The sequence below is a fragment of the Glycine soja genome, chromosome 13 (genome assembly GCF_004193775.1).
Source record: "Glycine soja cultivar W05 chromosome 13, ASM419377v2, whole genome shotgun sequence".
NCBI lineage: Eukaryota > Viridiplantae > Streptophyta > Magnoliopsida > Fabales > Fabaceae > Glycine > Glycine soja.
The window spans coordinates 13,880,493-14,024,671 of record NC_041014.1 but is presented as its reverse complement, the minus strand read 5'-3'; the positions used below and the strand labels follow the sequence as shown (position 1 = coordinate 14,024,671).

Genomic DNA, 144,179 nt, shown 5'->3' with positions numbered 1-144,179 from the left:
TTGGATTAGTACTACACAAATCACACTATTATATATAGCAAGTTTGAGCAGAAGCTTGGATATCTGGCAGCAGAAAAACAAGTAGTTGAGAACTAAGAAGAAGGAAATGGCTTCCTCAATGATCTCCTCCCCAGCTGTTACCACCGTCAACCGTGCCGGTGCCGGCATGGTTGCTCCATTCACCGGCCTCAAATCCATGGCTGGCTTCCCCACGAGGAAGACCAACAATGACATTACCTCCATTGCTAGCAACGGTGGAAGAGTACAATGCATGCAGGTAAGACAACTCCACACATATATACACACAAGAGGCACCAAAAAGTTTAAAATTCATCTTACACATTTATATATGCTCCAAAATGTTACTTAATTTAACATGTTAGTCATAGGTTACTTAAATTAACATGTTAGTCATAGGAAAATGTGCACATGTGCATGTTTGTTAACTAACTTTTCATGCAAATTACTAGGTGTGGCCACCAATTGGCAAGAAGAAGTTCGAGACTCTTTCCTACTTGCCAGACCTCGATGATGCCCAATTGGCAAAGGAAGTCGAATACCTTCTAAGGAAAGGATGGATTCCTTGCTTGGAATTCGAGTTGGAGGTCAATTTCTTGCAACCCCTTTTGGTTTAATTATAGTTTCTTAGTCTTAGTTTGTTTCACTTATTTTGAAGAAATAATCGCTTCTCTTGCTGGCGTGCTAAAAGTACTTTTGGAAACAAAAAAAAAAGAGAAGTGGTTGTTTTCCAAAATTTAAGTTTATCTAATGGATTTTTCTATCTCAGAGTTATCAATATTGATCAAATCTGTCCCTATTATTACAAAACAAGCACTTGGTTTTGAGTTTTGATGGTTGATATGTTTGTTGTGTTTGTATATAGCACGGTTTCGTGTACCGTGAGCACAACAGGTCACCTGGATACTATGATGGACGCTACTGGACCATGTGGAAGCTGCCTATGTTTGGCTGCACTGATGCTTCTCAGGTGTTGAAGGAGCTTCAAGAGGCTAAGACTGCATACCCCAATGGCTTCATCCGTATCATTGGATTTGACAACGTTCGCCAAGTGCAGTGCATCAGCTTCATCGCCTACAAGCCCCCAGGCTTCTAAGTCATTGAAAAATTTGCAAAGCATCTGTAGCCACCCCACTTTGTTTGTTGTACTTAAACTACATTCCCATTTGTTTTTGCTTTATGAGATTTCATCATCCTGTATTTTTGGTTTCTGTTTTCGGACTTCAATGGAAATTAATGGATGAGAACTAATGAATAAGCTATTGTGTTGTGTTGCTTTGTTTCCAAATAACTTCAAGAACCCATTGTCCTTGCATTTCCATCTTGTGGGTTGAAATTAGTCTCTTCTAAATTTAAGTTAATTGTGTCACTAAATGATGGTTAACAAAGGAATTCTTTCTGCGTTATTCAAAGTACACAGCATAGTTTAGTTGAGCTTGGCCTTACTTTGTCACAAATCTGATGTATGAATGTTCTTTATACTCTGGTTTTCCAAGAAATGAAGTTCAAGAGATAGTTTGTAAACATGTTGCTACTGAACTTTCAAAACCAAACATGAGCCCCATAATTCTTGGAAACACAGATATTTTGTATGGTATATAGCAACAAAATCTACTAAGGAACTGCTACCAAACCGTTTTGTTATTTATGTGCAAAGAAAGCGATATCAAATTCAAATTTTTGTTGGTTTCAGAAACTTTTCTTTCCAAGCAATAACCATCAACTGCAACTAAACCGTTTTGTTTGTTCCATTTCTCATCTCCTCACTGCAATTTTCAAATTATGATTTGGATAACACATAAAAACACAATCAGATTTGGTCATGCTCTGGTTCTACCAAATACTTTTTTTTTTCTAGAATTGCCTGAATCTGATCCTTAGCTGACAATTAATCTCAAGATGATTCTATTGTTTGTAACTTGATAGTTATGGATTAGCAACTGATAGATAAATCATGGTTCTAAGTTGTGAGTAGTTATAGGTAACTTATCTCGACACCGTTGTTAGTAGGTTGCATTAATATTTAGATTGGACCCTTTCGATATAACAAGGATACAATAAGATAAAGAAATAGATAAGTTTCACCTCCTTTACTCCCATGACCACATCATGACATATTCAAAGTCAATGGTGAATACACAAATCAAAGGATTTTTTTTCCAAATATTTATTTGTGGATGTGAATATACTCATCCTAGAAGCAAGTTTCTTTAAATATACTTTGTTTAATAATCTTTTTGTGAACATCAATTCTTTCTTAATCCAACTGTTATATCGAAAATTCTCACTCAGTAGATCAAATATGCAAACTTTTAATCAATATTATATTAATCCAAGTATAACAGACTCAAATTCTTTAAAGAAGGTCTTGATCTCAAATTTTATGAATAAAAAATATTGTTAGGAGGAGAGACATCACACTAAACATAATCAACCAAGTCATGACAAAGTCATACAATTCACCAAACAATTGATATTTTACCAATCAACTTCATTTTAATGAGTATTATACTTTTTTTTTAAATACAAGTAATATGATAATATTACATAATATAATAGTTAAGGATCCGTATGGGTGGTTTTTAATTGGAAGTTTAAAATTTTTAAAAATAACAATCAATTTTTAGTTTTAGTTACAAAAGTTTTTAAAACTAGTCTTTAAAGTTTGGTTGCTTTCTAATTTTTAGTTTTAAAATACTCATTTTAAAAGTTTTCAATCCTATTAAAATGAGTGTATTTTTATGGTGATGATGACGTTAACAACAATAATGATAATATCAATGGTGGTGATAGTAATGTTAATGACTTATTGGTGACAATAAGTGCCAAATGGTACTGCTAGCTTATAGTGGTGGCTAGTGATGATTGTGCTGGTAGTAGTAGTAGTAGTGATCGTGGTAGCGGTGTTAATGGTGATTGCAATAACAATAGTGTGACAACAATAGTGTCAACAGTGATGGTAGCAATAGTGATGATGGTGACAATGTTGTAAGTGAAGACAATAGTGATGGTAGTAATGGTGATGGTAATATGTTGGCAGTCAAGACAATAATAGTGCTCGTGGTGGTGACAATGGTGATGACAACAACAGTAGTATCGGCAGAGGTGGTGATCGTGCTAATGGTGGTTACGGCGACGATGTTGGTGATGATTGTAGGGAAGGTGCAGTGTCGGTGGTGGTGGTGGTTGTGACAGAAGAGTTGGTGCTAGCGATGGTGGCGAGAAGTGTTATTATCAAATGTAAAGTGCCTGTACTTTTTTAAAATTAAAAATAATATTTTTCTTGATTTTAAAAATGAAGGTAAAAATATTTTGAAATTGAATTAACTATTTTAGTTTTACTTTTTGTCAAACACAATTTGTTTTAAAAATTTACAGTTGAAACTAAAAAATAAAAAAAAGTCACAGTCATCCTGACCCGGACCCTAAGTCTTTAGAATTAATTAGTATTCTATAAAAAAAATTTAGCATGCTTTAAGTATTTACTCAATTATTCTTATAGTGAATAGTTCCCTTTCGTACATTGGAATCCTTCTGACTATCCTCTTTTTATTTTATATATATATATATAGAATGTACATGGAAAAAATATTCTTTCATTAGTGTATTAAAATTTGAAGAGACATATATAGCCTTATTCCATACTCCATATAGCATGAAATCAATTTCTTTAATAAATTTTGCAAAAAATTTCAAATAAGTTCATAATATTCAAGGTTTTACAAAATTTTGGGGAGAGGAAATTTAAAAAATTGCAACAACCACTGCGTTGAAAGATGCATCAATTATAGTACTAAAAGAGAGACATATTACCTCTCCCGTGGGGTATAATGCAAATAATATGGAAGAATGATGAAGTTGGAGGATTGATGTAACTAAGACAACAACAAACATGGCTGAAAGTTGCAGCAATAGTAAAAAATTGCAGTTGACTTGCCAAAAATAGTTTAGATGAGTCAACAACAAATTTGTGTAAGAGAGACTTATTCCTTGCTGCCATTCTTGGTTTGGAATCCGTTGATATATCTCAATCCATTGACTTATAAACATTATTAATATTTTTTCTGATAGTGTAATCACATTTAACTTGAAAAATAAATATTTTACTAGTTATTCACAAAAAAGGCTGAGTGACATCTAGTTTATATATTCAATAATTACTAACAAGAAAATGAAAATCATGACATTTGTGAAATGGCTAAATATATAATTTGATATGTTTTACTTATAGTATTTTATGAGATTATTTCTATTATTACTTATTATTTTGTAAATCTTATTTGTTATAAATAAGAGCATTTCGTATGGTTTGATCCACAACAATAAATATTTCTTACATGGTATTAGATAATGAAAATTATCCCTCATTGGTCGGTGACCCAACTACCAGCAAACGGTTCCCTTTGTTTTCCTTTTTAGCACAACCCCTTTTTGCCGTGAATAGAACTACACGACTACTTTACCCTTGTTTGGCAAACTTCCCGATGCCTTTTCGTCAGAGCTCAACTTTGACCATTGTCACCCATTGCCAAAGATCATCATGTCGTCCACGTGCGCAACCAACTCAAAACATTGCCACACACGACCCCATGCAAGGACCTTTTTCGGCGCATGGAGTTCACGTAGACAATATGTGACACATTTCCGATGAGGGTCACACTGGTCTCCATTGTCATTGCAGGCCTTCGTTGGCTACCGTCGACCATCATTTATTTGGCACAACTACATAGTCGAAACCGCCTTTCATTTCTCTTTAGTAAGCTTTAGCTTGAGGGAGAGTGTTGAGAATTAGGAATAAATATATAATTTATTATAAATTGATTTGTTAGGATCTAATTTAGGGGAAATTTAATCTCCTCTAATTATGTGTAATTATTATCGCACGTCTATTTAAACAAGCAACTCATTGTGTACTTTGACAAGTTTTCACTCAACTTCCTTTTGTTTCTATTGTTTTACATGGTATTAGAGCATGTTATTCTTGATAGAGGAATAACAAAAGTCATTCTCCATTGGGGACCTATTGTGTCTGGTGTACCTTTGCGCTCGCCACCCTTCTTTTGATAATCCTTTCTCCTTTCTTATGTGCGCCAACCAGTTTTGGTTTCTTTATCAGTGTAGTGTCCCTTCGTTCTTGCATGAACAATACCACAAGCTACCAGAAGCCTCCATTAGCAGTCGTCGCGCCTTCCTATCTTCAGCGTGACCAAGCACTCGGAGTCTCCACCTCCCAACAACCACTGCCACAACATTTATGTGTGCAACCAACTCAAGACACCATCGCACGCAACCCCACACGGGACCCTTTTCAGTGCATGAAGTTCACGCACACAATGCATGACGCATCTTCGACAAGCGTCGCACTGGAATCACCTCCTTCCACCTCAAAGTGTGCTTTATTCGAGGGTGAACATCGGTCGTCACTATGGGTCTTCGTTGGTTGCCATCGTGCCATGCTTATCCTACGCACCCTTGGACCCATTACTTGTTTCTATTTAGTATACCACATTTGCAAGCTTTATTCGCATGACATATATGTTCCAACTTGAAGCAGTGCGTGAAATATATGATTTGATATGTTTTAAATACAATAATTTAGTATCAGATTATTTCCATTATTATTCATTACTTTGTTTCCTAACTTTATAAACCACAATCATTATAAATAAAAAATATTTCGTGATTTGAACAACACAAAATAATTCATTCTTACACATCACGCATGACTTCCTTAAACCAACAACCATAACTCCCTTGTCAATACAAGTATAACACCGCAATCTATTGTTGGCGACTAACATTTGATTAAGATAGAATTTGCTCAAGTCTTCTCCTAACCAGAGAAATTAAGTTAAACATAATTTAAAAATAAAAGTCTTTAAAATAAAAATAATTTTTTGTTGCAAACAAATATACGATAAAATCACAGTTGAAAAATATTATCAATGATCAAAACAAATATTATTAGTTAACAAATCTCTAACATTCAAAAACAAATTAAGTTAATTATCAAAATCAAAATCTCCAACGTTTGAAACAAATTATGTTGGTTATTAATAATTTATAATATTCTTTAATTAAATATTTTTTTAATAAAAAAAATATTTTGAAATAAAGATTAAAATTACAATACTTTTTAATTAATAAAGTTTAAAAACGAAGCTTCTATATGAACTAATTAGAAGAGCCAATAGAATTTAGTTAAATTTCTTGAACATATTAACTAAAATTTAATTTTTAATCTTATATATAAAAATGTGGTATCATAAAACTTTAGGGAAACTCTGTACTTCCAAAGCAATTAATATTTAAAATCAGGCCAAAAATATTTTTGGCACAAAATACTTTGATTAAAAGAGCAATTACTTTTGAAAAGAGAAGCTAAAAAACTAAAACAAACAATACCGAACATAACATTGTGTAAAAAAAAAAAAAGAGAGAGACATAACAATCTTGGAAACACTTCCTTTGAAAACAATCATAATAAGCAGAGATACAACAATCTCACAATGACTTCCTTTCAAAACAATCATCCCAAGTCACTCCTCGTTCCAAAAGAAAATTTTCCACAACTAAGAATTGCAATATTTGATTCAATAAATTTTTAAAAAAATAATCATTTATTTCTTTCAAGATTCATCTTCATAAAAGAACTTTAAAAAAAGGTCAATTCTCTAACCTAAATTAAACTAAACCATACATACTAATCTAAAAAATAATTGATTGTCAATGGTCTTGAAACAAAGCACTGTTACTTTTCCTATAATCACAATATTCCACACCAAGCTTTAAACAAGGGTTAGAAATGGCATTTCTCATTATAAAATATAAATACCAGTTTAATTTCATTAAATACAATAAATATGCGTTTAAATTTAGCTAAACATATTCACAAGATTGATAACCAAAATCACCAACTCTCTATACAGGACATTCTAGTGGTGATGACCTAAAAAAAAATTAGAAAACACTCAGATCCAACCTTGTATTACAAAAATAACATGGTCTCTTTACACATCAAACCTTCTCAAGAACACAAGGTTTGCTTCCTCAGCATTTCCCTCAACCTACTCAAAGATATTCATCCTAGTTGAGTCAAGTCATTTTTATAAGCAGTCACACTCAGCTTCCTCTATGTACAATTCTCTGAATGGAGTTTAAGCAACAACAGGGATTCTAGAATTCTGGCAATCCTTGTTGAGGCAATCAAATCCCTCTACTCTAACTGCAGCAGGTTTAAGTCCGAAAGTCATCCTAACACACCCTCCTTTGCGTGACGCCGAAGATGGAGATAGTAAACCCGACGGCGATGAAATTAATAATGACGGACAATGTTTTTCATCACCAAAATGAGCATCCTGGACCAAGGGATTTGCAGCCCGGACTGGAGGAGACCCGCAAAAAAATGGAGGAGATGAAGCTACCTGATTTGCATATTCCTGCCCATGACTCTCCTGTTTATATAAGCATACCATTTCATAAGTCAAAGTTATATACGAGAGAGAACATTCATTACACCAAAATCTCAATCTATGATCTATGAAATTTATCAAAAATACCCCTCAATAATAACCATATTCTCATGTAAAACTATATGCCTCTACAAAGTTTCAAATTAAAACCATTCCAAAGTTTCAAATCAAGGTTTTAAATTCTAGTCAGGGTTTCAGCACGATTTTGAACATTGCAGGCAAATGCAGCCAATGTAGCCACAATTGCAGTTGCAAAAAGTCCAAAAACCTTGACGTAAAGGCTAAAATCATGGTAACAAACCATTTTTTAAAACCTTGATTCAAATAAATCAAATGTCTAACAAAAGAAGCAAAGCATGCATCACACTAAAAATTTATACATTACCAGGGTGCCAAGACTATCCTAATTGACATATAACTTCCTAGGCTTAAATACACACTAGAGAAATTTGTCATAAAGTCATGGCTTACCTTCTTAAACATTATCTCTAATAGTTCTGCCCCAGCTTTTGTGTCAGAACCCTCAGCCTGTGGACTACAAGAAATATTGAAACACACAACAGATCAGACATTGAGAGGCTTCAAAAACAAATTAATGTCAACAAAACTCAAAAGGGATGCAATGGATTCCAATAAATTACTTGAAATGCCATCTGAAATGCCTCGTAGGCATGTTAGATGCAACCCCAACTCGGCGCGGCTTAGGGCAAATGACAGGCTCCTTCTGATCAACGAAATTCACAGAGCCTCTCATCTCTTCACAGGCTGCAAAGGCGTTCTGCTGAAGACCATAACAGTTCATCTTCAAAATCACCTTTTTTCCACAGTAGAACGCCTATACAACAAAATAAAATAAAGTTATACTCAGAACATGTCCAAATTGAGAGCATGACCTTAAGAATTGTAACACCATCCCTAATCTATACAACAAAATTATTCTGATATAATGTCACACACACACACACATGTAAAAGTTTCTTATTAACAAAGAAATTAAGAGCATGATCTAAAAAATTGTAACACTACTACTCCAATACGCAAACAGATTCATTCAGCCTAAACACAAAACATTGGAAAATTATAATTCCGCAACCCATTTCACTCTTGTACAATTTTTCAAAACCAGCAGATAAGGGTTCAACGAATTTTCACAAATAACCATCAAATCTGAGCTCAAAGCATGAAAAAATTTCAAACTTCATTTTCCAGGTCAAAGAGACCCATGATGGCACACCTCAAAAAACCAACATTTAGGTCAACTTAACCCACAAAAACCCAATGCCTCCATTTTCAAAAAGCACCCAAAACCTAGGACCCAAAAAGAGGCCTTCGAAATAAATCTCCAATCCCCACCAAAAAAAACACACGTTTTCCCAACATTTAAAAAAAAAAAAAAAAAGACAACAACATAGTAACGTGTGGAAAGATCTGTCCTAGGAAACATGTTATGTTTGAGACTCCAAACCAAAAGACACAACTTTGCCAAAATTTTGAAGAAACTATGATATTTAAAACATGGTTCGATCTAGAACAAAATAACATGTTAGAGAGAGAGAGAAAAAAAACCTGAGAGAGAGAGAGAGAGAAATGAAGGGAGGTGGAGCTAGGAGAAAGGAGAGGAGGAGAAAAATGGGAGCTGGATTCGATTTATAATAATGGAAGATACGTGTGGTACGGTTTGTTTGGGGGGTTCACACGACGTCGTTCATTGCTATCATCTCGTCTCATCCTATTCATTCCCACGTTTTACCTATGCTAATTGCTATGCATGCTTCTTTAATGACTGTACTAATAACTTGTCACGTTTCCCTTAAAATACTACTAGTAACGTTTCTTCCAGACAAAAATCTTAGTTCATTTTTTTTTTTGAAATTGTGGGCGTTATTACATTACCTTTTTTAAAATTTAATTAGTATTTTAACTGGTAAAACATGTGGAGAAAATATATACGTAAAATTTATAATGTATAAATATTTGTTTGATATATGATTATATTTTGAATTATAACAAATAATTTATATTGTGATACGAGATATATTTTAATTATAATTTTTTAAAAAAGTTATTGAAAATTATTTTAATAGTAAAGATGAAAAAAGTAGGCTCAAAGAGATAAGTGGTTTAGAAAATGAAGTATATATATATAAAGATTGAAAAGAGAGTATATTGAGATTTTTTTTGCTGAATAGAGAGCATATTGAAATAATTAAGAAATCATTTTTTTGGATTATTTGTTAAATCAAATTAAATTTAAAATTTAAATTATGAAATATATTTTTTTAAAAATAGAGCTAAATTCTTAATATATATATAAGATTAAGATAAAATATATTGTTTAAAAAAAACATAACATATGTTATTCAACAAAAGTGAGAATTCTCCTAAAACACAAATGTGAGAATGACAAATAACACTTAAAAATTCCTAAAAATATTTTCATTCAATTCAACGATGAGGATTCTTATTTATAATTGTTGAATTAGTTTTTTTAAATATTAATTTGTTATCATTTTAATTATTTTAAAAAAAAATTATCTAGGTTGATCTATCAAAAAATGTTTATGTAATCGCTTTAAATTTTCATCAAAATTTATGTGATTATATTTTAGATCTTCGAGAGATTAATTTTGATGGCAAATCAAATTTAATTTGGAAGACTAATTTGGTAATAAAATTCTTAGAGAATTAATAATATAACAATAAAATTTCTGATTGACTAATAATTTATTTGTCCTAAATTTTAAAGGTCTGATATGGTGGTGATGCATGTAATTTTAAGGGATTGTTTAAGGGTTTTCTCTTTGTTTTAATTTCAAGATATATAAATGTATAGGAATTTTTATATTGAGAATAAAATCCTAATGCAAATGCAGTAAAAAAAAAAATCCTAATGTACGTAAAAAAGGTAATTATTTAGATTAAATGAATTAAACTAAATTAGAGGTCCACACATAAACTCGTCCAGGATAAGATTATGAGTAGGTATAATGTGATTATATGCTGCCTACATACAAGAGATGCTTTTTTTTTTTTTTTAACGAAACTGTGTCACCTCATTTCATTAATGATAAAATTGTAAATACAAATAGGAATTCTATCAAAATCTCTGTGTATTTGAACAATATAACACACAATAAAAGAAAACCATTTTCCCTAACACTAGCCAAACATGCAAGAGTGAAAGGGAGAAAATGTGAAACAATCTTCTACTTAGTGAGCACTGTGGTGTGAGATAGAGATCCAATTTCTTTCTATCCGTGCAGATATTACAGAGGGATTGTAATCTTATAAAAATATAAAAACTTTTAAAAAAATAATATAAAATAATAGATTGTAAAAGATAAAATATTGATATTTTTTAAAAAAAGTATATTGTTGTCAAAATATAATTTCCAAAAATACTCTTCTTTAATATAATTATTTTAATTTTAATTTTTATAAGATAATTATCGGGCATAGAGCCAATAGTGAGTGTGAGTAAGTGTTTTTCGACAACATTTTTTAAAATAAAATATTTTTATTATAAAATTAACCCTCAAAATATAAAAATTATCAAAATAAATTTTATCACTTTTAATAAAATCTTTGTCTGTAGAAGGGCAAATATTTCAAGAACATTAACAAGTGGGCAAAAACATTAAATAGGGGCACTTTTACATTTTATTTATCAAATAGGGATTGTTATGCAATTATTTACCTGGGGGGTCTGCTTTTTTTATTACAAAGAGCCCCCCAGACAGGCGCCTCCGTGCACAAGGCGACACGTGGTATCGGCGCGGCGCACGAGGAGACAGCAGGTAGCGCCCCTGATGCGGGCACGTCTGCTAGCGCCCTGGGACTGGGCGCGACTGGTGACGCCCCTGTTGCGGGCGCCTAGGGACCAGGTGCGTCCCTCTCCCCCACCCCCTCCAGCCCGTTAAGGGCACCTGGTCCCCACCCCACTCCCTCCTTCTCCCCTAAGCTCCCCTCTATCCCCGAGGCTTGTCCCTCCCCTCCCAGCATTCCATTTTTGTTTTCCTTCTCCCAGCAAAGTTGGTATGTTAATTTTTTTATTGTTTCAAATTTATTTATTTTTTATACATTGTTATATTTTATTATTTGTATGTTTTTTTTGCAGGTAGTCATCTTGTGTACAAGAAAATTGTATTAACTCACAACACAACAACAAGTTTATTTTCTTTATCTTTATATATTTTTGCTGTTAGTTTAATTTGTTTATTATTTTAGTTATTTTTTATTAATTATATAACAAATTGTTTATTTTTGTTACAGTTGTTTAATTTTTAGAATATAAATTTAATTAAGATTCATAATAAATATTACTGTAATATTGTTATTAGGCATATTTAAAAAAGAAAGGCATATTTTATATATATATATATATTCTGAAATTGGTGAAATTGAGGAAAAAAATATATATTTTTTCTGAAAATTGAGAAAAAAATTCCTCAATGTGAAGAAATTATTTTTTATTATATATATATATATATATATATATATATATATATATATATATATATATATATGTTTATTGAAATTGCTGAAATTGACAAAAAAAATATTTTTTTTCTGAAAATTAAGAAAAAAAATTCCTCAATGTGTAGAAATTATTTATATATATATTTTCTGAAAATTAAGTAAAAAAATTTCACAATGTGAAGAAATTATTTTTTATTATATATATATATATATATATATATATATATATATATGTTTTTTGAAATTGCTGAAATTGAGAAAAAAATTATAATTTTTTCTGAAAATTAAGGAAAAAAATTTCTCAATGTGAAGAAAACTTAAATTACGTGTTTGTTTCTAAAATTTAAATTACGTGTTCGTTTCTAAAATTTAAACTATGTATTTTTTTAGAATATTGTTTGTGTACGTACTTGACTTTATTTATTATTTATTATATGTGTGATTATTTATTTTTTTTTCTTTCTATACAGGAGTTTTAATATGGCTAGTTCGTCATCTTTTCATCATTATGGCGTGGCATCTGGACCATTAGAGGATGATTTATTGTGGATGCAAAAAAATCATATATCCCAACATATTTAGAATGATGCTAATGATAGGATGTTAAAAATCCAACGAGCCACACCACTATACAATCATAGAGAAGCACCGCCCGAAGAAATTATTCCTCTATTACAAATTTTGGGTTTGTACCTGATAATGAAATTGGCGCAGTTGAAAGTGAATGGAGCATTGGTTAATGCTTTTATTGAAAGGTGGAGGCCAGAAACGCATACATTTCATTTGAAGTGTGGGGAGACAACTATTACACTTCAAGATGTTTCTGTGCTACTTGGTATTCCTGTGGATGGAAGACCTTTAATTGGAAATACAAATATTGACTGGTTTGAGTTGTTTCATGAATTATTGGGTGTCATGCCTGACGATGCTGCAGTTGATGGAAACTCAATTAAATTGAGTTGGTTGTCTTCTCATTTTGCAAATATTCATGATTTTACAGGCAGCCAAGACGGCCTTGAAAGATTTGCTCGTGCTTGGATCTTACGATTTATAGGAGGGGTAATGTTTGTTGACAAAAGCAACAAAAGGGTGTATTTGAAATATTTGCAATTTCTGAGAGACCTTAGAGAGTGCAGCAGTTATGCATGGGGAGCTGCTGTTTTGGGTAACCTTTATAGAGAGATGTGCATCGCAACATACTATAATACTAAATCAATAGGCGATTTCACTCTCTTGATTCAATTATGGGCATGGGAACGATGCCCAACGTTAGCCCCCTCAGTTATTCCTCCACAACAACAAAACGCGCCACTTGGTTACAGGTATACTTTCCTTTACTATTTTGAATTGATTATTAATAAACATGCTTGGTTGATGTTAATCATTATTCTATGTATCATTTTATTTTGTTATTTAATTTTTTGTGAAGATGGTTGGGAGGTGAATTGCATCACATAGGCAATGACAATTTAATTGAGTTTTGTCGTAAATTAGATGTCATGAAACGCGACGAGGTAACAATTTTGATGTTTGTTTATTAAATGATGTTGTATTTCTTAATTAATTTATTAAATTTAACTTTTATATGCAGTTTGTCTGGGTCCCTTATGCTGGACATGTGAAAATGAATTTGAGTCAAGTTTGTTTTTTTGGGTCTGTATTATGGACATGTATCATACCACTTATTTGTTTTCAAAAAGTGGAATGGCACCAGCCGGATAGAGTCATGAGACAATTTGGAATGCAGCAACCTACTCCGGGACCAGTAATGCAACCCAACAACATACATGACTTGACATTAAAGGGAAAGGAAGGAAAAAATTGGATGCGACTAATGTAACTCGCGCTTAATGAATGGAATAGTCGCTATGAAATGAGAGTAGAGCAAACGCCGCCACAAACAAGGACCCTCAGTCTGAACTCTGAATATATGAGGTGGTACAGACGTAAAACAAAAGTTTATGTCGACCCAAAACATGCAAGAAGAGGACTATTGGTATACATTGTTCATTATAATTTAGAAAATAATGTTGCGCTTATTGAAAATTATTTTAATAACTATTCATTTATTTTCTATGCAGGGTGAAATCGCCGAAACACTATATTTTATGGTGTCGCCTGTTGGGAGAAGAGTTTGTACTTTTGACGATTTACTGCCATGTATCGAGAAGATCACTCTTTTGTCTGACGAAGAGGATAGGATACTTGAGGCACATGAAGATGCTCCCTCTTCTCAGCCACAATTTGAACATCAACAGTTTAATATACTACAGCAAAGTGTAGAGACTCGAGGATTAGCGCGACGTCGGGAAACTGTTGATGCAGCAACGTATAGTTTGCCTCCGATGCCAGAACGACAACATGGAATGTATTACACACCGCCGGCATTCACCCAAGAACCGTCTCAAATGCCGCCGATGTATTCATACCCACATGATTTTCAACCAGGGTATAGTTTTGCAGACATATTTGGGTCCTCTCCTCCTTCAACGGGAACTCCTTCATTTACTCAAAGTGGTCAAGTATCGACCCCAAATGCCCCACTTGCTGGTTCGTGGAATGTACCTGGAGATATACCCGACATGGACGACTTATTAAGGGTCGATTTACGTCATGATTCTCTGCCGAGGCTAACCAAGTGGATGAAAGGGTGAATCGTAGAAGAAGAAATTCTAATAGGGCAGCTAGAAATTGGGACCGGCCATGTGGGACTTCGTCGCGACATCACAGACATAGTGATGATTGATTAATAATGAGTTTACATTTTTTTCGCATGGTTTAACATTTTCATGTACTTTTTATTATTTTTTTCCATGTGTTTCATATTGTCATGTACTTTGTATGATTTTTTTTCATGTTAATTTTATATTATTGTCACTTTAACGTTTCAATCTTATTGTGCAATGCTTTTAAAATAAATAAAAATAAATAACCATAATGTTAATGACACATAAATCAAAAGTGATCTCTAACGTAATTTAATAGCCAAATCAAAAAAGAATTGGCCAAATCAAAAAGCATTTTAAAACATTTTAGGATTTCAAAATGTATTTTAGGTGAAAATGTATTTTATTGAAAATGTACTTATATATACTTCAAAAAGAGAGAATAATAAAATATAAAAAAGTAACAAATAATACTAATATAAAAATGAAAAAAAAAGTTAATTTTTGATAAACAAATTAAAAAATATACAATTTAGAGTGTATAAAAAATAATCTTATTGAAATTTTGGGGTGGGGGTGTGGGAATATAAAAAAATAACAAATAATACTAATAATAAAAATGAAAAAAAAATTAATTTTTGATAAACAAATTTAAAAATATACAATTTAGAGTGTATAAAAAATAATCTTATTGAAATTTTGGGGTGGGGTGTAGGAATATAAAAAAATAACAAATAATACTAATAATAAAAATGAAACAAAATTTAATTAAATTTTTTATAAACAAATTAAAAAATATACAATTTTGAGTGGGGGTGTGTCACGTGCTCGCATGTAAGGGGCGCTACCAGACGCGCCCGCGTCAGGAACACTACCTGCTGTGTCACGTGTCACGTGCTCAGCGGAAGTGCTGTCTAGGGGCTCTTTGTAATATAAAAATAGATCTCCCAAATAAATAATTGTAGAACAGCCCCTATGCGTTCCTATTTGGTGTTTTTGCCTTAACAAGTGGATATTTATATTCGTTGAGGGGACACTCACAACTTGACAGTGATTAGTGTTCTTTTCGGACTTTGACTTTCATGCTATGTAAGTTGCAACAGCACACCAATAGCAAACCATGATCATTTGTAGAGTTTTAATACGTGTCTAATTCTTGTTCTCCGTCCCACACAACATATTTGTCTAAACTGTGTTTTTTTTCTTTATTTAAACTTATTTTATAAAATAAGTTTTTCTTAACAAGATAAGTAATTATATGTTTTTTAATATATTTCTCTAAAATGTTTTCTTATAAATAATTTTCTGGCTTCTAAAAAATAAAATATATGTATTTCTTAAAAAAATAATTTTAAAAATACCTTTTTAAATATATATATATATATATATATATATATATATATATATATATATATATATATATATATATATAAGGATAGTGACATCACTTACCTAAAGAATAAAGATCAACCGTTATTATATGCTTCGTATACGTGGACAACTTTCCTCACAAGTGGACCTGGAGCCGTTCCACGTAGTTATTAACTTATTATAACAAAGGAGTATAATTTTCTCTATATTCATGATTTATTTTTAAATTATAATCTAAATCATATTATAATTTTTTAAGAGACATTTTTAAGTACCTACAAAATAATGAGACATTTTCAAATATGAATGTTGAGTTATCGTTGGATGAGGTTTTTACTTTTAGAAATTATTCTCATTCTCGTTAAACTATATCTCTTATCTTAATTTTATATATTAGGTATTTAATTTAATTTTATAATCATTTTTAAAGATGATATTTGCTAATTTATATCTACTCATTTTTAAAGAAATTTGTTGTAGAAAACTACAAATTTCTTAAAATATATTCATGATATAAATTGTTAACTTACTCTTTCTAAACAAAAATAAATGGATATAAGTTAACAAGTCTATTTAAATATTTTTTAATTTTAATTTAAATATAATTTGATTTAAAAAGTATTCCAAATTATTTTTCTCAATCATTTAAAAATACTCTTTTTCTATTTATAAATTCTTTTATTAACTAACAAGTTATTGATTCAAGGAAAAATAGTTGAATTTTCTTAAGAAAAATATTAATTACTCTTAATCACTTATCTTTCAATATCTTTGATATCTCCAATATATCATTTCTATTTTTATCTTTAAATTTAATTATTAGTAACTAAAAATAATCTTGTATCATAATGGAAATTATTTATTATAAATTTAAAATATAACTTATATGAAAATATTTATTTATTATATGATTTAAAATTATAATAAGTTTATATATTTAGAATATTTATTTATTATAATTTTTAATTATATAAAATAAAATTTATACTATGCATTAGCTAAACTAAAATACTACTTCTTAAATCTCTTTTTGATTTTATTTGTGAGAATCCAACTCAAGTAATAGAAGGTTAATTTGTATTGCAAAGTAAAATATATCTTTAAATTAAAAATAGTACTATATCCTTTTCATAATATTCTCTTAATATTTGTTCTAATAATTTAAGAAAATATTTAATATAAATACATTGAATAATAACCAATAATATTTACAAATGCTATAAGTAAATTATATTTTTTATTAAATTTGTTTTTCGTATACTGGTATTTAAATACAAATCTATCATCCAAATTATCCCTCTATTGAGGCAATCTCAAACCTCCACAATCTTCTTTCTTCCTCCTTTTTATGGAACTTTCCACCGACCGCTTCAAACCTCATCCCAACCTTAACAATACGTATTTAATTCAAAATCATATAAGCAAACAAGCAAATCCATAATAATTCTTCCTTCCATACTAAGAAAACAAGAACACTACTACTTTTCTTCTATCTTTCCTTATCTTTTTAATTTTTTGAATAAAGAATTTTCTAACCTTACTCAAATTCCACCTTCCATAACTAACTTTCATTTAAGAAAATTAAAATAAAAATACTTTTATTCTCATTTTTCACTTTTTTTTTTTAAATTTATCTGCTTGTTAGCTACTATTAATTTCTTCACCACATATCCTTATCCTTTTTCCCGAGTCGGATATTCCTTATTTTGCGGATCCCATATTGACTCAGAGACCCACAAAGCTTTCCTGGTGCTACCCTTTGAATGGTTGGTAGTATTTGGATAAAAAATAGTATAAGTGAAAGAAAAAAGTAATCTTTTTAATATTCTCTTCCCATTACCAGTGTTGTTTTTTTAATACATATGTGTTTTTTTAATGGGGTGTGTCAGAGTCTGTTTCCTATGATTCTGTCTCTAGGTCTGTAGATTAGATCAGAATTGAATCCAAGTGGTGCAGAATTCAGAGCAGCATTTGGTGTCCAAAAGAAGAGGAGTAATAGGAGAGAGGTGATAAAGGTGTCAAGAATGGGGATACCTGGTGTTGATGGAGAATTGAAGAAGATTTTGAACGCTAACATGGACGAAGTTGGTGCTAGAAGGCGTGCACGTGAGGCTTTCAAGGATATTCAGCTTGGAATTGATCATATATTGTTTAAGGTTTGGTTTTGTTTCTTTTCTTTTGTTGTTGTTTGTGGAATTGATGAAATTAATCCTTGTTTTTTTTTTTTTAATTTGTTTGGTTTTGTCTTGTGAGTAAGTTTTTATTTATTTTTTATTCTCGGGGGGGGGGGGGGGGGGGGGACTTCTTTAATGCTGAGGGTATATTAATTGTTAGTACATGGTAGTTGAGACTGGTTCAACATGTTTACGTGGATTTGGAACATTGACTTTGAGATTTCTAGTGGGCAATGGCAAATCCGTTGGAAAGAGCGAGAGAATGTGTTCTGAAATTATCTCTTTTTTGGTAAAGCCAAAGGGGATCCTTGGGAGGGGGGTGTTGGTATGTTGTTGTGAGGTGAACTATTCTTTCAAAATACATGAGTCTAATCTTTTAATTTGAACTTGTTAAAATTAACATTGGACTGGGTTGAGTTAATAGAATGAAAATGAGTTGAAACTCAAATTCAAATTCAACAAAATTAACTTTAAATGAGTCAGATTAGCGAGATGAGACAATGAACTCAAGTCTAATTTGGGGGTGGGGGGGGGGGGGGGGGGTGTTGTAGCTATTAAATGAATGTAGAATGTAGCTGAGTTGCAACTTCTTAAATGCAATGGGGTCAGCCACCAATTCAACTATAGTAATACAGGAGGAAAAATGTTAGGTAGGTTATTCTTTCAAACTCTTTTTTTGCTTATTATTTGACCATGTTCAGTTATTCAATAATTTAGGGGCAAAAAAAGTCGATTTCTAGAGTAATTCTTGCATAGACATACTGCTATATATATAATTAAATCAAGATTTTAAGATGTATTAAAATATCTTACATGCGAGCAGTGAATGCAATGCTGAAGTTATCTTAATATTTTATAAGTTTTTGATTGGTTGTGAGCACTGTACTTGCGAAAGAACTGCTCCAATTCAGAATGCAATTTTTGAAGAATAAACTATCAATTTGGTCCCTCATGCATAAAGTATTGATTATCTATTAGTTTAGTCTCTAAGTTAATATATTATACTAACGTTGAGAGACTAATTTGAAAGATTTTTCAGTACTCAAGATACTATGTTGCATGATTTCTAATACTCAAGGGATTACTATATATTTTTCTTTTTTTACTTTAAGAACTATTTAAGAGAGAGAAATACTTCAAGGATGAAATTGATGGTTTATTCCAAATTTGAAACACGATCCAATAAAGTGTTATAGAGAGACATTTCAAAAAGTCGTATTGTAGCATTACTATTTTATTTCATAAACTGCTCAACAATCTGTAGGGACTCAAGATAATTAAGATAGTTGAGTAAAGATTGAGTACTAATTATTCCTTAAACATATTGGGTTCCTTGTTTTTTATTTTTATTTTTGGACTCTAGTATTGTGGCCTGTTCATTCTTTCTTTACTCAATTATTTGTACAGTTATTTTCTCCATGTTGTTTCAAATTCATCAAAGACATTTCTATAGTGAATGTGTTTATCTGATGTGCTATTTCACTTTAAATTAGTAAAATTTGATTTCCTTTAAATATTAATATCAACTCTTTTATATTTCTCTGTTTTGCAGACCCCATGTGATGGAATAAAAATGGAAGAGGTAAGTAAGAAGTTTAGTCTAAAACGGTTTCATGCAATTCATGTTTCTTTTGAGTAGTTGCCTCAAACAAGTTGATATCATCAATGCCAACTTGTCATTGTCCTGGTTTTTTTTTTTTTTTTACATGTGATAATATCTTAATGTGTGTGCTATGCAACAGTCATATGAGAAGAGCTCAAAGGGCCTAGAAATCTTCTGCAAAAGTTGGCTTCCTAGTGCATCTAAGCCAAAAGCAGCAGTGTTTTACTGTCATGGTTATGGAGACACTTGCTCCTTTTTCTTTGAAGGCATGTAGCTGGTACTAAGAACTGGTAGCTTTAAGTAACTAAATTCAGTTACCTAGAGGATTAGCGACTCAATAGTTTCATGGAATTATTTGCAGGAATTGCTAGAAAGCTGGCATCATCTGGATATGCAGTTTTTGCCATGGATTATCCAGGATTTGGTCTCTCAGAAGGACTCCATTGCTATATTCCCAGTTTTGATGGACTTGTTGATGATGTCATTGAGCATTACTCAAAAATCAAAGGTATTTATACTCCCATCAACCCCTTGAAATTCTCAGTCATCATGAAATTCAATACTATGTTGTGTAAGGGTTCTTGAACTAATATTTACTTCTGTTGTATAAAGTATTTAAAGTTTTCCGTAACTGTTTGAAAAGAGAAAATATTGAGTTTTATAAAAAGCAATTCATCAGGTTGAAGTTTTTCATCTCATTTTTATTCATATATCTTCTTATTTAGGCAGTAGCTAAAGTGCATGTCATATAGATGTTCTGCAAATAGAATTACTGAGAATTATTGGTGAACTCTTCTCATGATACTTGCCAAGATGATGAGTTGCGTTTCTGATGAAGGAAATATCTCAGCTGTCACCTATTAATGCCATTATGTGTTCAAAGAAAGGCATGTACCTTGGTTGTTAGTGTTTGCCTAGTGTTCTTCCTTGCCTGAAAAATAGAACTGTGGCTTTAAAAACATGGAAACGTATTGAAACAGTCTGTACAAAATTGTAATTGTTACATCTATTTTCATTTTACATTGGAAACGAGTTAAAAAAATTATTATTAAGGAGTATCGCATTAGGAGAGTATATGGTTGATCAGTTTTCCATTAATAGAACACCATTGTATCTCAATCATCATCATCATCATCATCTTTTATTCAATCAATTTGATTCTTTCTGTTATTGCATCTCTTGAAACTACTTGGCATTAGCCTATGATCTATCCCTCACATCCTCTAATTACTTACATATTGAAACTGTTGTATTCATTCAAAAGATTTGGTTTATATGGCAGAAAATCCAGAGTTCCATTCTCTTCCCAGCTTCCTATTTGGACAGTCCATGGGTGGAGCTGTTGCATTAAAGATACACCTGAAACAGCCTAAGGCATGGGATGGTGCAATTCTTGTTGCGCCTATGTGTAAAGTATTATTCTTGAAACACAATTATGTTTTGAGTTCTGGTGGTCTTTGCTTTGATCTCCCTTTGACCTGAAAATCTGTGTAGATTGCAGATGACATGGTTCCTCCAAAATTCCTCACTCATATCCTGATTGGTTTAGCCAATGTTTTACCGAAGCATAAGTTAGTTCCAAACAAGGATTTAGCAGAGGCAGCATTCAGAGATTTGAAGAAGAGGGAACTGGTTTGTATTTTGTAATGTTGTTCTACAGAATGTTACTTTTGGTCTGCTAATAGAAATCCAAAGATCCATCCTTCCTTGTGTGTGACTCCATTTTTTGCCAATTCTTTCCATGCATTTCTTTTGGTAATATGTGTGTTGTAAGTAAGAGATTGACTCTTTTTTAATCTTTTTGCAGACTGCTTACAATGTTATTGCTTACAAGGATAAACCACGTTTGCAGAGTGCTGTAGAAATGCTTAAAACTACTGAAGAAATAGAACGGCGACTGAAAGAAGTATGTTCTGATCTTCTGGGTTATCTACTCTAGGTGTTGGAGTTGGTGAAAATTTTGGTAAAAGTTATAGGTTTAAAAAGATCATAAGTTTATGGTAGCAAAGATGGTAGCATGTATTTCATCTAAAACTAGTTCAATAGTTGAAACTAGTGCATATATATAAATTCTAAAACAAGAGCTACAAAACCCTAAAAAGGTGTCTAGATAAGACCCTTTAAAATTTCAAGTGTTTAAGAATCATTAAATAAGTCATGTCTTGAAGTTTCTGTAGAAATAGTGAACTGTGATCCTTTTTAAGACTACTTTTTTGCTCTGGCTTCCTAAGACACGACTCTACTGCTTATATAGGGCATTTCTATTGTTCTTCCTCTCTTAATTATAATATGCTTAAATTGGTCTAAATTCATAGTTAAGAAGGAAATTAATATATTTGCATGCTTCTTACAACAGATCAATCGACTTTGAATAATTTATCTCACTAAATGAGCTACTTTTAGTCCTTTACATGTATCTTTGTATTACTGTGGCAGATGCTACTATCCTCAAATTTGAAAAACTTACTAAGTTTCTTTACCTTGTCCATACCCTATAGCTAACAACCCTAAAAATGGTTTCATTTTCTGCATGGTAGTATATCTTGGAGTTTTTAAAGATGGTCATAGTAGAAAAATTGCTTTAGGAGAAATTAATACATGGATCAGAACCACTACGTGTTCATGGTCTCAACCAATTTTCATGTGACATATAATCAAAATTTTCAATTTACAAGTAACACTTGGTTACATGTCATGTGAAGATTGGTCGAATCATAGTGGTTTTGGATCATGTAATAATTTCTCATGCTTTTGGGTTTGATTGATTGTTCTTTTCTAGAACTACTGTTTAAATATGAAATTTTACATCTTTTGGATCAGTCAAATAAAAACTATTCATCTTCACATGTAATGGTTGTGATTGCAGGTTTCTCTACCATTATTCATCCTTCACGGGGAGGCTGACACTGTGACAGATCCATCAGTGAGCAAAGCCTTGTATGAGAATGCAAGCTGTTCAGACAAGAAGCTTCAGCTTTACAAGGATGCCTACCATGGTCTTCTTGAGGGTGAGCCTGATGAAATAATAACTCAAGTTTTTGGTGACATCATATCTTGGCTGGATGAGCACAGCTTGAAACACAATCAATCTTCCTCTTAATACCGATTAATTAATTTTGCCATCTCTTAATCCAAAAGATGAATATTCATTCAGCTTGTTTTCAGCAATGGAAAATAGAAAGCTGCTATTGTTTCCATAAAAGTAGAGTATCGAATTTTGAAGTTGTCTTTTGTTTGCAACTTAGTGAGTTACTAGACCATAACCTTGTTCTATGTAAATAACATACTTTTTTGGATAAGCTATGTAAATAACATAACATATAATGTTCATATCTTTACATAACAATGAAAAGAAAAGGAAATATACTGGGAACACAAAATCAATGGCTCCTATGCCTCTTTTGGGGAAGGTTGTTGATTAAGATTTAGCTAGGAAACTTGTTTGTTTGGCATGGTGCAGATGTGACTGCATGATATGGCTTGTTCCTTTTTGGTATTATATATCCCTTGGTTTGTGACTAGCCAACTATCAATCAATTCATGTGAGTTTAGATTATTTTACTATATCATATTAAAATTTTTAATTAACTTATATTTTTTTACCAACAAAGGTTAGACTTAAGGCTAATCAAGCCAACTCCAAAAATGAAGGATCAAAGTTCTAACATTAGAATAAGCACTTAAGAGGAAATCTTGGTAATTAACTATAAAAAGAGTGATAACAATGTACTTTCTAACACAATTCTTCTAATACCTAATCTATTATGGGTTTAATTTCAATTAAAAAATACAAAATTAAGAAAGAGCTAACTAAAATAAGGAATACAATAGATCTTAAAAATTTGTGTTTTCTAATAAATTTTAGCCATTAATTACACGAATCAATTTCCCAAGTTTGTAGGGATGTAGAATGCATTACACGCAACTAATACTACATTTGATCCGGTATCTAATGAGACGTAGGCTGTACATTGAAACTGTCCCAATATCACTTCTCCATTCTTATTTTTCTACTTGTCAAAGTTGTTGACTAATAGAGGTCAGTCTCGGTGTGGATATACGTAAAGTCTTCACACTATAAGAATTTTTATGTTTCAAGAGCTCATCAACAGGTACATTTTTTAATATGTCATCTGTTTATAATATACTTTAAATACAAAATAGATTCTTTTATTCCGCAATGTGTGTTTTTTAACACCTTTTTTCCTACATTGCAAACTTTTCACACCGTTCTCCCAAAATGGGAATAGTTGGGCAAGTTAAAAACCTTTCTCAAATGAGTGTCACCTAAGCAGTAAGTCTCACCTCCCAATTTTGTGACTTAATATTCAAAAGGACTACCACCACCTTGTAAGTGTCACCCCAATCATCATAACCAAACCCACACTTCACTTGATGCCACCAAAGTTTATAATTGCATGAACGAAGACTTAAGTGTGGCGAATCTTCAGCCATGATCCTTGTGGTCAGGTTCCAAAATATCGAACCCGATATTCACTAAATTCATCTCTAGCAACCAAATTAATCAAGCAAACCAATCCATTGCAGGAACCTATAAATAAGCATCTGTTGTCTAACTGGTGGCAACCATTGTCAGCAGTGGATGTTGGGTTCTCAAGTGAACCACATATAGAGCATGGTGCAACGCTCGAGAGATCCCTCATATCTTCATACTCAGTATTAAGTTGACACCTTAATAGGATGTGGGTGTTTTTTGGATGAGCTTTAAAGGTTCAATTTAACAAACTTTTCCTGGAAGATGAGGGAATTCCAAGTCCTAGAAACACATCAGAAAGGCATGAAAGATTTGACGGGAAGCCATGACAAAATTTCCACTATGAGATCCCGAGGAAGTTGGGCCATTGCCATCTTAGTTGGCTTACTCAATGTTGCTCTTTAAAAACCCCTAGTGAACCAGCAGAACAATACTAACACTTTTCAACAAGGACGCGTGAGGATTTTGGAGTAGCATGGATAACAAAAAAATTAAATCCAAAGTTAGAACACTAGAATGAAAAATGGAAAATTAACAATAAGAAGGAAATAAAAAAAAACATAAATAAACTCGCGGATCCAGATTGATGGAATGACACATGATGTTATTTATGATGTGATTTCAAGAGTTTGGAGATCAGGTGAGACTTTCCTAAAAAAAATTCCTAGGATTGATACAATTTGAAAAAGAGAGAGGAAATATGAAAAAGAAATAAAGTAAAAATGAAGAAAATATCTTGGGCGTTTATTTGAAAGCTACCTTATCTAATGGTGAAAAATTGGTTTCCTAGTGTGGTCTCCCATCATAGCCCCACCTTTACATTACTAGCATTAGCATTCTTTACACTGCAAGAATAGAAAGAAAGAAAGAAAAAATTACAACTCTATTATTTCAAACAAGAAGTACATACAATGATGTTGGTGGAACTTAACTTTGGAAAGAAACAGCAACAGGTGCATTGACGCATTGACTGTAACAAATTGAATTTCAGACATTGTCTACAATGGGGTTGAGGTAACTTATATTGGAAAAGAAAATTAATGGAATTAAATAAAGAACTTAATAAGAGAATTTTGAAAATTTTAGGGACACAAATGCAATAAAATTATTTTTGGAGGATTAAAACCAATATACGCGAGACAATATTTGGAGGAAAAAATCATATTTAATCTTATAAATTATTAAAATTAATTCTCTCAATTATGCTTACATGAATATATGTAAAATATAGATGCAATGCTATAGGTACGTTGGTGTGTTCTCTAATTTGATTTAAAATTGTCTAGATAATATGTGATGATATTTAATAGAGTTTTTTTATTAGGCTAAAATCTAAATTTTGTCTCTATAAATACACGGTTATACTCAATTGGCAATTTGAATAACCCATTTTAAAATAGAAACCTATTTTTTGATATAAAAAAATCACAGTTTTTTGTCTAACTCTCAAATTTGCCTTCATTTATTTTTTTTCTTCTTATATTTTAATTAATTTAATCAATTTCTTAATAGTATCTTTAATGTATATGTTAAAATAAGGATTCAATTGTAACAAGAAAAAAGAAATAATAAAACATATACAAAATTGAAGATATGGACTAAAACATCTTCAATATTATAGATATTCACAATATGACAATACCTTTTTCACAAATATATATATATATATATATATAATACTAAAAATATAATAAATAATTGTGGTTCAATATGTAGTGTTTGGCGTTCTATGTTGTATCTTTCTTGGACCCTAAGACGGTTGGACTTATTTTTGCAAGAAAATACTTGCTATTAGAGGTGTGTATTCATCAATAAAGTTAGCTAAATTCCGCTTTTTTCAGAACAACATTATAGTTGCACAAATTTTATTTTTTAGTTTATATACTTAAAAAAAATTCATTTTAGTCCTAATATATACCATCATTTTTAATTTTTTTTAATCCTTATAAATTTAGACAATAAAAACTAAATGACAATATTAAAAATGGTATGTATAAGAACTAAAATGGATTTAAAATATATATATATATATATATATATATATATATAAACTAAAATAAATTATTTTGAAGTATAAGGACTAAAAGATGAATTTTATATAATTATAGAGACAAATTGAATAATTAAACCTATAAATAATTTTTTATTTACTGCAATTAAACCTATAAATAGTAAAACTTTTTTAAAATGTCATTGTGTCTTTCACATTTATGTCTTTTTTGGTAGTTTGAAATGATAAAAAAAAAATATATTACCGTGTTGGAAATGCAAGAAAAACAGAAAACGCACTAAATTAAAATAAATGTGTTGCTCTCGTGGAATCACATTAAAGGTTTCATTTGGTTCAACAATTAAAACGTACATGTATGTAGTACATAACATTGCAAAATGTAATCCCCCGTAAGGATTAAAAGAAATGATATTTCTAGAAGTTAGGTTTTCTCTCCTTTTTTCCTTTCACTAAACAAAGAAAAAATACTTGTAAAAAAAAATTCACTCTTTAATTTTTTTTTCCTCCCAAGCAAGCATTCCAAAAAATACACACACAAAATAAAATAAAAGGAAAGGGGGAAATAAAATAGAAAAACTATAATACTTCAAGCCTCGTCCATCTTACAAATATTATTATAAATCCAGATCATTAAATATACTTTTAAGGAAATAATTGAAACAAAAAAGAATAACGGAAACAAAAAAGGACAAAAAAAATAAAAAAATAAAAAAATAAATAAGAGAAATGGGAAGGGGGGGAAAATAACATACAAGGAATAACCAACAGTTTGGCATATTCAATAATTTCATTATAATGTGCAGTTAGCTCATATGGGTGATTCAATTATAACAAGATTCAAAGAACTTCTACCATGACGACGAATAATGCTTCTTTTTCTTCATGATAGAAAATCACTCCTAAACTACACAATAAACTACCAGACTAGTAATGATCTTGTAGGAAGCAAAATAATGAACTTGGTAGGTTAAAAGTGCTTCTCAGGCCCCCAAGGATCATATCAGATCAGATCAATCATCAAGAATTAGGTGTATAGAAAACTAGATGCTGGAGCTTCCCAAAAGTGGCGGATAACACATCTTCACAGCGGAAAACAGCTTGTCTGCAACTAATGCACAAAATGAAATTATGGGTCAACAGAGTCCAACATATCTTTGTGTATCAACACTGAACACAACTAACTTAATATTCCTTCAGATAAACACAAGCAATGTTATTAAGATTATTCACATCACCTCTTCATTCTCAAGGAAAAAGTGCATAGCAATCAGTCAAATTGAAATTTAGGCTAAAATAACTTTTTGGTCCATATAATATGTAGTTGTTTTTGAGTCCTTTTACATTATTTGTACTGTTCTGTTCTAATTGTTCTGGACAAGGAGAACAGGACAGTAAAATAATCAAGTTACTGGACAACTTTATATCCTGTCTTGGTTTGATGAGCACCGGGCAACCTAAATAAAATTATTTGAAATTTATTTAAATACCCTTCATTCATCTCACTCAATTCCAAGATATTGAAAATGGCATCAGAAAACAACATCGTCCACAATAATCTATACAGTATACTGACACATCAAACCTGTCACAACAACCATCACACTGCCCGCTACCACCAACCTCGTGCACACCATTTGACCTTAACCTCTTTCACACACCATTGATTTCATTGGCCTATTCATCAACATTATCATTCCTGTTTTGTTCCTTGCCTAAAACCCAATTGAAGCCAAATTAAGGTCTCTGAGTGCTACGACACTTGTATACTAATATGGCTTTCAAATAAATGAGTGCAATTGCAATTCTGGATTTGATAACCATTAATTAACATGAAACTATCCCTGTAACACAAAGAATGAACCAGAGAAGTTGAGGAAAAGAAAAAGAGGAGGGGGAGACATGGGATAATGAGAAGGATAATTTTGTCCTTTTAATTGGATCATGCGGGACAAAAAGTTATCTCTCACATTAGTGAGTAACAAAATTTTATGTTTTTGTTCTGTCCTTTACAACCTTTTTTGTTCTGTCCTACAACCATTTTTAAAATCAAATGTGGAACTTTATCCTGTCCCTCATTTTTTAACATATCAGACAGACCCTAAATCTTTCAGACTATCTTCACATCAACTAATACTACTGACACTGAAAATTGACTAGCCATGGAAGAAAGTAATCTCCTGTGAAATTGCAACGGATGATATGTATGGACATCAGTTGAAATCAATAAGTTGAATATAACAAAGTTCTTCAACTAGTTGAAAAGAATCAGGGTTTTTTTAGCTGTAAATGTAATTATATTTTTCTTGATAAAAGAAGAAATTCATAAACATGGAGAGAAGAAATTAGAGAATAGAGGATCCTCCATCCTTCTCAAATAAAAGGCGAAAGTAAAACAAAGAAAAAGTAAAAACACCAAACAAAGGTGCCCAATCCCACCGTATATCATTTAGACAAACCTCTTAAAAAAGACAATAGAAGCTAATACTTAATCTTTATTCCAAATCAACAAGCACAAGTGATACACCCTGAGACAAAATGCACCACATAACAGCATGGATTGCACATTGCCACTAAAGTTTACCCTCCTGGACCAAAACCACCAAAAGCTTTAGGGCACACCTAGCACTCACAAAAAGGTGAGCAATCTCTTCTGTATAAATAAAAGCATGCACTCAGCTCCATGTGCAACCTTCCTTGAGGAAAGCACACCTATACTCTCCCTCTCCCACAATAAACCTTCTACATTTCCCACCTATGTGCATCATGGCATCTATGAACAACTACAATCTATCCAAAACGGTTCATAGTTAGATAGCCAATAATTGTCAATATCTATTAGAATTTAGTTAGTTAATTAGTAGTTGATATTTGTTAGTTTCTTGGGCCGAGATAGAATAATAAAGGCAGATTGCCTATAATTAAGTAAGAAAGGTGTACGAGTATTGGGCACCAAATGTAGGAGAGGCCTGAACCTCTTAAATTTCCAGGGAAATCATATTGTTTCTGTACACAGTACTATATTCTTGATACTGTTCTACATTGGAGCAGAGATTGGGAATTAGGGGATTACTCAAGAAAAATCTGTTTCTAATCTTCTATTCCAGTCTCTATCATGCATATTTCTTGCTGTCTTTCAATTCAAAACATTTCTCTGTACTTATATCCCTATATAATTTTAGATGTTTAAGGACTATTGCTTTCAAAATATCAAAAAGACATTGCAAAAACTGGTAATCAGGCTCACCATATATTAGAATCAGTAGTATAATATTGATAATCAATACTCATCTGGAAAATTGCTGGTAGGTGTCAATTGAACAGAGCAGAATGCATAGATACCCACTCACACAAATGAACCAAATAAACAATTGGCAATAAATTTACATTTCATAATTTGAAGGAATAAAATACACATACTTCAAGTAGGTAGTGGTGACATCTGGATTTGATTATCAAATTCTCCATTGGATAAATCTGAATTTCGGATAGAATCTTTTCTATTGCGCTCCAATGAAGTTGCTTCATATATCCCTACATTATTCCATTACAATGAGAATTTAAGATTATTAACCATGAAAAGAGAAAAACAGAAACAAGAACGCCTTAATTCAGTAATCAGTATATTTGCTCTCTCAGAAATACAAACTCAATTCTAGAAGACAGGAAAATGTAGTTGACTGGTAGTGAATAGCGATAATTTTGGAAAGTCCTTAAAAATCAAATTATTACTAGTAAGAAAAGGCAATAAAAAAACAGTGAAGTTCAAGAATTCAACATGAACTGCTTCAAGATAAGCTGAGTTTAAAAAAGATTTACCCTTTTTCTGGAATATGAATGTCATTTAAAAAATCCAGAGGATATATAACCAATGTATATAGAATATGAGAAGCCAAGTATCATAAAAATAAGTTAGGGTCTGTTTGATTTCCTTCTCACTTTTTGGTTTCAAAAACTGTTTTCTAAAATATTTTCATGCTAGTGGCAATCGATTTCTTGTCCAAAATCTATTAAGTTTTGAAAATTGTTTCCAAAAGTTGGTCTTTCTCATTCTCTTTTTCTGTTTTTAGTCCTACCTCAAGAGTGTAGGTCACTGGGAGTGGTGTTGCATGTCATGAGGCATGAGCTGGGTGTGGGCATCTATTTTCTTTGTTTTTTAAAAACTGAAAACAGTTTTTGAAAATAGAAATCAAATACACCCTTAAACTTTGTAAGGCATGACAAAAAATTATCAGCTACTCGTTCAGTTATAGTGTTCTAGAAACAATCCATGAAAAATATAATTTAAAGAGAATAATAATATTCAAAACTAACTGCTAAACATACCAAAACCTAATATTAAGCAGCAAATCGTGAATCCTGTGAGAGAAAAATCCATCTTATAAACTTTCTCCATTATGATGATGCACGCACCAGCTGCTGCTAAATGCCTCGGTGAGGAGAAAACCATGTGCAATCTACAAAAAGAAAAGTATGAATTTTCAGCTACTTCACAACAACAAAGAGTTCAAAATTTCATGCACTATATTATATTATCTTACACCATACGGAACTTAAAAATTCAAATACAATTCAGATCTTACCAAATCAATCTTGGATTTAAATTTGACCTAATTTTTATCCAACTTTTTTCATATACAAGATGAAGTCAGATATAAGTCAATTAATTTATTTCTAGACGAGGAATTATAATTTCATCAAACTGAAAATTGAATAATTGTTTCAATGAGAATGGGGAGAATATTACTGCGAATGGTTATGCCATTTGTTAATAGTTATTTTATAGAACCTTGTCTGATAATCTAAAGAGCATAAGAAACCTAATTTCAAAATGAATAAATGCCTTCCCATTACTCACTTAGCCTTTACTTATGGTAAGATTATCATCATTCATGGCATACCTCTCCTCTGCAATACTGTCAGCATAGAATATCACAATATTTCCAAACAGAATAGTGCTCAAGAAGGCCCAAGCAGAAAATGGAAGCTTTGCGTTACTATCAGATTCAGATGATGATCCCTGAAGGACATGAGAAGAGAGGGGACAAGAGGGTTACAAAAATTGTCAAATGTCAATCATGCAAAAACCACAGAACAATATAAGAATTCCACATAAATGTAAAAGTGACAATGACATAGAACTCACTATGATCATGTCCCACATGGCAATAGGAAACATAAAACATGTTGCAGAAGCAATAGTTAAAGCATGGAGTCGCCTTTTAAGTTGATTCTGAAAACAAAATGTCCAGGGGTTATGGATACACACAAAACACCTTGCACCAAAGTCAAAGTATAAAGTTCAAATTACATAAATGTTTCCACCTTGATTGAAACACGCCTTGCAATCACTCTCCTGAGCGCAGATAGAATACCAGCAATAATAGGGACTAACATATGCCTCAGGCCCAAAACTGGTTCAGTTTTAGCCTCAGAATCATCTCTATCTTCCCATGGTATATTCCAGTTAAGTTTACAACGCTTGTGGAAAAAATAAAAAGTATGAAAAACTAGACTGAAAAGAAAAAGAACACATGGAGCAAAAGATATTTTAGCAGTAAACTTAGTAAATTTAAGAAACAAAATAACACAGTCTGACTGAGGATATAGAATGGAGAATATGTTGCTGTAGCCCATCCTTCTGATAACAGGTATAAGGATGCCAACATGGCAATAAGGCCGCCTATCTGGTTCAAAATAAGAAAGTATCCACTGGATCAGAGAAGATCCAAACTTATGTTTCAAACACATTAATCACAAGCAGCAATTGAAATCACATTATTTAATTTATCATAGTACAACCTGGCTTAAATCATAGTAGTCAGTGAGCTATAGCGCAGTAGCAGAGCATAGCAACCCTGGGCTAGTATGGGATTCAAATAGTGGAGCGATTTTCAATACCAGTCATTGCAACCGTAACAGCAGCAATTCACATGCTATAGCGGCGCTACCATGGTATAGGCTTCAAAAACCCTTTTTTACTCCTGAATAAAATAGTGATTTCTTCCACATTATCTAATGCTTCTTTTGCTCAAGAAACATAAATAGGATTTGAAACCCTTCTTCCTAGACCAACCCTCAAAAAGTTAACTCTGTTTTGACCTTTGTTCCTAGACCAACCCTTCTTCCACATTATCTAATGCTTTTTTTGCTCAAGAAACATAAATAGGATTTGAAACCCTTCTTCCTAGAACAACCCTCAAAAAGTTAACTCTGTTTTGACCTTTGTTCCTTCACACTTTACAGGACCATTTTTTCCCTCATGTTCCGTACTTTCTTCTTCATTTAAACTTACTTGTTCACATTCTAATAGTTTTTATCTAATTTGTTTATGTTCTTTTTCTATTAATTTCACCATCATCTATCATTTTTTACTTCATTACTATTTTCTTATTGCTCCTAGATTGATGGTGATTGAGTGTAAAAAGTGACTTATATATAATACCTCCAGTCATATATATAAGAAACATAGAACAAATATCAAGACCAAGGAAAGTGATGGTCACATTTAATACTACCATGAATTCAAGTATATTCCAAAAAATGCCCTTAAGTTCAAATGTTGTAAGTGATGGTCAAATTTAATGTCAGTACTCATAATCCAATGAATGAGTGCCTAGGAAATAGAGTTAACAATAAATTAAGGTATAAAAGAAATTTAACCCTGAGTAAGTTTGAAAACTAGTCATTGTTTCTTTATAATTAGGGCCAAAGAAAAACAATTAAAACACAATTTGTTTCTTATAGACCCAAAGATAGTATCAATAATTTCTTAATTTTTGGGTTTTCTTTTTTTGTTTTTGAAAAAACCGCTATAGTATTTACAAAGTTGGCCACTATGCACTGCTATCCAAGATTGAAAACTATGGCTTAATTTTTTATTATTATTTTATCAAAGAAGACTTAACAATTTATATAGTTTTTTATACAAAAAAAAAATGTTTTCAATTTAGAGAAAGAAGGAAACTACAACTAGGGGAGATAGGTGATCCTCCAAAACAGCTACAACCAAACAAAGGCTTAAGGAGAGGGGAAAGAAAAATATGTGATCTTCATTGAAAAAGGTAAAATAATTCAGGAAATAGTCACAAGTTACAACTTCACAAGAGATTTATCAATGCAGATAAAGTAGAAAGGAGAAATATTGCAAAAACATTCTTATGGAATAGGTATTTAAACCGATTTGAGCACATGGTTTCATGGTGTAACTTGTATAATATACCTAACAACATAAGTATCTTAAAAGGGTTACCTTTTTCCACAAATGACCTCTCCTGCCATATAACACTGCAGAAAGTACTCCAAGAACAGCACCAGAATACTCAGCCAATATTGCTCTAAATTAATAAGAAAACAATGATTGCATTAAGTTCATATAGCAATAAAAAATACTTTCTCATTAATATCAAAGCACCATTCACCTCGATACTAACATGATCAAGAAATAGCTATATAATGGTAGGATGACATCAATGATTCAATTGGACTTGGACTATGACAAATTGGAAATCAGTGATTTACACAACTGAGCATCAGCCATGATGCCACATAACTCAAAGCAATTAAGACTGAGCACTTGACACATTAAAGTTATCAACTGAAATTTTCTTTCAGAATATAAAAACCAACCTAACTGGCCCACATGATTTCAGTCCCTTTCCCCACAAGACCAGATACAGTGCTGTTATGCCACCATTTATTATAGAAGGAACAATCTGAAAAGAAAAATGGTACTATTAAGGAATGTGCATTCATGATAACTTCTATGTCAAATTTAATGCTTCTTTCTTATTACTCTCTTCAGAGAGTATAAATTAAATTCACCTGTGTATTAGAAAGAGGCCTGCCCTTCCAAGGCTTTTGCAAAATCAAAAATAGGATGGACGCTGGGGCCAGGCAGGCAAACAGAAAAAGAACAACAGAAGCACCAGTCTGCAAGAAGTAGCGGTACATCGAGTATATTGACCATATCCTCATGAAATTTGCAACAATATGGATTATCTGAAAGGGTGTGTGTCTACAAATCGAAATATAAAATCAGCACAATAAGAGTGAACAAAGTTAAAACTTTCAATACACAACCCTCTTCTATAAATATCCAACAGAGGTAATCAATCACTAACCAATACGTTAAAGTAGAATGTAACTGAGAAATTTTTTTGTATATGTATAACCACTAAAAGTAAAATGCCACAATACATGATCAATAAAACAGTATAATCAGTTAATTATCATAGACGCTATCCTAAATCAACTATCACAAAAGCTTAAGTTGTATGGTAGAGACACATGAATGCTTTTGTATTACATCTCTAATCTCTAAGATGCCCCTTTACGCAAGAACCCTTTACGCTTGATGCTTGGATAATACCCATGGACCCACCTTCGGCTTAGAGCAAATTCAACTTTTTATTAGAAGAATAGGGACAACAAGGGTCAAACTCTAGACCACTTGATCCTAAAGACTCCAATACCGTATCATAACTATCTCAAAAGCTTAAACAATTAGGTCAAGACAAAAATGAGTTTTATATTGTTTCTTTAACACATGCCAATGGATTAAATTAAAATACTACTTCTTTTTATACAGATCACCAATGCATCTTCCAAGGAAGGCAATCCTACTCACGAGCAGCACCACTATGGGCAGCAATCTCCCTCCAAGTATGGAGTAAATATTTGGTAAGAGATTATTTCTCAAAAGTAATTACCTATTTCAATACTTCTCAGATATTCTCTCAAAAAGCTACTAATCACAAGAACCTGATTATTTCTTTAAATAAGCTGAACCAAACACACACCTAATAACAACAACAACAACAACAACGCCTTATCCCACTAGGTGGGGTCGGCTACATGGATCAACTTCCGCCATAATGTTCTATCAAGTACCATACTTCTATCCAAACCATTAATTTCGAGATCCTTTTTTATAACCTCTCTTATAGTCTTTTTGGGTCTTCCTCTGCCTCGAATTGTTTGTCTTCTCTCCATCTGGTCTACTCTCCTCACTACAGAGTCTACCGGTCTTCTCTCTACATGCCCAAACCACCTAAGTCTATTTTCCACCATCTTCTCTACAATAGGCGCTACTCCAACCCTCTCTCTAATAGCTTCGTTTCTAATTTTATCCTGTCGAGTCTTACCACACATCCACCGCAACATCCTCATCTCCGCTACACCGACTTTATTCTCATGTTGGCTCTTGACCGCCCAACATTCTGTTCCGTACAAAATCGCCGGTCTTACCGCAGTCCGATAAAACTTTCCCTTTAGCTTGATTGGTACCTTTGCATCACATAACACCCCCGATGCTTTTCTCCATTTCATCCATCCTGCTTGAATGCGATGATTCACATCCCCTTCAATTTCCCCATCATCCTGTATTACAGACCCAAGATATTTAAACCGTGTGACTTGAGGGATAATATGGTCTCCTATTTTCACCTCTGAGTTAGAAACCCTCCTTCTTTTGTTGAACTTACATTCCATATACTCCGATTTGCTTCTGCTTAGGCGAAAGCCATGTGTTTCTAGGGCTCGTCTCCAAGTTTCCAACCTCTCATTCAACTCCTCCCTCGACTCTCCAAGGAGGACTATGTCATCTGCAAAAAGCATGCATCTCGGCGCTATCTCTTGGATTTGTTCCGTGAGGACATCCAGAATTAAGGTAAAAAGGTAGGGGCTAAGGGTTGACCCTTGATGTAAACCAATTGTGATGGGAAAATCGTCTGACTCTCCACCCTGTGTCCTAACACTAGTCGATACCCTATCATACATATCTTGGATAGCTCGAATATATGCAACCCTAACCCCTTTCTTCTCTAGAGCTTTCCACAAAATCTCTCTAGGCACTCTATCATACGCTTTCTCCAAGTCAATAAAAATCAAGTGCAAGTCTTGTTGGGCCATGCGATATTGCTCCATCACCCGCCGTAATAAATAAATCGCTTCCATGGTCGACCTTCCCGGCATGAAACCAAATTGATTCTCAGTAACTTGAGTCTCCTTTCTTAATCTCCGTTCGATCACTCTTTCCCATAATTTCATGGTATGACTCATGAGCTTGATTCCCCTATAATTTGCACAATTTTGTATATCCCCCTTGTTCTTATAGATTGGCACTAACGTGCTTCTCCTCCATTCCTCCGGCATGCGTTTTGACCTCATAATTTCGTTAAAGAGTTCGGTGAGCCACTCAAGACCTCTATCTCCAAGAGTTTTCCACACTTCAATAGGTATGTTGTCTGGCCCCACCGCCTTACCATTACTCATTCTTTTCAACGCTTCCTTTACTTCCTGTTTCTGAATCCGACGATAGTACTTATAGTTCCGGTCCTCTTCTCTTGTGTCTAGACTGCTAGAGTCATATCCATATCCATCATTAAATAAGTTGTGGAAATACGCCTTCCACCTTTCCTTGATATCTTTTTCATGCACTAAGACTTTGCCTTCTTCATCCTTAACACACTTTACTTGATCCAAATCTCTAGTCTTCCTCTCTCTACCCTTAGCAAGCCTATATATAGATTTTTCTCCGTCCCTGGTTCCTAGAGCTTGGTATAGTCCGTCAAAAGCTTGGGCTCTTGCCTCACTCACCGCCTTTTTGGTTTCATTTCTAGCTATCTTATACTTATCCCAAGTTTCAGAATTTCTACACCTAGACCACTCCTTGAAACACTCCTTTTTTACTCTAACTTTGCTCTGAACATTTTCATTCCACCACCACGATTCTTTACCCCTAGGTCCAAAACCTCTAGATTCACCCAACGTCTCTTTAGCCACTTTAATAATCTCTTGGGACATCTTGTTCCACATATCATTTGCACTTCCTTGTGATTGTCCACACCAACCCTCCCATATCTTTTGTTGGAACCACTGAGGGCATTGCATTTTGCTCTCGTGTTAACTTCAAATTTTCCCTCCACACAAATAAGCACTGAATCAAAGTAAACAATGCTTGCAATAACTATCGAAAAAGATGACCCATTAGCTCCAACCCAGTTCCTAAAACAACTAACACATTGAGACACAGCTTCAAGGAAAGAGCAAAAGCATTGGCACACGTCAATGCACCTAGACACAGTCCCAATTGAACACAAAGAAATAGCCTCAGAAATCAAACACTTTAATGATATGAAAAAATGGTCCATACCCAGGATCGATTATGGCTAAATTTTTCGAAAAGGAGAAAATTTTACCTGAAATGTTGTGGTGGGGTGCCCCGATCCTCTGAGACGCGGTTCGGGGACATCATTGTGGGAAGCACTTGGAGAGAGGAGTGAAGAGAGTGATGATTCAAATCGAAGTAAGTGTGTGTAGCGTGGCGCAAATCACGAACACGAATTCATGACTGACTGGTTGGTTTCTTCGATCAGACACAAGAAGAGAGGGTCTTGTTTTTCTCTTCTTCCTCAAGTTTCAGTTCGTCGTCTTTGGGTTCGGTGATATGGGCTCTGGGAAAATTTTGGGCCCTCGTTCCAATTTGTTTATTTTAGGAAAATTAGGGGGCGGGGAGAGACCAAAAATTAAAAATAAATAAATTACATGCATGTTCTTATAAGTAGGTAAACTTTTTTTATAAATATATAAATAATAATAATGATAATAAGGTGGTAGATTTTTTTTTACCCAATCCACTATATACGACATACTAATCTTATCCACAATCGCTAGTAGATTCTCTTGTTAAATAGATTACTCTACACATATAAATATGGTGAAACCTTATGTTACTTAATCAATCTTATAGATTAAGATGGTAAACTTTTTTATCAATAATAATAACAAGGTGATAGTTTTTTTTTTTTTTGTATTTGAGTAAAAAATTAAGAGTGTCACCCAATTCACTAAGTCATAAATTAATCTTGTTTGTGATTGTTCATGGATTTTCCCCTTAAATAATCTTCCATATATGTGAATGCAATGAGATTTTTCATTATTTGATCAATTATTTAGATTAAAGTAGTAGACCTTAAATGATGCCGTAGTTATAATAATTTATCAAAAAATTAATTATTAGCAATTAATCCATTTTTTTAGAAATGAAAAGAGTTTTAAGTGTAATTATTTCTTAATTACTAAAACTTTTAAAAATATCTTAAAGTACTACCGAACAATTTGTTTATTTAAAATATTAAAAAAAGCAATAATTAGAAAAATAATAATTAAAAACAAATAAAGAGTTGAATATATTCTTTATCTTTAGAATATAGTTCTGTTGTGTTTTTTCCCTAAAAACCATTTGCTTGACTTTTGTTGCTTGAAAAAAAAATTGTTTTGAGTTCTTATTATTGTGTTTTAATCCTTCTAATGCATTTGTTTTTTCATTTTAGCCTCAATAATATGTAGATGATTTGTTTTAGTTCTTATCAATTTTTTTCCAAATGGAATAATATTTAATCCCAATTTAATATTTGAAAGTATAATTCATTATTACTTTAGTCCCTGCAAACATTAAAATTAGAAAAATGGTCACCAAAAGTGTAAAACGTTTTCACATTAGTTAAAGCTAACAGACTAGCCTACGTGGTACGTTGTTTTTCGGGTCTTTTCTTCATTGAATGCAACAATGCAGTCTTTGACGTGACTCACTCGTATTCGTCTACGTGTCCTTAACTTTCACGTCAACAAGTGACCCTCACTTTCTGAGATTGTATGGTTTCCAAGGGGCCTGTTTACAATTTTTGTAAATGATTTTTTTATGCTAACATTGTTTTTAAAATTATACTAAATATTGAATGTTTCAAAATAAGTTTTAAGAAAATCAGCATTGAATCTCTTATGATGTATTTGGTTTGCATTTTTATTTTTTTTTTCATTTTCTGAAAATTTAGAATTCTGAAAATATATTTAGTTTGACTTCTTATTTTCTACTTTCAAAAAATAAAAGCATTAAAAATATGTTTTCAAAAGGAAATATATTTTTAAATGTACTTAAATTTATATTATTTGACGCATTTTAATTTTAGTCAAAATGAGGTTTTTGGTTTCAATTAAAAACAAGGAAAACGAGATTTTATTGTTTCTAATTTTTGGTTCGTTTGAAAAAATATTTTCACTAAAAATGAAAACTAAAATCTAATCAAACATATTTTCATCAGCATTTTTTATTTTGAGTGAAAATAAAAAGAGAAAATAATCAAATCAAACACCCCCTTATTTTCAAGAATGTTCCTCGTTTTTCACCTTTCACTAGCTCATGGGCTCATCCAAGGAATCACCTTTCCATGTTATTTTCCATTAACACTCATCTCGTATTCGACATTGGATTCCCATATTTTGTCGATGTTAAACACTATGTGGAAGAGGCCATTTTCCACGACCTCAATCTTAATTGGTATAACCGTTATAGAAAAGTTATGTGTGAAACTGATTCTGCCACTACTATTCACTTGCTATCGCATGCTAATGTCCACTTTCACCCATTGGCAGCGTTGATCAATCATATGAGAGATTGAGAGCCATTATGGATAGGCAGTGGCAGTTGGGTCTTTAACATGTCTATAGAGAGGAAAACCAATGCGCCAATTTAGTTAGAGAAAGTTCTTCTACTTTTGAGCAACTTCAGCTCTTGTCTTCTTGTCTTACTCAACTTCCACACCTTTTGTCAGCTGATGCTTTGAGTATAGCTTTTTTGTGTACGTGGTTTTTTTTTGTTTTTTTGTTTTTTTTTTACCTTTTGAATGATAAAAAAATCAAATCCCATTATTATCTATACTAATAATCTATATTAATAATAAAAGAAATGTGCTCATTTTGGTGTCCACATTTTATTGGATAATTTTATCCTTAAATTATTTCTTTAAAATTTTTAGAGAGGCATCTTCCCCTAGTATATATAATGTACATTTTATAAACAAATTTGTTTGGTGTTAGAATTCTCATCCAAAATATCAAAAGTTGTTGGCACAAGTTATTTAGTCTTTGGGTTCTTTAACTAAGATACGAAGAGTTGCAATTAGAAGTATCACTTTATCTCAAAATGAGTCAACCTGATAAAAGATGATTAGTTTGATACCAAAAAAAAAAGTTATGGATATTTCTCGTTAAAAATAAAAAAAAATTCTCATCCAAAATATAAGCATTTTTCTTTATGATGATTATACATCATAGGAAATTATGTCCAAGTTTCCATGTATAGAAAACTTGTAATTACAATTACGGCTTAAAATATGTTTTTAATCTCTATATGTTAACGTTTTTATTTTTTGCTCTTGTAAGTTTTTTTTTTAATTTTAATCCATGTAAGTTGATATTTTTCCAATTTTGGTCCTAAAAGATATTTTGTTCATTTTGATCCCTATAAGATACTTTGTTCATTTGATCTTATAAGATATTTTGGTCCCTATGTAAGATTTTAATTCTTCTATTTATAGTTCCCCTGGGACCAAAATTAGAAAAAAAAAGTATATTTATAGAAATTAAAAATGAATAAAATATCTTATACAAGAACAAAAATTAGAAAGATACAAACTTATAAGGACTAAAATAAAAAAAAAATTAATATACCAAAACCAAAAACATATTTAAGTCCATAATCATATTATCAAATTCCAATTTAAATCAAATTAAATATTATTTATATATATTTTTATATTAAGTCATTAAAATAAAATGGTTTTGATTTACATAATTAAACAATTATATGTAAAAAAATACTTATTTCATATATTTGTAGTTAATAGAAATTTTATTTTTTTCTACAGAAATTTTAAAATTAAACTTGCAAGTAATCAAAGAAAATACAATAAAATAAAATAAAATAACTTATGAGAGAGGTGGTGAATGAGATTATAAAACCCTTATACATCTTAAAATTAGGGTAAACCTGAACGTTGTTCTCAGTTTTCCTTATAAAACCCTTGTAAGCGCCTCCTTTCTCTTTCGCTCTCTTTCGCTCGCTCGTGCTGAAGCAGAAGGGTTCGTCACTCGCTCCATCTGGTATTCAACTGTTTCTCTCGCTTCGCTTATTCCCCATTTTCTCTCTTCAATTTTTTTATCGCTTAATTTGCTTCTGATTATCACGGGTTTTAATATACAACAATTTTGAGCCAATCCACATTCCCCAATCCCATAATCTTCCTAATTCTCCTTTAAAATATATGCTTTAAATTTGAGTTTTTGATTGGTTTGAATTGATTTCTATTAATTGCTTTCTATTGGAATTAAGGGGCTTGAACATTTGTCCATACATCATTCTTGGAACAATGTAATGTTTGCATCGGGAGTGTGTTGGTGAGAGCACAAAAGGAACTAATCTTTGTCGTGATTATAGTCCTTCGAGTTTCTTGTTTAGTTTTTGGATTTGGGCTTGCTGATGTTTTGTCTGTTAGCTCAGCAAGTGAGAATTAAGGGGGGAGAGAACTGTTTCAGTTGATGACATTGTCTCATTTAATGGTGAAAATTCTGAGATTGGTGGTGATTTTTTACTTTTTGTGTATAATTTCTATATTTCTATATTCTTAATTGTGAAGCTTATAAATTTCTTTAGCCTTGTAACCCTATGAGTTTGGTTTGGGTTGTCACTTGCTTGTAATTAGGATTTCGGAAAATATGTATCCACTTTGATTTTTCCTTTTTAGCTCAGTAAGTGAGAATTAAAGATAAAAAAAAACAAGAGAGAGGAAGTGGGGAGGTGGAAAACTGTTTTAGCTGTTGACACTGCCTCATGTTTATACGAGTCTTCCTTACTGAAAGTTATGAGATTGGTGGTGATTTTTTGTTTTTGTTTATGGTTTCTATATTATATATTCTTAATTATGCAGTTTCTAAATTTCTTTGTCATTGTAACCATATGAATATTAGGTTTGGTTGTCACTTGCCTTGTAATTGGATTTTGGAAATTATGTTCACTGTGATTCTTATTTTGATTTACTAAGCAAAGGTTCTGATAGTGGCTTTTATGTCATGAAACAGATTGAACAAAATGTACACCTCGAGGAAGAAAATTCACAAGGATAAGGATGCCGAGCCCACTGAATTTGAGGAGACAGTTGCACAGGTTATAGCCCTTTTCTGTTTCTCTAGAATGAATTGATTTCATAAATTCAAGATTATCCTTTATTTTGGAACTCTGTTATTTGATGCCTGTGCAGTACTTGTTTGACTTGGAGAACACCAATCAGGATCTGAAAAGTGACTTGAAAGATCTCTACATAAATCAAGCAATGTAAGGATGTTATGAATGATCAATGATGAATTGATGGATGTTTGGTCTTAAAAAATTTCTCATTGTTAGGACAACTTATTTCATGCAGTCAAATGGATGTGGCTGGTAATCGCAAGGCTGTAGTCATCTATGTGCCCTTCAGATTGAGGAAGGCATTCCGCAAGATTCATCTTCGACTTGTCAGAGAGTTGGAGAAGAAGTTTAGTGGGAAGGTTGTATTTTACTGCAATGTGACTTGATATGAAATTAGTTGATCTTTGGTTTTCTTTTCAATGTTTTTCCTTAATATATTTGTTTACCATATCACATTAATATGGTTATTGTGAGTTCCTGGATCAACAATTTGTATTAACTGAAGATTATTGAATGACAGGATGTTGTCTTCATTGCCACAAGGAGGATCGTGCGACCACCTAAGAAAGGCTCTGCTGTTCAGCGACCCCGAACCCGTACTTTGACCGCCGTCCATGATGCCATGCTGGAGGATGTTGTGTATCCTGCAGAGATTGTTGGCAAACGGGTCAGATATAGAATTGATGGCTCAAAAATAATGAAGGTGAGCTTTTGTGAAGTTGATGATAGGTTAAATGTCCTTTTCTTTTTGTTCCCCATATAACTTGTAAAGCATTTCCTTTTGTCAATGTATCAATTAAGGTTTTCTTGGACCCCAAGGAGCGCAACAACACTGAGTACAAGCTGGAGACTTTTTCTGGAGTTTATAGAAAGCTTACTGGAAAAGATGTAGTATTTGAGTATCCAATCTCAGAAGCCTGAGATGCTGCTTGGTTTACTGGAGTATATTGTTTTTGGTAGATTTTTCTGTTAGAAATACATATTGTGTTAAACAATATCCAAAATTTTGACTTCTGGAATTTTATTTGATGCTTCTTCACCTTGGATTTAGATTGGTTTCCTGGGTTAATATTGAACGATGGCTTTATTTGTTGCATGACTGTTGTGTTGTCCACAGTGCATGTTTGGTTGGGGTTACTTTTGCAAAAAAAAATTGAATCAAACATATCCGAATTTTTGGTGCTATTAAACGTGTCCTAGGAGTGAACATCCTTTGGTTATATTAGATTCAAGAGTTTTGATAGTCGTTCCAATTATATCTTGAAACATGGAATGGACGTTAGAGTTATGTTCTGGAGTGAAACTTGTGCAGTGTTGGTCACCCATTTCACTCATCCTTTGTAGTTTGTTAGTTATTATGTAACGTCAAACATAGCTATTGAGGAACCAAAATGAAAATAAAAATCCAAGTAGGGAAAAGACTGCAAAATTTTAGCCTTTGCATTTTGAATTACAACCCAGACTGGCTGATCTGACAAGGTGACTGGGAACTAAAGTTGTTCCTCCAAAAGGGACTTAAGATTGATTTTCATAGAAAGAGTATACTTGTGTCTTTGGATAGGCATGTCCTAAATGATCTAATTTTTTATAATTGATTTTGGTTAAAAATGAACTCATGGTTTTGATTGTAGAAATAAAAGTGAAGAAAAAATGAAGGAAAAACACGTATATGTAGGAAAACATACAGTCTTGGGGATATTGTTTGAGTCTGACTTTATAGTGGCTCTCAAACTCATCATGGAGGAAACCAGTATGTTTCATCCTCACGCTACCATTATCAACTTGATCAAATTGCTGGTGGCGTAAGATTGGTGAATCTGTATTCAGCTTACTCTTCGAGAAGGCGTTTGATTGGCTTGCTAAATGTGGAGCCTCAAGTTATAATCTCTTTCAAGTTTGGCCGAATTGCCTACCTCAACTGTCTTTGTCTCTTCTAGCAGAAGCAGTTCGGATCCTTAGATTGTGTGTTTAGGTTCCTCTTTTGTTAAGTTTTTCTGATGTATTAAAAAAAATACATGTAGGTAAACATGTATAATACCTTACCCTTGGTTTTGAGAGGAAAGAAAACCAGTGTAGCTTTTTAATTTTTATTTTCTTTTCACGGCTCTTGGACGAAAACCATGATTCTACTACCTTCTTCGATTACAGCCAGCCTTCCTTTTCTTGGTCAACATTTCCAGCTAGTATTATTATGTAATAAATTCCAGAGAGAATAGTTGATGGTGCTTCTAACATATACGTAAATGATGTTTCTTTATGGATACGCGTATAAAAATTATTTTTACTTGTGTTATTAATTCAATAAGAATAGTCAGGGCACAAATATAGTAATATTAAATTTTGAAGATAATTTTGCTTTTATCAAAACCATGGTTTTAAAGTATAGAATTGATTCTGATCAAATTTGCCAAGCATTTCATTAAAAAAATCAAAATCCATTTGGATGTATATTCAATGTAATTGTTCCAAACACAATAATAGCTTATTTGATTTTGGTGTTCATGCATAAACAACTTTTTTTACGTAAACTGAAAACTACTTTGTGTAGCTTTTTTTTTTTTTGTTTATTCATAAAGGGCCAAAAGGCCACTACTTTGTGTAGCTTATTGTTTGATGTGTGTACAATGCTTGAAGACGTGGAACCAAAAACATTAATATAATACTTCTAATTTTCACGTTTTTTAACCATGTTTTGAACTCTCAAAGCAGATCCACAAACACATTAAAATAAACTCGTCCAACATAGTTTTTTTTTCTTTAATATTGTCTCTTGTTTTGCAAATGATATTAATCATTTAAAACTTTTTCAATAAAGAAGAATCATTAAATTAAGCATACAATTATAACAATAACAATAAAGACCTACGTCAAAATATTTGTAGTTAGTTACATTATAAATTGATGTATACAAAAAGTAGGCATACAATTGAAAAAAGCTTTTATGATATATAAGCAAAATATAAGACAATCCAACTCTATAATGCACTTTTCCTCTATATATAAAATGTGTTTCAATTATTCTCGCATGTACACTATTGCTGCTAATACATGTACTGTAACACATAACTGCATGATTGGCTCTCAAAAAGCATGTTATTAATTACCTTAGGAATCTTGAAAGAATCTACTGTTAACCCCAGTCCTGAACAGATGCAACTGAGGTGCACTAGAAACAGTTATCTCAGTGTTGGCCGCTACAAAAAGAACATGCCCTTCAGTGATTGGATACCCTTTTGGTGATTCTGTAGTCATCATTCCTTCCCCAACTGTGACCAAAAAGATGGAAGGACCTGGAACTGCTGGGAACACTACCTTTTCCCCTTGAGGAAGAATACAACAATCAATCTCAAATTCCTCAAATGGTGGGATGTATTTGTTTACATATTGATTTATAGGAACTCCACGCAGGATCTCTGGAGAACCCTGCAATGCAAGAGTAACAGATGTAAAGAAATTGTTATCTTATATAAAAAAAAAAAAATCTTTTAGTTTCTATATATAATCATGACTTTGTTTGATTTTGGTTCTTTACCTTTGTCTTAGTTCTCATAAATTTTAATGTTTTAAAAAAATAAAAACATTAAAATTTATGAGAACAAAATAAAAAAAATTTAAAAGACTAATGACATCAAGCATGAGTCCTGCTTATTTATACCACCATACAAGAATGTTTCCTTCCTGAAAAAAAATCATTGTAAAATCACAGCAATCCTTGATGGCATGTCATAGATTTGATGAAAACATTTCTTATCTTCCACCTCTTTTTCAAAGTTATTATACTCAAGTAGTTCAAGTAGTTTGCTCTATTACAAAACTAACAAGAAATGAATATTTGTACTTACTCTATTCTATACCTTGTTACTCGTTAGAAAGAAAGCTCCATGGAACAATGCATTTTACAATTAAAAAAAAATCCATAGATGTTTTTTTATCTAATGAAAACGTAAACTGCATAATATCTGCATATGCCTCAGCAAGTGACCAGGGGTGTACAAAGATGAAATTCATGGTTTAACAAGTTATTATAGAAAATTTGATACATCTTATATATCAGAAACATATCTGTGTGTAACCATAGCAAAGAATAAAGTCCTCTAAGAAAACTGAATATTTAACTGTAGAATTACGATTCTGCAGTTGAATATTTTTCAATTGCAGTTGTATAATATTCAACTGTAGTCACTTGATTTATCATTAGATAAAACTTAGATGCAGTTCTTTAAGTGTTTTTAGTGCTTTTCTCGGATTAGAATTAAAATTTCACCTCAATAAGTCTTGCTGACCATTAATACAAACCTCTATTACGTAGATAATTGAGATGAAACTCCAATTCGACTTTAAAACAACGCTCAAAATACTTAAGGAATTACATCTAAGTTTTGTCATTTATTATTTACCTGTTTGTATGTGAGCATGGAACAAAGAGTCTGTACATCTCTGTGCTTAGGAGTGAGGCCAGCTCTTACAACATTGTCTGAAGTTGCCATGCATTCAATGCACTCACCACAAATATATGCATGTGGTTCATTTGCCCCAAGAAATAAGGCTTCACCAGGAGCGAGTTTCACATGGTTAAGAAAGAAGGCTGCTATGACACCAACATCAGATGGGTATTGCTTTTCCAACCGCAGCACCAGTTGCTCCTTTTCTGTCAACTGCCTCACCTGATGATGCAAAAAATGGGAATATTAGTTATGGTATAGATTATTCACTTTAGCAACATGTGTATGTTAACAAAGAAATAAGACATAAACTATTGTTTGATAGAAACTTAAAGAGATTAATGCATCTGAATTCTGAAATATGATCCCAGCTGCATATTAGAGCTGCCACAATAAGCTATATTCAATACAGTAAATAATTTTAAAAAATAGAGGAAACAGAAACACAGAGATAAAAAAATGATTGCAAATTAAGTAGTGTGTGTAGCTGTTCACCATATATATTATGACAGAAAAAAGACTAAACCAATATCTATTAGTCTAACTGGGTTGATTTTCTTTAAGAAATGTTTCGGATTTGAGTATTGTGAATCAAAAAAAATAGATACTAGTAGAATTTTATCCCCTACCACTACAAGAAAATTTGCTTTCTAAAATAAAAAAATTGGTCACTACAGTGAAGAAATCAGTTAATAAATCAATAAGTAACTGAATTAAAACGGATACTAAAACACTAATTGCTAATATTTAGCAACGAATTCAACAAATAATTCTTTAGCAACAAACTTTAGTGATAGATGAATCTACGGGGTTAGTCTAGTGGTAGGAGGTTTGGGTAGTATGCATGAGGTCATACGTTGAACCTCATTATGATCATTGTACACCAATAAAAAAAATTTAGTGATAGATATAGTGTTTGTGTTTGATTTAGTAACCACTTCTAATAACTGATATATCCTTATAGCAATCAATACTAGTGACTGAGATAGCAACCAACTACCTCACTTTAGCCACAACATTTGTTTCATTTGTACGAATAATATAATTTAATATTCAAATAATTCAGGGTGGAGAAAAGGAGTAAGATACACAAAGTAAATCAACACAAGCTAAAAAATTTAAATCAAAAGCAAGTTATATATCAACCAACCTGACTTTCCTTATGCAGACGACTTCTCAACCTGTCAACTGCACCAGCTACTCTCTCTTTACCTGCTGACATGATGTCAGTGAAAAGAGACTTCAAAATAGGCTTAACCTTCTCTTCACCATCCTCATCAGTGATTTGTAACACCGAGTTAACATTTTCAGCAACAACCAGTTCCACAACCTCAGGGACAGTAAGCACAGCCTTAAGCTCCTGAATAAAATCACAGCAAATTGCTAACTTGCTCAAAGTGAATAACAGTCAGAAAAATATTTATCTCATCAATCTTTTTACACTCTCTTCATACTCTTTGCATAACATCAAATCAAGGTGACCTGAAGTAATCAAGATTCTAACACTTATAATAAAAGGCATCAAACTTCCACTTTATGAACTGCTAAAAAGACACTTAATTTGCATGTTTACTAAACTCAAATGATTATTATTTGATTTTTTTTTTCATTTGATAATATCAGTTCTTTGGTCGGCTATCAAGGTTGCATTCACTTGATGGAAGCATAAGAGAAAACAAAGTCAAAAGAAAATAAATGTTCAAGTCTCAACATATATCATGTAAATATACCTAACGAGTGGACAGTTCTTTTCCTATCACCTAAAACTGAATTCCACAAATACCAAATAAATTAAGACTTAACAGAAAATGGTTTGAACATTGAACATACCAAACAGTCAAATCCATAAAAACTCCATTTTGAAAGTCATCATCATTGACAAGACTCAGCAAAATCCAGGGCTAAAATTTACAATCTCAATTTCTAGGACTGTAAATTAGAAAAAGAAAACACAAATTTCTCTCAACAAAAACCAAGACTTGTTCTTGTAAATAAAAAATTAAAAAAATTTCCCCAAATATGTTTTTAGCCTCAAATAAAAAAGGTTCAAAGAATGCTGTAAAGAAACAAACAAAAAATTCCAGTGCATACAGTACCTTTAGAGTGACAAAGCCGCATAGAGCCTCAAACTCTGTCACAGCCAGAGCCATTTCTGGTTTGTGATTCCCATCCTTATAAACATCAGGATGCAACTTATGCAAGGTTCTGGCCAGCTCCTTATCAGGATGAGCCTGTATAGACAAGGCCTTGTCCACGGACAGCACCTAGAAACAAAAACTCCACCTTGAGCATATATGAATGATGAATGATTGCACCATGGCCATATATATTCTTGTAAAGGGGCTCTCAGTTGGGAGTTAAATGGTTTTGGATATCAATTATCAAATCAACGACTACAAAATTAAGGTGCATGCACGCACTCTCAATTTTAAAATTCAACTTGTAACAGAAGTTGCAAGGATTGAACTCAAGCCAAGCCACTTGGTTGAAAAGGCTATACATGATATCATTTCATGAACTAACTATTTCAAAATTAGAAATATTTAAATATATTTTTAATTCATATATAACTATATAAAGGAAATACCTATCTTTTGATCATCTCCACATTTTGTTAAGATAATTTTACTCTGGCTATTCTCAAAACTATTGACTAACACTACCAACTACTTTTGTGATTCTCATTAAATAGATCTCTCATTTTTTATTTACCTCTCTTCTTTCATTTTATTTTTATTTTATAAAAAATATAGAGGCAAAAGTGCCTCTCTTTCCCCTGGTCTAAATAATTAAGGTGAATTTTGATTTTAATCCTTCAAAATCCTAATAGTTTTAATATTTATTAATTTGTTTATTTTGGGTGAACTTGAAGTATCTCTCAACCAAGAGATCTATTTAATGAGATTCATTCAAAGAGTTAATTTTTCTGAATAAATATTAAATATTTTTTCATGCATAAGACTCGAATTCTCGATATTTTATATAAGTAGACCAAACAAAGTATTACTCGAATCAATGATTTGTTCATAAATAAAGATAAAAAAAAGATGATTTAAAATGGTTAAGAGAGATATTTTTTGAGAGAGAGAGATATCTTTTGGTTAAATAAAGGGATAATGTTTAAAATACATTAATTTTCAAAGATAAAAGAGAGAGTATTAAAAACCTCTTGACTAAGAAAATGGAAAGAGAGAGAGCTACATTTTCCAAATTAAAGATTCTAATAAACAGAATAATTAAAGTACATGTTACATCATGTCGCGCTTAAAATCATGTGCAGTTTATCTAGATACATAAATAAGTAAATTGTATTTATATTTATGATAATCAATTTACATTGTGATATAAAGTTTTTTTTTTTATTGATAATTTATTTTAAAATATTAAAATTTCATTTTTAAAAAATAAATAGAAAGAGGTAAAAGATTAAATAATCCCTAAGCAGTTCTCATAAAACAAAAACTCCTAATTGAAAATAAAGATGCTCTGGGGTTCAAGTTAGATGTTCCAACATCAACCAACATATATGCATGCACCAAAAGCAAGACTATATTCATATATATGATATGATCATACCTTGAACAAGAAAGGGAGGTCACCACCCCACTTCTCCACAACCTTTGGTCCAAGCACGTTAGGATTCTCCAAGAGCCAAGACTTGAGGGTCACTCTTTGTTGTGAGCCATCAAAAACAATGAAAGAGGGTCCAGACACGTGGCTGCCCATCCAAAGCTCCGCATATGGCTGATCCTCATCAAGCTGTGATGATTGTAACGACCCAGAATTCATGGAAAATAGCTTGGCAACGAGGGAGTCACGGCACGGTTTGCCCCACTCATAGTTCTTCACAGAGCAATGGAGCCCCTGAACCTTGTTGCTGTTGTTGTTCTCATGTTGTTGGTTGGAGTTTGAGGGTGCTAATTCCATTGTAGATGCAATAGTGATCGTGTCTTAATTGTACGTGGAAATATTGTTATATGAGAGAGAGAGAGAGAGAGAGAGAGAGAGAGAGAGAGAGGGTTTGAGTTGTGATTATTATGAGAAAGTGGGATTGTGTTGATCGTTGCCGCGGGTTTGCCTTGCTGGTTTTTGAAGGGTTGGCAATGTTGAAACGTAGCACGAGAGAGGGAATTTCCAACTTTTTAATTAAAGAGAGAAACAACTTGTCTTGGTTTATGCTCCGTATCTTGTTAAACAATTAATATCTTTTCTTCACTTTCTCGAAAATTGTGAAAAATTCCAAGATGGAAGGAATACTTTGTGTTTAATGGAATGTTTCAAAAAAATTAAAATAAAAAATCATTAAATTGAAGAAAAAATTGACTTTAGAAAATGAAATTATATTTTCTTTTTGCTTTTTAATTTAAACAAAAAAAGTCCACATTCAATTTAGAATTCTAAAATTAGGCTCAAGAATAATGAAAGTTTGGTATGTGTTTATATCTATATATGGGGAAGGATAATATTTATTCTAGTCGGTATTTATTAGCATTCAACGCCAAAATTGGACTAAAAATCCATTTAGTATTTTTTTTCAAATTTTAATTTTAAGATATTATTGTATTTTCATTTAATTTAAAAAATAAAATAATGTTTTTCTCTCCTATCTTTTTTTCCATGTTTGTCTCCTATAAATGTGGAATTCATTTTTTTTTTGTGTGGGTGTGTGTTAAAGGAGACCAGGAGTGTATTAAAAGGAGACCAATTTTTTTAATCTAATTATTTAATTTTTTTTATTCTAATAAATAATAAATTTAAAAAATATTTATTATTAATTTTATAAATAAAATTAGATATATGAACCACTAATGGCAAAATTTTAAGTTCTTAATATTTTATTTTATAACATTTTAAAAAATTCTCATATTTACACAAAGGATCTTAACTAAGGGTCTCATATTTAATTTGGAGTTCCAAAATGAGGTTCAAGTCTAATGAGATGCCTAAATTTATATAATCTTTTTTTTCAGGCTAAGCCTAGAACAAGGCATGATCATATTGGACTAAAAAGACAATTTAATTTATGCCATTAAAATTTAAAACTTAAGTCATATATTTCATTAAACAAGTTCAAGTTGCTCACAAATTAAATGTAGATTGTATGCTATAACAGGTTGTGGGGATTTTCTTCCTGCATCAAAAGAATTTCTTCTACACCCAATGTTTTTATCTAAATTCCCAACCTAACCCGCTAACTTCTTCATTTTTCTTCTTCACGCACCATTCATTCTTTTCTTCATAAGCATTCATTGTCGTGAGAGCTCCTCCTTCGTTGTTGTGTCAGTTTTGGTCGAGACATATTTTTACGATGGTTCATTGGCAAGTGGTGGTGGGTGGTGTTGCGGTTAACGACATAGGTACATTTATTTTTTTTGCAACTTTGATTTAGTTTTATACGAATTTGCAATCCATATAAAACTTACGGATTTGTAATCTGTATAAAACTTATGGATTAGCAATCCATATGAATCATACAGATTGCTAATCCATAAGTGTTATACGGATTGTTTATCCGTAAAATCTAAAAAAAATTTAAAAAATTATTTTATTGTTTTTTATATATTTAGTTATATTATTTATAATATGTTTAATTACCTATAGTTTCATAATTTTTACCTTTTATTTGTTATAGTTTGGAAGTGATATTTGTTTTAAAATAATTTACATTCTAATTATATTTTAGTTGTTTTTATTTTAAAAGTGGTTTTTTAGTCTTATAATTGGTATTTTAATTATCTTTTAGTCCTTATAGTTTGAAAAAAAATATTTTTAATCCTATAGTTCATATTTTGATTCTCTTTTAGTCCTATTAATCAAAATATGATTAATTTTATGAATTACAATTAACTACAAAAATATTAGTAAGTAATTCATAAGTAATTTATCACAAAATAATTTATAATAAAAAAGAGTTAATATTTTATAACTAATTTGTAGCTAATTATTTTTTATATATTTTTTTGTAGCAAGGACTAAAAGATAATAAAAAAATAGTTGATATTTTTTTGTAGCAAGGACCGGGTGAGTAATTAAACATTTATAATATTTGTGTAAATATTATTACATTAACTACTTTATGCAAGTAAAAAAATAATAAAATTGTGTCATATATTAGTTTATGCAAGTCCAAATTTTAATATATATGCTTATCAATTTCAATGTATTATATTATTAAATACAGTAAAAATAATAATAAAATTGTGTCATAGTATATGTATGGTGTTGTCAGGGATTGTTAGTTTGTCATTGAATTTTTTTTAATGTTTTGTTAAGATGGACGAAGAAGATCAATGAATATATGACAACATGATATCTGAAGAAGTTAATATGAATGAAGAAAATGAAGAAGAACCTGGTGTGTTTCAAAGTTTGATTGTTTTGATGCCTTCAATATTTCTCAGGTATTGATATGATTTTATTTTTTGTTAAAGTAGGTAAATGAATGTCCTTTGAAGACTAAACATGTGTTATCCCTTTTGTAGGTGTTTGCTACCCGTGATGATATTTTGCATTAGGCTTGCTTTGTTGCTTATGATATTGGTTTTATGGCAATGATTATGAGGTTAGACATAAATACTAGAAATAGAGGAAGGACCTCATATATTTTAATTGGTTGTGCAAGGAGTGGAAAATATAGGACATACATGAAAGATTTAGTACGTACAATTACTGATAATAAAAAATATGGGTGCCCCTTCAAGCTGCGAGCAAAACTAATGGTGGGAGGTGAAGGATGGGTGGTGAATTTAATATGTGGGAGTTATAATCATGCATTGACTAAGTCAGTAGTTAGACATCCATATGCTAGTCAACTAACTAAGGATGAGAAGATTATTATTGTTGATATGACAAAGTCAATGGTCAAATCAAAAAATTCTTTTAACATTGAAGAAGCACAATGCCAACAGTTCTACAACAATAAAGCAAGTATACAATGCAAGATATGCATATCATTCTTCTATAAGAGACAGTAATACTGAAATGCAACAACTAATGAAGCTTTTTGAACTAGATCAGTATATTCATTGGCGTAGATTGAAGGATGAAGATGTTGTACGTGATATATTTTAGAGTCACCCCTGATACAATGAAATTAACCAATGCCTGTAATTTGGTATTTCTCATAGATAGTACGTACAAAACAAATAAATATCGGTTGTTGTTACTTGACATTGTTGGTGTGATACCAACTGGGATGACATTTTCAGTTGCACTTGTCTATTTGGAAGGAGAACGTCTAAACAATGTTGTTTGGACTCTAGAACGGTTTTGAGGTATTTTTATAAGACGTGATGCACTCCCTGAAGTTATTGTTACCAATAGAGACTTAGCATTGATGAATGCAATGGAAATTGTTTTCCCCAAGTCAACCAATTTAATGTGTCAGTTTTACATTGATAAAAATGTGAAGGCAAAATGTAGAACCCTTGTGGGTAAAAAAAAATGCATGGGATTGTGTCATGGAAGTTTGGGAGAGTCTAATGGATTGTTCTTCTGAAGAGTTGGATGATTGTCTTATGAAGTTTGAAATTGCTTGCTAACCATGGCCAATGTTTGTTAATTATGTGAAGCAAACACGGTTGATTCCCTATAAAGAAAGATTTTTTAAAGTTTGGATGAATAAGATGATGCATCTAGGAAACACAACAACTAACAGATATGAAAATTGTAAATATATGTTGGTGTTGGGGTTTAAGGTCTAATGGATAAAAAAATTTATTTTTGTTTACTTGTTTGTGTATTTCAAATGTAGGGTTAAGTCTGCTCATTGGGCCTTAAAGAGACTATTGCAAAATAGCCTTAGAGACCCATGTAGTATTTGGGATGCCATAAACAACATGATCACTATGTAACACACTGAAATTAAGGCATTTTTTGAGACAAGTACACCTATGGTTGAACATGTTTTTAAAGTTACCTTATACAAGAAACTACTTGGCATGGTATAAAGGTATGCTTTAAATCAGATTGTTGCTAAGTTTGAGCGTGTAAATTATGTTGGCATTGATAGTTCTCATTGTGGATGTATAATGAGAACTACTCACAGTCTTCCATGTGCATGTGAGCTAGCTAGATATGTTGTTGGTAGCATACCACTTGACACAATCCATATGTTTTGGCGGAGGCTAAGTTTTTTAGACCAAGGTTTATTTGAGCCCAAAGTCAACATAATCGAATAGATGGAAGACATATCCAAGCGATTTAAAGAGCTTAATGTATGTGGCAAAGTGACTCTAAAGTGTAAACTTCGGGAATTTTCCTACCTTGATCTAAATTCTATGTGTGCTTCTCCAGAAAAGGTGAAAACAAAAGGTGCTCAAAAGAAACAGATGATCAAACATCAAAGATCCATGAAGCGTGATCCGTCTTACTAAGAGTATGTGAATGCATTATATTCTATGCAAAATAGAAATTCTTCAATGAAATGGGCTGCATCATCATGTGAATAACCAAAACCAAAAAGGAACATGCCCATGTTTGATCAATTTCATCCATGCATTCATGATTTCATTGAAAACATTGTCGATGTCAAAGATGATGGTAATTGTGGATATCGTGCAATTGTTGCCTTATTAGGTATTGGTGAAGATTCATGGTCTTTGGTTCATAACCATTTGCTGAAAGAACTTGCAAAATGGTCTGACGAGTATATGAACCTACTTGGTGGCATAGACAGATTTGAGGAGTAAAAACAATCGCTACTTGTTGATGGATTATTCATGGTATATAAGTTTTTTATTACGTTTTGATGGATTAATTTTCTATAAATAAATCTCATTAAAATTGTTACATGTAGGTTACCATGGATAAGTAGAAGAATATAACCGACATGGGTTATGTAATTGCATCAAGGTATAATGTTATCCTTTTCTCTCTCTCTCCAACAAAGCATGATGTTTTTTCCTCTTAGAAGTCAACCACTGAGAGATTGTTTTGTATATCGTGTTATATGTATTGGTCATGTGTATAACTATCATTTTGTTCATGTAAAATATCATCATATTGTTTGTGTATTTTTTATTATAAAATGTGTTGTGATCATTTGAATGTGTATGTGCCTATGTAACAAGTATTTCTAAGAGACGATTGTCCCTTATCGCTAACGGCTTTGTTATCGTTAACACATAGTCATTATCATGCAAAACAGTGGCCTACACCTTATATTAGTATAATGCAACATTATACCAATTTGATGAGGTCGATCACACACTTTGTTGATTTAGGAGAAGATTGAACATTTAGTTATTGTTAAGGCAATGTTTGTAACTTACGTGCTTGTGAAACAAACATGGATAAGTCATGTAATGTGGTAATTAACGAGTCTTTCAGTGGACGTTCATATAATTATTTCTTTTATGTATTCATCAATTGTGCAAATATTCTGATTAGAGAAAAGACAAAACATAAAAGGAAGAAATAAATATGGGGTTTAGGGTTTACTTATTTTAGGGTTAAGAGTTGAGGATTTAGTTTGTTTGTTGTAAGAGTTTAGGGCTTAGGGCTTATAGTTTAGGGTTAGGGGTTTATGGTTTAAGGTTTTAGGTTTTATGGGATTATGGTGCATAATTTAGTGTTTATGGTATGCGTTGTAGGGTTTAGGGTGTATGATTTATGTTTAGGGTTCAGAGGAGTTGATTTATTTTACCAATAGGTTTTAGGGGTTAGGGCTTACTTAATTTAGGGTGTATATGCTTGACTTTGGTATGAGTTAGTTTTTAGGGTTTTTGGCTTAGTTAGTTTTGTGGAAGCAATGCCTTCCAAGATTATTTTGATGATACCAAAGAATCAAGAGTCAAACAAGTTTCAAGAATCAAGATCAAGATTCAAGATTCAAGTAAAGAATCAAGACTCAAAATTCAAGAATCAAGAATCAAGAATCAAGAGAAGACTTAATCAAGATAAATATTAAAAGAGTTTTTCAAAAACTATTGAATAGCACAATATTGTTCAAAAGAATTTTTCAAAAGAAAAATTTTACCAAAGAGTTTTACTCTCTGGTAATCGATTACCAAAAGGCAGTAATCGATTACCAATAGCCAACATTGTTTTCAAACTGATTTACAAAGCTGTAATCGATTACCATAATCATGTAATCGATTACCAATGTTTTAAAATGTTAGATTTCAAATTTTAAGAGTCACAACTTGTGATAAAACTTTTTCAAATCATTTCAAACTTGTGTAATCGATTACACAATACTTGTAATCGATTACCAGTGTTTCTAAACGTTTTGATTTTCAAATTTAAACATGAAGAGTCACATCTGTTGATGTGTAATCGATTACACTATGATGGTAATCGATTACCAATGACTGATTTCAAAAAATAAATTACCAAAAGTCACAATTCTTAAAGTGACTTGTTTTTGAAGAGTTTTTCAAAAGTCACAACTTTTAAAGTGACTAGTTTTTCAAAAGAGTGACAACTTTTAAAAATTGACTAGTTTTAAAGAAAATTGTCAAGAGTCACAAACTTTAATTTGAGTCATCAAATGATTATAAATATGTGACAATGACATGAATTTAAAAAAATTGATTCCTTTCATGCATAACAAATTTCCTTCATCTTTCTAAAAGTTTTTATTCAATACTTTCTCTTTCAAGAAAAGTTCATTGACCAAAAACTTGTGCTATTCTTCTTCTTCATTCCTTCTCTCTTGTCAAAATATTCAAAGGATTAACCGCCTGATAATTCTTTCGATTCTCCCTTCCCCTCTTGACAAAAGATTCAAAGGACTAACTGCCTGAGAATTTTTTTGTTTCTTCCCTTTCCCTTTAAACAAAATATTTCAAAGGACTAACCGCCTGAGATATCTTTTGTTTCCCCTTACAAAGATTCAAGGGACTAACCGCCTAAGAATTCTTTGTCTTAACACATTGGAGCGTACATCCTTTGTGATACAAGTAGAGCGTACATCTACTTGGGTTGTGATACTGAGAACAAGAGATGATACATCTCTTGTGGATCAGTTCAAGTGGAGCGTACATCCACTTGGTTGTTCAAAGAGAACAAGGGAGGGTACATCCCTTGTGGATCTTTGCTTGTAAAGGATTTTACAAGGTTATTGGAAATCTCAAGAACTGGTGGTTGCTTGGGGACTGGATGTAGGCACGGGTTGTTACCGAACTAGTATAAATCTTGTGTTTGTCTTCTTCTTCCCTACACTCTTTATTTTTCACTAAGTACTTTTTATTTCTGCTTTACTTTTGTCTAAGTTATTGTTTCTGTTCTTTACTTTTTCATAACTTAGTTGTAAAGCCTAATTGAATCTAGTAACATTAAGAAGAATAAATTTTTAATTAGTCAAGACACGTTCATAATTAATTCAACCCCCCATTCTTAATTATTCCGAGGCCACTTGATCCAACAAGTTTAAGGTTTATATATTAGGATTTGTGATGTAACATCTCATTTTTCATAAAACAAAAATAATTTTATTTGAAAATAAATATAAATTTTGGATAATATTGAGGTTTTTATAATTAAATAAATAAGGAGAAATAGTTTTATTAATTAAAATAATAGTTTTAAGGTAAATAAAATAAATATATGTTTTTATGAAATAAAAAGGAAATTTTATTTATTCATTTGATAAGGAGTAAAATAAAGTTTGTTATTATAAAATAAAAAATAGAGTAAATAATATGTTGAGAGTACCCTAGCTATAGATAGAGACATATGAGGTCAGTTTTACATTTACGATACATCTCTACACTATCTCTTCCTCTCAAATTTGTTTTCCCTTTTCCCTCTCCCAAAATCATCTCTTTTCCTGCATACACTCAAATCTGTCCCAGTAAAACTATGATCTCAGACTTGTTAACTGTTGGATCGTAATGAAATTGGAACATCAGCTTCGGTAATCAGTTTCACATATTTTCACCGTAGGGATTTGAGAAATAATGTCTATGGTGAGAGAAATATCCTTCGCATGTAGCTCTTTTTTTCTCGCATACACCCTAACCTATCTCAGTAAAACTATGATCCTAGACTCGTTAACAGTTGAATCATCGTAAAATTTCAACACCGTGTTCGGGAATCATTTTCCTACATCCTTCTCGTTGAGATTTGTGGAATAATGTCTGTGGTGAGAGAAATATCCCTCACACGGAGGCAGTGAAATAAAGGCTCCAATCCCTTCTCCTTCTCTCTAACGCTTGGAAACCCTAGTAGAGCAACCAGAGGAAAAGCTTGAGGAATCTTAGGGAACCACTAGAGATGTTGTTATCACTACCAAACTACACATGAATCCGCTTAGAGGTAAGAGATGAGTTTATCACAATTGGGGTTAGAATGAACATGTGTAAGGATCCTTAAGGGATCAAATTGAGATTTATTTTGGGATGTCTATTGTATTGTGATTCTTCCTTTATGATTATAATTCTGAGATTGTTGTGTTTGACGACCAATTGATACCAAAACATATACATACATACACACACACACACACACACACACACACACACACACACACACACACACACACACACACACACACACACACACACATATATATATATATATATATATATATATATATATATATATTATATATGTGTTATAATCACCAACACGTAATAAGCTTATGATACCAAAGCATGACAAAGAATGTTTCCAACAGTCTAATTCTAACGTTAATATAGTAAATCTTGTCATATTATTTATATAACTTTATGATTATCCAATTGATTCAAGAGCAAAGCGCAACCCTACACATTCACGTGGTATCATGGAGTATTATATAAAAAAATCTTTTGATCATCATCAATAAGCAAAATACGGAGGTTGTCGATAGTTAATTAAACAATAATATATTAAAATCAAATAGATATCTCGTGACACAAATAAACTGAAAGCGTACTCAATTCATGATAATAAAACAATCAAACATACAATTTATTGGTACGATAAACAAAAGAAAGAAACACATTATAATCATATATAAATTTTTAAAGCGCAAAATAAGGGAATAGAACACATCAATTTCACAATAATTTTGCATCGGAACATCAATTGGTCCATCAAACACAGTTAATTTGTGATTAAAAGCATGAGAAAAAAAATTGAATTTCATAAAGCAACCCCAAAATAACCCAAAATTGATCCTTTATGGATCCTTACACATGTTGATTCTAATCCCAAAGTGTGAATAACTCATCCCTTAACTCTAAGCGGGTTCACTTGTGTAGTTCGGTAGCAATAGCAACATCTCTAGCGATTTCCTAAGATTTCTCAAGTTTTTCCTCTAGTGATTCTGATAGGGTTTTCAAGCTTTAGAGAGATAGAGAACAAATTAGAGCCTTGATTTTACTGTCTCTATGCGAGGGGCATATCTCTCTCTTTAGACATTACTTCATAAATCCCAATGGTGGGAATGTGTGAAAATGTGTTCCACAAGCGGTGTCCAAATTTCAAAATGATCCAACGTTTAACGAGTCTAGGATCATAGTTTTACTAGAACAAATTTGAGCGTATGCAAGAAAAAAAAGGATCTTGGGAGAAGAAGAAGACAGAACAAATTTGAAAGAAATAGAGAACAGAAGGTAAGTAGGTTTATATAAAAACTACTTTGATGTTAAAAGGGTTATTTATATGGCAGAGTACTATGAGCTTATCATTTATCCTATTTTTCTTTATTTTATTATTTTATAATAAAAGAACTCTATTATACTCTTTTATTAAATAAATAATCAATTAAAACATATCTTTATTTTCTAAAATATCAATTTACTCTATTTATTTTCTAATATTATGAAATCCTTATTTTAATTAACAAAAACTTTTTTCTCTTATTTATTTAATTTCTAAAAACTCTATTAATTTATGGTCCACATGACTAATCATTAAAACTCAATTTCATCCCAATATCTCACCCTAAAATATTTACTTAATCCAATTAATTACAAAAACTCAAATACATACTTAATAAATATCAATATATATTTATTTACCGAAAATTGAGGTGTTACAAATAGCACTAATATAAGTAATTTATTTTTTCATTAAATACAATTGTCACAAAGAAAAAAAAGATCTAATGACTATTATAAAATAGAATCTTTGATTTGTTCAAGTAAAGTTTACTTATATATAGATAGATAGATAGATAAATAATGAAGTTTTAGTAAATTACACAGACCTTCCCTAAAGTTTAACAAAATTACACAAGTGTTTCCTTTTCTTTTGTACATTAATTTTACCTCATTCTGACAATACTGTTAAATAATAAAAAGTAATAAAATTTAAAAAGTCATTCTCTCTTTGTGTTATTTCCATTATGCCCTTCACTCTTCCCTTTCAAACTTCAAAAGACAAGGTGTGGGAATGTGTTGAGTAATGTTGCGGATTTATTGGGAGCACGAAATTGGAGGGAAGTAGAATAGAGTGCTAGTGTTTGAGCAGTTCATATGGTAGAGCATGTCGTCATTTGTGAAGTCAAAGACAAAGTCCACAACAATTCAAACACTCTATTATGCAATTTTCCGATGACTCCTATCAACTCTCTTCACTATGGTTGAACAAATTAAGATTTTTTTTTCTTCTGAAGCAACCACAAATGTTTCTTAGCTCGAAGAAATTTTACAAGGGAAAAATACCAAGAAAATCACCGTCATATATGGGTTGGAAAGTGGTCCAAAGAAGGCATTTACTAGAGTGTGAGCTTTGATTTCCAGTTTTTATTGAAGAAAAATGTTACCTTTAATGAGTAGATCTGATTTTTGAAAAATGACAAACATGAAAGCATAATCAATTTTGGATTGTCTTTGAGGTTTCATTCTAGCTTTATGTTTAGGAATTTGTTATACATTATGGTTTTCGCATACTGTTAGCTATTATTGGGGGATTTCAACATTGGATTTTCTAAATTGCTTTGAGGTTTTTAGATTCCAATGAGAAACTTTGTTCCATTAAATTAAACAAAAATATTGCAGAAAGAAAGGTCCCACCAATGACGCTTTAATAGAGTACTCGAATGTAAAATTAGGGGGACATCATTTGCACCACCATTGATGTCTACCATCATTTGCATAAACATAAATCATAAGATTTTGAGTTAGAGTGTGGTGTCAGGTTTCCGATATAAGTCAATACTTACGATATATTAATATCCGCAATAACAATAAACAATTACATTTAAATTTAAATAATTATATATATTTATTTATTTATTATTTTACTTCAGTCTTTTTATCTTCCATCTTCTTAATAGTGTAAATTATTGGATGAGAATTGCATTCCATTCCTATTAAATTCCTGCATTTAAATTCAAAAGAGAAAAATAAGAGGATATGCACCCGGGCAGTGGAGCTATCTGAAACGCGGGGGAAGAAAGAGGGCAACGCAGATGAAACGAAGGCAGAAAAACAAAATTGTGATAAAAGTTCGATAAAATTAGGGTTAGGGTTTTTCTACGCATCGAACACAGTCACTCAAATTCGACTCAAATTCGACTCAAATTCCCCAAATTGGAGAAACCACACATCACTTCCCTGCTAGGTTTTCCCAACTCTCAAACTCCTTCGAATCAATTTTGAGTTTTCTTCTCAATTTTCGATGTGCATCTGTGAAATTTCGAACTGGGGAACTTTTGTGAGAATGACTGTTCTTTAAACTCTCGCTGTTTCCGCCCCCAAAATTTAATTTTTTCATCTGGGGTTTTGAAATTGTGCTATGTTTGCAGTGCTCATGTGTATTGGTTGTGTTGATAGGTGATAAGGCATTTGCATTTGTGCATTGTGGTTGTGTGTGCATATTGGTTGTGTTGGTAGGTGATAAGGCAATTGAATTTGTGCATCGTGTGTGTCTGCATTGGATGTGTTGATAGGTGATGCAACATTTGAATTTGCTCATTGTGTGTGTTGTTGGTATGGTTTTAGCTTAACAGGGATTAAAACCGTAACACTTGTGGTTTCAAACCCAGGGATAGAAAGAAGGGGTGGCATCAAGAGACTCAAAGCAATGGAAATGATGGGAGAATAAATAGTTGAGTGGAAATGAGTAGGTTGTCTTTCAGGCCTCGACCACTTGACATTCACAAGAAGCTCCCCATTGTCAAGTCCATCAAGGACTTTGATGATGATGAGGCACCGGCTTCTACTACCCGGAATTCACAATTGTTACGTGCTGTTCCTGAGATTGAAAATGAGGTATGGAGTCGTCCTGGTGTTTTGTCACTGCACCATGTTTTCCCGTTATCCTGTTTGTTAACTTTTTGGTGTATGCCACTATGTTGACTTATTTAAATCTGGGCACCTATGGATTATTTGTATCAGTGTTCTTCTAGTTTCCAGCTACATGCTAGATTGTACGTAGCATCAAGGCAATGACTGTTGCACTATATCTCACTAGCTCTTTCTTTTGTACAAATAGGAAATATCTTCACCTTGCTAACCTGCATGATTTGTTATTTAATTTACCGAGTCATGATTACATCAATAACATCTATGAGAATTTAGTTTAAATATATTGCAGATTAGAAGCCTTGATAGCTGAAATTTCTAATATTTAGAAACTGATCATGGATGTTGCTCCTCTATTAAAAACTGATACCGGGAAAGGATCCGGTTGATAATGTCTTTGGTGGAGAAATATTATTGCTTTTATCAGTAATTTCTTATTATTTTTAGGTACCTCAAACTCCCAGCAAGAAATTGGCTTCTGAAATACCTACTCCTCAGTTTGTTGTTGTGGATACATATGAAAGGGACTATTCTTGCACTTTCTCTCAACCGACTTCCTATTTGCGGGCAAGAGGAGGTACTGCCACTTGATAGATCATTTAGTTATACTAGAAATAACTTTGGAAGGTTCTCTTATAAATTACAATTCTTGTACTGAAAGTTCTTTCATTTATTGCAGCTCGAGCTGAGATTGGCGAGTTTGTTGAGTATGACTTAGATAATGAAGATGAGGATTGGCTTTTTGAGTTTAATGAAGAGAGGAACATTTTGACACCTGAAATGTAACTTTTTGTACTAAATTCTGGCTTTATTCGTTTAATTTTTTTTTTTGTGGTTCCTAGAGGTTGGTTTCAGTTTAATGATTTTCATCTTTATATATTGTTTGAATTGTGGAGTTTTAGACATTGAAGGATAGAATAGAGAGAAGAAAGGCTTTGTATAATATTCTATTCTGTTATGTAATGAAATGTGTTGCAGTATGTTGATGTGTTTGATATGTCTATAAAACTTAAGCACTATCCTTTATATATACTAATCACAGTTCTAACTATTAAAAAATCATATCATGATAAGATAAGGAAATCTTGTAACTAATCCTCAGAGATAATGGAAAAATAGGAAAACTAAAGCTAGAGGATAATTTGGGATATGATAGGATAATTTCATATATGCTAATATCCCCCTCAAGCTAAAGCTTATTTAGCTTGTAAAAATTAAATTCTTTCTTTTAAATAATATTGGCTCCACCAAAAAAGACTTGTAAGAAAGCTTTGAGACGCGGAAGACTTTAGAGAGATTAGGGTCAAACTGCGATTGGTAAAAAAGCTGGCCCAAACCACACCTGGGCCTAAAAGCCAAGATTAGATCACCTAGGACCAAAGAATGGCCAGGCCAAAGAGATTCTTTGGGACTACCAGGCTGAATCTCTGGGATTACCAAGGAGCCAATGATGATTAGTGGGATTGCCACAGGGCAAAAACACATTTAACATAGACTAGTCTCCTTCCTGCTTTCTCTTCAAAATTAGAATCAGATGTCGTAGAAGAGAATTTGATAACCAAAGTAGAGTACCTGTTGTTGTAGACAAACCAATGCCAAACTAGGGCAAACCAAAACCGAAAAATAGATGATGGAGAGAAAAAATAAGCCCTAAAAATAAAGGTTAGGGCAAGAACAATTCAAAAAGTGAGAGCAACTACCAAACAAGAGCAATGTAGAAAGTGCAGCCGCTAGACAACCATACAAGTGGGGGAAACTAGACAAGCATAGCTGCCAAACAACCAAACGATATAACAAACCAATTACAGTCACCAAACAACTAAAAAACTTCGTACCCCATTGCCCAGAGGCTCTTCGCTATGCGAAGGTATGGGGGAGGGATGTTGTACGCAGCCTTACCCTTGCATATGCAAAGAGGCTGTTTCCGGATTCGAACCCATGACCAACAAGTCACCAAGGCACAACTTTACCGCTGCACCAGGGCTCGCCCTCACAGTCACCAAACAACTATGAATAGAAATTGGGACAAGCATCCAAACAAGAGGATCCTCCAAATGTGATCAAAAGCAAAATAGGGAGAGCTGGACAGCGACTAGAAATAGTAAGACGATGTTGACCAATTTTTTAGAGGATCAAAGATAACCATTCAGAAAGAGGAGAGAGAAAATGATGAAACAAGAGGTGAAAAGGGCTAGGCATAGCCTACCAAAAGCTAAAGAGAGCAAAAAGACACTCCGAATTTCAAGATGCTCAACTGTGAGTATACTCTGTAACTCAGTTAGTAAGGCTTGTAAGAGAGCAGTTCTAAACTGACTCTTAGTTAGGGTACAGCTGTCAGTAAGACAGCTCAGTATAAATACATCTGTTGTAACTCCAAGCTCATCAAGTGAAATGAAATCAGATTTAGTTTCTCTCTGAATTCAACATGGTATTCAGAGCTTGAACGGTCCTTCCGTGGCCGATTCTAATTCAATTCCTCCTCCACCTTCTTCTTCATCCTCCGCTGTTATTCCCCTTCTGCCTCTCATTCTGTCTTCTTGCATGCTACTTCTGAGAAGCTCAATGATCAGAACTTCCTATCGTGGCAACAACTAGTTGAGCCGGTGATTAAGGCTCATCAACTTCAGCATTTCCTTGTTGCTTTGAAGATTCCTCTGCTGTTTGTGAGTGAGGACATTGCACTGCTGGTGTAGTGAATCCAGCATACACTGCGTGGGAACTTCAAGATTCGATGCTTCTTTCTTGGATCCAATCTACTTTGTTGAGTTCGATTCTTGCTCATGTTCTAGGAAGCATTCATGCTTTCCATGTTTGGGAGAAAATCCATGATCATTTTCAGAAATTCACTTGAGCTAAAGCACATTAACTTTGAATGGAGCTCAAGTCTACAACTCTTGATACAAAGTCTATGTCCAAGTTCTTGCTTTGCATCAAAGCCCTAATTGATGCCCTTGCTTCTCGGAGGCTTGCCACAAGAATATGGATCAGTAATCTCTGTTATAGAAACTAGGTTTGAACCGCTTCCAATCGAAGAAGTTGAAGCTCTTCTTCTAGCTCACGATATGTGATTGGAGAACTTTTGAAATAAATCCGCATCACAACTCAATTTCAGGTCCCATGAATGCCTTTTTCTTGGTTATTCCCCTTGTCACAAAGGCTATAGATGTCTATCACCTACTGGAAAGCTCTCCATCTGTAAAGATGTTATTAATAATGAGTTAAGATTTCCCTATCACGAACTTTTTTCATACTCACCTGCGGTTTCCACCAATCCCCTGTCCACTTCTACAAATTTACCCACTTCCATCGTACCTATTATACCTCCTTCACCTATACGCATACCACCCACAAACACACAAACATCACTGACCCAGTTCCAAATACTCAGTTATCTCAGTCACAGTCTTCTTCATCTGAGTCTCCACGTCAGTCTTCAGTTCTCAGTCCTTGTCCCCTCTAGTTTCTCAACAGCCTTCACCTGCTTCTTTCAGTCTAGCACCTGTCTCTACTAATTCGGAACATGTCCTTGTTAGTCCTGAAATATCTAATTCTGAGTCACATTTATCTGTTCCTGTTCAGTCTTCTCAGTCAGCTTCATCATCATCCATTATTCCGCAAAATATACACCCAATGCAAACCATGTCGAAATCTGGTCTTCCACAAAAAATGCATTCATGCATCTCTTTTTCTTACTCACTGTGAGCCAAAATCTGTCAATCAAGCTCTCAATGATTCCAATTGGTTGGAGGCAGTGAAACATTAATATACAGTTTTGTGAAAAGTAATACCTGGACTCTTGTTCCACTTCCCCCTAACAGAAAAGTTATAGGCTGTAAATGGGTTTTCAGAATCAAGGAAAATGGTGATGGCACTATCAATAAATATAAAGCAAGGCTTGTTGCTAAGGGGTTTCATCAACTCCCTGGTTTTGACTTTACGAAACCTTTTTCTCTAGTCATTAATCCAGTGACAATTCGTTTTATTCTCACACTTGCTCTTACCAATGGTTGGACTTTACATCAACTTAATGTATTCTTGAATGGGATGCTTGAAGAAACTGAAACTGCTTCCCACTTATTCTTCACTTGTGGCAAAATTATGCCTATATGGTGGGAATTCCTATCTTGGATAAAGGAAGAAAAGGTGTTTCACTGCAGACCTTTGGACAATTTTCTCCAGCACTTCTCCTCAGCAGCTTCAAAGGATGCTAACATAAGAAGGACAATGTGGTGGATAGCAGTTACAAGCTCAATTTGGAGGCTCAGAAATGATATAATTTTCCAGAATCAAACCTTTGATATCACTAGACTGACAGATAGCACTCTGTTTCTCTTATGGACCTGGCTGAGGGGTTGGGAAAGGAATTTCCAGATTCCTTATTATAGTTGGTCTTCAAATATGTCTATAGCTTTTAGTTAAAGTTTCTGTTAGTAGGGATTTCATTTGTGTAGGGTGTTGTATCTCCTGAATTATCAGGACCCTTTTCTGTACTATGTAGTACCTCTGGTACTTGATTCTATATATAATATATTATCTTCGCCTTTCAAAAAAAAAAAAAACATGCAGCAACCACCAGGCTTTGAGTCTTAGTCTTTTAGTTCATCACTGGTTTGCATGCTCAATAAAGCTCTCTATGGCCTTAAACAGTCTTCCAGGCAGTCGTTTGACAAACTTCAGAGTACACTTCTTCAGTTTGGGTTCAAGGCTAGCAAGTGTGACCCCTCTTTGTTTTTTAGTCCTCTACTGCAGTTGTATATCCTCTTGCCTATGTATATGACCTAATTGTCACTGGCAGCTCTGCTGTTCTTATTCAGCAGCTTATTAACAGGCTCAATTCCAGCTTACAAACAACTTATATAAAGACTTACATATAAGTACTTATTCAAAAAGTGCTTAATTAAACTGTTTTTCCAAATGCACCCTTAGAAATTTGAATCAAAATAGCATTATGTTGAAGAAAAGAAAAAACACAATTTTGATCGTGGTTGTATAGTTTTAGACATTCAAAATAATGATTGTTATTGTTTAAACGTGGCTCTGTTTAACTCTGAGTTTGGCCCAACATATGACCTACTTGAAAGCCTTGTGTTACACAAACAAGTTTTTTTTTTTCCTGATTGGTTTGTGTGTCTTTTATTTAATTGTGTTTTTGGTTGTCACTTTTCATATCATCCTGTACTGTTAATGTAAGATCTGCATCATATATGCTGCTGTGTTTTTCTTCCAGTTTTCATTTAATTTATTTGGTGGATAGGTTTGAGAGTCTTCTTTTCAAGTTGGAGGTATTGGATCATAAAGCTCGTGAAAGAGCTGGACTTATAACACCTACACTTGGTTCACCAATTCCTGTGCAACTACGGCTTGATACTGCTATTGAGGTCAAACTTTTTAGTGTCTTCTCCTGTTCATAATCCATCTCGAATAATTTTTTTTCTTTTGTGTTGTTGGTCTAGTTGTTAGGTCGATTAAATAAAACCTAACTTTCAAAGACCATTAATATCTGTGTGAAATGATGGATGGAATTGATTTACTTTATTTTCTAAGTTGTATAGATTATAAGCTGCACACAATCTATCCCCAACCCATTAATAAAACTGAGATTTATTTTTGGTTTCTCTTTAGTTCTATGCCGTGTTTGTTTCAATTGAACTTTTGAATTTTGATTGCTGGTATGCAAAGAGATTGGACTTGTTTGTTGCATATTTTTCTCTGTTTCAGCCACTTTTTCCTTTGAGTGGTTTTTATATTTGGCACACACTCATACAAAAGCTGAATTGGCTTGAAGTGTTAAGGGCTATGTTGGAAATCCGTCTTAATTATAACTAGCCCTAGCCTGCCTTGTGACCTCTTTGGTCTGCTTCATTGCAGCATTCAGTACCTTCATTGTGTTGGGTGTGATAGTATGTGTATAGTCCCACATTGCCTAGAGATATGGTCAAAGTAGTACTTATAAGGCTTGGACAGTCCTCACCTTACTAGTCAGTGTTGTGGGGTTGAATTACACCGGAAGCCTCAATTCTAAGATGATTTCAGAGTCTATCCTAGACTTGCTATTGGGCTACCTGCATTGTCCATACTCTAGGCCCATGGTGTTGGGCCTTGTGTTGGAAGGCCACCTTAATTGTCGCTGTCCTTAGTCCACCTTAGTCATGTCCTCTTTAGTCTTGTTGGAATTACACACATTGTATGGGTAGTTGTTCCACACATTGCATGGATACTTATTCCAATAAAGAATAGTTATTAATGTACCTAGTTAGTCACATATTCATGTATCTAGGAATTCACATGCATGTACATAGGTACTAGAAATTCATTAATATTCTTGTAAATTTCACATTGTATTTACTCCCTAAGTCTATATAAATATAGATCAGCTGAGTGGGTTAAACACTCAAGCATTTCACAACCTCTAGTCTCTTCAATATGGTATCTAGAGTCACCTTGTTTGTTCTTTAAAGGTTTCTGCATCTGGTCAGCAGAACCTAAAGTCCCGTCTTTGTCCCATTGTCCAAACAACAACCTCAATATCCAAAAGTCCCCTCACCAAAAATAGGAGGAAATTCAGTTGACAGTATCGAAACTTTTGCCATGATATCTAATTGAGGGGGACGAGGTGGTCATGGAAACCGAGGAGGACGAGCTGGAAGAGGAGGTCGCCCTCAATGTTCTTACTGTAAGAGAGTGGGCCACACACAAGACACTTGTTATTCTATTCACGGATTCCCCAAAAAATCGGTGAATATTTCAAAGTCTGAAACATTTGAGATACAGTTTTCGAAGGCTGACTATGAAGAGTATCTCCAGCTAAAAGCTGCCAAGGAATCTCTAACATCACCTACTATAAGTGGTCATAACTCCACTGCCTGCATTTCCCAATCTGGTAATAATCAAAGTCCATGGATAATTGATTTAGGTGCTTCTGATCACATTGCTGGTAATAGTTCTTTATTTTCATCCCTCTCTCCTCTTAAAATTCCTCATTTCATTACTTTAGCCGATGGTTCTAGAGTTGCGGCAACGGGAATTGGCCATGTATCACCCACTTCTTCTTTGTCTTTAAACTCTGTTTTGTTCATACCTGGTTGTCCTTTCAATATAATATCTCTTAGTCAGCTTACTCATTCTCATAATTGTTCAGTAACATTTGATGCTAACTCCTTTGTCATACAGGAACGTGGTACGGGTCGGACGATTGACGTAGGACATGAATCTCATGGTCTTTACTACCTCAAGCCTAATCTTTCTTGGGTTTGCAATGCTGCCACATCACCAAAGCTCCTTCATGAACGTTTGGGACACCCACATTTATCTAAATTAAAAATAATGATTCCGAGTCTTGAAAAAATAAAGGACCTATTTTGTGAGTCATGTCAACTAGGAAAGCATGTCCGTCTTCTTTTAGGCATGTTGAAAGTCGTGTTGATTCCCCTTTTTTGGTTATTCAATTTGATATATGGGGTCCTAATTGTGTTTCGTCTATGGGTTGTAGATATTTCGTTACTTTCATTGATGAATTTTCTCGATGCACTTGGGTTTTCTTAATGAAAGAACGATCTGAGATTTTTTCCATTCTCACTTCTTTTGTTAATGAAATTAAAACTCAGTTTGGTAAGACAATTAAGATCCTTAGGAGTGATAATGCGAAAGAATACTTTTCTTCTGCTATTTCTTCTTTTTTGTCAGCGCAGGGCATTCTCTATCAATCCTCTTGTCCTCATATTCTTCAACAGAATGACATTGCCAAAAGGAAGAATAGGCATCTTGTTGAGACTGCTCGAACATTATTACTTCATGCCAATGTACCTGTCCGGCATTGGGGTGATGCAGTTTTGACAGCCTGTTTTTTGATAAATCGGATGCCTTCTTCCTCTATTAAAAATAAAATATCACATTCCATTTTGTTTCCTAAAGAATCGTTGTTTCATGTTGATCCACATATTTTTGGATGTACCTGTTTTGTTCATAACTTGTCTCCAGGTCTTGATAAGTTTGCTGCTCGAGCCATCAAATGTGTTTTCCTTGGATATTCCAAGTTACAGAAAGGTTACTGATGTTACTCTCCTGTTCACAATCATTATTATATCTCTGCAGATGTAACTTTTTTTGAAGAAAAATCATACTTTGCTTTCTCCATGGTTGAGTCCAATACTCTTCAAGAAGTTTTTCGTATTCCCTATCTTGGTCCATCACCTTCTTTGCAAGAATCAGAGTCAACTATAGATTCTATCATAGATATTCCTGACAATCTTCCACTTGAGCAGACTCAAAGATCACCCATCGTATATTGATGTCGTCCTCGAATTCCTGACGTAGAACTTGAAGGTAATGAAAGACCAGTTGAATCATGTCCTACTCCAGCAGACAACCCGACCATGGACCTACCTGAAGAGAATCTTGACTTGCCCATTGCTCTTAGGAAAGGTACTCGGTCTACATGTAATCCTTATCCTATTTATAACTTCTTAAGTTATCATCGTCTTTCTTCATACCAATCTTTTGTTTCCTCTTTATCTTTTGTTTCTCTTCCTAAAAATCTTTGTGAAGCACTTGATCATCCGGGATGGCGACAAGCCATGATTGTTGAAATGTAGGCTTTGGAGCATAATGGTACTTGGGAGCTGGTTCCTCTTCCCCCAGGCAAGAAACTTGTTGGTTATCGATGGGTATATGCTATAAAAGTTAGGGCCAATGGACAAATTGATCGTCTCAAACCTCGATTGGTAGCCAAAGGTTATACCCAAGTTTATGGCCTTGATTATAGAGATACTTTCTCCCCTGTGGCTAAAATTACTTCTGTTCGACTCTTTCTTGCCATAGCTGCCATCTGTCATTGGCCACTGTATCAGTTGGATATTAAAAATGCATTCCTACATGAGGAATTAGAAGAGGAGATTTATATGGAGCAACCACCGGGATTTGTTGCTCAGGGAGTCTAGCTTGGTTTGCAAAACTTCGGAGGTCTCTTTATGGACTCAAACAATCCCCACGAGCTTGGTTTGGAAAATTCAGCTCAGTTGTTCAGGCTTTTGGGATGAAACGAAGTGAAGCAGACCATTTAGTTTTTTATTGTCATACCTCATCGAGTAGATGTGTTTACTTGGTGGTCTATGTAGATGATATAGTCATCACAGGAAATGACCAAGAAAAAATTGCTCAACTGAAGGAACATTTATTTAGTCATTTTCAGACTAAGGATTTGGGAAAACTTAAATATTTTCTTGGAATTGAAGTTGCTCAGTCAAAAGATGGGATTATCATCTCACAAAGGAAGTATGCGTTAGACATACTTAAAAAAACTGGTATGTCAGATTGTAGACCAATTGATAGTTCCATGGATCCAAATCAAAAATTGCTATCCAATCAGGGGGAGCTTTATTATGATCCTGAAAGATATTGGAGATTGGTTGGGAAGCTTATCTACCTCACTATTACAAGGCCAGATATTTCCTTTGCAGTTGGAGTGGTAAGTCAATTCATGTAGTCTCCTCATAATGATCATTGGGATGCAGTAATTCGAATTTTGAGATACATTAAAAGGACCCCAGGACAAGGACTACTCTATGAAGACAAAGGAAACACCCAAATAGTTGGATTTTGTGATGCAGATTGGGCAGGATCACCCATTGATAGGCGTTCCACTTCAAGATATTGTGTGTCTGTTGGAGGAAATCTTGTCTCATGGAAGAGTAAGAAGCAAAATGTTGTTGCAAGGTCTAGTGCAGAGGCTGAATATAGAGCTATGGCTGTAGCCACTTGTGAGTTCATTTGGATTAAACAACTTCTTCTAGAATTGAAGTTTAGAAATACTCAACAAATGAAGCTATGTTGTGATAATCAGGAAGCCCTACATATAGCTTCTAATCCAGTATTCCATGAGAGAACTAAACATATTGTCATTTTGTCCGGGAGAAAGTCCTTTCTAAGAAAGTTATTACTGAATTCGTTAGTTCTAATGATTAACTAGCAGACATCTTTACCAAATCTCTAAGGGGACCAAGAATTCAAAATATTTGTTCCAAGCTTGGAGCATTTGACTTGTATGCTCCAACTTGAGGGGGAGTGTTGGAATTACACACATTGTATGGATAGTTGTTCCACACATTGCATGGGTACTTTTTCCAATAAAGAATAGATATTAATGTACCTAGTTAGTCACATATTCGTGTATCTAGGAATTCACATGCATGTACATAGGTACTAGAACTTCATTAATATTCTTGTAAATTTCACATTGTATTTACTCCCTAAGTCTATGTAAATATAGATTAGCTGAGTGGGTTAAGCACTCAAGCATTTCATAACCTCTAGTCTCTTCAATAAGTCTTTTCTTCATTTCAGCCTCCAACACCTTGTTTGTGTTGGGTGTAATGGGGTATGTTTAGTCCCACATCACCTAAAGATATGACCTAATTAGTACTTATATAGCTTGGGCAATCCTCACCTTAGATGTTGGTTTGATTGAGTTAGACTTTAACCTCAAGTTCTAAGAGGCTAGAACCACCTCTTGATTCTGAAATACATTTAATTAAGAAGCATGGTTGTGGCAATGGTCTAACTTGACCTCTTGTTGAAGGGGCTTTGGTGCCTTGTCAAGAACCAACTCTTTTATGCTGTTATGTTGAGGTCCAGCTGACTTTATCTTAAACAGTTTTTAACCTGTGCATGAAATGAATATGTAGTATTGAGAAAAAAGCTCACGTGAAAATTGACTATATTCTTCTTGCAAGATGACTATACACTGATTTTCAAACCTAAAGTCTCAACATTCATGTAAAGACAAATCATGGATAATTCTTGTTATTCAATTGTTTTCTCTTTAGGGATCTAAGTACAAAATTGAACATCTTATGCCAATGATGTAGTTTTTGAAGGTTAATTTGATTTGTTTGTAGATATCTGTTTGTACAGTTTTCTTGTTAGATGAAACCACATTCAATTTAATAGTCTTTTTTGAGCTAATTGTAATGATGCCAATGAATTACTGGTTTTCTCCAAAGAGTTCCATATTTAGGTTATTATCTATTAATTTGTTGTTCTTGATATGTAGGAGCATCTTTCAAATTTCAGAATGCATTTGGTATCATTGTTCTGCAATGCAATATTACTTTGCATATGTGGTGTATATTATTATTGTTTGGCTTATCAAAAGTTATCTCCTCCTTTAAATGTTAGGCCTTACAAGCACAGGGCTTCAAATATTCAATTATCCAGTCTGTATATGATTATTGGAAAGAGAAGGTATGAAATCAGCTCCAATATTATCACTTATGAGGGACATGTCTCCTTTGTTTATCTATGTAACTTTCATGTTATCTAAATTATAATTAGTAATTTTCTATTTTTTATTAGCCAGTATTACTATAAATATGATACCTTTTTCCTCTTTTACATGTTTTTGGGGGGCAGCGAGAACGATGGCAAAAGCCGGTTTTGCGACGTTTGCAGGTTAGACTTGAGAACATTACAATTAATATATTAATTATCACTGATATGCTGCTGTATATTTATTTTGAGCTAAATATATGTGATTTGATATTTATCGATTCTATGATTCAATTTAATGATAATACCTTGGACTGGTTTGTTTAGAGATGTATAATTTTCTGTTTTGGCTTTTCTTCTAGTATTCATAATTAGTCATGATATGATATCAAATTTGTTAAGAGATTATAATTACATCTTTTAGACCGTTTTCTTTACTAGTTTATTTATGTATTATTTTTGTTATGTTATTACATGTTTGGTTTAACTCATTTTGGAGTTTGCTAGTTTCTTGAAAGAACTTTTGGAAAAAATGATTATTTCCCTGAAAATAGTCTATACCAAGCATTCAGTTGGTGATTTTGCAGATAGCAAATTTTCAAATTCTTTTAGGACCATTGTTTCTGGCATGATTTAACTGCTCATACTTAACATAATTTTCTGCATTCTGGATTCATTCTTTTCAAAATCTTCCTGTAATTTAATTTGATGCTAGCTATTGTACTCCATTTTTGTCTTTATTATTTTTGACTTGGAGGGGGGGTTGCTATATAGCTATACTTGTTTGCCTAAAGTAGTATGAGGGACAAGCTCATTATGAAGAATTTTGACAAGATGAATTGCATTTTGCATACAGCCGCCTCCACCGGTTAACGACACCAACCCGTATAATGTCTTTCGGCCAAGGGAGAAGGCCCACAGACTTCACACAAGACGGGTAGGTGGAAAACTTGGCTCATGTTTTCATTGTACCTCAGTTTTGGGTAAATGCTTTTTCCTCAAAGGCATGACTTTATTGAAAACTTCACATGGTTTTTGGTTGACTAAGCCCTTACATTTTTCTCTTCAGATGCAAAGGAGAGAAAACAATGTGCAGTCATTTGAAAAGCTTCGCCAGGTCAGCTCCTCTAATTGATTCTGGTTCTTAGACATCTGTTGTATAAGAGAGTAGTATTTTACTCCCTAAGTATTTTTTACTTAGTTTTTGTATCTCTTGTAATTAGAGGTTAGTTAACTGTTTCTCACAGTTAACTAACTCAGGTTAGGTTAGTTTTCTCTTAGATAGTTGTAAGTACAACTTTCAACCATAGTTGTCAACACCGGCATAGCGGAGCGGAGCGGTCGATCCCAAAAATGGGATAGCGGATAGCGGGATGACCGCTATTCTAATGTTTTTTATATATGTTAAATAATTAATAATATATATATATAAGTTCAAAAAACAGAAAAATAACTCAAAACATAGTTAATTAAACAAAAGTTTTTTTTTTGGAAGGCAAAATTAGATATATATTAATATATGCAAAAACAGTACAAGTGGTACTGGATATAGGAAATACAAGGCACCAGTGGTGCTGCCCTCCAAAAAGCACAAGCTACCCCACCTAAAAAAGTTACCCCATACAGGTTTAACCAAAGGAATCCGAGATGTTGGAAGACCAATGGTTAAAACTGATGTTGTAACCTTTTTGTCTAGCCTTTAACCAAGACCATATTGAGAACATAGCATCTTCCATGACCTTCTGTGGCTCGAAAGGTTTGTTCTGGAAAATGAGGAAGTTCCTATGCTTCCATATAGTACTTGTCAATGCAACCCACCATCCATAGCAAGTACTGTGATTTCTCACAGCTCCAAAACCATCACAAAACTGAAGAAAATGGTCCACTGGAGAGACTGCTAGAGGTCCCTTAGCCTGAATCCAGCTCATGGACTCCCACCAAAGCCCTACTATCTTCTTGCAGTTGAAAAATAAATGCCCCACCTCCTCTTGCACATCACCACATAAAGGACAAGTAGTATCCTGAATATTCACCCCTCTCCTTGAGAGATTAGCTCTCGTGGGGAGTCTTCCTCTTAAAAGCTTCCAAGTGAAAACATAAAGTAGAAAAATTTAATGAAAATGATAAAATACCCTCCAAAACAAATTAAATAATTATGCTTAGAGGAACTGAGTTTGTAGCACTTGCACCAACTATTACATATAAGTTTTTAGTTTTCCTACTAAATAATATATAAGAAAAAATAATGTACTTAAATATAAATTATTTTATTTTATGTTATTTAAAATATTTTTTATTTATTTTTATTTTTAATGATTTTTTTATTTATGATATCAAATTTTAATGATTTTTTTAAAATAATTATATTTTTTATTTGAGATTAATAAAATTAAATAACATTAATTATTTTTTTATAAATGTATACTCGTCTTATTTTTCAAAACATTTTTACTCAAGTCATATGACAATTAAGCTTACAATAGATTTTATTTTATTTTTGCTTAATAGCTTGCAGTAGATGTTACCTAACTAAAATTAATCTTTTTTGCTGGTAGGTACACTTCCCCCTACTCTCTCCTATGTTTTTTTTCTCTTTCTCCTCTTAAAGCTAAAATTAATTTTTTTGCTTGCGTGGACACTTCCCCCCTACTCTCTCCTATGCTTTTTTCTCTTTCTCCTTTTAAAGCTTCTCTAGAAAGTTCCAAAACCTCCCACCAGGTCCACCATCTCTCCCCATAATCGGCAACCTCCACCACCTCAAGCGCCCTCTCCATCGCACCTTCAGAGCCCTCTCTGACAAGTACGACCACGTCATCTCCCTATGGTTCGGCTCCCGCCTTGTCGTCGTCGTCTCCTCCCAAACACTATTCCAAGAATGCTTCACCAAAAACGACGTCGTCCTCGCCAACCGCCCCCGCTTCCTCTCCGGAAAACACATCTTCTACACTATGGCGAGCGCTGGCGCGTGAGGGGAAGGAGGACGGAGGGTGGAGGAGGAAAAGGTGGAGGCTTCGAAGTAGCGGCGCGAAAAACCGTTCCAGAAACCGCGCCACTCTGCCCCGCGCTACCGCGATAGCGGCCGCTCCAGCCGCGAAACGAAACCGCTCCGCTACAGAGGTGTCCGTCGCGGATGGGGGCCACTCCGCTCTGCTCCGCCGCTATTGACAACTATGCTTTCAACAACTTTATCATTCTGTTATGCAACAGCCTAACAGCTTTATCATTCTGATATGCAACTGCCTATATGTACTGCTTCATTCCCCAATCTATGGTTGGGTTGAATCCTCATCAATACAGAAACACTTTCCTCTTTCTCTCTTCTCCCTAAATTTCTTTATGGTATCAAAGAGCTCGGTTAGATCCTTGCTTCTGAAAATGGCTTCCGCAAACAACAATTCTTCTCTGCCTCCTCCTCTGCTGCCTGTTCCAATGCTGGCGCCGCGCTCCCTTGTCTTTTTCTCGCACGTTGTAATGGCGAAACTCACGGATTTCAATTGCCTTCTATGGCGTTCTCAGGTCTAACCTGTAATCATTGGGCATGGTCTTCTCGATTACATTCTCGCTTCGCAAATTCCGTAGAAATTTCTCTCCATTGAAGATTGTGACAACAACATTGTTAGCGCTGCCTATCGTTTCTGGAAGTAACAAGATCAATTGACCCTCTCTTGGCTTCAATTGACTATTTCAGAAGCAGTTCTTCCTCGCATCATCAATTGTGCAACCTCGTGGCATCTATGGGATCGATTGCACGAGCACTTTCAATCCATTGCGCGTGTGAAGAAGAAGCAATTGCATGGTGAGTTTCATTCTTCTTCTCATGAAAATCATTTGATTACCGCTTATTTGTTGCTCATTCAATCCCTAATTGACTCACTTGCATCAATTGGAGACTCGATTTCGATGAGCGCTCACATCGACCTGATTCTTGATGGTTTGCCTGATGATTATCACACCATTTGTACTATTCTAAACAATTCGCATGATCCTCCAAGTCTGGACGATGTCACTTCTATGTAGTATTCGAGGAATCTAGCATTGAAAAGTCTTGCAAGAAGAATTTGCACTGGTTGAATCTTACTGAGGGTTCGACTTCTAATTCTGCTTCTGAAGCTCAGGTTCATCTAACTTAGGGTAACACACACTCCTCCTCAAACTATGATTCTGTGTAGGTAATCAAGGGAGGGGTGATGGTGGCTGTTCGTACGGTCAAGGTGGTCGTGGTGGAGCTCGTGGGAGAGGGTGTGGCAGATTTGCTGATGTTCAGTGTCAGATTTGTTGCAAATTTGGGCACGAAGCCTTTCATTGCTGGTACAGAAATGATACAAGCTGCTCCTCCAATCCCTCTCAACCAAATTCCCAACCCAATTCCCAAACCAATTACCAATCCAATTACCCTAAACAGAATCCCAATTCACCCTATCCTTACTCACCTTATCCCTTTTACTGATACTTCCCTTTCATGTTACCATTTGGCTTCCCACCTCCACCCCAAGATCACTCTCCTAAACCCAATTCTAACCCATCTCCTCAAGTCAATGTAGCCAATGCTTCCAGCACCTCATCAAACAGATGGTATCCAGATTCTGGAGCATCTCACCATGTCACCAATGTCTCCCAAAACATTCAGCAAGTCGCTCCTTTTGAGGGTCCAGACCAAATTACCATTGGTAATGGTCAAGGGCTTCCAATTGATTCCTCAGGTTATTCAAAATTTGCTTCCCCTCTTAATCCCAATGTTTCTCTTCGTCTTACAAATTTGCTCTATGTTCCCTCTATTACCAAAAATCTTCTAAGTGAGTCAGTTTTGTAAAGATAATTCAGTGTTTTTTGAATTTCACTCTAGTTTCTGTCTTGTCAAATCTCAGGCTTCTAAAGAGGTGCTTCTACATGGCAAAGTTGGTGAAAATTGGCCTCTACCATTTTTCAAATTTGCTCCAGCCTTTGCAGAAGCCTGCTGCTTGTGTTTCCAAGTCTTCTGTTAATACTGTTGTTTCTAATTCTGTCAATGTAGCTTCCACATCTAGTGATTCCTACTTTGTTTGGCACTCTAGGTTAGGTCACTCTAGCCTAGAGGTTTTGAATAATATACTCAAATTGTGTAATCTTCTTCAATCAATAAAAATGAGAAAGAATTCTGCTCCTTTTGCTGTCTTGGTAAATCACACAGATTACCATCTTCTCCTTCCACTACTGTTTATGATGCACCTTTTGACTTAGTGTACACTGATCTTTGGGGCCCAGCTCCCTTTGTTTCTGAAAATGGTTTTAGTTAATATGCTACATTTGTGGATGCTCATACTAGATTCATATGGCTGTATTTGTTGAAAGCCAAGCCTGAAACTATTTCTGTTTTTAAACAATTTCAACAACTTGTACACACTCAATTTGGTAAGTCTATTAAATCTGTCCAGTCTGATTGGGGAGGGGAATATAGACCATTTTCCAAGTACCTTGCTGATCAAGGTATTGTCCATAGACGCATATGTCCCCACACCCATCATCAAAATGGGATGGTTGAAAGAAAACACCGTCATTGAAATGATTCTCACTATTCTGTCTCAAGCTCATTTGCCTGTCTTCTTGGGATTATGCTGTGGTCTCTAGTGTTTATCTAATCAATAGACTCCCCAATCCAGTGCTGAATGGTGACATCCCTTATCAGAAACTGTTTAGCAAAATTCCAGATTATAAGTTTCTAAAATTTTTTAGGCTGCTCTTGCTTCGCCCTAAAAAAACCTATAAATTTGAACCTAGATCTCAGGAATGCATTTTTCTGGGCTATTCTGTCACAAAGCAATCTGTTGTGGCCAGGTCCAGTACTGATGCAGAGTACAGGAGTTTAGCCTTGGCAACAGCTGAAGTAACATGTATTCAGTCCCTGCTGACTGAACTCAAAGTTCCTCATGCTCCACCAGTTATTTTCTGTGATAATATGAGTACTGTTTCCCTTGCTCATAACCCTGTTCTACACTCTCGCACCAAACATATTGAGCTGGATTACAGAAACACTTTCCTCTCTCTCTCTCTCCTCCCTAAATCTCTTTATGTTGGAGTTAGTGAAATTGAGCTTGGATCTTCTTCTCTTTTGAGGGTCTGGTGTTCAGTGCAAGATAATGGTTTTATGAACTTGTGGTTTACCCTTGTGCAATGAATTGTTATTTCAAAGAATGGGAGTGTTAAAAGTTTTCAAAGGATTAGTAGAGGCATTTCCCCCTAATTATTGTTTCTGAGAATATTGAGTTTCTTGAAATACATCTGACCAATTTCATGTGGTTCTAATATCTGTGTTTTGATGTGATACAATTGTGTATATATGTTGGGTGTAAATAGTATTTCCTCACTTGAAAATTTAGCAAAACCATCTTTACATTGTCATGATCTTTAATCTGACAGTATCTTTTGTCATTCCTTTCAAGAGCACAACTTTTTTATAAAAAGAATTGATTTAAAAGTCATCATTTTGAAAATGATCAGGTTTGGGGTTGTAAGTAGGATTGTTGTCATTGTAGTACAACACAATAATAAGATAGCGGAGCTTAGGACTGATCATAATTTAACCTAAGAGAGTGAACAATGCAAGTGATATATATTCCATAATTTAGTGCATGGATTGTGTGCTGGAAATGTTTGAAAGGAAACATAGTATCTGGTTAACAAAAGTTCTCATCTTAATGACGTGTTATATATCATGGATTTTCTTTTGCTTACTTGCTTTAAATAAAAGCCATTTGGCGGATAGGACAACTTGCAGCTACATTATTGAAACTGTATAATCTGGTATTGAAAGTAATCACAAATTCACTTCAAAAGAAATAATTTGGTAAACAGAAACGCAAGTTTGAAGATTTGTGGATGAATTCCATGTTCATGGCACTTTTCCTAGAGGAAGTAATGCATCTTTTGTGGCTCTTATCCCTAAGATAACCCAACCACAGTCCCTAAATGATTATAGGCCCATATCTCTCATTGGTTGCATGTATAAAATCATGGCTAAGCTTCTAGCAAACAGGTTGAGGGTAGTGCTACCAGATCTAATAGATGAAAGGCAGTCAGCCTTCATAAAGAATAGGCATATCCTTCATGGAATTCTCATTCTCAATGAGGTGGTGGATGAAGCTATTTGGAGGAAGAAGCCTGCTATGATGTTTAAAGTGGATTTTGAAAAAGCCTATGATTCGGTATCTTGGTCTTTTTTGGATTATATGTTGATGAGATTAGGCTTCTGCCTTAAATGGAGAAAATGGATTTCTACTTGTCTCCAAACAGCTACAATTTCAGTCCTAGTAAATGGGAGCCCCACAAAGGAGTTTGTTCCTTCTAGAGGATTGAGGCAAGGGGATCCTCTAGCCCCTTTGCTCTTCAACATAGTGGCTGAGGGTCTTACTGGAATGATGAGGGAGGCTCTGAACAGAGATCTGTACATAAGTTTCTTGGTTGGGAAGCAAAAAGTGCCTACAAATATTCTGCAATATGCAGATGACACAGTTTTTATTGGTGAGGCCTCTTGGGAGAATGCTGTAGTCCTGAAGTCAATGCTGAGAGGATTTGAAATGGCATCGGGTTTGAAGATCAATTTTGCCAAAAGCCAGATTGGTGTTGTGGGGGTACAGGCCAGTTGGATTCAGGAAGTAGCAGATTTTTTGAACTGTAGACACATGGATTTTCCTTTTCATTATCTTGGTATGCCTATTGGTATTAAATCATCAAGCAGGGTTGTATGGGAGCCTATGATATCTAAGTTTGAAGCTAAGCTCTCCAAGTGGAACCAGAAGAATTTATCAATGGGTGGTAGGGTTACCTTGATAAAGTCTGTTTTGAATGCTCTCCCTATTTATCTCCTATCTTTTTTCAAGATCCCCCAAAGAGTGGTTGATAAGCTGGTATCTCTCCAAAGGAATTTCATGTGGGGGGGAAACCATCAGCTCAAGAGAATCCCTTGGGTAAAATGGGAAGTGGTCTGTCTTCCAAAGAGTGAAGGGGGTTTGGGGATAAAGGACCTGGCCAAATTCAATGCAGCATTGAGGGGGAGATGGATTTTGGATCTAGCTGCTAACCACAACCAGTTTTGGGCCAGAGTTCTCATCTCCAAATATGGAGGTTGGGTAGACCTGCAGAGTGGCAGAGATAAAGCTTGGCATTCCCATTGGTGGAAGGACCTTAGAAGACTCTATAATCAGCCTGAATTCCACAGTTTTTTTTTTATCAGCAAAGATAGTGTAGTATTATATATGAAATTGAGTACCAGAGGTACCGATACATAGAGACCAGTAGGATGGTTCCCAAGGGCAGACTAGGGCAGTCTCGAAGGGAACCAAAACTGGAAAGAGAAATACATGTAAGAAGACCCTAAAACTCTATCCTTATCTAACAGCAAAAACCTCTGTGAGGTTAGATGACCAATGATTAAAATTAGTTACAAAATCCTTCTCATAGTTTCTTAACCATGTCCAAAACAGAAATGTGGCATCCTCCATCAGTTTGTTTCCATTGAAAATCCCATTTGAGAAAATAATGTTATTTCTCATCTGCCATACTGACCATGTGAGTGCCACCCACCAAACCTTCCACCTACTAATACAAATACCTTTCACCCCATCAATCATATGTTGGGCAAAATGTTGCCTTTGGTGCTTTGGAAAAACAGTGGAGATGTTCACCCAAGATGTGGTTTCCCACCAGAGAGGCAAGATTTTGCTGCATTGGAAGAAAAGATGAGGTGTATCTTCCGCTGTGCTTCTGCAGAAAGGGCAAGTTTGGTCCTGGATTTCCACCTGCCGCCTATTTAAGTTTGCTTTAGTGGGCAATCTGTCTCGAAGTAACCTCCAAACGAAAACTGCAGCTTTGGCCCGCAACTTCCATAATTGCTCAAAATCTGCAACATCTGCCCCCTGCACTACAACTCCCCTTAGCATGTCATAATCAGATTTTGCTGAGTATTGGCCAGAGGGTTCTGGTTTCCAAACCCAGTCATCCCTGCAGTTCAGCTGGACCCTCACTCCTGTCATCTCATTAATGAAATTGTCAGCCATAGATACCTCACAATCGAATAAGTGTCGCCTCCACTGGAAATCCCATTCCCAGCCAGTAACTTTGTGATCTCCCATTTGCTGAATAAGGAAATTCTGTTGACAAGAAATAAGGTAGAGCCTTGGGTATTTAGCTGCCAATGCTGTCCCACCACAAGTCCACTTGTCCTCCCAAAATTTAATTCGATCACCGCATCCCAACTTCCACTCCAAGCCGTTGTGAAAAACCAGCTCTTGTTGTGGGTGATGGAGTGCCAATTTCGGATCCCTCCACCAAAAAGAATCGATAGAACCTCTAGATTCTTCATCTAAGCTCCTCCAACCTCCATACTTTGATTCCAGCACTTTAGCCCAAAGATCTTTGTGGTTTTGGAATAAGCTCCATTTCCATTTGCCCAACAAAGCAAGGTTAAAGCTGTTGACATCCTTGATTCCTAGCCCCCCTCTTTCTTTTGGGAGGCATACCGTCTCCCATTTGACCCATGAAATCTTAGATTGGTCATGGCTGCCTCCCCAAAGGAATCTTCTCTGGATACCCTGAAGTCTTTTTATCACCTTTGTAGGAACCCTGAAAAAAGAAAGAAAATAAATGGGAATAGATGTTAGGACGGATTGAATGAGTGCCACTCTCCCCCCAAATGATATGTGTCTCTGCTTCCACCTAGCTAATTTCCTCTCACATTTCCTAAGAATAGGATCCCACAACTGACACCTTCTCGGATTATCCCCAATAGGGATTCCCAAGTAGACAAAAGGAATGGACAGCAGCCTGCAATTCAGAATATCAGCTGCATTTTGCTTCCACAGCTCCGGCACAGCTATTGCTCCAAAGCTACTTTTTGCAAAATTAATTTTGAGGCCTGATACGAGCTCAAAAGTCCTCAAAATTGATTTGATTGCAAAAATATTCTCCATAGTCGCCTCCCCAAAAAATATGGTGTCATCCGCGTATTGTAGCAAGCTAATGATCACGTTGTGGCTTCCCACTGAATACCCTCTGAAAATATTTTTCTCCACCGCTTGTCTCATTAGACCATTCAGACCCTCCGCAACTATGTTATAAAGGAGTGGCGCTAGAGGATCGCCTTGTCTGAGGCCTTTTTGAGGCCTGAATTCAGCAGAGGGGCTTCCGTTCACCAAGACCGAAACTGATGCAGACGACAAACATCCTTCAATCCATTGGATCCATTTAGGGCAGAAATCCATCTTCCTCATCATGTATTTCAGAAATTCCCATGACACCGAGTCATAAGCCTTCTCATAGTCAACCTTGAACACTATGCAAGACTTCTTACTTCTCTTAGCCTCCTCTATGACTTCATTGGCAATAATAACGCTGTGCAACAAGTGCCTGCCACTTATAAAGGCAGATTGCCGTTCATCTATAATGGAAGGCAAAACTTTCTTCAATCGATTTGCCAATATTTTACTGACTATCTTGTAGACACAACCAATTAGGGAAATAGGTCTGTAGTCATGCAGGGTTTGCGGATCAGAACCCTTGGGAATCAATGCAATGAAAGAGGCATTGCTTCCTTTTGGAAAATGACCATTAACAAAGAATTCATCCAAGAATCGCAGGATATCAGGCTTGATTGTGGGCCAAAACTCCTTGATAAACTTGAAGTTGAAACCATCAGGGCCTGGGCTTTTGTCGCTCCCACAGCCCCAAACAGCCTCCTTAACTTCATCCTCCCAAAACCTCTCAATCAGCAAATCATTCTGCTGTTGGCTAACTGACTGAAATGGAGTTCCATCTAGTACTGGTCTGTGGAAATCAGACTCCTGGAATTTATTTAAAAAGAACACTCTTACTTCCTCCTTCACCTTTTGGGGATCTTCAACCCATACTCCGTCAATCGAGATCCCTTTCATTAAATTATTTCTTCGATTTGCATTCATCAGTAGGTGGAAGTATCTTGAGTTACAATCTCCTTCTTTAAGCTACCTTGCCCTGGATTTTTGCCTCAACAAAGACTCATGAGAAAGGGCAGCTGTCCACAATTGTTGCTGCAACTGCCTTCTTACATTAGCCTCTTGGGGGGATAAAAATCTGTCAATTGTCTGCTCTTCCAATCTGTTTAGCTCCCCCTGAATCTGCTTGTAAGAGCAGACAATTGACAGATAAAAATCTGATGGAAGGTTGGGTGTGGGGACAAAATTAAATTTTGGCAAGATTCTTGGCTGAGTGAGGGCTGTAACCTTCAGCAGAAGTATAATCAACTCTATATAATCAGCAGACAGCAGAATCTCACAATTTCTAAGATGGGAAAATTTTCTCAGAATGCATGGAGCTGGGAGTTCAAGTGGAGAAGGAGATTATTTGATTATGAGTACGCGATGGCTGTTGATTTCATGGATGAAATTTCTGATATCTCTATCCAGAATCAGGTCCAGGATAATATGATTTGGAAAGCTGATCCTAGTGGTGTCTATTCCACTAAGTCAGCCTATAGGCTCCTGATGCCCTCCATCAGTCCTGCTCCTACCAGGAGGAATTTTCAGATCCTTTGGCATTTGAAAATCCCCCCAAGAGCTGCGGTTTTCTCTTGGAGGTTGTTTTTGGATAGACTCCCCACTAGGGGAAATTTGTCCAGAAGAAACATCCCTATTCAGGATATTATGTGCCCTCTTTGTGGCTGTCAGCATGAGGAGACTGGGCACCTTTTCTTCCACTGCAAAATGACTAAGGGGCTGTGGTGGGAATGAGATGGATCCGGGCTATAGGAGCTCTTCCAGCTGATCCGGCTAGCCATTTTATCCAATTCTGCGATGGATTTGCTGCAAGGAGTAATCACAGTAGGAGGGGCATGTGGTGGATTGCTTTATCTATTACAATTTGGCAGCATAGGAACTCTCTCCTGTTTCAAGGCACTCCTTTTGAACCGCAAAAAGTTTTGGAGGATGCTTTATTCTTAGTTTGGTCTTGGATAAAAGTTGGAGACAAAGGTTTCAATACATCATTTAACCACTGGTCTACCAATCTTGTGGAGGCTCTTGGTTAAATGGTATCTGTATTGGTGTCCTTTGTGGTGGGCTATGTTGGGGATGTTGTTATTTCTGTTTTTGGAAGGTGGCACCTTCGTGCCTTGTAATTGTTACCTTCAGTACCTCTGGTACTGTTTAGTATATTAATAATACTCTTAATTTTGCCTTCCAAAAAAAAAGAAACGCAAGTTTGAATAGAGTAAAGAATGGGATACTACTCTTGGTAAATGGCAGTACTATTCTTTATATAATTGTCAGTTATAATAAAAAATGATTTAATTTTATTCATTTTTGTTTTTAAGTATAGTGTTGTAAAAGATATTCATAATTCATATTGTCTGTCTGAAGAAATATATGGCTAAAGGATTTCCTTCTCTTTCAATTGGAGTGTTTCTGATGCAATATATATTACCTGAAAACTTATTTAAAGCTTTCACCATAAACAGGTCAGGCGCAACCTTGACCAAGCTAAGAGCTTGTTGGAAGCATTGATCAAGGTTTGACTTTCAAGTTATCTCTTGAGTGTTTTACCCTATATATCCTTTTGTTTTCATACTTATTATGTTGATATACGATCATAACCAGAGGGAAGAGAAAAAAAGAGAAGTAATGGATAGTGAAGTTACGTTGCAGAGGATGCAAATGAAGTACAAGGTACACGTATTCTTTTGTATATTAATTGTGTTGAATCTGTTGACAATTAAGAGCTGATCCTTAGTGTTAATTCCTGTTTTTGCTTGAAATCTTGACTGAATTGCTTGTCTTTGGTTATGAGTAAGAATACAAAACCTTTTCACATATATTTGAGACCTATTGAACATAGGGAAAAGTATGAGAATTCTCCCTTTCTTGTATATGCACTTATTTTAGGATCTGCTAATCAGAGTTGTAATAAGCAATCTCCATGCTCTAGTTCTTAGTTGTTCAGTGAGAAGGGTGAAAAAAGATAAAAGTAGAGAATTTGTACCAAACTGTGCTACTTAGATGCACCTCACTGGATCAATTTTATCTTCCATTTATTGGTGTTGTGGACTTTGTTTGGCTTGGCTATAAAATGCATTCTGAAGTAGTTTTTTGAACCTATGAACTAATGTATAATTCTCTATATCAGCATGAAACTGAGTTTTTGGAAGACAACATTGCACTCTCTGGATTTACTCCCTTCACTTCCAAGTTTGTTTCCAGTGAAGAGGAATATTTCGATTCAGATGATGTCATGACAAACCGTCTTCTCCGCACACGTTCTACTGCTTTACAGTCTTTCCCTTCTCATGAAACCAACATTCCCATGGTTCCTGCCGCTAGCACAAAGCAAGAGTTTAGGAGGAGATATGTCCCACATGGATGGCCTCATAAACTGGTACATATGTCTTTGTTTATATCTGACTTTGTTTGGATAAACTTCTCTTCAAGAGAAAAAAATAGGAAGGTAAAAATTCACGGAGTTTCTCTCATAAGTTAGAATCAACTTATGCACCCTAGTTTTTGAAGAAGTTAGATGAGAAGAATTTCTACAATGGATAAGTACATACTACATCAGTTAATTTTAGCTTATGGAAGAAGTTCAATTCATTTTAGCCTTTTATTTTCTTTATATCTATCCATCTATCTATTCATAGAGAATCAGAGATAGATTAAGATAGAGAGAAGTATATTAGGCGAGCACATAGGAACTAGGAAGAGATCCATTCTTGACTGTATAATCATAAATGAATGGTCAAAGATTAGATTATATGTAATCAACACATTTTTTACTATTCATATATGGTTTCACGGTCAAGATTAACACATTTCATTTTTTTTAATTGTCCGCTTCATGTTCCATCTATTTTTTTGTTATCTCAGTTCAATATGGTTGATGAGTTGTTATGTGAAATGGGGTTATGCAGGATCCACTTGAGCCAGTTTTATTGTTCACCAAACCTCTACTTCCAGATAAGTTGGCCATGGCAGGCATTATGCCACCTGATTCAATCACACCAAATGGAAGGGTGTCACCACCGCCGTATAGATATCGTGGAAGAATGGGTAGAGGTGGCCGTATAATATTTGACCGATGGAATCCACTTATGCAAACACCAATTGATTGTGGTAATTCTTATTATATGCCACCAAAACCACGACCTTCAACATGTAACTAATTTGTTTGTGCAATCTGGTGCTAAATTGGTATCTATCCTGTTGATTAGAATTTAATTGATAATCTAATCATTAGGAAGGTACAATGTTGCAAAGGGAGCTTGTAAACATGATTTAGGCCTGTTAAGTTTTTTTCTATTCTTTTCTAGGTACAAGGCCATTCAAGTATTTTTTATTGGGGCAGTAAAAGCTTGATGCATTTTATATTGATATATTTTCGAGTTTCCTCTGCCTTAGCTCATGCAATGGGTTTTCACTTTTTCTGTAGAAAATAAATAAAATAAAGTTTCTTCGAAAGAACCAAAATAACACGTTTCACAACAAATTCCCATAAGAACATGGTCTAAATTTACGCATGGTGATATCTTTTTGAGGGGTCATTTTCATTTTTGATGCTTGCAGAGATCTAAGTTACATTAAATGACCATTTGGTTGAGGGTGCACGGCCCTGTTTGACTTGTAACCTACAGGGTTGGAATTTTTTATGCAATATTTTTTAGAGGCTTTTCAACTTGTATACATTTCTTTAATTTTCCCGAAATATACTGATGCAGTGCTCAATCTTAATCTAGTAGATTTTATTGAAGTTATGATAAATTGATTTTCAAATATTTTATGTAATGAGATGTTGAATCTTAAGGGTAAGGAGATAAGGTAATGAAAAATTGAGTGAATAACATGAAAATCTAAATAAGAACTTAATTTGTGGTGTTGGTAAGGATTCGGTGAGTGTATAAAATAAAATGCACACAGAAATAAGGAACAAAATCCAATTTTTCTATTGGGTTTTACTAAGGTTAAGGTTTTACAATTTTGAAATACTTTGCAGTATTTTATAATAACTTTACAAGTTACAGTTTCAAAATTTCAATAAAAGTTACATATATCCTAAATCTCCGAAGTTACAACAATTTTGATTTAATAGATGGATGTAACTTTCTTGTAAGATTATTGAAAGAACTTGGAGTTGTATTTGGTACGTACAAATTGGTGTAGTTTAGGATTATTGGATTAGTATCCTAAAAAAAGGATTTTTGGATTAGTATTTATAACAATTTCGTAATACACCTTTGTCTGAATTTAATAAAGATTTGGGTGGAGAGAGAGATAGAAAAACAAATAGAAGAAAAAAATGAACAACGGAAATCAAATACAACGGCCATACCAAAAAAAAAAAAAAATCAAATACTGCGGATAATTTTGACAATAATTTTATACTTAGATTATAAAAAGATAGGATTTTGACAATAATTACTGCAGTCGAATGGGATTTTTTTTACAATAATTACTACCAGATTGATTTTATTACAATTTTGATTATAAGATTAACTCGCTCAATCATAGATTTTTTGTTGTTATTGAGCAACGGATAATTTTAATTCCGGCGAATGAAATAAAGATTTATACGGGGAAAGAGAATTAACTAGAAGAGAGAAAAATTATTAGATGCAATTGGTGATTGTAAGAAGGGACAGAACTGATAATGTTATAAAGAAACAATAATTATGTATCAACAATAATTACCCATTAAAACAAAGAAAAGAAAATTTACTTGGTTGAGTTGGTCTCAATGATTATATTAGCATTGAAATTTCGCAGAGACCAAATCTGTTATGAACCAATTATATCTCTAAAAGATTTGATTTTTTTGGAGAATCGATTGTCTTGGGTGTTATATATACTCCAACGGTAGTATTAAGAAACAACCACAGCTTCTTTCCTCGATCACTTTCTTTCATGCTTCGTAGGCTTTGATCGATCTCCTTTTTACCTTCTCATCTTCTCTCTTTCTCCTTCCTTCTGCCAGGTAATTTACAATTTATTATTATTGAATTGTTGTTTTTTATTTAGTTAAATACTATAGTCCAAGTTCTAAGCATGTCTAATTAACCATCTTTGTATTTTTTTTTCCTGTATTAACCCTCCAGTTCGTCTTGGGACAGGGATTTGACTAGGGGATGTAAGTAAAGTCTGACTAAAAATTGTTTCCGTCAAGGATGAAATTCGGATATTATTCTAACAATTTAATCTTAACTTCAGCATATTAAGCATATTAACCAGTTGTGTTTAATCATCTTTGTATATTATGTTCTTATTTTGAAGAAAATGGGTCGTGCAAGAATCAGCTTGAAACATATCTCAAATGAGAGATCTCGCAAGAAAACTTTCATGGAGAGAAGGAAAGTACTTATAAAAAAAATCTCTGAATTTTCCACCTTGTGTGGAGTTGAAGCATGCTTGATTGTGTATGATGATGGGAATGGTGACATTGAACCAGTGACTTGTCCCAAAGACCCTGTATTGGCACACTCCATACTTCAAAACTATGAGTTTCAAAAGAATCAGAGACCTCCCAAGAAGTTTGGTATTCAGGACTTTGTTGAGGATAGGAAGAACATCATTGAAGCTGAGATTTCCAAAGTGCATAAAGAGATCACCAACATCAAGTATCCAACTTCGGATCCAAGTTTCATAAACATGGAAGAGGATCAATTGAGGGCCTTCATTGCTCTGGTGGATGCTAAGATTAGGACCTGTGATCATTCTTTGAAAAACATGCATCAAAGTGAAGCCAACTTCATGCAAAACATGGCTTGGGGAAGTGCTTCCTCCTCCCATCCTACTCCTATGGAGCCACTTAATAATAATGGGAGGGTGGATGTTACAAACTCAATAGATCAGGTTTATGAAGCTATGCAACAAGTTGATGCTCCCTTTAGTTACATTCCAGACATGGTTCAGAAAAGTTTTAATTGCTTGCAAAACATCTCTCAAAGCCAACCCATACTTGATGTTGAGGATGAGATGGTAGGTTTTAGTAATAGAGTTGATGTGTCACTGGATACAACTAATCAAATTGCTGACTTGTTGGACTGGTTTGATGGACCTATTATTGGTTGGTCTGATCTTGTGGATTGGACTAGTCAACCTGATGAATCTCAGAATGAGCAACAAGGTGGAGGAGATTTGGATGGATTTCAAACAGAATGCTATAATCTGAATTTCTGAATGGCTAACTATGAGTTAACTTTGATTTTGATGCTCTTAGTATTTAGTTTAATGTGTAACTTTTAGCCATTTATGTGCTTGAAAGTGCTTTCAGCTGGAAATGTAGGTTTTATGTTGCTAGAAAGTGTAGGTTTGGGTATCATATATATTGTTTCAGAGTATTGTCTATTTTGCATATAATATTTATTTTGAATTCATTGTTCAAAGTTTGAATTTACACATATATGATAATTAATGTTTTGATAAAATCATCTTTAAGGTTACCTCTTTAGCTTGCTTAGTTTGTTGGATGATTCTATTGGCTATTGCTAATTGTGTGTTTGCTTTAGTTTTGGCAGCATTTTCTTTTCCCGGTTGATACCTTGTTCTGGTCTCCTTAACTCCTTAATTTTCTCTGGTAGTAGAATCTTATTTTCCATGGAAAACATTACGTTGGCAAAATAAATAAAAAATTAGCAAGACATGAGTTGTGTAGATGCTATATCTTTCCACTTTAGCATCTCATGTATAAATATTTGCTTGTAGAATAGTTTGTAAACATGCTGCCAATAACATTGCTTGTGTTTATCTGAATGAGTCTTAAGTTAGTTTGTGTTCAGTTTTGGTACACAAAGAAATGGACTCTGTTGACCCTGTTGACCCACAATTTCATTTTGTGCACTAGTTGTAGGCAAGTTGTTGTCAGCTGCTGTTAAGATGTGTTATGCACCACTTTGTGTTACACCATCTTGTTTGTGATACACCAAACTCTTGATGATTGATCTGATATGATATCGATTTTTGGGGAGGTTCAAAAGCACTTTTAAGCAACCAAGTTCATTATTTTGCTTCATACAAGATCATTACTAGTCAGTCTAGTCTGGTATTTCATTGTGTAGTTTAGGAGTAATTGTCAGTCACATAAGTCATTATCTGTGTTTGTAATCGAACCACCCATATGAACTAACTACGCATTGTAATGAAATTATTGAATATGCCAAACTGTATGTTTTTTTTTTATATATATATTATTTTCCTCCCTCTTCCTTTCTCTTTTCTATATTTTATTGCATTCTTTTTTTGTTTCCATGATATCCTTGTGTAAATTTAATGATCTGGATTTACAATAATGTTTGTGAGATGAATCTGGGTCGAAGTATGTTTTTCCATGTACTACATATTATATGTCCTTTTTAATTGACGAACCAAATGAATAGTTTGCTTTGACTCCTTGAGCACAACACATTTATCTTTATTTACTGGATTTTCTCTTTTTCCTGCATATTCAACATGATAATATTTTTTTCTCATTTCAAACTACCAAAAAGTTAAATGAGAAAATAATTTTTTTCTCTCAATAAATACCCAAAATATCCTTAAAATTAATAAATAGATTTTTTATTATAAATCAACAAATTAAGACAATAATATTTTTAAATATTACATTTTTCGATATTTTTTCATTTTTCATTTTTTGACTATTATCATAACTAACATTGTCTTTATACTTGCTACAAGAACAATGTTTGTTAACTACCATCCTAGTCACTGTTGTTTTAAAAAGTCTCATCACATTATACGTAATATATAATTACACTTTTTTTTATAAAAAAAAAAAAAGAGGCTTAGAAGTTTAACTTACAGGTTCAACAGAAAAAGAAACGAAAGATTGGTGGTTAAAAGAAAACATTTCAAATTGTAATCCTTCCTTTTTTTGTAATTTTTTTTACTTTATAAATATTTTTATTTTCAAACATTTACATATGGGTTCGTCATGAAAAAAACCAGTAAACTTTCAGCAATTTTTAATAAACTGCAATATGAATTTGCTGCTTAATAGTCACTTACACACAATAAGAGGTCACCTTAAGATGTTTTTTTAGTGAAAATTTTAATGATCATATGGGAAAGACTTAAAGTCCAACTTTGAACAATGAGATTGAATAGGAATATTATAGCAATATGAGATTGAATAGGAATATTTTGCAAGATAATGCCCAAGACTTACAGTACAACATAGATAATGCCCAAAAGTTTACTCAAAGTTAGCCCCATTCAGAAATTCACATTATAGCAATATGAGATTGAATAGGAATATTTTGCAAGATATTCATTAGGTCGATTAATCCAGTCCTCAAAGTCACCAAGTTGATTAGTTGAATCTAGTGGCACATCAACTTGGTTACTAAAATCTACCATCTCATTCTTATCATTAAATGACTTTAAATCTCCAAGTATGAGTTGGCTTTGATAGATGTTTCAATTGTTTATATATGGAGATTGGAAGTTTTTGAGGGAGGTTGAAAACTTGCCCCTTACATATTGGAAGTGTATAAGTTATATATATATCCCATAAAAAATTATTATACATGCTGAATTTGCTGACTTTTTTAAGAATTATATTGAAAGTGATACTTAACACGATTTACAATTAATTAATAGTATACAAATCTTCACATTGATAGCGCATAAAAATTAACGTCAAATTTCTAAATTCAAATTTGAATTATCATAACCTTTGTGTCACGGAAAAACGTTGGTTTTGCTGTCAAAAGAAAAACGTTGGCTTTAGCATTCCCTTCACTAATTTGTATCTTCTAGACCAAAATAAAATGTATGTGCATGCAATATCATGTCATAATACCATACATAGAAATTATGATTTTCCAAGCCGCACATAACTTCGTTACAAATATACACAATGCTAACTTTGGTCATCTGTGATCCACAGTTTTGATTTCAGTGGTAAACTTTTAAGTGCATCTTTGGAGATTACCTTGAACTTGAACTTAAGGAATCGTATGCAGTTAAGCACATTTCACAATAACGTTAGAACTCCTTATGGAACATTTGACTGTGCTCATCAACAATTCCACTGCATCCCTAAACTGTAAGGAAGTTTATCCCAGCAATGAAAGCTGGATGAATGAGATGGATGAATCAATCCATACCATAAAAGAGAAGATTGCAAAAATGTGTAATGCTCTCATATTACCTACAAACAAGCACAACACAGCCCTGGCATGGAGTAATCATTAGCAGTGTGATAGATTCTGCAAAAAATAGTGACCCTTTGGAGTTTGGAGGGGTTGATGTATTAGCCAGATTTCTGGATTACATCATTAGCAACTCACACTTTCCTAATGTCAGATGATTTAGTAAACATCATCCGGTACATGGGGGCCCCACGCTCTAAAACATGCCTTTCCCAATCTGACCTAACTCCAAATGGGTTTTCCTCAAGCCACTCACTTTGCCAATGCTCCAAATCGAGCTTACCCTTGCCATATCTAAAAAATTGTTCTTTCATTCTTATTGCCACAGCTTCTACATCGGATTGCAGAAAGATCTGGTCAATGTCAATAGTCTAAGTAAGCCTCAATAGTAACAAACTCAAAAGTATTCAAAGAATACAAGTGAAATCACCGCTGAGCACAATAAAGTGTCACTAAACAGGAAATATAATACTGAAAACAACTATTTTCTTGTACTGTTAGGTCCATGGCTTCCACTCAGATGTGATAAGCAATTGTGTTTTATAAGATTTGTTGAAAATCAGAATTAATATTCTGATTCTATTAATAATTACAGTTTATAGGGAAATTATCTTTGATTTAGAGGAAATAGAACATCCTCTATTTATGTATAATTAATGAAATAACCTATATAAATGTGCATCTGTTGTGTACTTTGACATACTCTGACACACGGTTTTCACTCAATTTTCCTGTTTTTCCCATTTTAACAAAATTAATGGAGGAGACCTGACTATAAAATGCATATTGATAAGAAATTGTTTTATAAGATACTCCAAAGCCTAATTACCTTCCCATTAGGTGCTAGAAGATCCACCACTGCTTCGATTAAAGATCTCTGCAGCATCCTCCATCTATGCTCAGGTTTATTGAAATCAGGGTTTGGACACTGCAGAAAAAAAAAAGAGCCAAAATAGAGATTCAGGCTAAGCAGTAGATGGAGAAAGGAAGAGAATTACAAATGTGATTACTCATTCTCATTAAATTCAGAGGCTCGTCTACCACAAGGAATAAGTTTGAAACCCCTACAACTTTTGTCCTTCCCATAAAATTTAGTTGTTATGGTGATAGCAAATTTGCTCAGAGGGTTAACCAATCATATACGAAGGCCACGACATCAAATAATGAACAACAGTCTATATTGTCAGAAGATATTAACAGGAAAAGGCAGAACCAGGCAATAAATAATTGTTTCTAGAAATTGGCTTTAGCAGTATTATTAGTAGAATGATCAGCAGATATAATTATTAGTAGAATGATCAGAAGATATAAGTACGGGTTCTTTCCCTTTAACTGGACCCCTCTCACCAAACAATGGAATAAAGTTTTGTGCTGTAGTTACACTAGAAATGTTTGAGTATGAAAATATGCACACAAAAAGGATCCTCAGCCTTAGTTTGCTGAGAGATGTATATATATGTGTGTGTGTGTGAGAGAGAGAGAGAGAGAGAATTAACAGATAGTACAAAAAATAGTTCATGATGAAGACTACAGCCTAGCCTATGGAGACAGATTACAGGACAGCTTCTATGAGCTTCTACAACAAGCTAGAAATATAAAACATTAATAAAACATGATTAAACAACAACTTTAACACTCCCCCTCAAGCTTGAGCATATAAATTGTGTGCTCCAAGCTTGGAACATATAAAGTGGATTTGGGGACCTCCCAAGGACTTGGTCAAGATGTCTGCAAGCTGGCTGTTGGAGCTAATAAATCCAGTACTGATTTATTTGGACTGCAGTTTTTCCCGAACAAAATGGCAATCAATCTCTATATGTTTAGTTTTCTCATGAAATACAGGATTAGAAGTGATGTGAAGAGCTTCCTGATCCTCAAAATACAACTTCATATGCTGAACATCACAAAATTTTAATTCTTGAAGAAGTTGTTTAATCCACACCAATTCACAAGTAACATGAGACATAGCTCTATATTCTGCTTCTGCACTTGATCGGGCAACAACACTCTATTTCTTGCTTTTCCAAGAGACAATATTTCCTCCAAAGGATACACAGTATCTAGTGGTGGATCGTTTGTCTATGGGACAACCTGCCCAATTGGCATCACAATACCCACAAATTTGGGTATTTCCATTATCTTTATACAATAATCCATGTCCTCGAGTCTTTTTGATGTATCTAAGAATGCAAATCACAGCATTCCAGTGGTCAATGTGAGGATCCTGCATAAATTGACTGACAACTCCGACTAAAAATGATAGATCAAGCCTTGTAATTGTGAGATAAATGAGTTTCCCAACCAGACTTCTATACCTCTCTAGATCTAGAAAAGGTTCACCTTGATCTGACATTAACTTCTGATTTGGATCCATAGGACTATCAATAGGCCTACAATTAGTCATACTTGTCTCTTCTAAAATGTCCAGAGCATATTTTCTCTGAAATGACAACACCCTCCTTTGATTGGGCCACTTCAATACCAAGAAAGTACTTTAGGCAGCCAAGGTCTTTGGTCTGAAAATGACTGAATAAGTGTTGCTTTAGTTGGGAAATTTTGACAGCATCATTCCCTATAATAACAAAGTCATCAACATAGACAATTAGATAAACACACTTCCTGGGAGAAGTATGACAATAAAAAATAAAACTTCACTTTGCTTCATTCCAAAATTCTGAACAATATGGCTAAATTTTCCAAACCAAGTACGTGGTGACTGCTTGAGTCCATAGAGAGGTCGATGCAATTTACACACCAAACCAGGCTCCCTCTGAGCTCCATATAGATTTCCTCCTCTAAATCATCATGAAGAAAGACATTTTTTATGTCTAATTGATAAAAAGGCCAATGACGAATAACTTCCATAGCTAAGAAAAGCCAAACAGTTGTGATCTTGGCCACAGGAGAGAAGGTGTCACAATAATCAAGGCCATAAATCTGAGTGTAGCCTTTGGCAACAAACCGAACCTTAGGTCCATGAACCTCATCATTAGGCCCGACTTTAACATCATAAACCCATTTGTAGTCAACTGTCTTCTTCTGAGGAGGAAGAGGAACTAATTCCCATGTGTCACTATTCTCAAGAGCCTGCATTTCAGCAATCATGGCTTGTCACCAACCAGGATGATCAAGTGCCTCTTGAACAAGAAACCATAACTCAACCGAGGCAGACCAAGATAGATAATTTTTCCAGTTGAGTTTTTGAGTAGTAATAGTGGGAGTTCCAGAGAGAGGAGGAGTAGAAGTGAGAATGGAATTCATAGATGTCATTTTGAGAATTCAAGGGCAAGTATCTAGTAACAGACGCGTAGCACAAAATCTAAGAAAACAAATATAGGCCAAGGGACGAGGGTGTACAAACCCATTGTCCAAACAGCACCAAAACGAAGATCTGAGGGCTGAAACAGAGAAGGGAGTGGCCGGTGACCAAAACCCAAGTGTCGCGTCAGAGTTTTGGTGACCAGAGACTGGCACGTGGGACGCATGTGATTGAGAATGATGTAAAAAATATAGGACTACATTGCTGAAGGATTTTAGAAAGGTGCTTAGTTTTTATTTCTCAGCCACTCAAAGCCTTTATATTAACACATATATATAGTACAGAGAAAGAGTGAGAGAGTGATCAAACTTCCCACACACTAAACCTAACGCTTAACATACACTCAATCTCACACATACACTCAACACTTTTTCCTACACAGCTATCTACATACAGCTGTCTACAATATAATACTTTAACACTCCCCCTCAAGCTGGAGCATAAATTAAATGCTCCAAGCTTGGAACATGAGTTGAAGCATCTCAAGCTGCACCACCAAACTGGAAAGGACTGCCTCCTGATGGAGTTGATGCTCCCAAATACAAAATTTGATTGAACTGGGGCAGGTTGCTGACTTGTGTGGAGGTAGAGGTTGCTGCTGCCGGAGTAAATGAGAATTGAGGAGTTGATGCACTGGAGACCTGGCAGAAGTAACAGATGCAGTGGATGACGATGATGTACTAAATGTGGAGCCAAATGTAGACTTGGTGAACTGCCAACTAAAGTAGAACTTGGACCACATTGGAGCTAACAGATTAGACCGGCGAAGAGGGAGCAGAGGTGCCAAGTTCAAAAGATGTGGTAGGACTTGAAGAAGGAAACAACGAATTCCCAGAAACAAAAGCTGCTGCAGGACTAGACTTCAAAATGATTAGTACTGATTAGGAGACAACACACTCCCCCTCACGAGATGGAAGGTGGAGTCAACATTTTCAGCTTGGGATGAACAATATAAGTAGAAAAATAGACAATGAAACATGCCAGAAATACATTGGCAACAAATTGAAAATGACTGAAAAACATTCAAGGACAATTGGAATATGCTGAATCATTAAGGAGAAGCCACAACACAATGCTTAACCACTTAACAGAAGCAAACACACTTAACCACCTAAAAGGTAGAAGCTAACCAAAGCTTAACCATCAAGAGCAGAAGCTAAACATGGTGCTTAACCACTCAAGACAGAAGCAAAACACAGTTTTTGAATGCTTAACCACCATAAAGGCAGAAGCAACACATCAATGTTTAACCATCCATGGTAGAAGCTTGACATCAATGCTTAACCACCATGGATAGAAACTTAAATGACTTTTTTTTTTAATAGTAGAGGTTCTTGACCAGATTGAACCCCAGGGACAGCAATTGCTTCAAGGACAGAGACAAGGAAGAAGTTGCTGGACAATTGGATCAACAAATGACCTATAGTAGGGTTCTTGACCAGATCGAACCCTGAGGACAGCGATATTAAACAGCAGACCACACAACAGATTAATAGAAGGATAGGAGACAATGGAGCTGCACAACAAAGGGTTAAGAGAGACAAATGAGGAGGGAATAACCTCAAACACCTTGAAAGCATGGTAGAAACTCCAAACCCAAACTGAACAAACTCAAATTTTCCTTCAAAGAGGAATATACACAAAAACCTTGTGAGCACTTCTGGCCAAACTAAAAGAAAACTTTAAAACAGTAGCATCCCTACCAATCTTTCTTCAAAAGTTCAATGGAAGATGTCCAAGAAACAGAAAGAACAAGGCCTGAAGTTGACACTTTTCAGAACCAGAACACAATGGAACTTGGAAGGCAACTGGAAGGGGAGCCTTGACAACATACAAAAACATACCAAACTTAGCAACTGCTTTTGAGGAAGGACTTCAAGCCAAAGCAATGGGTACCCTCTGGCTTGGTAACAATGTTGCTGTTTGTAACACAAGAGAGAGCTGCCCAGCAGAGACAATGGCTGACAGCAGAGAAGGAGAACACAGGACTGGCGGAGGTCATTTTTGATCAAAAAGACGAAGCCCTAACGGAGAACGAGAAGGGAACGCAAGAGCTGGACAGCAAAGGCTGAAATAAGGGCTGAAACATGCCTAGAAAAGGACGAGACGTTTGAAACTGGTCCGGCAAGTTTCCGGTGGCTGGAGGGCGGCGCGTGGACTTCACGCGCCGGAACTAGCGAGAGATGGTGATGGCGCGTGGTGGCGCGACTTCCAGGGGTGGGTCGCACTTTTCAAGGCAAACCTAACCCTAGTCTCGCCGGAGAAAGTGGCGGTCAGAGATGACGGCGGCCGGCGACTGATGGTGGCGACGGCGGCAGACAGCGGCAGCGGACAGACAGAACGGGATCGTACCCGCTCTGATACCATGTAAAAAATATAGGACTACATTGCTGAAGGATTTTAGAAAGGTGCTTAGTTTTTATTTCTCAGCCACTCAAAGCCTTTATATTAACATATATATATATATAGTACAGAGAAAGAGTGAGAGAGTGATCAAACTTCCCACACACTTAACCTAAAGCTTAACATACACTCAACCTCACACATACACTCAACACTTTTTCCTACACAGCTGTCTACATACAACTGTCTACAATATAATACTTTAACAAATGACATGTGTAGCAGTGGCACGTGGGAGCGCGTGTTGAGGTTTCTGACTTCAAAACCTTCGGGGTTGGGACGCGTTGAAAGAGACGACCCAGATCTAGGTAGCGTTGGAGATAGGTCCAGTGGCGGACGGTGGCACCGACGACAGTGGTTGGTGGTGGATGATGGCACTGGTGACGGTGACCGATGATATATATATATATAGTACAAAATAGTTCATGATAAAGGCTACAGCCTAGCCTATGGTGATAGATTACAGGACAGCTTCTACAACAAGCTAGAAATATAAAACATTATTAAACAACAACTTTAACAGTTACTTTACTATTTTGCAAGTTAGCGATCAACACAACTCAAATAGAAGACACTTCAGTCTAATATACAGGGAAGGGATTATCAAAGCTTTCATGAATGCCAATCATGCCAGAAACTTCTTGTGATGGTTGTGAGAAAAATGCGAGTAGCAAACACTTAAGTTAGGTGGCATCAGAAAATTGGAACCAATGGCAGCAGCATCACTATAGTAGCTTGCTGTATGCTAATGAGCTCGTTGTGCCAAAGAAATTGCTTATTGGTGAAATAGTAGAGTGTATAAATATATCACAAGATGAATGATGCCTCAAAAGGTGGTCACTACTCACTAGTAGCAGGGTTAGTAGCATGCTGCAAATACATTCATTGGTGCAACGATGGAAGTGGCATCAACAGGGGTGTGCACATTGAAGCATCAATAGCACAGAAAGACCCACAACAGTCAAAATCTAATGTTATAATTCAAAATATAACAAAATTTAATATTGACCTGTATTGAGACAAGAACTAACTCTCCTGGATAAGAAGAAACAATAGAGTGAAATGTTGATGTTGCATTAGTAGCGATAAAGTACCTAAAATGGAGAAAACAGGAAACCAAAGCTTAGAAAGTTAAACAGAAGAATAAAATTTCAACTGTGAAGGAACTAAAAAAATTAGTGACATGATCATGATTGAATGTGTCGTTATAATAAGTCCAGAATGTTCTTGTGCCCTTCCTGGATGTTTAACCAAGATAAAATTCCAATTCATTGAATCCAATAAAAAACAAAGAAGATGCCTCATCTATTTGTACTATGAAAGCAACACAATTACCCATTCTTTATGCCAAATTGATGAATAGAATCCAGACAGCGCAAAACAAGCTGAAAAAGATGTTAACAGGTAAAAGGGAAAATAATAAATAAAGAAGCATAGTAATATGGTATGGCAAAAAATAAAAAGTCAGGGTAGAAGGGAGGGGAGGATATAACAAGTAGAGAACCTTTTCATTGATCTCCAAACCAAGGAAGTTTAAATCTTGCTTCCTTCTAGCCATTTCAAGAAGAAAGAGCCCATTGCCTGTAATTTAGAGCATATGTCATGGAAAAAACAGTAACAGAAGTTCTATTTATTTTACTCTGCTGAGTCCCTTGCTCCCTCTTCTTCTATAACAGAATTTGGGAATGTTATACAACAATTTTATGGTTAAAAGAAAATATATGTAATGACAATATGTTCACATCAACTGTTAATGTATTTTATAGTACTTGAGAACTAACAAATATGTTTCTAGTCAGAAAATTTTATAAGATGCACACATGCATGCATAGTCACAGTGAAAATTAATTTAAAAAGAAAATATACCACTTCCTATATCAACAACCAGAGATTGAGCTGGGTCAGAGTAAATGCTGTTCCAGTTGATTTCAAAAGGGTATCCCTGCAAAATGTAACTACCATAAGCAGTAACAATATCATTGATGCAGAATGTTTTCACACTTTACGTTGCTTAAAGCAAGATCAGATTTATCAGCACGATTAAAATGGAATACTAGAATCAACTGTTTACAACAACAACAAAAAAAGAGAAATACAAAAACAAAAGAAAACAAAGCATAATAATATTGTATTTACTTGGAATCTAAGGCGCACCCAATAAACTGAATATAATCTCAAGAAACTGAGTCATCTCCAGAATTCTAATGGCAAAATCAATACAATTCAAGCATAAGAGGCACACAAGATAGTTTTGAAAATTAATGTTTTGAGAGTATACCGCTTTTCTCTCCTGAAATATATAGTTGAAGAGCAGTGTAAAGAAATAGAGTTTATTAAGGCATACCCTGTCAACAGCCATAACACCAGGCAGCTTTCTTCCTTTGAGAAATTCCCATAGAACTGAAGCATTCTCAACCATATTTATCAAGGACAATGAACTTTTTTCCTGTCTCACCAGTTTGCTTGCCATAGTCCCAACAACGGTTATTTCACAGCTGTTTTGGCTTAGTTGTTCAAGTATTCTTGTCAATTTAGATGCCCCATAGGTGTATTTACTTGAATCAGTAAATTTCACAGGACCAATCCAAATTATTTTCTGTAATGGATTCACAGGAAAAAGTTACGAGATGCCTTTGTTACATTTCAAAATGGATGGATAATCCATTTTCTTAAAATGAAAAAAAAAACCGTTATCCAAACCAATATCTAGAGCCATTGCATGATGTGATTACATGTGCAAATTTGAACTAAAATTAGCAGAGATAAGATGCAGGCGTGAAATGCCCATCTTAAAAGATTCCCTAGAACACAAATGATAAATCAACCCAAATGTCGATAGTTATCTGAAGATACTTGAATACATATTAAGAAAATAAACCAACTGTAGCTCATGCTTGATGTCTAGTCTAGGTATAAATAAATTGCTACTGTACCTTACAATTTGTAAGCATAGAACAAATTTCTTCCAATGATGCAGGTCCAAGGTCAACAGGCACCCAACCTAATCAAAATCAAATTTGGATCAATTTTATTTACTGAATAAAGAAAATCTCTGATTGAATATCCAAGTAGCACAACCCCATTATCAATTTGAAGAAAAGCTCACCATCCGAAATTTCATGAGAAGGAAATACTTGCAATTGCGTTGGATCACATTTTTTTCTGCACCAAAAATCTTTTGGGTACAGAATCTGCACATTTCTATCTCGAGCAAGTCTCACTATATCTAGAGCTTCATTAAATGCCTTATGGTCCACTAAATTACGAGGAACAGATACTCCTAATGCATGCATTACTTGAAATGACATCATTCCCACAAATACAAACCCTTGACATCTGGAAGCTAAAAACTGAAAGGAAGCTGCTTTATCATAGAGATTACCCCCTCCAAGCTGGATTGCAAGAAAAACAATCAGTGAACAAATTTATCAATAAAAGAACATGAGCCTTTCTTGAATGGAAAATTATTTATTATATCTAATGCTATAGTAGCAGAGTAGACATACAATTGCTACATATGGCTTCCTGCTTTCCTCTGCAAGATTCTTCAGCAGACAAAGCCTCTCCTCAAAGTGAAAACCAGCTATACAGACATAGCAGAAACGGGTGACACCAACAGTAGATGCTAGAACTTTATGAGAGTTGGAGAAGGAGTCATTGACAAAAATATCAACTCCTGACGATAATACTCTAGCAAACTCCAAACTATTAGCAACTTCCTCTTTGATATTAGAAAGATTCTCAAGAAGAAGGATATTCTCTTTCTCAAGGCCATTAGTCTTTGATAGCTTGTTAAAAGAACTTCCATGAAGTGGAACAACTTGTATTTGAAGAACTTCTGATACGAAATCTATAGCATAGAGATTATCAATTATCCAACATGTAAGCTTCCTTACATAAAATAAGTCATTTGTTAATTCCATTGCCCACATTGATTACATTTTTTATTTAAATAAATTTTTTCTGTCTTTCCTTCTCTTAATAAACTAGTGTTGCTATAAACAGTTCATATAATGGCATAATAGCCGAACTTCACCATGGCAACTGGAAACTAAAAACAAGGGTTAAACAAAAAGCCTTTAAGAAAGTACCTGCGACTGACTCTATGTGAAATTCTGGAGTATTCATATTCCAATCACTGACCAAGATGACATTTGCTCCAGCTTCATGTAAATATTTAATCGTATATGTTGCATTATAAACTGATTGATTCTTCTTGTCACACTCTCGCCTGAGCAATATGTTAGAATCAAATCTGACCATGACAACTTTTCCAAAAAGCTCCTCCCTAGGAAATTCTCTAAGAGTTCGTATATGAGGAATACCATTCAACTCTCCACCATTACTAAAGTAAATCTAACAGTAAAACCATAAAATTTAGAGCCAAAACAAAATAAACAATCAATAGCACCTTTCATGAAAGAATATGACAGCCAGGCTTAGCCCACAATGACAATCTTTGAGACTTTTACATTACATAAATTCTAACTGGTTATACTATATGACATCAATATGATTTATGTCATTGACTCTTTATTTTCAGAATTAGGACAAAAATTACAAAACTCATACCACACAGAAAGAAAGGAAAAACTTGAGATACAAATAACTGAAACATATTTAGTACTAAATTAATGCAATAACCATTAAGCATGATTTTTTATGTATATAATATCAATCTTGGGCAGACACCCCGCCTAAGCTTTTGGAATATTTAGTTCTTGTGGTATCCAAAACTTTGCAAGTAACAATGACTTAGGAACTCATTCCTTGTAACCCTTGTCCTTCATAATTAGAGTTTCAACGCAGGGTATGATAGGCTGTGCTTTGTTTGCACTTCTCGTCCAAACTCCAGAGGACTTTCACACAAGGGGTCATGTTAGATATTAGATCCAATGCCTTAAGCTTTGAACAATTATTAGTCCATGACAGAGTATGGACGATGATCTTGGGGTCAGGAGTTAGATACTACACAACCTTGCCCTTCAAAATTGAGTGTAATTTCAACACAAGGTATCATGGGCTTGTGTTTATACATTTAGAACAGTTGGTAAGAAAGAGAAAAAATACATCTGAGTGACAAAAAAGAATCCTAAAGTTGCTCAGAAACACAAAAAATCTGTCCATTTTCTTTCATATCATTCATAGAAATCCAACAACCATGATTAGAGCACCAAAGAGAAGACATAATAATGCCCATTAGCTAGTGCCTCCAGAACTTATGCATTTACTTTCTCTCTTTCTTTCTGACTTTCAACCTTTCATTCCCTTCCTACATAGTTATATCAGTTATCAAAGTGAAGAAAATGCTGGCATTTCCTCTAGAAGTATACTTATTGTGTTAAATTTCAAACATTTGATCAGCTACATTATAACATACTGAATCCTAGAATGGTGTGAAATATCAGATTCATAACAAACAATTGTGACACAAAAGGGACCTAGAAAGTATATTACCTCATGGTTAACTGAGGTTGCAACATGATTTGCTAACTGCCCACTGCCTGTCATAAAATAACATCAAATAAAAAACAGTAATAGAAAACAGAAAACAAATTAATTTACTTTTTTGGAAAAAGTTTCGTTAAGTAAAACAACCTTGCCAAGCCAGTGGGGCACCATTATACTTATGAAACTTGCCAAGATTTCCAGTATGAGAACATGTTTTTTGCTTAAACAACTTGGGGAAGTCATTGGGATATAATTTGTTTAAGAAGACAGTTCCGTGGAGAAGATTCACAAGGTGGCCCATCATCAATTTCCCAAGATTGAAGCTGCAAGTTGTAAGAGCAAGCAAACAACCAATGAAAATTGAGTAAAAGAGAAGAGAATAATAAGAATAAGAGATGGTACAATACATCATCCACTAACTCTCAGAAGCATTTTACAGACACACTCACGCAACTATTGAGTTGAAAAATTAATACAATCAGCATTTGGTCACAATGAACTTATAAAATAAAATAAAAAATATATTTATAAAAACTATTCCACATTTGAGTAAATATTCCTTGTTAATAACGAACCAAATGAAAATCTGTGTTGTGGGTTTAAGATAGTTTTCAATCTTTCCAACGTTGTTGTTTGTTTCTCTTATATAGTTACCATTACCACTGAACAACACAAACAAGAAGCGAGACACTGATGAAAGTGTGTGTTAGAGGAGAAAATCACCTTCGAAAGAAACTGCACTGTCTCGTTTCCGCTGTCGCCGAGAGAACGGTGATTAAAATGAGATGATACCACTTCAGACTGTCGTTTTGGTTTTAATCAAGTTTGCTCCTTTCGAAAACTAAATAAATCAAGTTAGCTGAACAGAAATAATAAAATTTAATGCACTTTTGTTTAAAGATAAATGCTTATCAGTGTAATTTTTTTAATCTATGAAATCGAATTGAAGTTATTTTTAAATTATCTGAGTTTGACTTATTAATTGTTCATTAAACTCATTTGTGTAATTAAATAAATTAAACTCAAATTTGATTATTCAAATAAATTATGTTCAAATTTTTTAAAAAAATAAGATTTTTTTTTATCAAATCATTGGTTGTTCTCACAAAATATTTTTTATTATCCTTGAATTCCAACTAAAAATTCCTTTCCACGTTCATTAAGTATGTATTTAAATTGGTAATGAGTTGAACTCATCATGATATTTGAAAGCAACATATAGTTATTTTTGTGTTGAAGTCACCATGATTTTTATAATATTGAAATGTTAAAGCAAAAACATATTACAAATAATAAAAATAATTAAATTAGAAATATTTAATTATATGATATGTATAATTAATTATATTTGATTATAGTAATTAATTATTATGTAATTATTTAAATAAATATATCATAAAATATAATTTCTATCAAAAAGTTCACCACTTGAACCAAAGAGTTCCATAAAGGAATCCGATCTACAGATTTCTTTGATTAAAATAGTTTGACTTATTACCTTCCCTGTATAGCTAGATAAAAGCCTCAAAATCTCCATTTTGTTTCTAAAAAATGGAGACAGCTGCATAGTATTCTAATTTTATTGGATTAATAGTAAGAAGCTAGGACAACTAATTTCTTTCATAGTTAAAGCTTCTGCATTAGGATGTCCACGATTTGAATTTTATAGCAAGTACTATATCATGTGTCTGAAAATACATGAGCAAGTTTTTTAACTATCATTAATGCAAAAATAATTAAATTATATAATATGTATAATATGGGTGCGATGTCGTGTTGTTTTCTAAGATATATACAAATTTGAATTGTATTTGCTATTACCCAAATATTTTTATCATATTGTTATCTTTTTACTGACAATAAAACATATTTTAACTTTTTAAACAATATATTCACCACCTAAACATTGATTTCTTTAACAACAAACATTAATAAATTGAATATGTATTTTATTATTTACTTATTTACAAAATGTGCAAAAGCAACCGAGTTACCGGTGCAAAGACACGGGTTTTATACTAGCTTTTAGCTATTTGTTGCTTCCAAATATAATAGTGAGTTCAACTTGTAACATTAAAAAAAAATCAATTATAGGAATTTAGAAATATTACTATTAGAAATAATAATGATAGCTTAGCAAGGAGTTAATTAAATTAATAGAGTTATAATAGATTATGATTAAAGGAAAAATGAAAAAAAAATGAGAAAAGAACTCAATTTTGGTTAGAACTAGTGTAATACCTCGTGCCTGCATGGGTATTGTGTTTATAATTTATTATTTTCTTATATTATTTTTTATAATATATTTATCAATTATTTTTAAATTTCATATATGTTAGTATATATATATATATATATTCAAATAGTTTTATATTATAAGTATCTTATTATTAAAAAAAAAAAAAGATTATGCATAGAAATGACAATGAATAGGACGGGTGCAAGTAGTAGTCACCATTTATTTGTCTCACTGGGTAGATACTTATCTTGTGTTCGCTTGTTACCCGCACTATACTAGTTAAGCCTCCGTAAACTTTATTTTTTAATATCCAAGGATATTTGCAAGTACACATGGATATTTTTACAAAAATAAAAAATAGGTTAAAATATATTAACAAACATTTTTAGTGTAATTTTTCTTTATTTTAATATTTTCTTGAAAAAATAATTTTAATTGTTACAACTTACAACTAAAGGTATTCAAATATTCTACCACCTACATAATTAAAAATGCCCATGAATAATTTTAAATAAATAAATAAATTTTGTGAACTTTAAATAAAATTATCTAAAAATTACTCTCTAAAATATAAACTCAAATAAAAATATACTAAAATATAAGTTCAAATAAAATTATATTCCAATACGTATGTACTAATTTAAAGTATTTATAATGAATATTTACGTATTTAAGTTTGGTAAAAAAAATAAAAAATAAAGGATACTTAAGTATTTTAATATTAACGGTTAATACGTATATGCAAGTACGAGCTAGTATCATCATATTTGGCATTGTTCATTAACAAACAGATAGTTAATATATATATATATATATATATATATATATATATATATCCAATACTTGCTAGGATCCACTAAAGACACTCATTTAATATAATCTTATCAACAAATATCCATGGCAAATAATAACTTTCATTGTTTGTGATTTATATACACTGGGAGACCCGCAGATTTCTTTGTTTTGACACTCCAAACAAATTTCTTTATCAGGCCCACAGAGACCGTTAGTGGGAGATAAGTTTGTGATTTTTATTGTTTTAAACTTTAAATTCACTTACAATTATACATTGTAATGATAACTTTTAATAATGTTTAATTTTTACACGATGTGCAAAAAAAGGCACAGGTTATCCAGAAACAAAATATTGCCCCTCACGTATTGTCTCGTGGGGGTTATGAAGATCTATAAAACAGGTTGATGGAGGAGAAGAAAAAGAAAAAAGTGGAGGAAGCTGCTTAATCCGGAAGCACTTACACCGTGATTGATCCTCCATCTCTCATTAGATGGCACATGAAGTGGAAGATGACTTGCACCAAGAAAACTGGGCAAATAACGTCTAAGGTAGCAAAGGAAATTGTTGACAAGATTGTAAGTGACTTTCAATTGTTAATTGCAATTATTTATGTTTATTGTGTGATTGAGTAAACCAATAAATGTGTTCCTTACAAGATTCGTTGGAGGAGCAGGTCTCACAGGGTTTCTTTGTCACCCATGAACATCAAGATGTACTGACTGCTGTCATTAGGCAACTAGAACACCCTGGTCATGTGCGTGCTACTGGAGCCGATGTGACGATCAAGCAATACTTACGACGATCAAGCAATACTTTAAAGTATCCAATTTTAAAATTTTTATAAGTGAAAGGGCTGAAAAAAGGACGCTTTGGGAGCTGAATCAGTGACATCCATTGAGCCTTCTCTTGAGGGCAACTGCAAAAGTAGTGTAAAAAGAGTTTGGGCATGGCTGACACCAAGCTATACGAGCAAAGTACACGGAACGCTTGCATAGCCGCCCACCGGTTCGAATGAAGCAGCGTCGGAGCCATGTTGAGTATGCGGAGCACGCCCATCGTGAAGTTGTCAAACAAGACTCTTACATGTAGATCACAAAATAGGCAATCATCATATAAAAGAAGTCTATTCATCCCCTCTCGATTCATGTACATGAACTCTGCGGGCGGTGTGGCATCCGACCTGATCGTGCGAAGAGTGATCGGGCACATCTTTGGATCCGTTATGGTACTGATCGGTAGCAACCTATGAGGTTGATCGGGTACAATTCGTGGTTGTACCGGGAGAAGTAGATGCCTACCTCTCTGTCAACTCACATGTACTCCAGAAGCGTGATAGGGGGAGGCGGACGCTTTTCCTTCAACACTGGGCGCTTCTTAGGCTAAGAAGTAGCCCTCTGGGAAGTCCTCACTTCGGCAACGGTGGTCACCACTAGAGTAGCAACGCTTTCACCCATGTTTTTGGTCGTATTCATCGGAAGCTGGATCAAAAAGGCCAAAAGGTCATTAGACCCCTCAAATGCCGAGAGGTCACTCGAGCTAGAAAAAATCGATCCTAAGGAGTAGGAATTAGATGACACATCAAAAACTACGTCATCATACCCTCGAACCTCAAACTCGCCTCCAATCGAGTCCCTCAATGACGAACCTTCGACCGACACCATTATTACGTACCTCAAAAAAAGAATTGATTATTACACTACTCAGTTGAGAGCAAAGAATACTATTCGGCTGAGAGCAAAGAAGCAGATATCAAGTCCAACCATCAACATTTCCTCACTATTCGTTTAACACAAATCTATGATCGAGATCCCACGACGTTTCGTAAACTAAGGGGACATCTAACACATCCAAACCGAGTACCCCCCCCCCCCCCCCTTCGGCCAAGTATCTGCATATTTCATACAAAATGTCTCAACCCTTAACATATACGAACAACAGGAACCACTCAGCCGTGATTATCATCTATAAACCCACTTAAGGATAATTACTTGATTAGAAGTGTCGAAACATGATTAAAAGGTGTACTACACAACTGGTAATTAGGATGTGCAGACCCATAGACCTGAAGCCCAGTAAGGTCAACATAAAAAGGGATGAACCCCTGAGGTAAAAGGACTTATTCATCCTCAAATATTCACTATATACCATTAACATCTTTGAGTTAAACCCTCACTTGAGCGTTAAAGTGTCTTTTGCAGGTATCCCTCCTCGCTCTTCCGGACACTCATGCACTCGAGACTTCAACAAGAAACTACAGACAGAAGACCCTTCGACAAAAAGACAGGCATTTGGTCCATTTGATACAAGAATATTAGAAAATACATTATTTTAATTATGAAGAATAGTAAAAATAGGAACATAACTCATTTAATGTTCTACCCAACAAGCATGCATGTATCTTGCTATTGAAAAATCTATCATACTTTATCTTGTCTATTATCTCTAAATATCCTACCCATGATCATGATCTAGGGAATCAAATTCGTTAGTACTTACCACCACAAACCATACTAAGCTGTCGAAACTATGACCTTGTATGTGCTTTTCACAGTTCACATACATAAAGCCTTTTTTTTTTTCCTCCACACCTTATTCCAAAATCCCTTTATATAAATTATAGTACAAAGTTCATGCATTGATGTTCCCCAATTAGCTAGGGCTGCCTCCCCTTCCTTACGTGTAAGTCACTAAATCTAAAACATTCTAGTAGACACCACACTTTGTTACAGACCAGTCCAGTGTGCTTTAGAGGCCAACCGAATTCCAAACCCTTTTGCATTCAATTATGAGTACTATGAAGGTGATGGTGCATGATCATGATTGCCAATCTGTAATAAGGGTCCTACGCTACACACTTTGCTTCCAAACTCTTCTTCCCATAACACTAGGCAATTGGGGTTTTAGGATTGGGATCAGAGGGTGCAAGGCTTTACTTGTGCCCACCATTTTTGTGAATTGCTCTTGAGAAAGGTTGATAATACATTTTTTATTATTATTTTAAATTTATTGAAAATTATAAAATTTTATGAATCTCATTTTTTTCAACGACTCTCACTCCTATTTTTATAATTTTAATTATTAATAAAAATTATACCAAAAAATATATATTATTACGGCACATAGCAAGCAGAAATATAAGATTGGTTGGAATGTTGGATGGTTAAGGAGAGAAAAAAAAAATTACAAGTTTGATATTCTTTCTGTTGATAAAAAATTAACAAATTAATAATTAGTATTTATTTATAAAAAAAAAATAACAATCCGAAGAGCATGTATTTTGTGTGTAAAGGGACGAGAAGGGGCAGGGAAGGGACAGTGAAAAGATCTATGGATGGGGCACTCTTGTGTATTATTGGTCCATCTCGATTTTGGCTCAAGATTCCTAAAATTGTAAATGGTTGTTCCACTTTTGGTTTTTCTTCACATGGCAAGTGGCCAGAGATGGAAGTGAAAAGCATATTAAATATTATAAGAAAAGGGTGAGGAAAAGAGTTGACAAGGATATGGTGGCTCTTTTGTTTTAATCTCCTCTCATGTAATGGCTGGGCCATTGACTTTGAAAAGATAGATAGGATAGGATCGTAGGATAGATTTCACTTTGGTAGGAATAATAATTAATTAATTTAAAAAACATATTTTACTGTTTATCTTTATCTGTAGGATAATTGATTAATATATGTTTGTTATTGTCTCCCGATTAACTTGTTCATTATTCGATTATCTTAACATTTAGCTTTGGACATGCTAATATCGTGAGATATTTTGCAAAATTAAAAAGGAATGGCTTAATAAAGGGAAAATCGTAAATATCATGATTGTACCCTTTAGTCGTTGTTTGCTGGACCCAATGATTAATACATAGGTGTCCATCCACTTTTAACTTCTTTATATTTGCATATTTGAGTCTCGGAATTATGTATCCCCTTATCATCTTTGGCATAAGTCATTAAGGGTTCATTGACTCGGTTGTCAATGGATCTGACCCAAATATCTAGTATATTATCATAGTTTATGTTCTTATCTAATCATGTTGGATCTTACCGCATTTCTTTATATCTTGTCTTTAAAAATTAAGTAGATACCATATGATAAGAAAACCTAGGCTTGGCCTCGTAGACAAATAGATTATACACTTGTATGTTGTCGATAGACAACCTCAACCGTTAGAAAAAATCTATGCCAGAACTAGGATCAAAATAAAAAAAATTCAATAATTTTCTTAATATGTGTTTAGATAAAATAAAATCCAAAATGGTGTGTTTGAATATTTGTGCTGATATTATAAAAAATACAAAAATAAATCAATAGTTATTTCACGGCTTTTAGTTTTCCTTTTATCAACAAATGTTAGTTGTTAGTATTGTTAGTTTTTGTTAGTGGAGAGCTTTTTAGTTATTTATTACGTAATGAAAATACTTCTAATGATGGTATATTTTTTGAAATTGATATATAACATAGTGCTCAGTTAAAATATTAAATAAAATTAAGGGTAAATAATTATTTTTGTTTTTGAATGTGTAGAGCGCTGACAAATTCGTCTTTAAAAGATGCAAATTTAAATTTTAGTCCCCGAAAGTAAAAAAAGTGTGACAAATTCATTCATCCATTAACTTCTGTCTATTACCGTTAATGAAAGTGTCTACGTGACACATTTATGAACAAATTTGTCAGTGCACTACACATTTAGGGACGAAAATGACTATTTACCCAAAATATAATTTAATTTTCATCTTTGCTTTTTTTTAATCATTGTAAGCATAACATTAAAATAAACACTTAAAAAAATAGAAAAACATGCATAAGTTAAAACAAACATAATAATAAGCATAATATTGATTAATAAGCATAATCTATATGTTGCTTTGAAATTTCTATTGTGACAACATTAGGTAGTGACAAAATAAAGTTGGGTTTCATTTTTTTGTAAGGATTAACTTAATGGTTGTGCATTTTTATTTGAGTCTCATATTTTAGGTAAGGTACTATCACATTAGATGGATAAATTTGTCACACTTTTACACTTTTAAGGACTAAAATTTGAATTTTCATCTTTCGGAAATAAATTTGTCACTGCTTTACGCATTTAGGGACAAAAATGACTATTTACCCTAAAATTAAAGTTAGATCAAACTCACAAGATATTATGGTAAGCAAGAACGAATCTAGTGATTGAGCAGGAGATAAACTCTATACAATGTTATGAATTTGAGTTTGTAAAAAAGAACTCATGGAAATAATTTTGGCCCAAGCTTTACTTACCTTTTGATTGAACTTTGGATTAGTCAGGGTCCCTTCTTCTTAATGAACCGTAGGATTAAGACAAAAAAACACTTGTGGAAAAGCCTCATAAGAAAATTATGAAAAAAAATAATCATTTTCAGTTTGCAAAAGATATTTAAGAAAAATGAAGTTTGCCTCATTTCATTATCAAGCTAGGCACACCATTAACCTAAATAAATGACTTTGCAAATTATGTTCATATGCATGAATCATGATATTGCTAAAAAAATAGCGACTGCCAAAAGTCATGATTAATCTCTGTTGGAGACCAGAACACATATAAAATGAGTATTCTTCTTTCAACATGGTTTATTCCATAAATATTAGAGTGAATGGTTTGATCCTTGTAGTTGATAAATAAAACATCTTTGTTTGTTAATGTCTAATTTTTATCCATCATCTTATATAGTATTTCAACATTAAAAGATGCTATGAACAAAACCACATAAAATTACACAACTTTTATAACTTTTCGTTTAGTGGTTGATATATGATAGAGATAATTTTGAAGGAGACAAGTGAAAGAAAGGAGGGCATTATTTCGATGGACCAATATTTTAAATGGTCTATAATGGACCATAAATCTAAGCCATTAGATTAATCTCATTCAATAGATCAAATTTACATCTTCTAAACCAAATAATAGCTCCCAAAAATCTCTTCCTAACTTCTTAGCAACCATTGTAGGCCACCATCAGGAACCAACAATGTTTCATAAACTTCAATCCTTCGCCAATATGTTTCTCTATTTCCATGTGGTTTGATCATATTTTTTCTTGTTTCCCCTTTCACAATCAATATTTTCTCTGCCTCCAGATGAAATTTTATTTTGAAGCCATAATGAAAAGTGAATATTATAGATTGTGAACTTATAGGGGTGCGGAGGTGTAGTCAGGTAAAAGGGGGTTGGATGGGTGTGTTGAGAATCTTATAGCTTTTTCACAATTTCTTCACTTGAATTGGATCTTGAGTTAAATCAATAAATAAGAAAAAAAAAACATTTGATTATGAATGGATTTGGAATTTAATCAACGTGAAGATTTATTAATTGTTTTGTAAGAAGCATTGAATTGGATTTTACTAGAGTTATGGAGAACTTGTGATGTTAATCACTTGGATGTTGATGTTCTTGTGTCTCCTTTGGAAGTGTCTTCTTGCTAGATTGAAGAAACAAAGTTTAGATGGGTTCAATCTAAAGTGATATAACTCAATGAGCCCATTAAACTGCCAACATATATGGATTTAATGAGCGAAAACCAATTTTGATTTGATCCATTAGGGGATAATGAGAATCCTAATAGGTTAAAACCTAAGACATGATTATGGTCCCCAATACATCAAATCAATAAATAGTTTATCTTCTCTTTATCTGAAGAGAAAACGAAAGTCCCATAAGAAAGAAAATGATTTAGTTGAGAAAGATCATTAAACCAATTATTCATGACCGCGGTAAGATTTCGCTGCGTGTTGATCAAGCTCTATGAATCTAGGTAATACAACATAACATAACGTGTTTTAATATTCATTTAATATCTTATAAGGTTTATTAAAAATTCCCACAATAAATTTATTTAAATATATTTGATTGACCTCCTGAATAATTAAATAAGCTCATGTATATGACTTTTCAGTTAAACAAAGAAAAAAAAAAGAGGCAATCTTGTTTTGTTTTCAAATAGTTATGTTAGGATAAAAAGACAATTTGTTTCTAAAAAAAACACATACTGCACTTTCTTAATTTGTTGACCTTTTGAACAGATAGTCTATGTACGTTACGACTTTCACTTTTGAAATATATAACAAATTCATAATTAAAAAGATGCAAAGATCGTATTCAGAGAGTGACACATTTTTTTTAATATAATACAATTGAGAGACACATACATGATACACCAACATTTTTTTATCAGTATGAAATAACAAACAACAAGAGAAAACTAGGAACACAATTCCTATTGCACCAGCCAATTGATACACCAACATTTGTTAACGTAAGTGGATTTAAATTTTAATTTGCTCGTTTTAGCTACAAAGTATGGAAATATTTGAATAATTTTTTTAATATATTTCATATTTTACTTAATTAAACAAGTTAAGTTAATAAAATAATTTTATTTAAAATTAAAGTTCTCTCTCCTCTTTCTTTTCTCTCTTATTTTGAGTTTTTTTATTCAAATTTCTCTTTCTTCCTTAACATACATATATCAAATTTTTCTGCATCCAAAAAAAGATGCATGTTAAATTTCTCTTATTTTTATCCATCTTACACCCAGCAAAGCAAGTCATTTCATTAACAACCATAAGTCTTTTCATTAACAACCATATCCATGCCTCTTAATCCAAACCTTTCTTTTCGTATAATGGAGATAAGGGAAAAGAAGAAAGATAATCAAATTTTGGAAAAAGAAAATATTTTTTTTTAAATTGAGATCAATTTAGAAGATAGAATGCTTTAAAAATTATTTAATAAAATAATTCAACCTATCATCTAATTTGTTTGCATAAAACATAAATTTTATGTCTAAATATTTTAATACGAGTAAAATTAAAATTAAAATTAACTCGCGTTATCAAACTCTGTCTCTCTCTGCCTCTATATGTATATTATAACTTTAAATTTTAATTCACAAATAAAAATGCAACAAATGTCACCTTGTTGTGCTAATAAAGAAATCTTGCTGAAGATTTATTTTGTGACTTTATTTAAAATTATTTGAGTGACGTTTCGAATAAAACAAGTTTCTGTAATGTTGTCGCGTTTTCAGCTAGAGAAAGAACAAAAATATTGTTTTCATAAATGAAATAAATGGTGGTTGCTAATTAAATGTTTAATATTAATCCACACATAATATGGCCATATTACTGTCAACGCGTTTGTATTGTATGTATTGATATTTGATATCAAAGATCATTCCAGAGATTATGTGACTTTTAGTAATATTTTTTTATTTAATATTTAATAAAGATATTAATAAAAAAATTGCTAATATTTAAAAAATGTCGTCAAATTATAAATAAATATTATTATTTATTCATAATTTGATGATATTTTTTTAATGTTATCAAAAGATTTTTAGTAATATTTTTATTAAATGTTAAAAAAATGATTAAAAATCATATATGTAATAGTGACCATATATATATATATATATATATATATATATATATATATATATATATATATCAAGAAGTTTTTATTAGTTTTTTTTTTTCAGAAAGTTGCTTCTTTATTAAAATACTTAGATAAACAACTTTAGTAAAAATACTTAGATTAATATCATAACATATGAAAACAAATAATAACCATTCTTGAATCATGATTAAATAAAATAGAAGGTAAAAATTAAAATCTAAGTATAAATATTTTAGAAGATCACCAATATTATTATATCCTTATTCCTGTATGATAATGATAGATTAGTTACAACACTTAAAAAGAAGACGATAATAATAATGATGATGAGAGTATTTAAGATAAAAAATAATTTAAATTAAATTAATTTTAACTTGGGTAGATAAGAATTGACTCATCTCAAAACTTTGATATGAATTTTTCTTTTCATCTTAACCCGATTCTATTTAACATGTTAGCTTTGTTGATTTTAAAATTATAATCATTTAACATTTTGTATTTATTTATTTCATAAAAAATAATTAACAAGAAATTAATTATAAATTTAATAATATAAAAATATTATACATACACATATATATATATATATATATATATATATATATATATATATATATATATATATATATATATATATATATATATATATATATATATATATATATATATATATATTATTGCTAGCTTTGAAAATAAGTTGAGATCTTTGTATTTACCCTTAATATATAGCTATCATTGTCTCGATTTTTTTTACTTTCATATTCATAAAAAAATTTAAAAAAGAAGAAGAAAAAAAATATGAAAAAGTTTAGGCGCGGCATTTACTTGTATTTTTATTTTTTGTTTTTTCTTTTTAATTAAAAAAACTGTCCATTTATATTTTTAATATGTTTCCTATTTGTACATGTATGAAAGATTGAAAATAAATTTTTTATTTCTCTATTTTCTATAAAAATATTTGAAAACAGGAAACATATAAAAAAAGTAAGATAAAAAATTTATAATTTAAAAAAAAACAAAAAACGAAAGTACAAGTAAATGTTCCTTCATTTTTCATATTATTAACTCAATGAATAATGCATTTGGAATTTTTTAAAAAGAAATTGAAAAACGTATTATTGAAAGACAGAGATAGAAGTTATAGATTACGAAACATGTCTGTATCATCAAGAAGTTAGTATTTAATAAAGATATACTATCTATATAAGAAAAATTATAATATATTACCTTACACATTTTTCGGTCACATCGTGTCATCCTCTTAAAAATCAATTTTCAAACATGTAATAAAAAGAAACAAATAATTTAATATTTGTTCCATCATTAGTTTTCCAGGTATTAAATGCAGATGTTTTATTCATAGAATACTTTTTTATCATTTTTTTTACCAATACGAAAACTAAGAAGAACTAGAAGATAAAAAAAATGATGTAATAAACAAAAAAAAAAGAGAGGCTCGCATAAATTTTGTATAATTTGTTTTTAAATGTAATACATCAGTAGATCATTAAACTAATTGGGAAATTTTAATTAGATGCTTAAACTAAAAACATTTATATTTGGATCAATGGAGTTAGTAATCAATCATATATTGTTATTTTTTCGATAGTTTCAAGTCCGGATAAATTAATTTTAAGAATTCAATTATAAAAATGGTAGAAAACGAATTATTTAAATATTTTTTAAAATTTAAGGAATCAATTAAAAAAATTAAAAAGTTATGAGAAATACTATATAATATATTGAACCCTTATTTTATAAATACAATATTTTTTAGAGTAGTTAAATTATTTATATAATATTTTTATATTATTATTTTTCTATTTCTTTACATCATTATCTATTATTTTATCCGATACTTCTCTCTCCTCTATTTTTTTTTTGTCTTTAATATTTTTTTATTTTTTATATAAAAAAAATGTACAAATACAATTTCTCTTTTTTGTTTTCTCAAGGTTCTTAACCACCGCCCTGGCTTTTGAATTGAATCAGTCTATGGTCTTCATCTCTCTGCCACCCTCTCCAACAAAACCAACCTTTGAATCTTTCTTCATCAAACCACTCTATCATTTCCATTTCCAAAATCTCAATCTTTGAAACCCAAATGCCACATTTTTCTTTCTCACATCACACCCTTTCTCCCTCCCCTCTCATCATATCCCTTTTCTCTTGTCCCATTGGACCATTGAAAATAAAAAACCTTGCAAACTTTGATTTCATTACATACATATCTTATCACAATTCAAACCACCTTACCATCTTTTTTTGTTTTTTGAACACCAACACTTGTTCTATTGCAGTCTTTGGTTGGTATTGATTATTGATTAAACTAAATTGACTTCAATTTTTTGCTATCAACTTTTTGAACCTTTTTAATCCAAAAACATATACCCTTTTTGGTGAACTTCCCAATTTTTTAGAATCCTGGTGTGAGTGGTTTTTTTTTTTTTACTTTTTATTATTTGCTCCAGTTTTTATCACAAAGGGTTGGATTGAATTGAATTAAATGGTTGTTGAGATTTGCTCAGAAAACTGTGGGGTGTCAATGACAATGAGTCCAAGGATTTCATTCTCACATGACTTCTCCCAATCGGATGTCATCCCAGTTGAGAAGCACCCTTTGAGATCAAACTCATCTGGCTTGAACTCAAGCATGGACTTTGATTTCTGTGTTCATGAAAGCTTAGAGCTTGAGTCCTCTTCAGCAGATGAGCTTTTCTCACATGGGGTTCTCCTTCCCACACAAATCAAAAAGAATAACATCAACAACAACAATGCTCTTTTGAAGCCAAAAAGTCAACTAGCACCACCACCACCTCAACCTCAATTACCACCACCCTCGAAAGCTATTTGTGACAGTGCTTCTTCCACCACCAGAAAAAGCTCAAAGAAAGAGAGCCACAAAGATGGCAAGGAGTTGAATGATGAAGTGAATGAGAAGCAAAGTTCCAAGTCATTTTGGAGGTTCAAGAGAAGTAGCAGTTGTGGAAGTGGATATGGGAGTAGCTTGTGCCCTTTGCCACTTCTATCAAGAAGCAATTCAACTGGGTCTTCACCAAGTGTTAGAAGGATACCACTTTCAAAAGAGGGTCATCATCATGTTAAGCAAAATTCTCAGAAACGTTCTTCTTCCAGCACAAGGTTTTCTCAGTCTCACTCCCTGGCTTCACACAATCATCAAAAGCCTCCATTACAGAGGAGTCATGGGTCTCATGCTAATGGTGTTAGAGTTAGTCCTGTTCTCAATGTTCCTTCTGCAAACCTTTTGGGTTTAGGCTCAATCTTCTCCAACAATAGAGACAAGAGCAAGAAGAAGTAATTTTACCAAAGAAAAAAAAAAGTTCAATTCTAATTTACAGTTTTACTAATTTGCAAATGAGTGGGGTCTACCCTTTTATTATGTGTACTTCCCAGGTTTACGATCATGTGATTAGGAAAATTTGGTGTAGAGTTTTGAAAGGTAAATGAAGTGGTTTGCATCAAGAAGACAAAGTGATAAAGAAAAGATGTGTGTGTGTGTGAGAATAGCATGGACAAGCAATGATTCAATTCAGGCACATGATTTGGGGGCACAAAATGTCAGGAATATGTTGCTTTCATGGCTGTCCCTTCCTAGTGTTTTATTTCTCTCTTCTTTTGTTCTTTTTGGTCACACAAAGTGTAAATACATTGATTTAACTTTGTGTCCCTCTCTTGCTTTTTTCTTTTTCTTCTGATTTTCTCCAATTCTGTATGAATCTAAGATTAAACGGGAAAAAGTTGATGGTGCAGTTATAACTTGTAAGTGATTCTCTTCTGCTTTTGGTTGTGATTGTCCTGTATGGATTGTTTTTTTTTCCAACAGTGACAATGAGAATCCAACCTAGAATCGATAATAATATTTAATAATTCCAACTACCAGGCCGACTCTAGGAGGTTATTCTGCATGGATTGTTTAGTAACAATAAAAATGTTTTCAGACGTAGATATGTGAAGTCTAAAAAACATAGAGCTAATTGAATATTAATATTAAAAAGCACAATAAATCATTGTATAGAATACATTAATGGGATGAAGGGTGTTCCTTTTCTGTTGATTTGTTTTGGCCCCTCTTTGCTTTGTGGTTGCTGTTTGTTCTGGTGATCAACTTGAAGGTGACATGACTATGATTATGATCAGTGGCCCCTGGTATTTCCAGAGCCATCTCCTTCTCTTCAATGTTTGCCAACCTGGTACTGTATCTGAAATGGATTGATTTTCCACTACCCCGTTTTGGTTGCAATTTTGACCACTTTGAATTAATCAATGATAAAGTCAGGACTAGTGGTGAAAATTAAAGTTGAAATTGATGTCTCAAGGTCTCTGAAAAGATAACCGAGTATGGATATGATCTTAGTCTCTTAGGTGAACTTCAAACATTGAAAAGCTCCCCAACTTTAGTTGTATAATATTTGTGTATCTAACACAATTTTTTATTTGACGACCCTTACTGACGCTTGCTTTGTTTAACACTATTTTTAGTGTTTGTAATGCTTGCCACAGGTGCATAGTCATTAATGAATGATTCATGAAAAAAAAAACACAAATTTTGATTAAAAGATGAATGGTTGAAATTAGAGTAAATTACACGTAAGGTTTAAAGAATTACATATATATATATTTTTGCAAAATCTACACATATTTTTCTTGAGATTTAAAAAAATTATACATGTTTTCCTTCTATTTTTAAAACATACACAAATTTCTTAAATATTATCTAAACATATGATACTGATAAGTCATATGCGTTGATAATTTTAATTAAAAAAAATTAAAATATGTTTTTCGTTCTCGTAAATATGAAAATATTTCAAATTTGTCACTGCAAAAAAAATTCTATTTTTCGTACTCAAAATTTATATATGATACTTTTCAGTTTTTTTACATTACTTATATGTATAACCAATGTAAAAAAGTTAAAAAAAACTTACACTTTATACAACAACATACCTGTAGGCTTAAATGTACCCGAACCTGGACTAAAAGGTAACATATTTAAATTTTGTGAGAACGAAAAATAGATAAAATTTATTATAATTACGAATTTTAAATATTTTCATATTTATGAAGACAAAAAATGTATTTTAACTTTTTTTTAATTAAAATTGCCAACACACATGACTTGTTGTTATCAAATGCTTAGACCACATTTAAAGAATTTGTGTAAGTTTTAAAAATAAAAGAGAGATATTTATGATTTTCTTAAATATCATGAGAGATATATGTAATTTTATTAAAACTCAAGAAAAACATGTGTATGTTTTTGAAAAAGAAAAAAATATGTCTAATTTTTTTAAATTTCATGAGCAACATGTATAATTTAATGTAAACTATAATAAGACATAGATACATGTATAACAAATTATGATGTTAAAATTTCAACCACCACGACTAGAACTCCATATTTTACTTTCTAAAAGTGCACCTAGTACTTTAAAGAAACTACAGGAAATTGTTTAGCTTTGGGGCTGGCTATCAAGTGAATTGGACCATAACCACCACAATTAGCACTAGTACGGTCGCAAGTAGTTGTCAACTTTATTTAAAAGCCAATCTATAAGGTTTCAATCTTTAACTCCTGTAGATATAGGGGGATACGCATCATAGAAGTTGTTAGAAAACGAACTTATATGTTGTGGTAAACGAAAAATGCTATAGCTAGCCTTTCTCACCCTAAACTTCGTCTATAAAGAAACCTCTCTTTTTCGGTCTTAAAGGATGTAACGATGTTGCTTGAGTTTTCATGTTATTAATGCATGCTCATCCAACAAGATGCATTCAAATCTCGTTGGTTGCAAAATGGAATGAAACTTTAACTCAGATATTAGTTCGTCAAAATTGCCCAATGTCAATACTAGCTAGCTTCGTGAACAAAAATGTTACTAATTTTAAAAGATACTATACCATAGAAGGAAAGTGTCTATTCACTAGTGTTGTTAGCCACAGTATCCATATATATATAGAGGACCCCTACCATCTAAGAATTAAAATTAACTAATTTTAGCCATACAAATGCAACTATATATACATAAATGGTTGAGATTAATTTTTAGGTCATTACTTTGGTGTGACTAATTCTCATCATATTCGTGTGTTATGTATTGTTTATGATATTGCATTTCATTTTATCACATTAAATAATTAAGTTTAATCTTTTTTTGCAACTGAAGTTTAAAGATCTTTTTACAAATTTGATATTTTTTTAATTTAATGTATTTTTAAAAAATACTTTAATCCCTAATTAATTCCTAATCTTCCCAAAACTCACACCCCATCCCCGTCCCAAAACACTTATTGTTGCAGTAGAGAGCAAATGCCTATAATTCTTTAGAATGGATTATTTTGTAATATTGTCTATGTCATGCACCGTCCAAACGTGATATAAATTGAGAAGAACCATGATCAACTGGATCAATATTCAAGGCCATATCAGCTGGAAAAGTTCTTTTTCACCCACTGATATAACCTTGCACTAGCAGTCTATTGAAACAAGACATTAACAAGATGAATCTTTCCCGTATGCAAAACATTTACCACTAGAGATAATATTGTTTGACAAGTTTTATTATAGATATTGTTTGATCCAATTTAAGTTGTCTTTTAATTCCATCACATTTCATATAGCTCTCAAATTCTAATAAAATTTGTTTTTGCTAATTTGTCTCCCCCGACTTTATTGAATATAGCATCACACTGACTAACCAAGTAACAATCATAGGTGATAATCTTATTACTTGATCCAATTAATTTACATCATCTTATTAATAAACGCACCACACCTACAATTAACTTTGTTGAATTTTCCTTTGATTTTCCAAAAGTCTAAACTAATCAGCATTAGAAAGGTAATGTTTGTACTTTCTAAACACGGTGGAAGAGAGAGGTTGGAGAAGGGGAAAAGATTAATTGGTCCCTAACGTGATGGCACCGAGCAAACTTAATAATTAGAAGATGAAAAATGTAAATTTTTGAGGTGTTGGGTCACGTTCCACCGCTTCATGGAGGTGTTTTGGGACCGGGATGTGTGTGATTTTCAGGAAGATTAGGACTTAATTAGGGATTAAAGTGTTTTTTTAAAATACATTAAATTAAAAATAAAAATAAAAAATAAAAATATCAATTATAAATAAAGGTCCTTAGGTTTCAATTGTAAAAAATGAAAAATTAAATCTAATAATATGATATGATAAAATAAGTCACATGACATTTATGATTAAATAATGCATAATACATATCACTTATTTTAAATTCACAAGTAAAGGCTTAATTTTTATTGATGAAAAATATTTTTGATTCGTGCTTTTCCTATAGGCTATATGTATATATACACATAACGAGAGGGAGATCAAATTTGTTGTGCTTAAAAAGTTTGAGTCTATCATAGTTGTGATAAAACAAGAACATGGTTTGTTTACATCTTTATGGATAAAGTTTTAGCGATTGAGTCAATACTTTTACGTGATCAGTTATAAGCTGACTTAGCACATTCAAAAAATTTCTCGACGGGGATCACCTGCATTGTAGTTCAAAAGTTTTACTGTTTGTTTACCCAAAATAAAATAAAATAAAAGTTATACTGTAATATATTTTCTCATGTAATAAGTTTTACTTTTTATTAAGATAATTCTCATTCGATAGTTGTTAAATGATATGAATTTTGCTAGGTCTATTGAGTCCTATTTCATGTTTTATAAATCTCACATAAATTTATTAAATAAAAAAAAGTGTGCCATTAACATTTTTTTTTATTGTTTTAGTGATGCTTTTTTCGGTCGTTCATATTTCTCATCATAAACACAAACACCTAATTGCTAATGGAAAAGAAAATAAAAGAATCAAATGGAGTTTTACAGGGTGATTGCTAATTTTGTACTTGTACTTTTAGTCACACATGTTTTTGTTGTAATTAAGAATATTTATTTTGTTTATACTCTGTTTTTTCTTCCAAGTTTTTTCACCTCTCTTATTTTTCACCAATTAATATTCTAAACAATAAAAAAAAATCTAACATTACAACTGTGTGGTCCTCGTTCTTCAACTAGGGAGGCCTTTTTACATGCTATCTTAATCAACAGGCGAAGATAAAAGTCAATAGTGTCATACCAAGATTTGAATCATCCAAGATTCCAAGTCAAATGTCAAAGAAAGGAAAATTAATCTAAGGAATACACCGAATACGTATCATAGTCAAAATAATACCCCACTTTCTTCCCAAAGTATTAATTATTTACTAGTGAACAAGTTCACGATACTACTAGTTTTTTTTTTTTAAAAGAGAAAATTATACTTACCGTGGTTTCTCGAGACTGTGCATAATTTCTGTGTTTTTTTTAACATTTACCGCAATTTTCTAGTAAGGTGTTCATATAATTTTTTTAAAAACAAAAAATGAGTTAGTGTAATGTATTAGAGCATTTATAATGCATAGTTGCTTATGTAATATTTTTCAACAATTAAGAGAGTTAATATGAGGACAGAAAAAGGAAGAATGTCGAGAGAGAGAGAGAAATGACAAAATCATGAGATGCCAGTATAATTTACTAAAGAAAAAGGATGACATTTTAAAAAGATAAAAAGGGAATTAAACATGGTAGTTGAAGCCAATACCTCCAACCTTTTATTTTCATAGTAGCATGTGATGCATGTCATGGACGTTAATATTGTAGTAGAGTTATTGGTCAACCACGTGGGTTTTCTGGTATGTATAATGTACTTTATACGGTGATGAGAATTTGGAAAGGACACTCTTCCAATTGGAGGCACCTTGACCTTTGAAACCAACACAAACGCGTAGGACATGGATGGCCAACCCTGCAACCTATCAAAATCCAATTTCTTGAACAAAACAGTCCACTGGTTTTGTTTTATGTTGAGAATAGTGTGACATTGGATATTTAACAAATTTGATAAGTGCTTATATAATTAGGTAGGTCACCCCATATGAACTGGTTTTTAAAGAACCTTTCGGATATCTTTATTTCACTATAAATTTAATAGTGTCTTTGCTACACTATAAATTTAATAGTTTAAGTGTGCATGTTTGGCCTGCCTTTCTAATCTGATTCAATTCCTCAAGTAATACATTTAGTAAGGGATAAAAAATTTCAAATGTAACTATATTCAAATCGAGAATTAATTTCATAACTAATTAAATGGATTAAAATATATATTAGATCCCACTAGTAAGTCAAAGATACTAAGTATCATGGTTAAAAAATAAATGCTTGAAAAAAAAAGAAGCAATCAAATATTTCAACCATTTTACCTGTTTAATAGTTATTATACATATATTCATTCTATTACGAAAATTTTCTGTTTTTCTTATAAATTTAATAGACGATGTATGAAAAAACAAATTATTATTTTACAAATATAACATTTTTTTTGTGACATTCTACAAATGTAACATAATCTACAAGGTGAAACTAAAACTGTATGTTGACTCCTAATAATGAATTTATTGGTCTTCTTATTTATGTAGTCAATTATTTTATATTTAATTAATATAAAAATATCACTCACTTAAATATTCAATATATATATTTAAAATTTCCCATCAATTTAAAATATGGTGACGATATTATAGATTAAAAGTTCACTATAATTCATTTCATTAGAAGAAAAAAAATGATTTGTATGCTTTAAATACAATTCTTAATATTTTATACTTGTTCTGGACCCTTAGTAGGCTCCTTTCAACCCGATATTAAACCATATCCACCATTTGACCACCGTCCAACATCCCTTATTACTAAAGAAGCTTCCCGACAACACACAAATTGTTCTGTATATATATTAATGTTTTATACTAACATAATTATTTGTTAGTCTAATATATATCATATTGCTAATATAATTAAAAGTTTAATTTTACTAAAAAGAGCAATCTAATGCTATATGCACCGGTAGAAAGAATGGATATAACATCATATGTTAATATCGATTTTTTAAAAAATTGATGTTAACAAAAATATGGTGGCATATTTATAAATAACGCGAGTTCGTTAACGTCGGTTTTTCCAAAATCGACATTAACGAACTCATGTCAACATTGATTTTTTTGAAAAACCGATGTTGTGTTAGTTAAATTAAATTTGTCTCTTTTCCTTCTCGTGCTCATTCTAAACCATCTCTCACTCTCACTCATCTTTGACGCTCTCGTTCTCGCTCGCTCACTCACCTCCCTCTTGCACTATCCTTCTTCTCAATTTCACTCTCACTCTCACACACTCTCTGCGGCGACACAATCACACTGTTCTCGCTCTCACTCTCGCTATCATTTCGTTCTCGCACTCACGCTCTCGTTCTCACAATCACTCTTGCACTGTCATTCTCGTTCTCTCACTCTCACGCTCTCAGTCACTCACGAAAGGTTAGTCTTCTATAAATGCTTGTTTCTGTGTTTGGTTTTGATGGTGGTGATAAGCGAGAAGCTAGGGCTCATTCTTGGTTTTGATGATTTCTAGTTCTCATTTTGATGTGCATATGACTTCTTGTTAATGTGCATATTACTAACATGAAATGCTTGCTTCTGTGTATGTTGCTGAAAACATGTGTTATTTTCTGGATATATAAATATTGATATTTGGACTTTGTGTATATTACTAACATGAAAATACTTGTTAATGAGACTTTGTGCTAGTATGAGAATTCTGCCATAGCCTTAGGCCCCCAAAATAGGAATATCATTGTTGGTTTTCAAAATAGGAATATCATTGAGCCATAGACTTTGTGTAGGTGTGAGAATTCTTGGTTTTGCAAATTTATTGGTATCATATTGGTATGTCAAATGTATCATGCATTTTATATTAGTTGCAAGGAATAAGCTCCTACATAAGCATGGTGCATAGTTAGTTTGTGAATGGATCACTTAGTGGATTTAGTTGGTTTGACAAAATCTACTTAATGTCATGTTTATATTGTAAATGGATTTTAGAAACGATGGATGAAGATCAACAGAACTAGAAGGAAATGACTAACACAGTGATGAAGACTAACAAAAAAATAGAGAAAATGTTCAACACTGTTTGTGTTATGGATCAAGTTAGAAATTTCAAGACTATTCTCAAATAAACATGACATGATATAACACATATCCTTATATTATTTTGCTTGTTAGATGTAGCCTTATGGTGAAGTCAGTAGGTCATTTGTTGTAAGATGCAATGATGAACTAGACCCTACTTGGCATCTGCTACACTCTAATAGCAGCATGCACTCTGTTACATATAACCAAGATCTGGTGAGTCCAGCTCTACTAGCTGGATGTACAGAACATAGAGAGTTCTATGTGCTCACTAGAAATCATCAGGTGATCTTGACCCACTTTGGACAGAGTGTTTTCCTCCTCACCATATTCAAAAGAAGCTCTGAACCAAAAGCTTACCCTAAATGACACTTATTGTACCACCAAGTTCCTAACTCAATCACGTTTAAAGTCTTGCTAACTGAGTACAAAGTGACTTGCAATAGTTTGATGAGTAATTAAGAACTCCTCTGTATGCCAAATTTTGAAATCATATACATATCTAATATAAATTTAATGTTAATTTCAGGATGTGCCGAGTACAATGTACTTGTTTATGAAAGCTATAGGATTCATCCATCTGAACGTGGAAGAGACTACAAAGTGTTGGATAGTTTATAATCATTGGAGGAAGATTGTAAAAATTGGAAATGGATGGAGGAATTTTGCACAATCACAGAATTTGCAAACTGAAACTCAAGTTATATTTGAGTTCCCAAATGCAACTTTTAACTTTGTTTTATTTTGGATTTGTATGTAATTAAAGTACATTACTACTCTACTATTTATCAATCTGTAAATTTTTGTTTATAACTCTCGGTGATATATTTTGTGAGAAAAATTTTAACATCCTGAACACATTTGTGGTTTATTTTGTTCATAAATGTTTATAATTACTCTTGGTGCATGATATACTTTGTTTATAACTTTTGGTGCATGGCTTATTTTATGTGTTTTTTTACAACTTTGAATGATAAGTCGTGATATAAATAATTACATGTTAATAATTAAAAAACAGATACGATATTAAAAAAAATTCAAAAGACAACATTGATTTTGAAAAAATCGATGATGATTTACCAAAAAATAACATTAACAATCGATGTTGGTGAGAAGAAAACAACATAAATTTTTATAAAAATCGATGTTTTTTTGGTAAAATAACATCAGTTTTTAAACAACCGATGTTAATGTTGATACTTTAACATTGGTAGTTTTAACATCGGTAAATAACGATGTAAAAAGTCTATTTTCTAGTAGTGATCATTATAAATGAGTTTTTTTAGTCAATTTTAGAAAAAAAGTAGAAAAATATTTAAAACTTAGCATTTATTTCATCAAAATAATATATATTACTTGTTTAAGTAGTTAAAATGATTTAATATATGTTTATTAAGTAATTAAAATATATTGTTTGGTGTGTTAAATATATTTTACCAGCTTTTTAAAGATATTTAGTAACATCACTTCCTATTAGATTTTTTTTCTATCGCCATCCAAGAAACAATTATGTGTGTTCATTTAATTCAAAATGTGACATTATAGACTAAAAAGTTGTTATAATTTATCATAATACATTATTTCATTATGAAAAATAAATTATTTGTATGTTTTAAATACAAAAATTAAGATTTTGCATATTTTGGACCCCATCAGGCTCACTTTGACCCATATAAGTAAATAAACATGTTGACCCAATGTTTATTACACCCAATTATCCACCATTTGACCACAATCCAAAATCTCTTACAACTCCAAAACCTTTTTATGGTACACAGAGTTCATTCAAATGTGAGACACCAAATGATTGAAACAAAAATGTTAGTTAGAGAATCTTTATTGATAAATCTTATCATGTTTGTTACTCATAAAATTTATAGAATTCTTAAAAGTTGATGTGATATGTGAGATCCGTAAATAGTTGCTTAAGATCTAAGGATTAAGATCTTTATTGTGGATGCTCTAATAACCACTCAACAATCAAGGATTTAGTTAATGGATTTTATTTTAATAAAAAAAAGGAGGGCTGTGAGAGGAAGATGAGGATAACATCTCAACTATATTGACACCCTATCATCTTCCCAAAAAACACATACCTAAGATAAATTACAATATAAATGAAAATCCGCTCTAACTCAATAAAGGCCTTTAATGTAAGCTTAATAAGCAAAAGGTACATATATCCTAATTCTACATTCTTAATAATTTCCTGTATATATTAAGTGTATATTTGGTTTAGCTTAATAAGCAATCAAGTGTTGCTTCAGTGTTTTTTTTTAAATTGCATGAAATGTATTTTTAAAAAAAAAACATTGACATGAAATGAGCATCCATGTAGGCATGGCAATGAAACCTGTACTCGTGGGTATCCGTCCAAACTCGTTCCGATTTTGACGGGAAATATCCGAGTTGATCGAGTACGGATTCGGATTTGGGGATTACCCAACTTTTTTAATCGAGGTCGGGGTCAGGGACAAAGATGTCACTACCCATCCCATACCATTCCCGTATCCGCCGCGATTATGAAATTATTAAAATTTTATTAATTACTTGTTTTTTTTAATATAATTTTTACACAATTTAATATTCTTTTCTTGATGATTTTTGTAGACAAATACGCTACAAATACAAGTAATTAAAAATAAATATGTAACAATCAAATTTTTTTAAATCAGATTTTTAATATAATTTTTTTACAATTTTTTTTTTTACAAATCTAAACCGGGGACGAAACGGAGACAAGATACCCGATGACTACGGGGATGGGATAACAAATTTTTATCCACCGGGTATCGGAGACAGGTACAAGTATATATTGAGGAGTCGAAATCGAGGACTGAGAGACAATACCCGTCCCCACCCTGTCCTGTTGCCATGTCTACTTACCTCCATGTTCCTGTAAGTGACACAAAATTCTAGATTTTACTATGAATATTTTTTAACTCGAGGTGATGCTCAACAATGCCAACATGATTTCGGATGTAACTAAACTGAAAATTCCAATTTTAAAACTCAATTCCAGTTTCACTTGTATTATATATCTAATTGTTACGTTAATCTTTTGGAGCATATATATCATTTTATCTTCTGGTCATTTTAAGATATAGAAAATAATTTTACTTAAAATATTACTAGTGATATTTATTTTCTAACTGCGTTGTGACCTATGAATATCACTACTGGGATTTACTTAAAATATCACTAGTGATAAATAAATAGGTTGATTTCACATTTTATAAAAATATCTCTATTGTTATGGAAAAAAAATTTAATAAATCAAATGATTTCACATGTTTATATATAAGTAATTCTATATATTTTGTCTTGCATTTTCCATTTTACTATTAGATAGAGATTTTACTTCTAAGACTGAAGTGGATTTTGTTTGTTTTACATATAAGTAAGATATCAACTATTTATCATCTACGTCGAGCTTTTATTATTTACAAATTTTGGTAGAAGAACTTACTAACATTTACTAATTAATTTTGAATTTGATTCAAATTCAGTTGGATTGGGTCTGAAAGAGAAGCATGTAAGATTCTTTTGTGGTTGAAAGAAACAAAAAACAAAAATATTGATTTTGAAATGATCTGGTTTGTGTGGACATTGGTTTAGTTAAAATTAAAATTGGGCAAATAGCTGTGATGAACATAAAAACATCGATTTTGGGGAAAGAAACAAAAGGAACATCGATCTTATGCTTGATTTGGAGAGGGAGTTACTACGTGCACCCAGTATTATTGTTAGGGCATCCAGCAAACAGTGAAGGGGCGAAACTACCATTCAGCAATTCTTCTTCCGGATGATTTTTTCGGAAACTTTTCGGAAAACCTCTTTCCGGAACTTTTCCGGAAGAAGAATTTGTGTCTTCCGGAAGTACTTACAAACAACTTCCGAAAGAACGTCATCCAGAATGTTTCCGAAAGAAGCTTCTTCTGGAAGTTAGTTTTTTTTAAAAAAAATATTTTATTTTGTAATAATTTACTTTTAATTGGATAAACTAATTTATAAAATAATTAATACTATTATACATAAATAATTAAATAATTAGTGAACGTAATTATGACTAATATTTATAATTTGTTTTTTACGCGCATGTCGAATATTAATTTGTGTGACAATTTAGTATAATTTAAACCATAAAAATTAATTAATTCGTAAATTTTATTAAAAATATAAATTATTTATTATGATAACATTTAATTTCTATTACAAAAGTTAATATATATTAAAAAATGATTATTATTTTATAACAAAATGAAGAAAAAAGAATTTTCATTTTATAATAATAAGTAAAAATAAAATAATATTTAATGCGTATGTAATGACGATTTTGCCCTTGTGTAAATTTCTTTAAATTAACGTGTTCAGGCTGTGTTTTAGTGCGCTTTCTTCTTTTGTTTCTTCTTCCGTTTGCTTTCTTTGTTTCTTCCGTTTGCTGTTGTTTCGGTGGTGGTCCCTTTTGCAGTCTCCGTTGGTGGTCCCGTGAAGTATTTGAAGATTTGGTGGTCCCGTGTTCCGTATTTGAAGTTTTATTAGTGGTTGTTGTTCCTATTTCGTCGGAGGTACGCATTTATTTCGTTTTCCGATTAGTTTTTAGAGAACAAAAACAGTAAAAAGTGTATCCGGAAGAAATTTTAGGCACAGTAGGAGGAAGGTCCGGAATGACCACTTCCGGAAGAAGGTCTTCCGGAAATTACTAAGCCCAATTCCGGAAGAAGTGCTTCCGGAAAGTGTTTTCCGGAAGACCTTCTTCCGGAATTGGCCTTAGTAGCTTCCGGAAGAAGGTCTTCCGGAATGTTAAATTATTAGCAATTTTTTTTTATTTCTATTTTATAATATATATATATATATATATATATATTTCTGTTAATTAATAATGTATTATTGGTTTAATTAGGTATAATGGTATATATTGTGGATTATAATTTTTTTGTTTTATAATGGTATATATATATATTTCTGTTTTATAATTTTTTTTATTTCTGTTTTATATATGTTGTGGATTATTGATTTAATTAGGTATAATGGTATAATATTAAATGATTTAGGTAACTTAAATGTATAATGGTACAAAAATGTTTTATTAGTTGTTTATTATAGTGATAAGTTTAGTTTAAGTAAATAATGTAGTTATAAATTTAGAATATATTTGTATTAGTTATTAGTTAATAAGTAGTCAATTTATCGGTGTGGTTATATGATAATTTTAATATAGTCGTGTATGATGCATATGTGCTATTAATATGTTTGTTATTTAAGGTGTAGTAAATTTTTGGATGTGGTTATATGATAATTTGAATGTACTTGTGTATGATGCATATGTCCTTAAGATGGACGAAGATCAATGGAGGTATGACTTTGCGATGTCACAAGAAGTTCATATGGATTATGATTATGATAATCAAGAAGAATGTGGAGTGAATGAACCACATGTCGATTGTTCAAATGCTTTTAATACATCTCAGGTAATCATAGATAATTTGAGTCATTGGTTGAATTGATGGTTTGTATGAAAATTAATATGTTAGGGTTGCGTTGTAGGTATTCGCTACTCGAGATGATGTTTTGCAATGGGCTCGAACAGTTGCCCATGAAAATGGATTTGTTGCAGTGATTATGAGATCTGACACAGAGACCGGTAGCAGAGGAAGAAGTTCATTTGTGTTAATTGGGTGTGAAAGGAGTGGTACGTACAAGTGTAGAAATAAAGAATTCATTAGAAAAGACACCGGGAGTAGGAAATGTGGTTGTCCCTTCAGGCTTCGTGGGAAACCAGTGCATGGAGGGGAAGTTTGGATGGTGAAGTTGATCTGTGGGATTCATAATCATGAATTGGCGAAGTCCTTAGTTGTACATCCATACGCCGGGCGATTGACTAAGGAAGAAAAGAAAATTATTGCTGTTATGACAAAGTCGATGGTGAAACCGAAAAACATCTTGCTAACGTTGAAGGAACACAATGCCGACAGTTGCACCACAATAAAGCAAATTTACAATGCAAGAAGTGAGGTCCCGGAAAGCGTCAAGGTGGACCACATGCACGTATGTTGCACTCTTATTAGCAAAAAGAGTGCAACCGACAAGGTGCAGCAGATAAGCGCGAGCTGCGACAATCCACCGCCGGGGCTGACATCTGGTCTCATAAATGTCACGAACCCATCCTAATCGTACATATGCTCCACGTGTGAGTGCTGTCTCGGCTCTGGCCTCCTCGGCAGACACTTCCAGCAACTCCGTAAGCAAGAATATGGCCTCCTCCGTAGAAAGAGCGTGGAAACTGTGCAAGGCGCCAGTGATGGGCAAATGTAGGATGGACGACACATCATCCAATGTGATCGTCAGCTCTCCTACAGGAAGGTGGAAGGTGCTAGTCTCACTGTGCCACCTCTCCACAAATGCGGATATAAGTCTAGGATCGCCAGTAATAACTGAACAATCTATCAGTGGACTTAATCCTGTGGCAGCCACCAGGCCTTCAATCTCAGGCACTGGCCTCCCAATCAGTGTCACCTTCCTCCCATGTGACACTAACTTCAAATCAGGACGTTCCTGATTTGAAGTACAAATTATACAATTATTTAAAAAATTAATCATAAAAAAATAAATAAACAATGACAAATAATTAACAAATTAAAATACCTGTCCACTCCACACGGCATGTGCAACATGCTCGGCAAATGATGTGAGCACTGACGGGTCACGTGGACCACCAGGGAATCCCTCTGCAACGTCATCACCATCTGACCCCTCACCACTATCAGCACCCTGTGCGTCCGCACGCATCTCAGGTGCCTCCGTAGGCTGCTCAGGGACATCATCAGTCATGTCAGCGACGTCCTCAGCCATATCACGTCCCTCCGTAGTCATCTGATGAACGCGTAGCCTACGGGCTGAGGCAGTAGGCCTACGCCTCTCGGGAACATCGCCAGCATCCTCGTCAGTAGCTCTATCTCTGCCTACAACTCTACCTATGGCACGACCTAAACCTCGTGTTCTGGTCATGATCTGTAAATCATGTCGAACACGTATTTTTTTTGGTCAAAATATACACAATTTTCTTTATAAAAAAACAACTTTATTTATAAACAAATAAGACTAACTTAAATCAAATTATTTTCACACATACACAACCTAATTTTAAAAAAAAAATTAAACAACTTCATTTATATAAAAAAAACAACTAATGTAAAAAAAATTTATTAATAAACATGCACAACTTAATTTTTTTAAAAAAATTAAACAACTTCATTTATAAAAAAAAACACAACTAATATAAAAATAATTCATTACTAAACATCTACAACTTAATTTTTTAAAAAAATTAAACAACTTCATTTATAAAAAAAAAACACAACTAATGTAAAAAAAATTAATTAGTAAACATCCAACTCTTAATTTAAAAAAAAAATAAGAAACTTCATTTCTAAAAAAAACACAACTAAATTACTTAGTAAACATCCACAAGTTAATTTTTTTTAAAAAAAATAAACAACTTCATTTATAAAAAAAAAACACAACTAATATAAAAATAATTCATTACTAAACATCCACAACTTAATTTTAAAAAAAAATTAAACAACTAATGTACAAAAAATTATTTAGTAAACAACCACAATTTTTTTAGAAAATAAAATACTTCATTTATAATAAAAAAACTAATTAATTATAAAAAATTAGTATTTTTATAAAACTTCCAAAACACACAACTTTAATTATAAAAATAGACAACTTCATTTTTAAAGAAAAAACAGTAATTTAAAAAAATAAACAATAAACAAAAACAAACACAAGTACTTTTATAAAAAAATAAAAAATTTACAAATTAATATTTAGTAAAAATACACCATTTAAATTATAAAAAAAACATGACATCAAAAACCCAAACCTCATTTTTCATAAAATCTAAAAAACAAAATAACCAAAATAAATACAATAATTCATTTAAAAAAACAAAACAATTTCTGTTTAATTTTTTTGTTTTAAAAAAAGCAAAAAAAAATAATAAAAAAACCACTTTCCGGAAGAAGTGGATCTTCCGGAACAATTCCGGAAGAACCACTTCTTCCAGAAAGTTCTTCTGGAAGAGCGCGTCTTCCGGAAGACGTTTGGTTACTTCCGGAAGAACACTTCTTCCGGAAACTTTCCGGAAAATGTTCTTCCGGAACTTCCGGAAGAACCCGTAACGGGTCTTCCGGAAGACTCCGCCGTCAGCCTTTTTCGCCATTTTTTCCGGCGTACTCTCGTCTTCTCCCCTCTCGTCTTCTACCCTAAGGTTACTATCCTAAGGTTCCATTGCTATGCTAACAATGATGCACATTACAAGCAAAGGGTAAGGGGAAGGGGAACTAACCTGTTCGCGGAGAAGAAGAAGAAAGCCTTGGCGCGCCTTGCGGAGAAGAAGCTTCACGGAGAAGAGAAGAAGAAGCAGGTTCCGGGAGAGAAGAAGAAGCAGTTCGAAACAGTGTCTTCCGGAAATTACATTCGCGCTTTTTATTTTAAAGGGCAAAATGGTAGTTTCAATAAATTGCTGGGTGCACCAGCAATATTGCTGGGTGCACCTAGCAACTCCGTTTGGGGATTGTTATTGGACCGAAAAATGGGCTTAGTTGTTGGCCCATGTATTTGCCCGAGAAGAGTTTATTGGGCTCACTTATTAACCCGAGGAGCTACTATTCATACTACAAAATATGCTATTCTCACTACCACGTGGGTGAGTTTTTAAGTAATTCTAAAGTTATCCTTCCCACGAAAATATGATTCCTTTTTACATCGAAATCATGTTTCTATGGTATAAAATTAGGGTGAAAAAAATATAATAAAAATAAGATTTCATTATACATTTGCATAACATAATCGGTAGGAGTATCACTATGTATGTTGATCAAAGGAAAAAAAAGGATAAGGTGTAAATTAAGAAAGTTGACAAATAGATTGATTTGCATTATGTACACAAAAGTAGTTTTCAATCTAAATTTATCTTTTGAATGCAAAATGAGCTAATTAAAATGTATAGAAAATCTAAATTTATTAAAAGAGTGAATTTAAGGATAGTGATAATAGGTTCATCAACTAATTTATCATTTTATTTCTCTTTTATCTTCTCTTGGATTTGATGCTTACTCGATATTCTTTTCATGAAAAAAGGCATATTAGGGACAAATGTTGTGATTTGATATTAGATAATCTTTTGAAAGGGGGTATTTCCATACTCTAAAAATTCTTATCACATCTGAGAATCAAGTATAAAAAGGGGAGACGATATAAAAGTTTAGAGAACATAAAATTTAGACTAAGATTGTAGGTCTTCTTTCAAAGACCCTTTAATATAAATTGATGTATATTCTTTAATAAAAGGCTAAAGAATAGTTAGATTTGTTGTTATCACACAACTCCGTGCTTAAAATTAATAGCAACTCTTCTGTTTTATATCATAAGCAGTTCACTTCTACTTGGTATATTACTCAATGTGGGCTTTGCTTAAGAAATAGACACTCATACCAAATTTAACTAGAGATGCCAAATTTAACTAGAAATGCTACACAGAAAGCATGTCTTTCTCTTGAGATGCCAACTTTAACTTATTGTTGATGAATTGGGAGCATTCTTTGTAGTTTTGGGGGTAATAAAATATGATAAGATTGTATGAGCCTAAATGTCCTTATCTCCTTCTAATATTGTAGTGGAGAAAAAAGGCGAAAGAATAGTTCGCTATGTGATTATCACACGGCTCCGTGGTTTAAGACAATTGCAGTTCTTTCATTTTATAGTCTAAACAGTTCATTTGCACAGTACATCACTCGATGTGAACTTCAGTCATGTTCACTTCAGTTCTTAACTGTTAAACCCTTAAGCTCATCAATGCAAGCATAGCTCTTCCTTGACATCATTCCTTTCCCCTGTTCTCTTTCCTAAATGCAGCAGAGAAATCTAGTAGATTGAGCATGAAAGGACCCTTTTGAATGTGCCCTGAAACTTGTTTCTTCTCCGGTGGGGTTGCCGGTTGTGTTGGTTCCAAATCCATCAAAACCTGCAACCCCGCTGACTTGCTTGAAACTTGACCTGTTAGTTATTTCCATGGTGGGGTTGCACTGTTGCTGGTTTTGCTGGTTCCACATCCTGAGGCTCTTGTTGTTCTTGCATAACACACAGTCATTTGCAAACCTTGATTTCTCAGCTCATCATACGCAGAGTAGTTTCCAAAATTTGAAATACTTTTGCAGGGTCCCCATAAGAAGACCCTTTTAAAAAAATTAACCTATGCGGCTTTAAGTGACAAGTACATGGTATTCTTTAGTAAAAGGTGAACTTATAGTTCGCTATGTACTCATCACAACTTCTCATTTCTTGCTTTCTGTTTGATGAATTGAAAACCATGGCAAGAGAATATGTGGACAGATTGTAATGTCTTTGTGGGATGTGAGGAATCTAAAGTGAGAAACCAACTTAAGGCATTTCTATTTGATTGTGTAATAGAATATCCTGAATCAAATTGCTGCCAATATTATTAAGAGAGTAGTCAAGGCATGGTTTGCATGGAAAAAAGCTGCATTATGCATGGAAGCTAAGATTTTGGTTCAAGAGGTCAAAAGTTAGATTAAGAAGTAGCCATGTATAGCCGGGATGGTACTGGAGGATAATAGCCTGTGAGATGCGCAACCCCTTGAGGAAAAGGACTGATTTTAAATATTGAAGCATTTGAGACTGATGTTTATTTACACGAGGATATGTACTCCAAATTTTGGTTGGTGAAATTTGTTGAAGACCTTGGTGATTCCGGGACTGTGGGCACCCTTTGAATTTTTCTACTTCTTGCTACTGAAATTCCTCTAAACTAGTCATGCAACATATCACTAGTAATTTCTCTTGTTTTTGTTTCTGATCCATGAACAACAGTAAACATTGTAGTAGAAATAGATTGATGGTGGGTCTCTCTGGATCTTTTCACTAATGGGATAGATAGCATCCAATGATGATAGTCTTTATTAATTTTTGTATGTGTAATTTGCCTAAAACTCACCAATATTATCCAGTTATTTGATCATTAATCTAAGCTGATGAATAGAAAGTTGAAGCCTGTTTTATTTCTATGTATTCATTTAACAAATGAAGCAAATATTGAAGATCAAAACTAACAAAAGAAACAACTAGCATTAGCCAATTCTTAAGCACACTAGAAAGAAACAGAAAGATTCCACTAAAATCTGTAAAGCCAAAGGTTGATAACATGTTGAAGAGGATCTTTTTTAAAAAAGAAAAATAATTTTTCCTATCTTAAACTTAGGGAATTAAAAGACTACTAGTATAATTAGTTGAATGGGATAGTTCACTTCAAGTTAAACATTAGTCACCAGACATAGATCTATTTCAAATCTTTGATATAAGATACTTCATTTCAAAACACAAAAATGAACAAAGTCCATTTAAATAGGAAATGGTAAAACTATGTATTTCCTATAATAGTGTTACAGTGAGAAACACTTTTACATACACCATACATAACTTTACAATTTTACATCATACTGTAAGTTCCTCAAAAGGAAACCAAAAAAAAAAAAACAAAACACAGAATGAATGGAAACCAAAAGAGAAATTGCACAACCATCACCACAGCCTCTCGAAGCCAACAAACTCAACTAATAAAGAACAAGACCAAATTCAAGGAATCAATATTTCCACAACAACCACATTCAAAACTGTCTGTGGTGCCCTGAAACTGTTTTCCCCATCACCTTGTTACCCCGTCCTCCTCCTCTACCTTCACCATTGATGGCAATGGCTGTAGCAGAAGACAAACTCTTAAGCTCATCAATGCAAGCATAGCTCTTCCTTGCCATCATACCACCACCACACTTCTTCTTCTCCCCTCCACTCACTGACTTGCTCCCTCTTAAACTCAACACCACCCCATTGCCACTCTTGCTTGGTGGTGTCATTGAAGGCAAGGTGTTCACAGGTTTCCTATTCTCTTTCCTTAACGCGGAAGAGAAATCCGGCACAGACTGAGCAATAGAGAAGGACCCTTTTGAGTGTCCCTCACAAGCTTGAAACTTGACCTGTTTCTTCCTTGGTGGGGTTACAGGTTTTGTCCTTGGTTCCAATTCCTGAGCCTCATGTTGTTGTTGTTGTTCTTGCATCAAACACTTCATGTGCAACCTTGTTTCTCTCAGTTCAGCATATGCAGTGTACTTTGGTCCTCTCTCCAAGATGAAGCTATCTGCGGAGGTGAGCCTCAAAGGGAAAGGGTGGTCTGAATTGGAATTCTGGTTGAGGATCAGTGATATGGGGTCAAGGGCATGCAAGAGAGGCTCAAGAGTGGGGTTTAGTTGATGGGTTTGTGGCAGTGACATGTTACTGTTTGTGTTTGTGTCAGCCATGATTGATTGAAGGTAAGAAGAATATTGGATGAATGTGAAGGTGTTGGCACTGTCTTTTTTTCTCTTTTGTATCTATGGCTGATTGAGTTATCAACAGTTTATACACCTTCTTCTTGAAATTCTTTAGCTTTTCGTCAATGTAGAATTTGATAAAGTGAAAAATGTTTAATTTTGCAACGGTCTAGATATTAGGTGGAAGTGGGTGAGAGAAAAAGAGGGGGGAAAAAAGAAACTTTTACTTTGTTTTTGCTAAACCTAATGATGGGTTCACTAACGTTCAAGTTGAGATTGGATCTTGTTGAAGAATCTAAGAAGTCTTTGTGCATTTGGGGTATTATCATTTTTTTTAGAAGAAGAAATGCATTTGGGATATTCTATATTAACTGAATAATCACTTGGTTATCAGATTGTATGTGAAGTATGAAAAATAAAGTGATTTGTTTTATATTATATTATACTATATTATATGGGTTAGTTTTGCATTATTGGACAATTCATGGTGCACCATATGTTTGCATTTTGAGTAAGGTTGTTATGTTTAATTTGCTTGCTTTCTCATTGAAGACGGTCACTGGGGGCTGTGCAAGTGGCCGAATTTTGATGAATGGGTATGTCTTGAGGTATTAATTGAGATTCTTAGAGTATTTTTAGTATCAGATTTAGAATAAGGATATCGAGTTTAAAATTTGGTCTTGTATACATCTTATAATAAAGGTATTACAAATATCTCTAGGGTGGAGAATAGGTTTGACCTCAGGCAAAGTTAAGAGTTAAAGACAATCTCGTTAGCAAAGTAAAAAAGTAGCTGAAAAAGTTGGGGAATTATTTTAGTTTCAGGTACTATTTATATTTTTCATGTGAAAGATATACACGTACGTGAGCCACAACCCTAAAACTCGTGGGATACAATAGTGCCAAAACTTGTGGCATATTGTATCTACTTTCAGGGACGGAGCCGGCCATGAATCCGTGGGAACCAATTTCGTCATATATATATATATATATATATATATATATATATATATATATATATATATATATATATATATATATAAGTGATAGGAAAGAAAAAATATTTTTTAGTGTTTAAAATATCAAACAATCAATACATTATACAATATTTAAAAAATTACCTGATTTGACATTGATACTTAAATATACAACACAATTAACTTCAGCATGTTAACTTAATTATATTTAAGTTTTTTTTACATTGATAATTATAGTACCCGACTTTACTTAATTATACAATTGGTATAGTATTTTCTTTTTAACTTCAGCACAATACTATGATATATTTAGATAAATATTACATTCTCTTCTATAATTGTGCACAGATAATTAAAAGTTTGATCAAGAATTATTTTTATTAAGGGTCAAATTCAGGTATTATTCAAACTTTTCAATCTTAATTTCAATCCATTAACCACTCGTGTTCAATTACTTGTTTAATTTTTTTTAATGAGTTGAATCACAATATAATTTTTTTTACACTAGTAACACATTCTAATTATATTCTTAAAGAAATTAAATTCATTACATAAAATAAAAATTGAAAGGATAAATAGTAAAATCAGTCCTCGAAAGTGTGATATAGTGACAAATTAGTTCATAAAAGATGAAAAATATAAATTTAGTCTCTAAATATGTAAAAGGTGTGAAAAATTAATCATGTTGTGTGTGTGTTAATAAAACTATTGAGGGGACATGTAAAAACATTTGATTTATATTGGTTTACTCAAACAGAGTTACATTCAGTTCTCCTTTACACAACAGTAAAGGATTCCACTAATAAGAAAACTTGATTATAAAATAAGTATTATGTGTTGCCACTCCTGACTATACAAGTATTCTTCTAGACACTTCTAGCCCTATCTTACACTCCCTTTGAATCTAAGAAAACTCAAGTATTTCTTAATATTAAGCCACTCCTAATTTTCACAAACAATAGTTTGAATGAATACAAGTATTCAATAATACTCAATGAGTGGATAAACAATAAAGTTCAAGTACAAAGTAGCTTTGTTTAGCAAAGGATAAACAATGAAAGCTTAAATGAATCGTCCAACGATTTTTACAAAGTTTTGCTTCAGAGATATTCTTGTTTTCTTTTGATATTTTTGTTGTCGTGCTTTTTGAATAGAGTTTGTCTTTTATAGACTTCATTGAAGAATCCATTACAGGATTAGTGTTGAGTCCTTGAAATGACTATTGTCTCACACTGGGAGATGAGGCTATGTGGCATGTTCTAATTCGAGAGGAAATGAACAAAGGTACAAACAACGACATGTACTCCTTGTCCTCGATGAAAGTGACCCTTGCGGAATATTCTATGTAGACCTTCTATTATGTCATTTCTTTAAATTCCAATGTTAACAATTCAAATCAAGAGAGGAAAAATAAATTTTTATGAGCAAGAATACATGTACTTTCCTTTTTTACTAGCATAGCATTTTCGTACTACATTGAACGTAATGAAAGTATGTACAAGACTTATACCAATTGGACGCGAGTGTTGATCATACTCAGTGTATAACATTGGTTAATATAACAAGTGGACGCTCTTGGTTTTATAGCGTGTTGGACGCTAGTTAATAATTGATAGAACGTTTTTCTTTTTGAGTATGAATGAGATATGTAGATAATGTTTAAGTCCTTTAAGAAAGTTAGTCCTATCCACTTGTCATAAGCTCATTAAATTATCAACAATTTATGCTTTTTGTTAATCATAAAAATCGAAGATAGGTTTGAGTGGTCATCCAAACCTAACACCAATTTGTCATTAAATTATTTACGGAACTAATTCGTTGCACTTTTTTTACATTTAGAGACTAAATTTGATTTTTAATTTTATTTCTTAAGGACCAATTTGTTAGCGGCTCACACTTTTAGGAACAAATTTGACTATTTACTTAAATTTAAAAGAGAAACAACATTAATAACTATTAATATGATTGGTTCAATGTAAATGTAAATAAATAGTCATTTATATTTTAAACTTCTCCTAAAAATTGAAAGAAATGTTTCTCTACAATAAACTAAATAAAACATATAACAAGATTTCTTGAAATATAAACTTAAAAAAATTACTAACAAGTTTCAAATAAAAAAAAGGCTAAATTATTTGGTGGTCCTTAACTTTATTTTAGGTTACAATTTGTTTCCTTCTTTATTAGAAGTTGTAAAATGGTATTTAAGTATTGTCTTTTATAGCATATCATTTTCGAAACATTGATTTTTTAATTTTGGACATGATTTTGAACTTTTATTTTTATTGATTCACAATGTAAAACTTGTCCTATTAGATTTGATTATATGAAAATTATGGAATCAATTAATGTTCAAACCTAAAAGAGACATGAACATGGTAAAAATCTTATGAAAAGTGAGACTTGACAAGCCATTTTTCAGTTGATTTTGGGAAATTTTTCAATTTTTTTGTTGCTCATGGTACACACTTGCAATTTTCATCTCGTTTGTGTTCCTTTTGTGTTCAAACATTAGTTGAGTTTCATGATTTCCTTATAAATAAATCTAATAGGAGAAGTTTCACATCTTGAATCAATCAAAAAATGATTCAAAATCATGTTCCAAAATTAAAAACCATCAATGTTATCTATGGGACCAATTTATAACTTTTAATAAATAAATACTAAATTACAATCTAAAATAAAGTTAAGAGACCACATGAATAATTTAACCTAAAAAATTACATTTATAAATTTTTGCTCAATTGTATTTTTAGTCTCACATATTATAATTGTGTAATTTTAGTTCTTCCACTTGTCCTTCGTTAAATATT

At 33.1% G+C, this 144,179-nt stretch overlaps 11 protein-coding genes and 1 non-coding gene across 25 annotated transcripts; 6 read left to right on the top strand and 6 right to left on the bottom strand.

Moving 5' to 3' along the window:
• Window positions 1–45: 45 nt before the first annotated feature.
• LOC114381856 (ribulose bisphosphate carboxylase small chain 1, chloroplastic) lies at window positions 46–1,297 on the top strand. Its single transcript, XM_028341080.1, has 3 exons — window positions 46–277; window positions 471–605; window positions 884–1,297. Exons 1-3 carry the CDS (start codon window positions 107–109, stop codon window positions 1,112–1,114), a joined length of 537 nt encoding a protein of 178 aa, XP_028196881.1. The 5' UTR covers window positions 46–106; the 3' UTR covers window positions 1,115–1,297.
• A 5,508-nt stretch (window positions 1,298–6,805) lies between these two features.
• Window positions 6,806–9,195, bottom strand: LOC114381075. Its single transcript, XM_028340253.1, has 4 exons — window positions 9,057–9,195; window positions 8,132–8,325; window positions 7,962–8,025; window positions 6,806–7,472 (listed from the first exon to the last, which is right to left on the bottom strand). The coding sequence occupies exons 2-4, from the start codon at window positions 8,290–8,292 to the stop codon at window positions 7,176–7,178; spliced, it is 522 nt and encodes a 173-aa protein (XP_028196054.1). The 5' UTR covers window positions 8,293–8,325; window positions 9,057–9,195; the 3' UTR covers window positions 6,806–7,175.
• An 8,455-nt stretch (window positions 9,196–17,650) lies between these two features.
• Window positions 17,651–23,163, top strand: LOC114382343 (caffeoylshikimate esterase-like). 4 transcript variants are annotated; one of them, XM_028341686.1, is made up of 9 exons: window positions 17,651–17,772; window positions 17,924–18,162; window positions 19,733–19,762; window positions 19,923–20,049; window positions 20,145–20,291; window positions 21,066–21,196; window positions 21,278–21,415; window positions 21,591–21,689; window positions 22,650–23,163. In XM_028341686.1, the coding sequence occupies exons 2-9, from the start codon at window positions 18,031–18,033 to the stop codon at window positions 22,881–22,883; spliced, it is 1,038 nt and encodes a 345-aa protein (XP_028197487.1). In that variant the 5' UTR covers window positions 17,651–17,772; window positions 17,924–18,030; the 3' UTR covers window positions 22,884–23,163. The 4 variants fall into 4 exon arrangements, with proteins under 4 accessions (XP_028197487.1, XP_028197485.1, XP_028197486.1 ...); XM_028341684.1 differs by having other exon boundaries at window positions 17,896–18,162; XM_028341685.1 differs by lacking the exon at window positions 17,651–17,772 and adding an exon at window positions 17,798–17,816.
• A 3,844-nt stretch (window positions 23,164–27,007) lies between these two features.
• Window positions 27,008–37,767, bottom strand: LOC114382342 (zinc transporter 5-like). Of its 3 annotated transcripts, none has more exons than XM_028341681.1 (11): window positions 37,488–37,767; window positions 34,111–34,303; window positions 33,916–34,001; window positions 33,539–33,623; window positions 31,895–31,973; window positions 31,612–31,742; window positions 31,433–31,519; window positions 31,188–31,306; window positions 30,613–30,743; window positions 29,707–29,820; window positions 27,008–27,391 (listed from the first exon to the last, which is right to left on the bottom strand). In XM_028341681.1, the coding sequence occupies exons 1-10, from the start codon at window positions 37,541–37,543 to the stop codon at window positions 29,708–29,710; spliced, it is 1,080 nt and encodes a 359-aa protein (XP_028197482.1). In that variant the 5' UTR covers window positions 37,544–37,767; the 3' UTR covers window positions 27,008–27,391; window position 29,707. The 3 variants fall into 3 exon arrangements, with proteins under 3 accessions (XP_028197482.1, XP_028197481.1, XP_028197483.1); XM_028341680.1 differs by having other exon boundaries at window positions 27,008–27,397; window positions 37,488–37,766; XM_028341682.1 differs by lacking the exon at window positions 31,895–31,973 and having other exon boundaries at window positions 27,008–27,397; window positions 31,612–31,767.
• Window positions 37,768–41,104: 3,337 nt separating this feature from the next.
• Window positions 41,105–43,493, top strand: LOC114381172 (40S ribosomal protein S7-like). Its single transcript, XM_028340359.1, has 6 exons — window positions 41,105–41,229; window positions 42,205–42,289; window positions 42,384–42,457; window positions 42,546–42,669; window positions 42,831–43,013; window positions 43,112–43,493. The coding sequence occupies exons 2-6, from the start codon at window positions 42,215–42,217 to the stop codon at window positions 43,229–43,231; spliced, it is 576 nt and encodes a 191-aa protein (XP_028196160.1). The 5' UTR covers window positions 41,105–41,229; window positions 42,205–42,214; the 3' UTR covers window positions 43,232–43,493.
• Window positions 43,494–45,270: 1,777 nt separating this feature from the next.
• On the bottom strand, window positions 45,271–50,878 carry LOC114381945 (mannose-6-phosphate isomerase 1-like). Its single transcript, XM_028341177.1, has 5 exons — window positions 50,329–50,878; window positions 48,849–49,016; window positions 47,903–48,112; window positions 46,708–46,974; window positions 45,271–45,733 (listed from the first exon to the last, which is right to left on the bottom strand). Exons 1-5 carry the CDS (start codon window positions 50,677–50,679, stop codon window positions 45,416–45,418), a joined length of 1,314 nt encoding a protein of 437 aa, XP_028196978.1. The 5' UTR covers window positions 50,680–50,878; the 3' UTR covers window positions 45,271–45,415.
• An 11,114-nt stretch (window positions 50,879–61,992) lies between these two features.
• Window positions 61,993–88,572, top strand: LOC114382039 (enhancer of polycomb homolog 2-like). Its single transcript, XM_028341270.1, has 13 exons — window positions 61,993–62,109; window positions 62,675–62,900; window positions 63,381–63,510; window positions 63,613–63,715; window positions 68,188–68,311; window positions 74,106–74,171; window positions 74,340–74,378; window positions 75,052–75,132; window positions 75,265–75,312; window positions 86,656–86,706; window positions 86,795–86,863; window positions 87,321–87,569; window positions 88,099–88,572. Exons 2-13 carry the CDS (start codon window positions 62,748–62,750, stop codon window positions 88,348–88,350), a joined length of 1,365 nt encoding a protein of 454 aa, XP_028197071.1. The 5' UTR covers window positions 61,993–62,109; window positions 62,675–62,747; the 3' UTR covers window positions 88,351–88,572.
• Window positions 88,573–89,820: 1,248 nt separating this feature from the next.
• On the top strand, window positions 89,821–91,628 carry LOC114380910 (MADS-box transcription factor PHERES 2-like). 3 transcript variants are annotated; one of them, XM_028340028.1, is made up of 3 exons: window positions 89,821–90,155; window positions 90,277–90,308; window positions 90,452–91,628. In XM_028340028.1, exon 3 carries the CDS (start codon window positions 90,455–90,457, stop codon window positions 91,355–91,357), a length of 903 nt encoding a protein of 300 aa, XP_028195829.1. In that variant the 5' UTR covers window positions 89,821–90,155; window positions 90,277–90,308; window positions 90,452–90,454; the 3' UTR covers window positions 91,358–91,628. The 3 variants fall into 3 exon arrangements, with proteins under 3 accessions (XP_028195829.1, XP_028195831.1, XP_028195830.1); XM_028340030.1 differs by lacking the exon at window positions 90,277–90,308; XM_028340029.1 differs by lacking the exon at window positions 89,821–90,155 and having other exon boundaries at window positions 90,170–90,308.
• Window positions 91,629–93,876: 2,248 nt separating this feature from the next.
• LOC114382571 (phosphoglycerate kinase-like) lies at window positions 93,877–106,339 on the bottom strand. Of its 7 annotated transcripts, none has more exons than XR_003660267.1 (15): window positions 106,229–106,339; window positions 105,653–105,828; window positions 105,512–105,558; window positions 104,146–104,410; window positions 103,561–103,904; window positions 103,161–103,446; window positions 102,988–103,055; window positions 102,399–102,650; window positions 101,921–101,996; window positions 101,559–101,635; window positions 101,390–101,439; window positions 101,064–101,148; window positions 95,162–95,260; window positions 94,332–94,685; window positions 93,877–94,254 (listed from the first exon to the last, which is right to left on the bottom strand). XR_003660267.1 is itself a non-coding variant. In XM_028342082.1 (14 exons), exons 2-14 carry the CDS (start codon window positions 105,807–105,809, stop codon window positions 94,467–94,469), a joined length of 2,025 nt encoding a protein of 674 aa, XP_028197883.1. In that variant the 5' UTR covers window positions 105,810–105,828; window positions 106,229–106,339; the 3' UTR covers window positions 93,877–94,466. The 7 variants fall into 7 exon arrangements, 5 of the variants coding, with proteins under 5 accessions (XP_028197883.1, XP_028197886.1, XP_028197884.1 ...); XR_003660268.1 differs by having other exon boundaries at window positions 93,877–94,224; XM_028342082.1 differs by having other exon boundaries at window positions 93,877–94,685.
• A 12,579-nt stretch (window positions 106,340–118,918) lies between these two features.
• LOC114381315 lies at window positions 118,919–120,737 on the top strand. Its single transcript, XM_028340535.1, has one exon. It carries the CDS (start codon window positions 119,460–119,462, stop codon window positions 120,270–120,272), a length of 813 nt encoding a protein of 270 aa, XP_028196336.1. The 5' UTR covers window positions 118,919–119,459; the 3' UTR covers window positions 120,273–120,737.
• Window positions 120,738–138,222: 17,485 nt separating this feature from the next.
• LOC114382904 lies at window positions 138,223–138,341 on the bottom strand. Its single transcript, XR_003660359.1, has one exon. It is a non-coding gene; the product is annotated as a U5 spliceosomal RNA (small nuclear RNA).
• A 1,068-nt stretch (window positions 138,342–139,409) lies between these two features.
• LOC114381857 lies at window positions 139,410–140,733 on the bottom strand. Its single transcript, XM_028341081.1, has one exon. The coding sequence runs from the start codon at window positions 140,375–140,377 to the stop codon at window positions 139,691–139,693; it is 687 nt and encodes a 228-aa protein (XP_028196882.1). The 5' UTR covers window positions 140,378–140,733; the 3' UTR covers window positions 139,410–139,690.
• Window positions 140,734–144,179: the final 3,446 nt, after the last annotated feature.

Excerpts from the sequence above, each read along its gene's own strand:
- LOC114381856 (XM_028341080.1), top strand. The coding sequence starts at position 107 with ATGGCTTCCTCAATGATCTCCTCCCCAGCTGTTACCACCGTCAACCGT. Across the intron at positions 278-470 it reads GAAGAGTACAATGCATGCAG|GTGTGGCCACCAATTGGCAA; the intron begins GTAAGACAACTC and ends GCAAATTACTAG. Across the intron at positions 606-883 it reads GCTTGGAATTCGAGTTGGAG|CACGGTTTCGTGTACCGTGA; the intron begins GTCAATTTCTTG and ends GTTTGTATATAG.
- LOC114381075 (XM_028340253.1), bottom strand. The coding sequence starts at position 8,292 with ATGAACTGTTATGGTCTTCAGCAGAACGCCTTTGCAGCCTGTGAAGAG. Across the intron at positions 8,026-8,131 it reads CATTTCAGATGGCATTTCAA|TCCACAGGCTGAGGGTTCTG; the intron begins GTAATTTATTGG and ends TATTTCTTGTAG. Across the intron at positions 7,473-7,961 it reads TAGAGATAATGTTTAAGAAG|GAGAGTCATGGGCAGGAATA; the intron begins GTAAGCCATGAC and ends TTATATAAACAG.
- LOC114382343 (XM_028341686.1), top strand. The coding sequence starts at position 18,031 with ATGGGGATACCTGGTGTTGATGGAGAATTGAAGAAGATTTTGAACGCT. Across the intron at positions 18,163-19,732 it reads TTGATCATATATTGTTTAAG|ACCCCATGTGATGGAATAAA; the intron begins GTTTGGTTTTGT and ends TCTGTTTTGCAG. Across the intron at positions 19,763-19,922 it reads ATGGAATAAAAATGGAAGAG|TCATATGAGAAGAGCTCAAA; the intron begins GTAAGTAAGAAG and ends GCTATGCAACAG.
- LOC114382342 (XM_028341681.1), bottom strand. The coding sequence starts at position 37,543 with ATGATGTCCCCGAACCGCGTCTCAGAGGATCGGGGCACCCCACCACAA. Across the intron at positions 34,304-37,487 it reads ACCCCACCACAACATTTCAG|ACACACACCCTTTCAGATAA; the intron begins GTAAAATTTTCT and ends TTCGATTTGTAG. Across the intron at positions 31,974-33,538 it reads GAGGTCATTTGTGGAAAAAG|ATAGGCGGCCTTATTGCCAT; the intron begins GTAACCCTTTTA and ends ATTTTGAACCAG.
- LOC114381172 (XM_028340359.1), top strand. The coding sequence starts at position 42,215 with ATGTACACCTCGAGGAAGAAAATTCACAAGGATAAGGATGCCGAGCCC. Across the intron at positions 42,290-42,383 it reads TTGAGGAGACAGTTGCACAG|TACTTGTTTGACTTGGAGAA; the intron begins GTTATAGCCCTT and ends ATGCCTGTGCAG. Across the intron at positions 42,670-42,830 it reads AGAAGAAGTTTAGTGGGAAG|GATGTTGTCTTCATTGCCAC; the intron begins GTTGTATTTTAC and ends ATTGAATGACAG.
- LOC114381945 (XM_028341177.1), bottom strand. The coding sequence starts at position 50,679 with ATGGAATTAGCACCCTCAAACTCCAACCAACAACATGAGAACAACAAC. Across the intron at positions 48,113-48,848 it reads GCGGCTTTGTCACTCTAAAG|GAGCTTAAGGCTGTGCTTAC; the intron begins GTACTGTATGCA and ends GATTTTATTCAG. Across the intron at positions 46,975-47,902 it reads GTCTGCATAAGGAAAGTCAG|GTGAGGCAGTTGACAGAAAA; the intron begins GTTGGTTGATAT and ends TTGCATCATCAG.
- LOC114382039 (XM_028341270.1), top strand. The coding sequence starts at position 62,748 with ATGAGTAGGTTGTCTTTCAGGCCTCGACCACTTGACATTCACAAGAAG. Across the intron at positions 63,716-68,187 it reads AACATTTTGACACCTGAAAT|GTTTGAGAGTCTTCTTTTCA; the intron begins GTAACTTTTTGT and ends TTTGGTGGATAG. Across the intron at positions 68,312-74,105 it reads GGCTTGATACTGCTATTGAG|GCCTTACAAGCACAGGGCTT; the intron begins GTCAAACTTTTT and ends TTTAAATGTTAG.
- LOC114380910 (XM_028340030.1), top strand. The coding sequence starts at position 90,455 with ATGGGTCGTGCAAGAATCAGCTTGAAACATATCTCAAATGAGAGATCT.
- LOC114382571 (XM_028342082.1), bottom strand. The coding sequence starts at position 105,809 with ATGATGGGCCACCTTGTGAATCTTCTCCACGGAACTGTCTTCTTAAAC. Across the intron at positions 102,651-102,987 it reads CTATGCTTACAAATTGTAAG|AAAATAATTTGGATTGGTCC; the intron begins GTACAGTAGCAA and ends AATCCATTACAG. Across the intron at positions 101,636-101,920 it reads GGTTGTTGATATAGGAAGTG|GCAATGGGCTCTTTCTTCTT; the intron begins GTATATTTTCTT and ends TCTAAATTACAG.
- LOC114381315 (XM_028340535.1), top strand. The coding sequence starts at position 119,460 with ATGGTTGTTGAGATTTGCTCAGAAAACTGTGGGGTGTCAATGACAATG.
- LOC114381857 (XM_028341081.1), bottom strand. The coding sequence starts at position 140,377 with ATGGCTGACACAAACACAAACAGTAACATGTCACTGCCACAAACCCAT.